The sequence below is a fragment of the Mercenaria mercenaria genome, chromosome 5, assembly GCF_021730395.1.
Source record: "Mercenaria mercenaria strain notata chromosome 5, MADL_Memer_1, whole genome shotgun sequence".
Lineage (NCBI taxonomy): Eukaryota > Metazoa > Mollusca > Bivalvia > Venerida > Veneridae > Mercenaria > Mercenaria mercenaria.
Window position 1 is genome coordinate 35885225 of NC_069365.1, and position 122307 is coordinate 36007531.

Sequence of the window (122307 nt, forward strand, 5' to 3'; positions counted from 1 at the left end):
TGACTGTACTTCTATACACATTAAATACAAAGTATCTTTGTTGTTAATAAAAATAAACATGTTTGATCCCTCATTATCAAACACTTGTCCATCCTCAACATGAATAGTAGCAACAATAGTTTAGTTTAAGTTCACATTGAAAAGAATGTAAATAACATTGAGATGGTGCAGAGTGGTGCTCCTCTTATTCCAGTGTTCCCAAAATGCAGTGCAGTCAAAGAAATGATGCCAAGCTTAGAATGTTTTATAAGATTTATAATCTCCATGAGGTTCATGTTGGCACAGATATTACAAATTTTCTCTTTTTTTCTTTCTCCCCACCCCATGCTACAATGTCCTGGAATGGTCTGCCACATTACTGGTATGCCAAGCTTGGACTCGAACAAGCTTCTCACAATAAAATGACTTGTTCAGCAAGTTTTTACCACTTCTAACTTTTTCATACTTGTCCTTTATTTTACCCTTAATATGATATCTCCTTCTCACAGTCCTTTACATTTAGTATAATCTAATATTTATCACTAATTTCATGGCATGCATTCCTGTCCATAACATGCGAAAGAGAGGTGCAACTGTGACAATAGGTATTACTTCAGTAGACAATATATTGGTTCACATCCAAGGCCTTCAAAAAGGTGGGGATAGATAGTCTAATATAAGATTTCAAATCTTTTTGAAAATTAGTATTTATATAAGAAACATAATAAAGCCAAACTGTGAAGATCAGAACTTAAAAAGCCGGCAAGGCGACATACCCTAATGCTGTCTGAAATCGACAGAATAAATATTGAAAAATTCTAAAAAAATCTGTCTATAGAAAAAAAACTTAAAAATAATGACTTCAAATTTTTTTTATTAGAAAACGAAATTACGATACTTGATTTTCTAAATAAAACAGATCTATCTAAAAATAGTAAAACAGCACCCATTACATTTCACATTAAGTAATCAAGTTTTGAGATATATATCATTGACATATAACCTCTTATAAAAAAGATGGATATAAAACACACTCATATCAATAATTAGCTATTTTAATTTAATATTGTAGATCTAGTTGATTTCAGTGGCAACTATAACACCAAAAATAATGAGTTAAAAGTTGGGCAGTTTAAATACACGGATGCATTGGTCAACAGGGCTAAGATGCTTTCCTACAGAGGTGAAACACCCGGGTTTGATTCCTGGCCACTCCTGTTGCAGTGTGGCCTTGGGCCACTTAGTCACATTTGCCTCTCAACGGGTACCAGTAAAGTTGCTGGAGGTAAGGTATAACTCTCAAAAGCTCTACAGAGCTTATGTTCATTGTTTCACAAAAAAAGCGACGGTTACCTTTACATTTACACTTAAAAACCATGGGTCGTTTATACCTCTAGTCTACCCAATTAGCTACGCACTTGCATTTGCAAAACGACCACGCGTACAGCGTTCGGCAGAGTGATTGTCGGCAATTACCTTTGAGTAGATAATCCAATATGGCGGCGGAAGGTGAATTGCAAACGGATCGGTATATTATTTGAGTGAAAATGGTTTTGATTATTCGATTATGATGGATTTTAACGCGTCAGATTTATAAGGTAGAATTTTTTTGCCGATGTCAGTGGACTTATTAACAATTTCAGTGCAGTTTGCCTGTATTTCCTGTTGATGCAAAACTTTATAAAGTTTGTTTGACTTTTCTTGAGGTTCCCAACGGGGATTTTGTATGGTTTTCGAAAGCTGTATTTCTAAGAATTTCCAAATGTGTGAAGTTTCAGAGAGAGGATTATCTGTGTTAGTTAAATCGTGTATACATATCGTCACTTTTGCTTGGCTGGAATTATTATATATATTCTTCTGTCAAGCCTGTGGAGCTACTGAGTACAACTCGTTGACCACTAAAAGTAATACAGTTTCCTCAGCATATCAGTGATCTTCAATTAATTTAATTCAATATTGATAATAAATTATAACCATGTGATGCCAGCTTTAAAATGTTTTGCGAAATAAAGACAGTGGAGTCTTAAAATTTAGGAAGTGTCTAGCCGTCCGGTAACCGGACGCCTAGCCTCAGTGGATTTTCTAGTCGTCCGGTAATTGATTTCTTAATGAATAAGTAATGATTTTATATAGATTTAAATGTTATTTAGTTAAAATATCAATACTTATCTGATTTTTTCAGGCGATTAAACGCAAGAGATCGTGTTTGTTTACAAATCCGTTAATATTCTATTTTTAGAAATGAAAAAACATTGATCGCCGAACGTCCATATGCTATTTTGTAAAAAGTGATGTTTTTTTTCTAACGGCCTAAACTTTAATTATTAAAACACAATTATATATATACCTTTTGAAGAATGGAAAGCTTAAAAAAGCAATTCATTAATTAATTTTGACTATAATTATTTCAAAATAAAATGGATTAATGAACGCTTAACTACTGTTTTTCTTAAAGTTTTGAACGTCACGCTGCCGCTTTTGAAATTAGATGTCATTTAAAACAGTTTTAATATTTAAAAAATATTTGAATACTAAAATATGAAAATTTGAAAGTACTTAAAAACTATTTTAATTTTGAAAATCCAGTGAAAAAGTTGTTAAAATTTAAAAATTCCGTTCCCATAAAAGCCTCCAGATGAACAGGTTTTAATAAGTGACGTCACGTCGATCTCGCCATTATTGAGTTCGGCAAACTTCCATTTTATCGGCTGAATAATGCAGTGATTTATTGTAAATGTTTATATATATATATATATAGTATGTTTTTACACAAAATTTTGTTTGCAGATAAGTCTCGATATCTTAAGTAAGTAATTAAAACTATATAAAATCATGTCTATTCATTAGGAAATCAATTACCAGACGACTAGAAAATCCCCTGAGGATTTGCTAGCCGTCCTGTAACCGGACGAATAGACACTTCCGAAAATTTAACATAATATCATAATCTTTCTCAGATTCTGTACTCACAAGAGAACTTTAGGTTTTTTATTTTTTACCGTTAACATTTTAACTATTAGAAAATTTTGATCACTATAAAAATTTTATGTGCACAAAGGGAGCTAATCCATTCACCCTGTGTCTGTTGTCAGATACTCATCCATCAGCTTTTCTTCAAATGACTTTTCTGTCCACTCACCAGATTTTGACTTAATAGTTAATTTGGTGTGAATCATCTTTTGCAAAGCTTTTAAATCATATCCTTGTCCAGTTCGACCCCACCTTGGGAACTGAAAGGTTTTCATAATCTCTTAAATTCTTATGTGAAAGCTTTTGAGCTTTGATAATTATCAGGGTTAATTCAGGCCGTGACCCTTTGGCTTAAATTGGCCTTGCTTTAATAGAGATTCATCAAGTTAACAAAGGGAATTTTAATAATTTTTTCTCTTTTTTCACCAGACTTCACCAGCTAGATTAACTAAACATCATTGCATGTGGACCCATATATAATCTGGTCAAATGCACTTATGGGCAGCCAGCACTAAAAACTAAAAAAAATCTTCTTTCAAACCTCTTGATAGATGTTCACCAAACTTAGCCAGTAGCGAACCACTTGATGAATGTTCACCTTTACTCTGCCATTCTATGATCCACCAAGGGATTTACTTGGTCTGGTCCATTACTCTGCCATCCATCAAGGGATATATTTACTTGGTCTAGTCCATTCCTCTGCCATTCATTGATGGATCAAGGAATTTACTTGGTCTTGTCAATCACTTACTCTACCATCCACCAAACAACTATGGTCAAACAAGCAGTGTCACCCAAATGCTTAAAGATCTCTGCTGGCAATCCCTTGAATAACGCCGCATCAAAAATTCCCACAATATCTTGCGGACTCGATAGAGACCACATTTTGTAATCGATTTGAATCAAACTTGCACACAACTTGTATTGGCATATCTTGGTTCCATTGAAAACTGGCCAGATCCTATTATAGGTTCCAGAATTATGGCCCATTAAAGGGCCAAAATTTGCTATTTTGGCTTTTGCAGCCATATAGAGACTTCATTTATGGTTTGATTTGATACAAACTTGCAAAATATCTTTAACAACAATAGATCTTGGATTCCATGATGAATCCGTCAGATCCAGTCATAGGTTCCGGAGTTAGGCCCCTGATTGACCCCTGAAAGAGCAAAAATTTGTTAAGTTTTACCTTGTGAACATGATAGAAGTGACATTTTACATTCGATTTTAACCACACTTACACACAACTTCAAGTCACAATAAGATCTCGGTTCCTTTCAAAAACCGGCTAGATTCCATTGTGGGTTCTAGAGTTACTGCCGCTATCTTCATGAAACTTGGTCAGAATGTTTATCATGATGATTCCTATGCCAAGTTCAAAACTGGGTCATATGGGGTCAAATCAAAGGAAAAGCTTGTTAACAATAACACTCTTAAGGCCACATTTATGACGCTATCTTCATGAAACTTGGTCAGAATGTTTATCTTGATGATTCCTAGGCCAAGTTTGAAACTGGGTCATGTGGGGTCAAAAACTAGGTCACCCACTCAAATCAAAGGAAAAGCTTGTTAACACTCTAGAGGCCATATTTATGACCCTATCTTCATGGAACTTGATAAGAATGTTTATCTAGATGATTCCTAGGCCAAGTTTGAAACTGGGTCATGTGGGGTCAAAAACTAGGTCACCCACTCAAATCAAAGGGAAAGCTTGTTAACACTCTAGAGGCCATATTTATGACCCTATCTTCATGAAACTTGATAAGAATGTTTATCTAGATGATTCCTAGGCCAAGTTTGAAACTGGGTCATGTGGGGTCAAAAACTAGGTCACCACTCAAATCAAAGGGAAAGCTTGTTAACACTGTAGAGGCCACATTTATGACCCTATCTTCATGAAACTTAGTCAGAATGTTTATCTTGATGATTCCAAGGCCTAGTGTAACAGGTGAGCTAAATGGGTCATCATGACCCTCTTGTAATTAAAAAAAACAACAGATGACTTTCATTTTCTAAATAAATATAAAATATTTTCTAAATAAATATAAAATATTTTCTAAATAAATATAAAATATTTTCTAAATAAATATAAAACATTCAACCTGTTCAAAGTATGACGAATGTTTAGTTTGTTAGCAGTTTAGAACATATTGATCCTTAAAATAAACTATCAGACATGAAAAGAGATAAAGACTAATTAATTTTAAACAGTGTAATTAATTTTAAACAGTTTAACACTCCCGAAGACTGAAAAAGCTGAATAATGTTGTGGCAAGTGAAGAACAGATTTCATGAAATGATTTTAAATTAGTTTCTTTATAACACTAGATATACAATTGTTACCATTTTCTTTAGACAGAAAGTGTTACATACTTATTGTAGATATTATTTCTGTATGTAAAACTTAATTCAATAGGAGAGATCGTGTTTGTATACAATTCTATTTTTAGAACTGATAAGACAGTGATCGGGTGGGCAGAAGCCGACCGTCCATGTTTTTTGTAAACAGTGGTGTTTTTCTAACGGTCTAAACTTTCTTAAAACACAAATTACATAAATTATTTTTGATCAATGGAAAGGTTATAAAACAAGCAATTTATTGATTACTTTTAATTGTTATTTCGAAATAAAATGGATTAATTATGAACGCTTAACTTACACTGTTTTTCTAAAGGTTGTGAAAATCACTACGCCGCTTTTAAAATTATATGTCATTTAAAACGGTTATTCATTGAAAAAAGATATTTGGATACAAAAATATGAAGATTGTTAGTATTTCAAATCTTTTTGAATTTTGAAAATCCATAAATGAGCAAAAAAGTTATTAAAAATTAAAAATTCTGATTCAATACGCAAACGGTGTTAAAATCATTTGTTTTGCCAACCACCAGATAAACAGATGTTAACGCGTGACGTCACGGCGATCTCTCCTATAGCATACATACTTAGTTACAACCTTGTGCCCTATTATTTTTAGCTCGACTTTTCGAAGAAAAAGTAGAGCTAAATTGCACTCAACCCAGCTTCAGCGTCGCCATTGGTTAAAGTTTTTGATAAAGTCAGATATCTCTGTTACTATCAAAGCTATTGCCTTGAAACTTAAAATAGTTATTTACTATCAAAGTCTTCACCAAGAGAAATAATCCCCATAACTCTTTTTGAATTTTGACAGAGTTATGCCTCTTTTTAACTTAGATATTTTGGGTTAAAGTTTTTGATAAAGTCAAATATCTCTGTTACTATCAAAGCTTTTGGCTTGAAACTTAAAGTAGTTATTTACTATCAAAGTCTACACTGGGAAAAACAATCTCCATAACTCTGTTTGAATTTTGAGAGAGTTATGCCCCTTTTTAACTTAGAAATTTATGGTTAAAGTTTTTGCTAAAGTCAAATTGTTACTACCAAAGCTTTTGACTTGAAACTTAAATTAGTTATTTACTATCAAAGTCTACACCAGGAGAAACAATCCCCATAACTCTGATTTGAATTTTGACAGAGTTATGCCCCTTTTTAACTTAGAATTTTTTGGTTAAAGTTTTATATAACGTCCAATATCTCTGTTACTTTCAAAGCTATTGACTTGAAACTTAAAATAGTTATTTACTATCAAAGGCTACACCAGAAGAAGCAGTCCCTGTAACTCTGATTTGAATTTTGACAGAGTTATGCCCCTTTTACTGGCAAAGCTCTAATTCGGAGTCAAGCACTGAGAAAAGTCAAGCGTGCTGTCTTACGGACAGCTCTTGTTGTATTTACTAATGACAATATGCACAGTTGGGATGAACAGTTTTAAGATCCTTGCTTTCTTCAAAAAATTTAAATGTCAGTTTTGGTTGTGTGGGAGCCCTGGGATGGGGGATATTAAGGGGGACTTTTATCCTTGCATTCAAAAGCAGTACTTTATTTCGTCATCAAGAAAAAAAATGGGGTCGATAACTAATCAGAAAGTTGGTATTTCATATCATCAGAAACCACATAAATAAGATTTATTTACATGAGAAAACACATATTCTGCATCAACAAAAATGTTGTTTTCCTGTCGTATTGAACCATTTCTAAAAGTTACAGATTTAACCAGCTATATAAAAAAGAACATATAAATAGTTTGCTTAGAATTTTCCATATTTTGTATTTCCAGAGCAATGTCTATAATGTGCTGCATGATATATTAATTAATTTTAGCAATTTTCCTCTGCAGAAAACTGACCATAACTGACATAACAAGGTTTCCAAAGAACAGAAACAGTATCTTCATTTCTGCATATAAACTAAAGTATTAAATACAATACATCTGTGAACATTCAAGTATGTAATATAAAAATGATGATTCTGTCTCGGACATTTTTCAAAAGAAATGTGAAAGACTCACTTATAAATTATGTTATAAAAGCCATCTTCTTAGTCTATTATATTGAAGCTGAGTAGATTATGTTGATGAAACAAAACCGTATTAATAAAATTACTTCTTATTTATTTTGCAGATGTAGAACTAGGGCGAATGGATTTACTCTCATTTTGAAGTGAAAAATATTCGAAGTTAGATATGGAGGAATCTGTGGCAAGTGAAGATGGGGACAAAGTGTCAAGCGAAAAAATATCCCCCAAAATTACACGACCCAAACTGCCAAAATTTGGCAGCCATACATTGGGTCATGTTAGACATAAAACTGATCCTGGCAAAGCTGTGGAAATAAAGAATTTAATGGAAGAAATTAAGAAATGGAAGGATGGCAGTGTGTTTGACAAGTCCATACGCCCAAAAATCATCAAGCCACAGACTATACCTAAAGCTCACTCCACACAGACCTCGCCACGAGCCTCACCCCCACCTGGGTCACCAAACTTTGGAAAGAGAGGATCTAGTCTGAACCGAAATAGGAGCAGAAGTTTGAAATTACTAACAGACAAGTTAAAAAGCCCTCGTGGAGGTTCTAAAGACACTTCCCTAAGTCCAAATACCAAAATACCTAAAATGAGGGACGAAAATATGAGATCAAAAAGTGCTGATGCCTCAGTAGATAATGCACCACTCTTTCCCGAAAACTGTCAACCTCCTTTAGAGGAAAGTAACAAGTCAACAGATGTAATGACAAGAAGTGTTGAAAGTGATAAAGAAAAGACAGGTACTGTGGAGCCAATACCAGAGAAAGATGAAAGAGATGATGAAGATGAAAAATGTGATAAACAATCAACATCTTCTGGTGATACAGTTGGTACACCAGAAAAAGATGGTCAAAAATTTGACTCAAAGCCTGCTAGTGATTCCCCAAAGCTTGGGGAAGAGGAGGGTGCTACTATGTCAGATAGTGATACACCAACAACTCATGTCAGCACTTACACCTTACATCCTATTGATAGGAACTCTGAATTCTTGAGATTACGACAAACCGCTCCTCCAAAGCGGCGACCTGGTTATGCAGGATTATCACTGCCAAAGACTAAAATACCTCCTTTGTTGAAATTTCAGACAGATGAAACAAAAGAAAGTGCAGATGAAAACAGTTTAAAAAGGGTAGCATCTGCTTATGATGAAAATTCTATCAAGAAACCTAATAGATTAGATTTATTGAACTTTGGTGGAAGTACGCGAAAGTTATCAACTCCAGTATTTCCATCAAAAAGGGATGAGTGTAGACTGGATTTAGCTGGGTATAATATATTCAGAAGTCCGAGCAAAGAATGTCCTCCATCTTTACCTGGTGATGAGTCAAGAGTGCCTTGTGCTGGTATGGTTCCTATAAAAACTGAAGAAACAATTGAAGAAGGTGAAAAAATTGAAGAGCCAGGAGCAACCTGTATGGCTGTTGAGCAAGTTGTTACAAAACCAACTGAAACTGAGTCAGAAAAACTTGAAAAGCGAAATGGAAGATCACCGAAACAAAAATCAAAAAGTGATCCAAGTGGGAATAAAAGTTTTGATTTCGATGTATCAGGTGTAATAAATTCTAGTCAAAGTTTTCCATTCTTGCAGATTGATAGGATGAATGATTCAGTCACAGAAAAGGTTGAAGATCAAAACATTACAGAAGACAACGAAAATATTGTTGTTGCTGACAAAGAAACCAGTGATTTAGATGTTATAAATAACAATCATGAAAATGAAAACCCAGAACAACAAGGAAGTGTAAGTTTTAGTGAACCGCTATCTTCTTATTCTGGAACGGAACAATCTGGGAGTATATCTGAAGATGTTATATTCTCACCACAAAGTGATATGTCAGAACCTTTTGATGAACCTGGATATCAGAGTGCTGAGGAAACTATGTTGCAAAGTGGTGGTTTTGATGGACTTCAGCGACTCGAAACAGGGGGTATGTCTCCTGTTCAGGAACATGAAGGTGATGATAATGAAGGAATTGATTTTGCTACTTCCGTGCATTCTGGTGGTTCGGAAAGTTCAACTTCAACACCAATTAGTTATTCACCTACGGGTACATTAGAAAAACCAAATAACCTTCTCAGTGTCCCTTCACCAAAACGTCCAATTGCTAGAAGTGTGAGTTCAGCCAGTGTTCTACAGCGAGAAAGGAAATACAGTGCAAGTAAGGACAAAGATTCTGGGAGAAAACATTCTTTAACTACTGTTGAAGATGGTTCACAAGGTGAAATTAAAACAATGGATTTTTTACCAATTGGAGATTCAGGAAATATAATGGCAAGCAGTATGCCATCGGTATGGAATGCAGATCGTCATCCGTCCGTGTCGCCAGAAAGGGACTCTCAGTATGTGAAGGTAAGAATCCCTGAAATATTCTGATGAAACAGTAATAGAAAGGATACTTGTACCTGTTTGGCTCTAGCTTTTAAAATTAGATTTTTTATCTGATATGAACTTGGATGATTTATAATTATGCAAAAATAGATTCTGTAAATTATTAAAAATGGATCAATTACATTTGAGACAAATTTAACCTAGTCAAATGTGTATCACCTGGAAGCAGCATGAAACACTGTTTAATATGATTTATGCTCGAGATGGCAATATAATTGTTACACCCTGATATAACACAAACTGAACAAAAGGAAAAAATTAAGGGAATGCAATATTAACTATGGGTGGAGGTTTTTCTTTGGAATATTTTAAGTGATTCAGCAGTTATTGCACTTCCTTGCAAGATTATTTCTTGCTTTTTTGCAGAATCTGTATATTGCATCAGCGGGGAAAGTGTATTAGGTTGAATAGAGGCAGTCAGATTTGTCCTGGAATCTCTAGCTTTAACAGATGATTGAGTAGTGTATATTACTTGATATATGTTTTATAGGAAGAACTGGTGAAGTAACAAACAGTTCTTTAAATGATGATTATTTTCTGAAAGTTAATATCAGAGCTTGTCATGTCCAAATTGACACAGTCTATCAGGACAAGTTCATTTATCTGTGTTGACCAGGGTTTACCCGACAGGTGACAAATATTTGTGGGGTACCACTGTATCATAGTAGATAGCTTCTGTCCACAGCTATAGGTGTATAACCTAACATTATTGAATAGATACTCTTGAGATAAGGGCTAGATCTGACCTCATTGACCTTAACTACACTAAAATATCCCAAAATGGTCAGATTGCATGGTTTATTGAAATGTAAGAATGACCTAAGGAACTTAACACTGTTAAGATTTTTCTAAACTTTTGTCCTTCTTTTATACGCCCCAAAGGAACGTATTATGTTATACCCCTGGTGTCTGTCCGTCTGTCCATTAGCAATTTCGTGTCCGCTCTATAACTCTTGAACCCCTTGAAGGATTTCAATGAAACTTGACACAAATGTTCACCACACCAAGACAACGTGCAGAGCGCATGTTTTGGATGTCTCACTTCAAGGTCAAGGTCACACTTAGGGGTCAAAGGTCATATCACTTTGTTTCGTGTCTGCTCTGTATCTCTTGAAATGCTTGAAGGATTTCAAAGAAACTTGGCACAAATGTTCACCACACCGAGACGACGTGTAGAGTGCATCTTTCGGATGACTCGCTTCAAGGTCAAGGTCACACTTAGGGGTAGAAGGTCTTATATGATTTTGTTTTGTGTATATTGCTCTGCATTGCAGTGCTCTTCTTTTTATTTGGCAGATCCCTTTTTTGTTCACTTACAATAATTTTTTTTGAATTACTTCCCTTTTATGTTACTATAAATAGCTTATTTTAAAACTTTTTTATTATTGGCCGTAGGGAAAAACTGAGACCAACAGATGTAATGACAATGTACCTTTCTGTGGTACAACATGGATGGTACCTCCAATTTTTAGGTGTATTTTGACATACCTGTACCTGGTCATGATTTTTTTGTGGACCTAGAATATTGTTTTTGTGGACTTAGAATTTTTTTGGAATTTCTTCCCTTTGTTGTTCCTGTCCTTTGGGCTTCAACAGTCAAGTTCTTTAAATTTTGCTGCCATCCTCTGATGTAACCCTTCGGGCGTATATTGTCCCGCTTGGCGGAGCTCTTGTTTTTAATGGTAAGGGTAGATTTTCCGGAAGTACAGAGCACCCGAAACGAAGCCATAGAGCCATGTATAGCAAAGTAGCCCACAACAAAAGGAAATATTGTATATGGGTTTCTTCAAAAATCCAACAACAGGTACATTTTTATCATACGCAAAATAGAAAAAAGGGGTGGGGGATAAAGGGTTGATAAAAGGGTTGGGTGTAGGGGGAAAGTGGACAAAAGTAAGGATGAATATTCAGTATTTGAAGTTCTTGTTTGTTTGTATTTTCTTGAACATGATGCTTCTTGCCACCAATGCCTGTGAATAGACTACTTTCTAAACAGAAAGCACTTTATTTGAAACAGAGGTCAAGCCATACACTCAGTTCTGAGTATGTTTGGAATAAATTAATCAAATTATCAAAAAGGTATGTGAAAGGTCTATCATATTATTATTATTATACCAGATTTATATAGCGCCCTTTTCATGATAAAATTATTATTAAACTCGTGCGAAGGCGTTTTACATATAGCATACGCAGCCACACAGGGCTCAAAATTCATCCTCTACTAGTACAGACACAGAGCGATCTGACTATAGGGACAGAGTGAGATAAAGCCCCAAGAACAGACAGAGAGAACTCATTTTTAGATACAGGTCTGTCCGGCTAACTTAGCCTAGCTCTTTGCGAATTATAAACAGTTTGGTTCTTTAACGTGCCCGGTGTAAAGCACCAATACACATGAAGCCATCTTTCCTGGGAAGAACCAGTACAGGCCTCTTAGTTATTATCATACCTTGTTAACAACTCAAAATCCTGCTGGCTGTCTCTCAGTTTGTCTAGTGTGTGTTTCTGGACTCTGTACATTGTGTACCAGTAGTAACTTGTTCTCCACAAGTAACTGCAAACTTTCTCCACATGCTTCAGAGGTGGAGGATGAAATGACTTGAGACACAATGTCTTTTATCAAATCACCATATACACCTAGCCTGAGGATTGCACTTACAACCCAGTGACCATAGATCTGCACTCTCCCTATTGAGCTAAGTGGGCAGGCTCCCTCCCTCTGAATCTGCCCCTGTCCACTAATATTTTGATGCAGTTCTTTCTGGAATATCTTTGTTGCATTTCGTGGCCTCAACGCGAAACTAGTCTATGTGTATATAGAAATAGAATATAGTTTCGATGAGGCCCATTTAAACCTTACTATAATTTATTTCTGCATAGAACCACTTGAAATTTTTCTCCAAAAAAAGTCTGTAGGTTCCAAATTGGCAGGAAAGGTTTCCCCCATGTGGTGCCTCAAACGGTAGATAATTTGTATATGTATTTTCAAGTGTACAGGTAGATATGGTGTATGTAAGGGATGAGTGGAAGCTGGAGGCAGATGCTACTGGAAAACTTGTATATATATATCACTGGAATTATGCCAGAACTTCTTTCTTACACCATAAACTTAGCTTCTGAAGTTCTCAATGCAAAATTTTGCCAAATCATTGATTTTCATGTGGTAGTAAAGTAACTGCAGTCTCATAATTTGTAATCAGTTTAAAATATAAAGGTAAATATAGAAATGTAGAGCAATTTTTTTCTAAACTGGAGCAGCTGCTGCTATGTGTAAAGTTATGATTAGGGCGTATAAACAAAATGCCATAATGCACCATTGCATGTGAAAACTTGGGTTAGGCACATGATTGTTACCATTAGGATGTATTATACATATGTAAATTTAATGATCCTGACGAAGGTCCTTCTTGGACGTAAGCTGGTAGATATTAAATTCATTGAGACTTTCCCTAGTGTTTGACATATTGTTCCTCATTATTTATTTTTAATCCTGTATTTTGTCTTTAAATTTGCAACATTCAAACTACACAGCAAACAGCACAATTTTCCAGACTTTAGACGATTGTACTTCTCCTATAGTATTAATGGACATTTTAGTTTCCCAAAAGAGTCAGTAAAAAAAGATTAATTGCAATAGGAGATTAATTACCTCCCTTTATATCCCTGACTGAGTTAGATCATGTATGAGACTTTAATTTTTATGTTTATAAAAAGAGATGAAACAGCTGTCCAAATAGATATAATGCATATTCTAACACAACCAGCAAAATAACTTACATACATGTAGAGCAAAATCTATCTCGGGTTATTCTGCAATAAACCACTCGCGTGCAATGACGTCATCCGATCCAGGTGCGTAGTACGGTCACAAAAAGTAGTTACCATATTTTCTAACACTTTTGATACTAGTATGTCGTGTTAGAATCGAAATGATAAGTTCCCAAGTGTGATTTATTATAGAATAACCTCGACTTTTTCGTTCTTATACGAAACAATATATCACGAAGGCCATAGCCCTTCCTGATATATTCTTACATATAAGAACTCAAAACTCGGGTTATTCTACGTTAAACCACGTTTGGGAACTTATTATTTCTTAAATTACATGGTTTGAAAAGCACTACTTTCATTACTAAACATGAACTTATACAGATAGAGCCATAAAGGGAGGTAATCAAATGCATTTGGTTCAATAAAAACCTTTTAATATGTTGATAAATATCAAAACATTTGACAAATAATAGAAAAAACAATTATTGAAACTATGATTCAACAAGAAATATATATATTTTTTGCTCAAAACAAAAAATGTGGCAGCCACATAAAAAACAAAGGCATTATGAGCCTTTAACATGAAATTGTAAGCATTGTGAGAATTAAGCAATATCGAGATCATACATTTGCATTTTCAAGGGGTAACTGGTCTACAAAATGCCACAATATGTTTGTTAGTGTCTGTAGCTGTTTGAATTGCTTCTTGCAGGTACAAGACAGATGCTCAAAATGGCATCCGAAGTAAAAAAAGATACTGAAAGAGTTTGCATATTCGTCTACCACTTAATATTAAACTGCACACTTTACTTGATTCTTGCACTTAATTTTATTAAGACATTTATTATGATTTAATAAGCTTAAGCCTGCCTGTGTTCAGTATATCAATAAATCAATTTTTTTTTCAGTATGTAAAATAATATTGTAATTGAATTGTAATGCTGCTTGTTAAAATGTTCATCAGTCGTTTCCAGTTACATAATCTGTCTGAATCAACATATTTCAGTATGAAGTAACTATAAGTATGGTAGCCCTTAGCCTGCTGCAGGCGAATTTAACAGCCTTTGCAAACAGCTTGGAACCAGATCAGACGCCGATTAAATCGGCGTCTGATCAGGTTCCAAGCTGTTTGCTACTCTGACAATATTTCTTCCAATTTTGGAGCAAATTGAATGAACTTAACAATTTTAGCAGACGACATTTCCAGCAGACGACAATTTACCTAGTATGCTAAAGGTTAGAATACTCCGCTATCTTTTCATAAAAACTAAACAAAAATGAGTCTATTATTTTGCTGAATTACAGTATATGCAGCTTCAACAGAGTCGTGTTATGCCACAGTGCATTATTTTTTTTTAATGATCAAGGTTTGTTAATCGTTTGTATATGCAGCATGCTTGTATTTTCAAATTTTGGCCACTTATATTTAAAGTCTGTGCTGCAAGTTTGCTTTTTTTAAAGCAAGTAACAAGATGTAAATACGGCATAACTTGTCATACTGTCTTGATTGTATCTAATCTACCTTTCAGGAATGAATTTGGTTGTGAGACATGTCATATTATTTTGTAATTATTTATCATCCTCCTGGTCAATTTTGCATACATATTCAAACTACAAAGCACTGATAGTGACAATGGACTAGCTAATATGAACATGATTTGCACAAAGATCTGGAAATCTTGGAATAACACATTTTATAAAGTTTCCTCCCTTGACTAAATTATTACAATTGATACTTTTTTAGAATAAATCATATATTGTTTAGATTCAAGCATTTTCGTTAATATTTTCAAATTTTCAGATACACATGCTTTTTATTTGTGTTGTACCACAGATTTGACAACTGCAAAAAGGTATTACAAAAATTCTGATATATAAAACATAAAAAATATTATAAAACATATTGTGGCATATTGTTACCTTACCAAAAAATCTAAAATTGTTGCAGTGTTGTAATGACAGGGTGAATTTGTCAAATTAACAATTTTATAAAAGCTATGAAGCCACTTCTCTAATAAGTGCTTTTATTTAAATGTAAAACAGGTTAACTTTGATCAGTGAGGTTAATTTTTAAGCATTATTTGCTTAAAGTGAGCTTAGCTAAGAATTTAATGATATAAATATTTGTGACTATGTTTGTTCATATTGTAACTGTGAACTTGTAATATTTACAATGTGTTTAGTTACGGAGTAAAGTAAACAGTTCTCGTTTTGATCAGAGCTTTATCAATTGGAAATTTCATTAAAGTTTTTCTCTCAAGAGATTTTGTTTGCAGTAAATGGTCAGATTTTAGTGAATTAAAACAGAATTAAGCCATCTAAGATAGATCTTGAACCACAAGCAGTATTTCAAGGGACAGTCATGTTTCTTTTAGTCTTGATTGGCACCATTATGTTTCACCTATGATATTCATTTGCTTGTCTGACTTTTAAAAGAGATCTATGGAATATTATGGTCACTTGATTGCCAACATTCAGGTGTTGTTTAAGTTTTTGTTTTAGGTCAGCTTCTTGAAAGATATGAGCTATAGCTTTGAAACTACATACACACGTTTATTATCATAAGATGAATTACTTTTAATGTAGGACAAGTACCATAACTTTATTCCTTGCATTTTGTCAGAATAATGGCCCCTTTTAACTTAAAAAGTTAAATGTTTTGTTTAGGTCCACTTTCCTTGATTACTATTATGATAGAGCTAAATGCTCAGCGACTGTTGTTGATGCACTGATGGGGAATCAGCAAAATTGATGAATAACTCCAACTCTGTTTTAAATGTCTTGTATTGAAATCAACACAAATATAAATAACAAATAAATAACGAGTTCCTTCGGCAATTAAATCTTGACTTCAAAATTAATACATGTAGGTTTGAAACTGTATATTACTTAATTACTATCAGTTGCTGAATAAGAAGGCCAAGAACCATAACTCTATTCTTACATGTACATGTTGCCTAATGTCAAAGGGGTGTTGGCACCTGCAGACTTTGCTCTTGTTAAAGGTTGGCCAGTACTATATTTAATGCTGTCACAAATCAGGTGACACAACTTTTTTTTATTGCCTGATTTATGTAAAGAATATACTATTATATAGCAGTTTTACATTACTAGTAGTAAGTTAGTAACTCTGAAACTTTTAACCCTTATCATTCTGGACATGATTGATTCTGCCTTTGCGACCAGTGTAGATCATGATCAGCCTGCACAGCCATGCAGTCTGATCATGATCTGCACTGTTCGCCATTCAGTCAGTATCTTTTTTGGAAATCACACCTTTTAATAGTTAATGGTACTGTCCAAATTAAAAGATGGACAAGTTCATTATAGAAATTTAGCAGGATAAGGATTAAATAGAGAAGCTAAAGATAGCTCTATGTAGACTACAGTAACCTTTCATTTGTTTACTATTAGCTTCAAGAAACTTTGAACTAACAATATAGCAATACCGTCATCTAAAAAGAAAACAGATTTCACAAATTTTATAGGCAGATCCTTTTGGAGCATAGTGCAACAAAGCAAAATAACAGACTTAGGGCAGACTCAGTTTGAGCGTGTTCATTAGAGCTATATGATGGTATAAGCGTGATTCCATTTTACAGAAAATTTGAAAGGACATATAAGTACATACAGCTTTGGTGGACAAATCAGTCACAGTTTATCAGACTAAATAATAAGCTAGAGCAGAGGCAGAAAATAGTAAAAAAGAAAAATAGATATTGAGCAAAAACTTTAAAATATCTGAAAAAGATTGTCTAGTCAGTAATCGGATCAGTTTATCTATTTGAGCCGTGCCATGGGAAAACCAACATAGTGGGTGTGCGACCAGCATGGATCCAGACCAGCCTGCGCATCCGCGCAGTCTGGTCAGGATCCATGCTGTTCGCTAACAGTTTCTCCAATTCCAATAGGCTTTAAAAGCGAACAGCATGGAGCCTGACCAGACTGCGCGGATGCGCAGGCTGGTCTGGATCCATGCTGGTCGCACACCCACTATGTTGGTTTTCCCATGGCACGGCTCATTTATGGTTTGTTTACAGTATATATAGCTGTAGATGACCAATATTTCCGTTATGATTTAATAAGTTTTTTCCTGTTTCTTGTAATTTCCCTTTGTTAAGGCTGGCTTATTTATAATTATAATTAAACACCATACTAATCAGTATTGTTAAATTCTAATGTCAGAATAGTTTCAAAATATCCTTACATCACAACTGCTATCTAATCAGGTCAGTACCCTGTATTTTAGCCAAAAATGGTGTCACTGTACGATATATTTCTTACACAGTAAACATCTATCTTATTTTTTCCTATGAACACCAAGCCCATTAGTAGGGATTATTAACAAATGACCAGCTTCTTTTGTTGTGAATTTGTTTAATTTGTTAAAATATGTCAGCATTTCAGTATGATTTTAATGATGTAATTTTTGTAGAACATATCTCATACAGGTTAACTTTACCAGAAAATAAACTGTTTTAAGTTTAATAATGTACATTTAAAATGACATGTCACATAGCAGGAATTATTAAATCTGTAAGTATTTTTAGATGCATCTTCTTGAATATCTTTTTTTAATAATCTTCAAACATTTTGTCACCCAAAACTACTGCAAAATTAATGCCTTAGATTGAAAAAAAATTATTAGGAGAAAGAGATATAGTAAAATTACTGTAAAAATAACAGTAGTATTTAAGTATACAGTCAGACTGCTAGTTACATTTTCAGTGAAAATATTTGCAAAATAATGTTGTTGTTTTAATGCTTGAGAAACAAGTAATAGAAACAATCAATCAATGACTGAAAAGGTAGCATTCTGTAATGTAGTAGTTAGTGGGTGCAAGGTTCTTTTCAGTATTTTTTCTATAAAAAAAAGGAATTCGTTCAGAAACTATTTGTACTGAAAGAACAATAATTATAATTACCTGCGGTTTACCTGTGCTGTGAAAAGTAAAGTATGATTTGTGGCAAGAATACTGTCCATATCCAGCAAGCTCACATTATACTGCCGTTAATCTAATACTAAAAGGTCTGTCCCAGAATGAGGCAAGGTCAACAAAACAGTTGTGTCCAAAGTCAATAATCCCTCAACTCACATTCATGTGAACAAGTTGTCAGTTACTTGGTGAAAACATTTAGTCACTGCTGTTTTAGGAAGGAATACAGGAACAATCGTAGATCAGCTGGCAGCCATTAAAGTTTGAAATATTATGCAAACATGTTCTACCTAACAGGACACTAAGCTTTTACTCTACTCTGGCCCACTGGCCACTTGTTTCACGTATTCTTCTCTAACCCATGGTCTGCTTGTTTAGGTTATATTCTCCTCTAGCCCATGGTCTGCTTGTTTAGCTTATATTCTTCTCTAGCCCATGGTCTGCTTGTTTAGCTTATACCCTTCTCTAGCCAATGGTCTGCTTGTTTTGCTTATACTCTTCTCTAGCCCATGGTCTGCTTGTTTAGCTTATATTCTTCTCTAGCCCATGGTCTGCTTGTTTAGCTTATACTCTTCTCTAGCCCATGGTCTGCTTGTTCAGCTTATACTCTATTCTGGCCCTTGTGCTGCTTGTAACATTGTAGGCTTTACTCTTCTCTAGCCCATGGTCTGCTTGTTTACCTTATACTCTTCTCTAGCCCATGGTCTGCTTGTTTTGCTTATACTCTTCTCTAGCCCGTGGGCTGCTTGTTTTGCTTATACGTTTCTCTAGCCCATGGTCTGCTTGTTTAGCTTATACTCTTCTCTAGCCCATGGTCTGCTTGTTTAGCTTATACTCTTCTCTAACCCATAGTCAGCTTATTTAGCCTATATTCTACTCTAACCCATGGTCAGCTTGTTAAGCTTATATTCTTCTCTAACCCATGGTCTGCTTGTTTAGCTTATATTCTACTTATACATTACTGTGACCCATGTGCTCCTTGTTTAGCACATACTCTACTCAGATCCATTGGTTCCTTGTTTAGCTTATAAAATACTCTGACCTGTGTGCTCCTTGTTTAGCCTACACATTACTCTGACCATTGTGCTTCTTGTTAAGTTTAAATACATTACTCACACTCATGGGCAACTTGTTCGGCTTATACTCTAATCAGACCCATTGGCAACTTGTTTGGCTTATACTCTACACAAACCCATGGGCAACTTGTTTTGCTTACACTCAACACAGACCCATTGGCAACTTGTTTGGATATACTCTGCACATACCCATTGGCAACTTGTTTGACTTATACTCTACACAGACCCATTTTCAGCTTGTTTGACTTATACTCTACACAGGCCCATTGGCAACTTGTTTGGCTTATAATCTACACAGACCCATTGGCAACTTGTTTGGCTTATAATCTGCACAGACACATTGGCAACTTGTTTGGTTTATACTCTTCACAGACCCATTGGCAACTTGTTTTGCTTATACTCTACACAGACCCATTGGCAACTTGTTTGGCTTATACTGTACACAGACCCATTGGCAACTTGTTTGGCTTATACTCTGCACAGACGCATTGGCAACTTGTCCAAGGTTTATACTCTACACAGACCTATGGGCAACTTGTTTGATTTATACTCTACACAGACCCATTGGCAATTGATTTGGCTTATTCTGTACACAGACCCATTGGCAACTTGTTTGGCTTATATTCTACACAGACCCATTGGCAACTTGTTTGACTTATACTCTACACAGACCCATTGGCAACTTGTTTGGCTTATACTCTACACAGACCCATGGGGAACTTGTTTGGCTTTTAATCTACACAGACCCATTGTCAACTTGTCTGGCTTATACTCTACCCAGACCCATTTGCAACTTGTTTGACTTATACTCTACACAGGCCCATTGGCAACTTGTTTGGCTTATACTGTACACAGACCCATTGGCAACTTGTTTGGCGTATACTCTACACAGACGCATTGGCAACTTGTTTGGCTTATACTCTACACAGACGCATAGGCAACTTGTTTGGTTTATACTCTACACAGACCCATTGGCAACTTGTTTGACTTATAGTCTACACAGACCCATTAGCAATTGGTTTGGCTTAGTATGTACACAGACCAATTGACAACTTGTTTGGCTTATATTCTACACAGACCCATTGGCAACTTGTTTGGTTTATACTCTACACAGACCAATTGACAACTTGTTTTGCTTATACTCTACATAGACCCATTGGCAACTTGTTTGGCTTATACTCTACACAGACCCATTGGCAACTTGTTTGGCTTATACTCTACACAGACGCATGGGCAACTTGTCTGAAATACTCTGACCTGTGTGCTCCTCGTTTAGCCTACACATTACTCTGACCATTGTGCTTCTTGTTAAGTTTAAATACATTACTCACACTCATGGGCAACTTGTTCGGCTTATACTCTAATCAGACCCATTGGCAACTTGTTTGACTTATACTCTACACAGACACAGACGCATTGGCAACTTGTTTGGCTTATACTCTACAGACCCATTGGCAACTTGTTTGACTTATACTCTACACAGACACAGACGCATTGGCAACTTGTTTGACTTATACTCTACACCGACGCATTGGCAACTTGTTTGACTTATACTCTACACGGACGCATTGGCAACTTGTTTGGCTTATACTCTACACGGACGCATTGGCAACTTGTTTGGCTTATACTCTACACAGACGCATTGGCAACTTGTTTGGCTTATACTCTACACAGACGCATTGGCAACTTGTTTGGCTTATACTCTACACAGACGCATTGGCAACTTGTTTGGCTTATACTCTACACAGACGCATTGGCAACTTGTTTGGCTTATACTCTACACAGACGCATTGGCAACTTGTTTGGCTTATACTCTACACAGACGCATTGGCAACTTGTTTGGCTTATACTCTACACAGACGCATTGGCAACTTGTTTGACTTATACTCTACACAGACGCATTGGCAACTTGTTTGGCTTATACTCTACACAGACGCATTGGCAACTTGTTTGGCTTATACTCTACACAGACGCATGGGCAACTTGTCTAAAATACTCTGACCTGTGTGCTCCTTGTTTAGCCTACACATTACTCTGACCATTGTGCTTCTTGTTAACTTTAAATACATTACTCACACTCATGGGCAACTTGTTTGGCTTATACTCTAATCAGACCCATTTGCAACTTGTTTGACTTATACTCTACACAGACCCATTGGCAACTTGTTTGGCTTATACTCTAATCAGACCCATTGGCAACTTGTTTGGCTTATACTCTAATCAGACCCATTGGCAACTTGTTTGGCTTATACTCTACTCTAGTGCATTTAAAATATTCAGTTTATATTGAATATACCTTTTGCCTTTATTCATTCAGAAAATGGTTGATGAGGCTATTTTTATCATTATCAGTTCTATAGTTCCATGAATGATATGCCTGCCACTGAGACGAGTTCAGCACACCCACTTGGGGAGCAACTTCTAGTACCTGTAAAATAGTTAATGTAAATTCAGTAATGTTCTCATGTTCATAAAAATGTTGTGGTTTTTGGTTAGAATTACATCTCTGTGGTTTTCAGAAGAGTACAACTGTTTGATAATGATTTATGCAATAAGTATTGTACTTAACAGAATTATAGCATTTAAGTTAAGAATTTGTAAAGTTTCTTTAGAAATCATATGTTAATGCTGTGTTTAAATGGTCCTGACCAAGCTTTGAATTATAAAAAGTCCTTTGGAAATAACAGTGGAAGAGAGTATACTTGAAATTGCATTGCAAGATCTATGGCATTTTCTTATTGTTCTGTTTTGCCCATACTGTACAAGTCTTTATCACTTTTTGTATAAAGGTACATGTTGAGAAATGACTTTCTAAATTTCTTAAAATTATGAAGGAATGATAAGATTTATTTGTTTTTCATTAGTAAAAGAAGTAAAATCTTGAAGTGTTCAATGGAAAAAACATTACCTATTAAACAGTTTGTATGTTGATGATTTCCTGAGGTCAAGGTCAAGGTGAAATGTACAGCTGTTCAAGAAACAGCTGTTTAAGTGCTCTCTGATTTTCTCTAATAGAATCATAATCAGGAAGTCTGCTGGTAAAGCTCAGTTAAGAATATATAGGCATCACAAGTTGTGATCAGTTAAAATGCTAGCACATAACATTTAAATTCTGCCTCAGACATTGTCAGCTAAAAGTGATGGTCATATTTGTACAAATTTTTATAACAAATTAAAATCTCAATGTCATAATTTTTGCCATTTGTCTCCATTGAGTCATACATAAGGTCTCTTTGTATGGAACGCCAGAGTTGTCTTATGTTAGATGAATATGAGGTATCTTCTTTATTTAGTTATCTTTCTAAGATCTTGTTACATCTTGTTAATTACTGTGTTATCATGTTGACTTGCAATGCTATCATGTCTAACGCACATACTATTTTGTCAGAGTGAGTATTATTTTGTTAAACGATCATCCTGTTTTCTTAAAGCAACATGCTATCATGTTCAATGAACATACTATCTTCTCAGAGTGACTGTACTATCTTGTTAAAACAACCATCATCTTTCCTGAAAGGAACATGCTGTCATGTCCAGTGTATATACTATCTTGTCAGAGTGGCATATACTATTTTGTTAAACGACCAGGACTTTTGCTATCATGGCCAGTGTATATACTATCTTGTCAAAATGATGTACAATTTTGTTAAACATACTATTTTGTTAAAAGACCATCCTATGCTGTCATGGCCAGTGTTTATACTATCTTGTCAGAAAGACGTACTATATTGTTGAACGACCATCCTATTTTCTCAAAGTAAAATACTATATATCATGTCCAGTGTTTACACTATCTGGTCAGAGTGGCATACAATTTTGTTAAACAAACATCCTATTTTCTCAAAGTAACATGCTATCATGTCCAGTGAAATTTGTCTTCTCAGAGTGATGTGCTATTTTGTTAAGTGACCATCCTTGTTCTCAAAGTAACATACTATAAGTAACATGCTATCATGTCCACGGAACATACTATCTTGTCAGAGATATGTTAATGTCAAAGCTGTTGTAAGCATTGCTGTGGTCCTAGAGCTCTTGTTTCTGTGACAGTCTCTGTATCAAGACCTGTTTATTGCACAAGGTATAGAAATCTGTGTATATCATGCTGTTTTTCCTATTTCAACCTGATGATACAACATCATTTCAATATGATTATTGTAAGAGGATTTATAATTGAATGTCTTGAAAAAAAAAGGAAGAAAAATTCCAGGAATTTAATTCTGTTCTAAAAATATCCAATTTATTGCTTCGTACCATGTTTTGTTCTAGGAATCTGGATTCTTCCACCAATTAGCCGATCAATTAACTATTTCTCTCACTAGCACAAACAGTAGTCTGAATGGAGTAAGAAAGAGTCTTATCTCAGAATCGGGAGGATTTTCTTAATGGTTTCACTTACAGGTTGGAGTTCAATTGGTATACAATACTGTTTAATATCTTATTCGCACTGGCTCTCTATAGATCAAACTGTGTCAGGAACAAGGTTTGTTTTGTAACTACTGTGTTTTAAGGGGCCAAACTAATAGTTTGGAAAGTAATATTAATCAGTTTGTTACAGTCTTCAAAGAGAGATATTTCCATGCATTGGTCAGCTGAGCACATTCTTTCATGGAGCCACTGAAATGACCTAACTACAAAGATGGCTACATTTATTTACCAAACTTGTTCAGTGTTTTTATTGTTCAAATGTTTGCTCTTGGTAAATGGTATTGAAAATCAATCAGTAATAGCAACATAAGTCCTGTTCTCAGAATTTTTTCCAGTGTGATGATGGTTAAAAAGCTGCCAATTTTTCATGCTCCGCAGGTATAATTAACATTTAGCCAAATCGTTTATTACCTTTCAAGACATGTTCCTTGAGTGGGTTGAAGTGTATAGTGTGCATTAGAAGTACCAGTATCAAAGATGGTGTGAAAAGTAATTCCTTTCTTGAATATAAAGAGAAGTTCATTTGTTATCTTCAAAAACTAAGTTCAGAGAGGTTAAACTGTTGCACTTGAAATAATGGAAAAGATGTTGCATCAGTTTAAAAAGTTCTATCTATCTTTAGGCCAAGGTTCCAGGTTAGTACTTTAGTTAATTTAACAGTGGAAAAAAAAAGATTTGTGTAAATTTTGTTCTCACCTGACATAATGCCTGTTCAGTTTTTCATAAAAGCAAGCTTCTGTGAGACAGTAATTATATTGCCATGAAACAAAGCAAAATGCTCCTCTTATTATACACCCAAAGGGATGTATTATGTTATAACGACGGTGTCCATCTGTCTGTCTGTCGTGTCTGCTCTGTGAACCCTTGAAGGATTTCATAGAAACTTGACACAAATGTTCACCACATCGAGACGACGTGCAGAGCGCATATTTTGGATGGATTGCTTCAAGGTCAAGGTCACACTTAGGGGACAAAGGTCATATGACTTTGTTTCGTGTCCACTCTGTAACTTTTGAACTGCTTGAAGGATTTTAAAGAAACTTGGCACAAATGTTCACTACATTAAGACGACGTGCAGAGCATATGTTTTGGATGGCTCACTTCAAGGTCAAGGATCATAATATTGTGTAACATTGGGTCAATCTGGCAGTGTGATAGTGAAACTTTTTGTTAAAGTCAAATTACTGCCTGCCTGTGTCATAATGCCATGTAACTTTTGGTCAAGTCAAATTACTGGCTGCCAGTGTCATAATGCTGTGTAACTTTTGGTCAAGTCAAATTACTGGCTGCCAGTGTCATAATGCTGTGTAACTTTTGGTCAAGTCAAATTACTGGCTGCCAGTGTCATAACGCCATGTAACTTTTGGTCAAGTTAAATTACTCAAGCTCAGCCTGGCTCATAATGCTGTGTAAATGTTGGTCAAGTCAAATTACAGCATGCCAGTGTCATAATACTGTATACCTATTGATCAAGTCAAATTACTGGCAGCCAGTGTCATAATGCCATGTAACTTTTGGTCAAGTAAAATTACTGGCAGCCAGTGTCATAATGCCATGTAAGTTTTGGTCAAGTCAATTACTTGCTGCCAGTGTCATAATGTTACATAAGTTTTGGTCAAGTCAGATTACAGCCTGCCAGTCTCATAATGCTATTTAAGTTTTGGTAAAGTCAAATTACTGCCTGCTAGTGTCATAAAACTATATATCTGTTGATCAAGTCAAATTACTGGCTGCCATAGCAGTGTCATAATCTTATGTAAATATTGGTCAAGTCAAATTACTGGCTGCCAGTGTCGTAAAGCTGTCTAAATGTTGGTCAAGTCAAATTACTGGCTGCCAGTGTCATAAAGTTATGTAAATGTTGGTCAAGTCAAATTACTGGCTGCCAGTGTCGTAAAGCTATCTAAATGTTGGTCAAGACAAAATACTGGCTGCCAGTGTCATAAAGCTATGTAAATGTTGATCAAGTCAAATTACTGGCAGCCAGTGTCATAATGCCATGTAACTTTTGGTCAAGTCAAATTACAGCCTGCCAGTGTCATAATGCTATGTAAGTTTTGGTTAAGTCAGATTACTGCCTGTCAGTGTCATAATTTCAGTCAAGTCAAATCACTGGCTGCCAGTGTCATAATGCTATGTAACATTTTGGTCAAGTCAAATTACAGCCTGCCAGTGTCATACATACTATGTAACTTTTGGTCAAGTCAAATTACTTCCTGCCTGTGTTATAATGCTATGTAATATTTTGATCAAGTCAAAGTACAGTCTGCCAGTGTCATAATACTATGTAACATTTGGTCAAGTCAAATTACGGTCTGCCTGTATCATAATACTATGTAACATTTGGTTAAGTCAAATTGCTTCCTGCCTGTGTCATAATACTATGTAACATTTTGGTCAAGTCAAATTACTTCCTGCCAGTGTCATAATACTATGTAACATTTGGTCAAGTCAAATTACTTACTGCCAGTGTCATAATACTATGTAACATTTGGTCAAGTCAAATTGCTTCCTGCCCGTGTCATAATACTGTGTAACATTTTGGTCAAGTCAAATTACTTCCTGCCAGTGTCATAATACTATGTAACATTTGGTCAAGTCAAATTACTTACTGCCAGTGTCATAATACTATGTAACATTTGGTCAAGTCAAATAACAGCCTGCCCGTGTTATAATACTATGTAACATTTTGATCATGTCAAAGCACTGGCTGCCAGTGTCATAATGCTATGTAACATTTTGGTCAAGTCAAATCACAGGCTGCCAGTGTCATAATGCTATGTAACATTTTATCAAGTCAAATCACTGGCAGCCAGTGTCATAATGCTATGTAACATTTTGATCAAGTCAAATCACTGGCAGCCAGTGTCATAATGCTATGTAACATTTTGATCAAGTCAAATCACTGGCTGCCAGTGTCATAATGCTATGTGACATTTTGGTCAAGTCAAATCACTGGCTGCCACCCAAACCAAAATGGCGAGCTTAATTAAGCTTGCATTAAGGTCGCAGCAAGATTGCAGTTGCGATCTTAACAAGCATGCAGCAAGATTGCGATTGGAACCATCGCAACCATAATTTAAGCTTGCGCAAACTAATTTGCGTGCTTCCTGCAACCTATTTAAGATCTTGCAAGCTTGTAAGGTTGCGCATGCTTGCGATTGGAACCCTAGCAATCTTATTTGCGACCTTGCAAGTTTGCACAATCCTAATGAGATTGCAAGCTTGCGCAATCTTGCAAACTTACACAATCATAACAAGATTGCAAGCTTGCGCAATCTTGCAAGCTTAAACACACTTATGGGTGTAGACAAAATCATTTGCGAGTCTTGCGCAACCTTGTAATCATAACAAGGTTGCCTGCAAGCTTGCAAACTATACTATCTTCCTAAACCTTACTTAGGTTTGTGAGACAGTTTTAATAATGTAAAAGTCCAAAAAATTTAATTATATACTTCCTTTAATTTGACAAACTGCACAGTTTGTAAAACTTTCGCACTTTCATAAAACAATATTTTTAGTGATCAGTAGATAAAGATTTAACAGTCAGGGACAATATATTTTAAAACAACTTATTTTGACATTAAAAGTTTAATTTTAATGGTTTAGCATATTACCTCCCTTTTATGTATCAGTGAACTATAAGAGTTTTAAAAAGGTTACAGGATCGCAAGCTAGTCGCAATCTTGCAATCTTAAATAGTCTTAAGATCGCAGGATGCCCGCTGCAAGCTTGCGAAGCAAGTCTTATCCGCAAACTTAATTTCTATCGCAAGCTTAGTCGCAACCTTAAATAGTATTAAGATCGCAGGATGCTCGCTGCAAGCTTGCGAAGAAAGACTTCTCCGCAAACTTAATTTCTATGCAAGCATCCGCAAGCATTATATTACATGGCTGCAATCTTTTTAAGATTGCTGTAAGCTTGCGCAAGCTTATGGCAAACTTCTCACAAGCTTGCCGCATGCTTGTATTTTGGTTTGGGCAGTGTCGTAATGCTATGTAAGATTTTGATCAAGTCAAATCACAGGCAGCCAGTGTCATAATACTATGTAACATTTTGATCAAGTCAAATCACTGGCTGCCAGTGTCATAATGCTATGTGACATTTTGGTCAAGTCAAATCACTGGCTGCCAGTGTCGTAATGCTATGTAAGATTTTGATCATGTCAAATCACAGGCAGCCAGTGTCATAATACTATGTAACATTTTGATCAAGTCAAATCACTGGCTGCCAGTGTCATAATGCTATGTAACCAAGTCGAATTACAGCCTGCCAGTGTCATCATAATGATTTGTAAATTTTGGTCAAGAGAAATTTCTGTCTGCCAGTGTCATAATGCTATATATAAATTTTGGTGAGTCAGATTACTGTTTATAAGTGTTTTAAATGAAGTACTGACAAACACTGTACTGTGATGTAACATAATTTGATTGCAATGCTAAACCTGTAAGCCAATGCCTTTTGTTAATTAAATTGAAGAAAAAACAACAACAGACTTTAACCGTTAGATATATTTATTTTAATGTTCATCTTTCGATATGTTATTTAAATACCCAGGTACATGATAGTACACATACTCGAGGACTGTTTTGATCTTGCAGTGTTTCAACTTTTACATATTCATAAACAGAAATTGCAAGTCTGTACAGTTCCATTTGTTTTCTTGGGAATTTCAATGTTTTCCGTATTTTCCTGACAGCTCCCATACCTAGAGTAGAAGTTCCATAGTGCATTGTTAGTGTGATTTCCCTGAAGCAATGTCTTGTAAAACAATGTTAATCAGTACATTACTGATTGATGCGGGGAATGACTGATTGATGCGGGGAATGAAACCTATATTTGGAAACTATAATCAACGCTATCATTCTGGAAGTGTTTTGGTTACAGAATTAGCATTGTTTTATGTCCGTGTGAACATGAAGTCGGTACAGTTATTTTCTTCATTAAGTTCAGGAACATTATTTAAAGAAAAATCATCTAGTACTAAATTAATGAACTGTGATAGAATTGCAGGTAGGGCAGAGGTATACCAGGTGTTTCCAGCAATCAAATATTCTTAATTTCTCTTTCATATGGAAAAGTAATTATTGCAGAATACAGTTATTTTTCTTTTTTTGTCCAGTTTACATTATTTGCGTGCCATTCTCCTATACAATAGGAGAACTAAGTGACATTTACCTCAAAAATGTCTGGTGGTGTATGAGGTATTTGCTTAGTATATAATCCTGAATGTTTTATGGGACACCATGGCTGAGTGGGGCAGGTCCTTGGCTTGGAAAGGCTCATCCTAGTACATGCAGCTGCCGATTCCAAACCCTTTTAAAAGGGATATAGAGTTCTTTCACAAGAATGCCATCCAGCTATGTTATGCCTGGACTTACGGAAGTTCAGAGGTTCTACCTAGTTGCCTGCCAGTACCTAAAATAATGTTCTTAGGGGGAACCACCCCGGCAAAATGGAGTTCATGAAATCATGAATTTTTCATCACCATTATGAATTATTCATGAATTGTTCTGGATCACTTCTTAATCTGACTTCATGAAGTTTTATGCATGAAGTGTCATTTGATCTACTTCATGAAGATATCAAGCATTATTGACAGATTCATGAAATCCTTGAAATATTCATGAACTTGTTTAAGAGTGAATCAAGATTTTTTCAATATACCTATAGAATTCAAGAAAAATTCTTGAAAAAAAATGATGAACATTTTATGAGCAGTTTAAGAATATTAAATTCTTAAAACATTCTTGATGTGTTTTTAAGAAAAAGTCATCTATGATTCATTAAAAGCACTAAAATTCAAAACCTTTTTCTAGTTCAGTACCAGTTCTTGAACCCAGTTAGGAGTTTCTGAACTGTTCATTCATTAAACATAAAACTTAGGTTTTCCTTTTACAGTAAATGAATAAGTTCATGAACTGTTCATGAATGTTCATGAACATTAAATTTATAATGTCACATGATCAGTTTCCATTATTTTGTTGCATGCTGGGAAATTTTTTGCACATGTGATTCAGCAATTTTTGAGAAGTTTGTGCAGCAAATGAGAAGGAAATATTTATAATACTACAGTAAGGAATGGTTTAAAAGGAACACGAGTATACTGAATATCAAATATTAGTAATTATTGTGTTGTCATAAATTGTTCATTTTAAAAAATATAAAATCCTTTTAAAATGTCACATGTTTTCACAACCCTAAAACAAAGCTAGTATCTAATCTGAATGTCAGTCTTGAGATTAGAGTAAATTATACATTTTTGTATTTTATACAGCAATAATTATTGTTTACTTCTTACTATGCTCCCAATCCCACTATATTTTACTGTTTGACCCAAAATGTCATTTGTTGAGGGTGGAAAATATCATTGTCTCAGTGACTCAGCTGAGACTAAAACAATCTCTAGCCACTAACTGAACAACACTTAAATTGACCTACAGGAATTTTTCTTGTATCAAGCTATACCGATATTGTTTAAAGAATTCCATTACATGCAAACTCTCAGGTTTCATAGTGTTACACTCCTACCACTGGTTACCTTGACAAGTTCATGAAACTTGTTGTTTTTTTTTTTTACAAAAATTTTTCATGAATAAATATTCATGAAAATCAAAGTTCATGTTTCATGAATTTCAATACATTATCTCTGCTCTTAATAACAAGTGCATGGATACTACATAATTGGTACAGGTATTATTTAGCAGCTGAAAATATGATGGATTACTGTATCATTTAAGGAAAAGAAGTCCTTTTATAATGTTTTGTATTGTTCATGAAATATTCAAGAAAAGCACAAAATGTCTTCATGAAGTTATAAGAATATTTATTCTTGAAGTGTTCATAGAAAAAACATGAAGTGCAAATGAGACATTGAAATAAAGAACAAAATAATGCATGAATTCTTCATAAAGTATTTTTTTCAGGAATATTTTCATGAATTCTTCCATGCATTTTTAATGCATTTACCATGCATTTACCACTTCATGAATAATTCATGAATCTGTTTTCATGAGCTGCTGATGCATTTGTCTCATTTGCACTTCATGTTTTTGTCATGAAGACTTCATGAAGTCTCCTCATGAAGAAGTCATGAATGCTTCATGACTACTTCATGAAGTATGAATAAACATTTGACAGGGGCAGGGTCTTCCTTGGAACTGGTGAAGTCAGAGTCTGTTAAACATTACAACCTGTCAGACTGTCTCAAAGCACAAACATCTGTCCAGAGCTTCAAGTTTAAAGTTAGGATAACTAGGAATAGGGGACTGAGTAGAGATCGTTAGACGTTTTAATAATTATATGGATCCCATATAATCCTTGTAGTACATACTTAGATTATATATATTGTGGAAGAAATTTGGGTAGGTTTTACGTCTGTCCTAAGGTTATTTTTAAATGGAGTAAGCAAAATTCAAAACAGAAACACAGCATTCGACCTTATTTTTTCAATGTTGAAGTATGAATTCTGTCTCATTAAATCCGTTTACTTGAGGCACCGTAGAAAAAATGATATTGACATATTTATTTTGTGTTTTATAATTATTTACCAATAGTTTGATGTTTCTTTTATGAAAATTAATGGTAAAATGAGTTCTCTGCAAACTATCACTTTGAAATTTGTCTGTACTTGAGCTTGAGGAGATACTATAAGTTATACACAATTTATAAAAAACGGCACGGTGAAAGTTGTTTAAAAATTGCAAAATAGTGCAAAACATGGTTACCTTTCAGAATATACCAAGCAAAGGCCATTTTGTAAACATTACTATTAGTGCTCTAATACCTTAAAATGGTTGTAATTGAAGTTAAAGGTATTTCCCATAACAGTGAATACTGTTTATAGGGTATGTAATCCTATGGCATGCAGTCCATACTGTTGGTTGACATTTTGATTTTGTAACCTTTGCAGCCCCACAAAATGGTTTAAAGAGACTGTAAATAAAATTCAGATATTTTACTCACAGGTGTTGCGACTTCTTTAGGAGTTAGAAGATTTGGTACACAAGTGGAAGTTCCAAAAAATTATGTACGAGTAACCAAAAGAGTGGTTTAGAAGCACTCATGGATATAACATTGTTACCGCATTGTTTTTTATGCACCCACTTTGAGGGGTGGAGGGGGGGCATATAGATTTGCCCTTGTCCATCCGTCCTTCCAAGAATGTTGTGTTGCGCCTAGCTCCAAAAGTATTTGACCTAGAGTCACAAAACTTTACAGGAATGTTGGTCAGCATGTGTAGTTGTGCACCTGGGGTTTTGCGTCCAGATTCATTCAGTCTTGTAGGAGTTATGGCCCCTGACTTTGTAAAAATTGATCATTTTAGTGTTGTGCCGCGCCTAGCTCCAAAAGTATTTGATGTAGAGTCACAAAACTTTACAGGAATGTTGGTTAGCATGTGTAGTTGTGCACCTGGGGTTTTGCATCCGGATTCATTCAGTCATGTAGGAGTTATGGCCCCTGACTTAGTAAAAAATTGGTCATTTTAATGTTGTGTCGCGCGTAGCTCCAAAAGTATTTGACCTAGAGTCACTAAAGTTTACAGGAATGTTGGTCAGCATGTGTAGTTGTGCACCTGGGGTTTCGCATCCAGATTCATTTAGTCGTGTAGGAGTTATGGCCCCAGACTTAGTTAAAAATTGGTCATTTTAATGTTGTGTCGCACGTAGCTCCAAAAGTATTTGACCTAGAGTCACCAAGGTTTACAGTAATGTTGGTCAGCATGTGCAGTTGTGCACCTGGGGTTTCACGTCCGGATTCATTCAGTATTGCCCCTGACCTAGGAAAAATTTGTGTCCTTTGTCATGTAGTTGGGGCATCTGTGTCCCATGGACACATTTCTAGTTTCTTCAGTGTTAATCTTGATCCAGTAGTATCTGGGATGAAATTTTGGCTGTCTTTGGGACTTCTTAAAGAACTGTTGGGGACAAAGTTTAATGTTTGAACAGCCAAATTTAAGCAAACAGAAATGTTTTTATTGATAACATTTAAGCTGGTAGAAAGTTTATTTGTGCCCAATCTGACCAGTTGATTACTTGGTTTACTAGGCTGGTAGCAATTTCATGTAAATATACTGTTGGACAAATCATGACAAAGGGCTATATTCATAGACAATACTCCAACACCACTCATTGAGTACAATCAAATAAATTGCCTAACGGTCACGTCTTTACTCAGGAAAGATTCCATTTGTATTCATAAAGGTGAGTTACAGTCGAGTCAACTCCCAAGAGTGAGTGACTGTTGAGGGAGGTCCTGGGGACCCTTGAGTGTTTCTCAAGGTCTCATAACGTAAGTTTAGATGATAAATTTACAATATTTAATTAATTTGAAGGTAAGATAACAGTGTCATGTTAAAGCGTAAGTTCATATTTGTGCAAGGTATTTTGGAAAAACATATTATGTTCTTTTTTTAATACATGTTGTTGAGGCCGACGAAAACGCAAAAAAAAAACAACAAATTAAAAGACTGTTTAATTAATAAAAACGGTTAAAAAAAGACATAGGAAATCAAATATACATCTACGAAACCTAGCCTAACGGGGCTCATCAGTCAATCCCAGAAACACACGACGAAGTAACAATATTTACATTGCACAAGCTTAGATATCCGTTAATACATACTGAAATATAAACAATCCGTCAAATTAAATGTCATGAAGAACCTATCATTATTAAATCTCATTGTTTAAATGACAACGGAAACATTTTATTTTTACAAAAAGATATGAGCCGCGCCATGAGAAAACTAACATAGTGCGCTTGCAGTCTGGTCAGGATCCATGCTGTTCGCTTTCAAAGCCTATTGCAATTAGAGAAACTATTAGCGAACAGTATGGATCATGAGCAGAGTGCTCCGATGCGCAGGTTGATCTGGATTCATGCTGGTCGCAAACGCACTATGTTGGTTTTCTCATGGTGCGGCTCAATTATGTGGTTAGTAATTGCACTTTCAAAAAATACGCGGGCTGACATTCGGGAAACACCAACAATAAATGGCAGATTTAAAAATTCAGTTGTTTAAATAAATTTCAATTTCAACGAAAGTTAAACACTATATTTCTAAGTATTAATTAAATTCTACTAATGCATATGAGTAGATTGGCTGATGGACGGACGAACGGACGGAGGGACGTATTATAAAACAAATAGACGAACGAACGGACGGATAAACATACAGACGAGAAAAAAGATGACAAGTTCCGACTACAAAAATAATGATCAGCACATTTGCATATCTTTGATGTTATTGTCATATAAACCGTTATAATCCTCTAAATCCATTGTGTACAATGAAACCATTACTCGAACTGTCCTTCCGAAAGTCAAGATTGAGTGGAATTTATGAATATGACTTTCGAACTCCACTCACACTCCCGCAAGGTCTACTCGAGGTCCACTTGAGTGATACTTACCTAAGTTTGAGTCAAGTGTGAGTTTGAGTGACGACTATGAATACAGCCCAAAGGCTTTATCGATAATGAATGAAAAGTAAATAACTAATTTTCTTTATTATGATATTTGCTGACTATTGTATTTGAGTATTTGATGATAATCATTTAATGTTTCAATCATTAATTTCTGACCGAAATACATAAAAGATGGTGAAATTAAACTCTAAGTATGGAAATTATGATTTTGGTAAGGTGTTTTTGTTCAGTCACATCTTTGATACTTTCACAATAATAATTGCTGTATTTATTATTGAAAGACACAATATTTATTATGTCTTGAATTGCTAAAACTTCCAGTCAAGCTGCTAAATGCATTTTTTTTCTCTTCTTCTTCTTGGCATTCACCGAGTTGTTTTTTCCATCTGTGGTATTGATTGCCTAGCATTCTGTGCATAAAGTGATTTCAACATCCTCCTTTAATTACCCTTACCCTGCTAAATTTCTATTATGAACTTGTCCATCTTTCAGTTTGGTCAGTACCATTAACTGTTTTAAAAGGGGTGATGTGCAGGCTGATCTTGGTCTGCACTGGTCGCAAAGGCAGAATCACTTGCCGCCAGCAGGCTAAAGGTTAATATTGTAACCCATAGGTACAAAGTATACGGGGGTTAAATTGGGAGTTGGGGGCTTTAGTCTGTGTGTGCATATGTCTGTCATCCCTGTACGGAGGCATATCTCAAAAACCTTCTAAAGGATTTTCAAATAAGTTAGTAACAGAAAAATGTGACCATCATAATACTTTATGGCACTTGCACAACTGGGTCACTAGGTTCAAGTTCAAGGTCACATTAGGAGGTCAAATCAAATAGCTTTGTGTTGTTTTCTAAACCACTGGAAGAATTTTGATAAAACTGGCATCAGTTACCTACCGTGTCAAGAAAACACACAGAGCACTTTACTTTCTTGTGTCAAAGCCACATCTGGGGGTATTAATCAGCTTTGGTGATAGCTCTTGTTTAAGTAAACTTAGATAATTGTTATTCTAAGAATTCATTATTAATGCAAGAACATTTTGTATCATTTTTCAAACATTTGCAACATAAGTTCCAGAATTAGCTTATCTTTGTTCCTTTTACATAAATATGAATAATTACTGCCAAGAATTTGTTATCGTGAGTGTAACATCATTGTTATTTTGTCAGTAATAATAACTTAACTTCTTTTATGAAAACTAGGTTAGCAGGTTTTCAGTTTAGATGACAACATTTTGAATATTATGTTTGCTGAAATCTCAAGCATCACGGCCTTCACCTACTTTAGACTTTAATATCTTACAGCTTGTAGATTACCTCCCTTTTAATTACCCATTATCTGAGAGGTGGCAAGGACTTTTGCAAAAATTGCAACACTTATCAATTAAATGCATTTACAGTTGATTGTGTTAACATTTAGTGCTTCTCTCTTTTTATCTGTGAAATCAGCCAATTTCTAGGTGATACATAATTCTGGATTCTGATTGTTAAAGATAATACTTTTTTCTGAGATTTTAATACATTTTTTCATCTTGGAAAAAAGTCAGTTTTCTACACCCACCCTGCTATTTATTGCCATAGGATAATCATATTTCAGCTCAGAATTGATAGATGAGTATTAAATTCTTTGTTGAATGGTACATTAATGGTGATAATGAATTTTACAACATAATTTATGCTCATCCTAGTGTCTTATAGTTCAGTTAGGCAAGGCAATGTTTATATTCAGATTTTATAAACAGTCAATTCTGTTTCATATTTTTCCTTAAAAGATATAGATATACATAAAGTTCAATTGTTTTTGAGATAAAGGTGCTACAGGTTGTAAAATATGCTGTTTGAGAGATTTGGAAATAGTTGGTTTAAGGGTTTCCTTCACTCAGAGTAGGTGCAGATACATTTTTTTTAAAGAATTGTGCCATATTACTATAGAAGTAAAGTTTCACTTACTGAACAACAATATGAAAATTTTAAAGATAATACTAAATAGCCTGCAACGCTCTCTTCTTTTTGTGATGACACTCTTCTAACAAATGACATTCAAATTTGCATAATGATAAAAGCAGTTATTAGTGTTAACTCTTAGCCTGCTGCAGGCGAATTTAACAGCCTTTGCAAACAGCTTGGAACCAGATCAGACGCCGATTAAATCGGCGTCTGATCTGGTTCCAAGCTGTTTGCTACTCTGACAATATTTCTTCCAATTTTGGAGCAAATTGAATGAACTTTACAATTTTAGCAGACGACTTTTCCAGCAGACGACAATTTATCTAGCATGCTAAAGGTTAAATTTCCGTTGCCTAACTTGATCACCAACTTTATATATTACAGGATAAGCGATATCATATTGTGGAGGAACTGTACAGAAATGAGAAAGAATATGTGGAAGCTCTCAAAATGCTGAAAGAGGTTAGTACAATAGCATCCCTTTTATCCAGGATCCTGATAGTCAGTTTTTAAATGCAAAACACTTTCTATAAATAAAAAAATCATCAGTCCCGGTATTGAAATGAAAATAATATTATGCATAATTATGTATCAGAACAGATTTTAACCCATCTGAAAAGCAGTGAATATGTCAGACTCATGGGGAAAGATTTTACAGTCCCTCTCCCCCAGAGAAAGCCTGGTCCAGGTGGCTTATAGTGTTGTTGGTTCTACCCTTGTGCACACCTGTGCCTGACTTACCCTGCTAAATTTCTATAATGAACTTATCCATCTTTCAATTTGGGCAGTATAATTAACTGTTAAAAGGGGTGCATACCAAAAAAGATACTGACTGATGTGCAGGCTGATCATGATCTACACTGGTGGCAAAGGCAGAATAAATTGTGTCCAGCATGATAAGGGTAAAGAAGCACTTGGGGTCTTCCTCCACCTTTAGATTATGTAAAGTTGCCATATGGCCTATAATGATGCTGTGTCAGTGCCACTTGCCCAAACACTAATTTCCCCCTCCCAACGCATATTATAAAACAAGTCTTTTCATACCAGTAGGTCTTGGGTCTCCATTGTTTTCTTGCACGATTGGTTCTGCCTTTGCAACCAGTGTAGATCATGATCAGCCTGCACATCCATGCAGTCTGATCATGATCTGCACTGTTCAGCATTCAGTTAGTTTGAGTCTTTTTTGGTATGCACCCCTTTTAACAGTTAATGATACTGCCAGTTCATTATTGAAATTTAGCAGGGTAAGAATTAAAGCATGCATCTTCCATTTGTTTAAACTACAGATGTTTAGAAGTTTGCTGTAGTTCTTACACATCAAAATATACTTACTGGAAATAGACTTGGCAGTGTCAGAATAACTCTGCTGGTGCCATGTTCCATCCTGATGTAGTTTGAGAAACCTATTTAGTGTCATTTTGTGTTACATTTACTACTGTAACTAATTGTATTTTTCCATACTTTAGCTAGATTTAAAGTGAAGAGAAAGAATTTTCAGGAAGTTTGTAAACATGTTTGCCTGATGTTGGGGCGATTGTTATGAGGTAAATTGTTGAAATCCTGAAGTGCTGCAGGTCAAAAAATTTTGGTTTTGGGTGCTGCATTTCAGGGGAGCTAATTTTTGACAGATAATACCTGAAATGGTACATTCTGATTGTATATTATATGACGTGTGATTGAACCACAGTATTTGATGCTATTTCATCTTTCAACTTTGTAAATTTGAGAAAAAAAAAGAAATTTGAACCAATTATCATGATTATAGCTTTAATTTTTACACAAGTCCACCCAGCAATAATCAATAAAACTGATATAATGTTTTGCAATTGAAGCAAGTCAAATGTTCCTTTGAAAATGGTTAAAGTAAGAATTTTTATTAACATTTATTGACAATATGATTGTACAGCCTGGTGAAATTTTAAGGGTAAAAAATGATTAAAGTATCAGTTTTAGGCTATCTAAAATCTATGCTCAAATTGAAGGCCGAGGCTGTGCTTCCATTCCCTGTAACAGTTACATCTATGAGACTATGATTAAAGTCTATCAGTTCATGTGGTGAAACATAATATGTTATAATGTTTTATTGTTACATAATATATGTTACAAATAACATAGCTATTAACTTTTAAACAACCCAGTTAGTCATTTACATCCTCCTGCATACAAATCAAGAGTTTAAGTTAACATAAAGTTGATCTCTCTTCTTTGTCTACATCAGTTCTAATAAGAAACAATGAACAGATAACAACAGATAACTGAAGTAGGTAACTAAGTTTTAATTGAATACAAATATGACTAATTAACCAATTGGTCAAGAACCGACCATCCAGTAACAGTTCAACATGTAGTACAAATGTTCAAGTAGCATTATTTATTTTCCATTATTCTTGCATGAAAATAACAATGAAGCAACCACCTGCATTTAGAAATGAGTGCACAGTAATAAAATGTTTGTTTAGAATTTCTTTCTGGAAATAATTTTGATATGATTACAATCAAATCTAGTTCAATGAAAGTGCCAATGTAACAGTATGCAGTACACTTACTCCTGCAGACAATATGTAAATATTCGAGGAAAAAACCACCTGTCTCACTATTATTGATACGCAATGGAACGTAAGTTATGCCAAGAATCTTACTGTGTTTTGTGGGATTCAGTTATATACCTATTTAATCCTCTCTCTAGCAAATCACACACTCATTTTATATAAATTAGTTGAAGATACTGTAAATATTCACAGTTGCATAACTATATTTAAAGACATTATTGCTCCTTTCTGGTCAGGTGCAGTTTTGAAGGGAATGAAACAGACCACACTAGAGATACAGGTGTGTTAATAAAAGGCATTTCAGACTGATGTCTCTCTTGTTTATTTTTTGCCTTCTTAAAAGTACTGAAGATCAGATGATATTTGTTCTTAAAGTACCATAGATTAAATAATGTTCATTCTTAAAGCACTTTAGTTTGGATATTATTCATTCTTAAAGTACTTTAGACTGGAATATTATTCATTCTTAAAGTACTTTAGATTGGATATTATTCATTCTTAAAGTACTTTAGATCAGATAATATTCATACTGGTTTTATTTGAGATAATAATCACTAGCAGTGTGACACACAAGATAACCAGCTATTAACATTACATAATGACTGTTAATTATGAAATGATTCGAAATACAGTATTTGTCCTTATTAATTTAAAATTAATGAATATTATGACCCAAGTCAAAAAAAAAAAACTGAATTAAAAACAAACATATCCCTGTACCTCATGTCAGATTGCTATTTCATTTCCAGCACTCATCGTAATTATGCCATTGCTTTCTTCTAGAGTACCTGTTCAATTTTATCAGAAAATAGAATCATGTGCAAGATTCAGACCCCTAGCTCTAAGGTCAAGGTCATAGAGGTTAAAGGTTAACATGGTCTGTTTCTTGTCCGGTCCATAATTCTGCCATTGATTAAGGGATTTTAAAATTACTTGGCATAAATGTTCTCAATAATAAGGTCAAGGTTTACGATTAGAAGTCAAAGGTTCATATGGTCTTTTGCTTGTCTGGTCCATAACTCTGCCATTTATCAAGGGATTTGAAAATAATTTGACACAAATGTAACCATATTTAGAAGGTGTGTCACGCTTATGACCCGGGTCTCTTAGGTCAAGGTCAAGGTCAAGGTCACAAAATGATTCATACCTTAACTTTTCTGGCATATTTTGTGCAGACAACTGTAGCATTCTCGGGCACACTTTGGGGGCATTTGTCACCAATAGTGACAGCTATTGTTAAAAGTTTGGAACTCCTACAAGGTTGTTAAAGCTCTGTAAATCATAAAGAGGAAGTCTAATTTGAGGGGTGAATGCAAAGAGGTATACATACATATAAATAAAGACAGAACTTAGACGTCTTTCATGTTCATCCCTTGAATTACTTATGTTTGAAATATCCATGAAATTAAGCACTTTAATTATGCATCCGTAAGGCAGATTTACTTACATTTGGACTTGTTAAAACAACCCAGTTTACAGTATGCAGAGGAATGTTTGTCACTGTCTGAATATTGGAACCAAGACATACTGATGTAAACCCTGTACCAGAATTAGAAATAATTATATATTTATAACAACTGGTCCCATAAAATGAAGCCTTACAGCCTGTTGTACACTTTGAGTACGTTAGAACAATTACTTCAAACAGCTTTCAAGAGGAATGTAAAGCAGAAATGTGTTTGCAAGTCATTGAATCCAGCAGGTATGTGAGCAATCATGCATTAGTCATATCCCAAAATATAACAATATAGACAATATTTTCTTGAAAATGTTTTTGTTTTACAAACACCACCAAGATCAAGGTTATTTTGCTATAACCAGTAGTACCAGGTAATTTGAACTGTTCATAAATCTGGATGCATTCTGAACATCTCCTGTAAGATACCACAAAGAAAACGCTTAGCTCTAACAGCACTTATTTATTTGTTGAAGGCATTCTGAATAGAGTGAAAAGTCTGCTGAATTCATGTGTCTGTCCCTATGTGAAATGACAATATAACTGAAGACAGTACTTCTAGATTGTCTCTCCATTCATTCCTGTTAGTTCCTGTATATTGATTATGAAATACTTTTCACTAAGAAAGTACCGTACTTTTCTGAGCTAATGAAGCTATGGAAAGCTGATACGCCATGCTTATTGTGAAATGCTAAATGCCAGAATTTTTGCTAAATGTCAGATATTTACTGTCAAAGGGTAATTATCAAAATGGTAGATGCTTATGGGAGGCCGGTGTGCCATGGTAATTGCTAAATGCCAAATATGTAATGCTAAATGCTAATAAATTGATGCTAAATACCATTTATGATGCCCCCCTTCGAAGAAGGAGGGGTATATTGTTTTGCAGATGTTGGTCTGTCCATAGACTAATCCATTTCCGGATGATAACTCAAGAACGCTTGGGCTTAGGATCATGAAAGTTGATAGGGAGGTTGGTCATGACCAGCAGATGACCCCTATTGATTTTGATATTTGTAGGTCAAAGGTCAAGGTAACAGTGACCCAGAACATTTAAACAGTTTCTGGATGATAACTCAAGAATCATGACCAAAGGTCACAGTGACCCGGATCAGTTAAGTGGGCCTTGGATCAATGAAAGTTGATAGTGAGGTTGATCAAGACCAGCAGATGACTCCTATTGATTTATAGGTCAGTAGGTCAGAGACCAAGGTCATAGTGACCAGGAACAGTTAAACCATTTCCGGATGATAACTCGAGAACACTTGGGCCTAGGATCATGAAACTTGATAGGGAGGATGACCATGACCAGTAGATGACCCCTATTGATTTGGAGGGCAGTAGGTCAAACGTCAAGGTTACAGTGACCCGGAACAATTAAATCATTTCCGGACGATAACTTTAGAACACTTTGGGTCACATTGACCCATAACAGTAGGAACTTTTTTTGCTAAATAACTAGAGAATGCTTTGGTCTAAGATCACATTTGATGAAGGTCACGTATGACCCATAATTATTGATTTGAGGTCAGTATGTCAAACGTCCAGTGCACAGTGACCAGATAATTTCTGTTCCTTGTGCAGTTAATGAATGCATCAAGGGGGGCATTTCATGTTCTATGAGCTCTTGTTTTATGCTAAATGCCAATCACTTAATGCTTAATGCTACATACAAATGGTTTATGCCACATACTTAATGCTAATGCCAAAAGCTAAGTGTCAAATACCTAAAGCTTCTTGCTGAATGATAAATGCTAATAGTGAAATTCTTAAACTTTATGAATTAATGATTTCTATCTCTTAACCTAATGAATGTAGCTTATAATTATTTAAGACATATAATATTATACCAGTCTAACTTGAAACAATAACATGTTCTACCAGCCATAAGAACATTGGCCCGAAACTGTTAACTCTTTTAATGTTTAGAAAAAAGTTATAAAAGAGACAAAGTCATGTAACAAAGGCCAATGATTATTCAAAGGATTCATTCATACCCTGATATATTCCACTTGACAATTAGCTTTTGACATTAATTTTATTGTTTCTCAATTAACAATTAGCATTTAACCTTTGACAACTACCCTTTGACATTCAGCATTTTGCAAATAGCATTTTCATTAACTATTTGTCATTTAGTATTTGGCAATTAGCATGGCACACCGGCCTTCCATATATGCTAAATTTTATTGAGAATTTAATTAAGTAATTGAGATTTAGAACTAAATATTTGTCATTTAGCAATTGGCAATAAGGCCTTCTATAGCAATACACCTGTTCTGCACTAAGAGCTGAGTTAGGTGACCAGAAATTAACCTAAAAAATTATTACAGGTAGCGGAAATGACATTTAAAATCAGTCACTAGTGAAAAGGAATATTAAAATAGAAATTTACTGAATAGTTATTAGTGGAAGTGAATAATTAAGCAGAAAGTACATCCACATGATTATCTGATGTAAAACAGTGTAAATTAAACTCACAAAGATTAGAAGCAGATTTGTTCTCCAGGTATAAATAGTGGCAGAACAATTAGCTGCATGATTAACTGACATGCTAGAATATTTCTCAGGTGAATCAAACATAGATGATAAATAGAAAAAAAAATCAAATTCTTCATTGTTGAATGTTCTGATGCAACTAGGTCAAGTCCAGGTGGTTTTGTAGACAAGTTTTGTAAAGAAGGAGATAACCTATTGTTTAGAGTCTGCAGAATGATTCTGTTCCTGTCCAGGAAGCTGGATAGGGAAAACAAGCCTTCTTAAACAAGAGGTATTGAGTTAGACTATTTGTCAGTCTGATGAAAATAAACATGCATATAGTTTTGTATCCTCATTAAATCAGAGGTTATTTGTCCTCAACATACATCAGAGGTCAAACCTTTTGCTCTCCTTAGTACATCTGAGATTATTTGACTGCCTCAGTACAGTACATCAGAAGTCATTTGTTCTCCTCATTAAATCAGAGATCAGTTTGCCTCCTCAGTATGTTAGAGGGCATTTGTCCTAATTACATCAGATGTTGTTTGTCCTCAACAGTATAACAGAGGTGATATGTCCTACTCAGTATTTGTCTGTCTCAGTACATCAGAGGTCATTTGTTCTCCTTAGTACATCAGAAGTACATCATAAATCAGTATATCAAAGATCATTTCTCAGTATATCAGAGGTCATTTGGCCTCCTCAGTATATCAAAGATCATTTCTTAGTATATCAGAGGTCATTTGGCCTCCTCAGTGTATCAGAGGTCATTTATCCTCCTCAGTACATCAGATGTTATTTGTCCTCAACAGTATAACAGAGGTCATCAGTATATCAAAGGTCATTTGTCTGCCTCAGTACATGAGAGGTCATTTGTCCTCCTCACTAAATCAGAAGTCATTTGTCCTCCTCACTACATTAGGGGTCGTTTGACCTCCTCAGTTCATCAGAAGTTATTTGTCCTCCTAGGTACATAAGAAGTCATTTGTCCTCCCTAATACAAACATTTTTCCTTCTCGTACATCAAGGGTCGTTTGCCCTCCTCAGTACATCAGGAGTTGTTTGTCCTCCTCAGTACATCAGAAGTCATTTGTCCTCAGTACATCAAAGGTCATTTGTTCTCCTAAGTACACCAAAGGTCATTTGTCCTCCTCAGTATATCAAATGTTATTTGTCCTCCTCACTACATCAGGGGTCGTTTGACCTCCTCAGTTCATCAGAAGTTATTTGTCCTCCTCAGTACATAAGAAGTCATTTGTCCTCCCTAGTACAATCATTTTTCCTCCTCAGTACATCAGAAGTCATTTGTCCTCCTCAGTACATCAGAAGTCATTTGTCCTCCTCAGTACATCAAAGGTCGTTTGTCCTCCTCAGTACATCACAAGTCATTTTTCATCCTCAGTATACATCAGAAGTAATTTGTCCTCCTCAGTACATCAGGGGTCATTTGTTCTCCACAATACTTCAGATGTCATTTGTCCTCCTCAGTACATCAAAGGTCAGTTGTCCTCCTCAGTACACCAGGGGTCATTTGTTCTCCTCAATACTTCAGAATCAGAAGTCATTTGCTGTCCTCAGTTTATCAAAGAACGTTATGTAAATATGATGCAATGCCTTTCTAAGGAAGATTTCATCTGAAAATGGAATAATGTCTTTCTTTTATTGGTTGTCTCCCTTTTCTGCCAGTAATATGTCAGCCACCGTCTGGATGTTGAAAATGATATGTGAAATTATCCTGGCACCATTTTTTACTTCCATTTGAACCATGTAAGATTTCTGCAGAACTGTTATATGAGTCGTGTCATGGGAAAACCAACATACTGGCTTTGCGACCAGCATGGATCCAGACCAGCCTGCACATCCGCGCAGTCTGGTCAGGATCCATGCTGTTCGCTTTCAAAGCCTATTTCAATTAGAGAAACTGTTAGCGAACAGCATGGATCCTGACCAGACTGTGCGGATGCACAGGCTGGTCTGGATCCATGCTGGTCGCAAACCCACTATGTTGGTTTTCTCATGGCACGGCTCATATAAGACTGCCCTTCAATCAGACCACAATAGATATGTTTAACAGAATTATCTTTGATCTATAAAGTGAAGAAGAATTGATATGTTAGACAATCTTGTTTTATCTTGACAGACCTGGTGTCGGTCTGCAGAACCTGCTTGGAAGAGGAAGTATTAAAATTACTAATTAACCGAGTTTCTAAGTTTATTCCTTTATGTAAATGTTTATAGTTGTTTCAATGAAATAATGTGTTATCATGGGTGATGAGCTGCCAAAAGCCCACTGGTAAATATATTATATATAAACAATTGATCAGCTCAGTGCCAGTCTGTTGTATATGGTTGTGAATGTGTACACAGTTGCAGTGTATTTGAATGTAAATATCCTCTATTTTATGCTTTAAAAAATAAAAATTTACGTTTGTTATTTGTGGACTAGAAATTAAGAAAAAGACGTAATTGTAACTTTGAAATGAGGTAGTTTTCTTTGTTATGTTATGATTCAGTTAGCTGTTGTGACCACCCTGTATAATATTATTAATGCACTACCTGACGTCCATCCATTCGAAATATCTTATACAACATATTTATGTCTTCCCCACCACTGCAGAAGACATATTGTTTTTGCAAAGTCCATCCTTCTGTCTGTCCCATTTGACATCATTTCCAATCAATCACTGGAGAACTATTTGACCTAGAACCTTCAAACTTCATAAGGGTGATAAGACTTATGGAGTAGATGATCCATATTATTTTTAAGGGTTACTATACTCAATCAAAGGTTATATATAAGGTCACAGGGGCCTGAACATGGAAAACAGTTCCTGAAGGGTCAGAACATGGAAAACTGTTTCTGATCAATAACTTGAGAACCACTTGACCCAGAACATTTAAGCTTCACAGGATGATTGGGCATGCCTAGTAGATGACCCCTATTGATCATGGGGGCTATTCTTTCAGAGGCCAAGGTCACAGAGGCCAGAACATGGAGAACCATTTCCAATCCATAACTTGACAACCACTTGACCCAGAATGTTGAAACTTCATGGGATGATTGGACATGCCGAGTAGATGATCTCTATTGCATTTCAGTCATTATGCCAAAGATCAGTGTCTCTTTCACTTTCACTCCTGTCCCTATTGACTTTTTGCCTATTGCTACTATGCTTTCTATAGAGATGGTACCTAAAAATTCAAATTGCATTTGATATTATTTTCTGTTGAAAACCTAATACCGGAGTACCTCAGTTATAAAATGATTTAACTTTCATACTTCATTTTTCATTCTGAAAGGCAATATTTAATCCGAAAAATTTGGTCCTGTTTGGAAAAGTGAAGCCAGTGACAGATAACTCTTCTAGGACTATTTAGTTATGTGAACAAAGTATGCATAGATTCGGGTGTGTTTCCCAAAAATATAGTTTACTTCAAGATCTATGAATAATCATTCAGACAAAAAAGTTAAGCATTATCTTTCATTTTCAAACGAAATAATTCAAAGACAGTTATTTTTATTCATTACTGAGATAATTTACAGGTATGGTATGATAATAGGAAAGAAAACATTACTCGTGAGAAAAAATATAAATAGACTATAAGAATTTTACGACATCGAATCCCTCAACATTTTACAAAATTCGTTTGCCAAGAATAATCAAGGCCTCAAAATGTATGTGTTTAAAACAGGGCGATATAAAAATGTATATTCTATCTGATGGTCACACCAAAACCATACCAAAAACTGCGCCAAAAGAAGTTATTTCACTTTTTATGACACGCACCTTGTGTTTACAAATGTATCTAATTTGCATATTGACCGAGGCGTGCGGAATCGCATTTACCTTGCGGAATCTGTCGTTACAGAAACTTCTGTTAATATAATGCAGACGTTCTTTAGTATAAATAAAATGGTTGTGTTATTTAAAAAGAAATGACAATCACTTTTCTTTAGCTAATCCATCAAAATAACGAAGCCAGTTTCGCTGTCGTAATTACTGTACGGTGCTATGTTGAAATATTGCTAGAGTGAGATAAGCGATATGCGCTTCAGTTTTGCACTTAATTTGTTGTTGTTGTTGTTGAATACGTAGCCTTAGGTACCATCTCTTCTTTCTACAAAAGCATCTCCTAGTCTCTTTTGACATTGCTTGAATGTTTATTGGATAGTCCTGTTTCAGAGCTGTTCAGACTGTGTGTAGGGGATGCCAGAGCTGAACACAGAAATCTTACAATATCTCCCTCTGAATGGCTTTTCCTATCCTGTATAACCCTCTACCAAAGTAATATCATGATCATCTTTAAAAAAAATTCATTTATACAAATCAGTTGTGACTGTGACAAAGTACTTTTTCCTATTTGTGGTAATAAATAAAGTAATCAGTTTGCAAAATCAAAGGGATAAGTAGGTGGAATATTAATAGATTTGTGATATAACAATGTATTCACAACTTCAGGTTTGGATGCTAGCACTATTATCCTCTTTATGTTTCCTTGAATTGGCTGATTAAAATAGTATGTTTCACTCTAAAAATCCTGAATATCTCTTTAAGGGCAGTCTATAAAAGTTAAGCAAAATTTTCTTTGTTGCTTATTTCAGTAGACTTAAGTAGTTAACTCAGTGACTGTGAAAAAACTCACAGTGCAATTGGATTATTGGTGAGATTTTTACTGAGAAACTGTTTTCTAATTTTATCAGCCTAATTGACGATTTTTTACTGAGAAACTATTTCTTAATCTATTTCAGCCTAATTGATACAATTTCTCAGTTTCTGAAGCTTTTTTCTGGAGTATTTGGAGAATTCAATTAATTTTCTACAGGAAATGTATAGGTACTATTCAAGCTTATCATCTGGTTTATGCAGTTTCCATAAATATCTTTCTTGTGGTTTACATTCTATATTTGAAAACATTCCTTGATTTTTACTGACATCAGGAAAAAGAAGTTAATAGATTTTATCTGGAAGATGTAAGTTTTGCAAAGATTATATCACACAGTTGTTTATTTTTATGATGGCAACTAAATTTTGTGTACAAATGTAGTAAATTTTAAATTTAGCATATAAACTGTACCAGGTAATCCTTTTCAATTTTATAATGGTGTCTAAAAAACTTGTTTCTGGTGTTGGGCATGGTAACGACCTTGATATTGTCTTGGCCTAAATATTTGTTTGAGCTTCCAAAAAAGGAATAGCTGGCATCCAGTTATTACTTGGTGTAATAAAACCTTTTCCTTGGGTATAATATGTAGAGGATATTAACACATGTGTCTTTTCATATTGAATTAATTAAATAAGTTGAATAAAATAATAAAATGAGAGGCTCTGTCGAGCATTTTGTCAATTTTATTCAAGAAGTTAAATAAATTCAATGTGGAAAGAAACAAATGTAATTTTCTTTTTATCACGTGCAAGCTTTTGCTGCTGACACATCAAAATTTCTTCTTTCTTTACTATTTATAATATAGACCAAGTAAATTCCACCAATGTCTCTGATACATAGAATGATGTCAACGTCAAATCCCCCTCATTAGAGGAGACATATTGTTTTTGCCCTGTCTGTCTGTCTGTGCCCGCGAAATGATGGTTAAGTGACTTCATAACGGTACTTTCTCTTTGATGTCATTCATTCCGTTCTGTTTATGTCACATTTTTCTTTTTATGTGACTGATAGAACAATAGAGAGAACAATGGGGGTGTCACATAAATACCGTTACGTTAGAACGTCAGTCCATCAGTCCGTCACTGTTCATTTCCGTTCAGTAACTGAGAACCTTTTGACCTAGAACCTTCAAACTTCATATAGTGATGGGGCTTATTGAGTAGATGACCCTTATGGTTTTTGGGGTCACTCAATCAAAGGACAAGGTCACATGTGCCTGAACATGGAAAACTGTTTCCAATTCATAACTTATGGGTCAGTCACACTACACTGTATAGCGTTAACGGATGTCGAACGTATAACAAAATTTTCAATTCGTTCGTGTCCATTCACATACGTTTCTTTTCCGTTTCTCATGCGGCACCTGCGCTCCTTGTCAGGCGATTTTTAAAATTTGGAACGTACACCACCGGACGAAGTTGTCCATTAGATGTACAGTTGCAATACGCTGGTATGCATTTTGTTCGTTACTCGTGCGTTCCTTATTCTGTACTTGTCCGGTTCGCATCCATTCTTGTCCGGTGGATATGATTAACGGATGTAACATGTATTATGTTCAACGGACGATAACTGACAAGAACGTTTTGTCAGTTTCTCATGCGTTGCATTTGAGTTTTACGTGGTACAAGTCCGTTATTAGTATGGTGATTTCTGTTAATTGAATGTTGTTCGTCCTGTATATGTGCGTTGATCTTGCGGTCATTGTGCAGTTTTGTGCGCCCTGTACACCAATCGCAAGAGCATCGAGCAGCAGCTGGGGATGCCTTTCGTCACCATATAACTTTCTGCTGCAGTTTTTCTATATGTTGGGTGTCCGTTAACGCTATACAGTGTAGTGTGACTGACCCATTAAGAACCACTTGACCCAGAATGTTGAAACTTCATAGGATGATTGGACATGCCAAGCAGATGATTCCTATTGCATTTCAGTCACTAAGCCAACCATCAATGTCTCTTGGACTTCCGCACCTGTCCCTTATTGACTTCTTGCCTATTACTACTATGCTTTTACATGTGCTTTTCTACAAAAGCATCTTCTAGTTACACTAGTGTATTACCAAATTTATGTAAAGGCTTTATTTCACTACCAAGACATCAAACATGTGATAAGAAGCAGTTGTTGGTGTCCAGTTATTACTCAGTGTAATAGATTCTTTTCCTGGGTAATGAAGCAGTTGTTGGTATTGTCCAGTTATTACTTTGTGTAATAAAGCCTTTTCCTGGGTGTAGTTTGTAAGAGTTGTTGGTGTCCAGTTATTACTTGGTTTAATAAAGCCTTTTCTAATATGAATCAGTTGTTGGTGTCTAGGTATTATTTGGTGTAATAAAGCCTTTTCCTGGGTATAATACGAAGCAGCTGTTGGTGTCTAGTTATTACTTGGTGTAATAACGCCTTTTCTTTGGTATCGTTTGGAGCAGTTGTTGGTGTCCAGTTGTTACTTGGTGTAATAACGCCTTTTCTTTGGTATCGTTTGGAGCAGTTGTTGGTGTCCAGTTGTTACTTGGTGTAATAACGCCTTTTCTTTGGTATCGTTTGGAGCAGTTGTTGGTGTCCAGTTGTTACTTGGTGTAATAACGCCTTTTCTTTGGTATCGTTTGGAGCAGTTGTTGGTGTCCAGTTGTTACTTGGTGTAATAACGCCTTTTCTTTGGTATCGTTTGGAGCAGTTGTTGGTGTCCAGTTGTTACTTGGTGTAATAACGCCTTTTCTTTGGTATCGTTTGGAGCAGTTGTTGGTGTCCAGTTGTTACTTGGTGTAATAACGCCTTTTCTTTGGTATCGTTTGGAGCAGTTGTTGGTGTCCAGTTGTTACTTGGTGTAATAACGCCTTTTCTTTGGTATCGTTTGGAGCAGTTGTTGGTGTCCAGTTCTTACTTGGTGTAATAACGCCTTTTCTTTGGTATCGTTTAGAGGAGTTGTTAGTGTCTAAAAGTATTATTAGTTGGTACATTCTAAAACCTTGTGCTGAGTATAGTATGGAGTAGGTGTTCAGTATCTACTTGAAGTTCTTGGGTCTAAAAAGTGCTGACTATAAAATGGAGCCATGTCTTCAGTAATTACTTGTTGTAATATTGCCTTGGCTCTAACCAGTAATAATGTGGTGTGATTTAGCTTTGTCTCCAGTAATAACTTGGTGTAATGTAGCATTGTCTCCGCAAGTTACCTGGTGTTATATACCCTTGTATCCACTTGTTACTTGGCCAAATTTAACTTTGTCTTCAGTAGTTACTAAATTGGTTTAATAGATATATTCTAAGCCTTGTCTTAAAAATAGTATGGTACAGTTGTTTGTCTCCAGTGATTCTAGGGTAGTACTGTTACAGTGTTGTACTTTATGTTGGAAACAGTTGGTGGCACCTGTTTCAGATTGATATCACTATTTCAGAGACATAATATTCACAAGAATTCATAAATTTAAACTAGATTTCAAGACAAAGAAATGATAAAAGAGAATGCACCTGAATATAAAAAAAATGTTTCAACTGTTACTAACAGGTAAATGAATATTTTGATTGAGAAGGTGGTTTCTACTTCTTTAAAAAGAAAGAATTGTTTTCATGAGAAAAAAGTCTTCTTAGCTCAACTATTTGAAGAATAAGTAGAGTTATCGTACTGACGTCAGCGTCACACCTTAGTTAAGTTTTTTGTACTAGTCCCATACATGCCATAATTTTTCAGAACGTTTCCGGGATTCTGAGTTAAAATTTCCGGGATTTTTACCTTTTGTCCGGGACATACACCGTGACATTGGTATTCATCTGTTTCATGCAAAAATATCATAATATGCATGTAGTTTCCCGAGACTAAACATTGTTCACTCGCTTGTATTAATTTGCGGCAAATGTCGTCAAGCTTTCTAAGGGAGGTAGATACATGTATACGGGTAATGCATCTATAGTTCGGCACATGAATTTATTGCGTTCCCGAGGTGAACAGAATTAGGAGACTTACTATATACGAAGAATCAACCTGGTCATCGTGATTTAGATTCTAGCTAATTTGGTATCATTCTAAAGCTTAAACATTTATCTAATAATTAAATGAATCTTTAAAGGAATAAAATAAATCTTGTAGATAAAATCGACAATATAAAATATTTGGAGTCGGGTCAATTTTCATGGGTCGGTCGGAAAAGGCATTCAGCATTTTAATTTAAAATATGTGTGACAATCGATCTAGATCTTAAATAATTACAACCTTTTAAAATAATTATCGTTTAATTGACCGTTTTCAATAATCTCTTCCATAAAGGCTACATGTAGCTTTACCGCCAACGTGCTAAAAACAGAGATTTACGACTATTGTTCCTAATTTAACTATCATAAAACAGTTATTGATTGCATAATCCTGTCAGTTCTTAATCAGGGTCATCATAATAACTGACTGTTACTTAATCAGTGTCATCAAAAGATCGTCGCGTGATCAAAGCAGGCTTAATCAACACGTGTCCCGCTTGCCCGCCCGAGGGCATGAAAGTGATTAGGAATAAACAATGTGACAATGGGGACTGTTTATTGTGTAAAATTTAACAAATTATAGACAAAAACAAGTTTTTTTGGGGGATTGTTTTTATTTGTTCCTGTATTTTTCCTGTATTTTTATTTTTCCGGGACATTTTAAGACTGTCCGGGACACCGGGACGAGTATGTAATTTCCGAGACAATCCCGGACAATCCGGGACGTATCACATGTATGCTAGTCCACATTTTGACAAATCTTTTGAGATAAAGCTTTGAAACTTTAAACACTTGTGAACCGTCACCTTGACAAGTTTTAGGCAAGAGTACATAATTATTATCTCCATCAAGGATTTTAGCTGAATTATGGCTCCTTTTAAGTTTTTCTTACCAGTTCATATTTTGTGTTTGACATATGGCTTTGAAACTTTTATCACTTGTTTATTATAACAATCTCTATCTGTAGGCAAGAGTACATAACTCTGTCAACTATTTTTAGCTCACCTGAGCAATGCTCAGGTGAGTTTTTCTGATCGCTCGATGTCCGGCGTCCGTCATCTGGCGTCTGTCGTCTGTCGTCCGTCGTCTGTCAACATTTAGCTTGTGTATGCGATAGAGGCTGTATTTTTCAATTAATCTTCATGAATATTGGTCAGAATGATAACCTTGATGAAATCTAGGCCGAGTTTGAAAATGGGTCATCTCGGGTCAAAAACTAGGTCACTAGGTCAAATCAAAGAAAAACCTTGTGTATGCAATAGAGGCTGTATTTTTCATTTAATCTTCATGAATATTGGTCAGAATGATAACTTTGATGAATTCTAGGCAGAGTTCGAAAATGGGTCATCTGGGGTCAAAAACTAGGTCACTAGGTCAAATCAAAGAAAAACCTTGTGTATGTGATAGAGGCGGTATTTTTCAATTAATCTTCATGAATATTGGTCAGAATGATAACCTTGATGAAATCTAAGCCGAGTTCGAAAATGGGTCATCTGGGGTCAAAAACTAGGTCACTAGGTCAAATCAAAGAAAAACCTTGTGTATGCGATAGAGGCGGTATTTTTCAATTTATCTTCAAGAATTTTGGTCAGAATGATTACCTTGATGAATCTAGGCAGAGTTCGAAAATGGGTCATCTGGGTTCAAAAACTAGGTCACTAGGTCATATCACGTAAAAACCTTGTGTAGCGATAGAGGCTGTATTTTTCAATTGATCTTCATGAATTTGGTCAGAATGATACCTTGATGAAATTTAGACCAAGTTCGAAAATGGGTCATCTGGGGTCAAAAACTAGGTCACTAGGTCAAATCAAAGAAAAACTTGTGTATGCAATAGAGGCGTATTTTTCAATGATCTTCATTAAATTTAGCCAGAATGATTACCTTGATAAATCTAGTGCGAGTTTGAAAATGGGTCATCTGGGTCAAAAACTAGGTCACTAGGTCAAATCGAAGAAAAGCATTGTGTATGCAATAGAGGATGTATTTTTCAATTGATCTTCATGAAATTTGGTCAGAGTGATTGCGTTGATGAAATCTAGGTCGATTTTGAATATGGGTTATCTGAGGTCAAAAACTAGGTCACTAGGTCAAATTAAAGAAAAAATCTTGTGTATGCGATAGAGACTGTTTTTTTTCAATTGATTTTTATGAAATTCGGTCAGGTTGATTGCTTTAATGAAATATAGGTCGAATTTGAATATGGGTCATCTGAGGTCAAAAACTAGGTCACTTGGTCAAATCAAAGAAAAAACTTATGTATGTGATGGAGGCTGTATTTTTCAGTTGATCTTCATGAATTTTGGTCAGAATGATTGCCTTGATAAAATCTAGGTCGAGTTTGAACATGGGTCATCTAGGGTCAAAAACTAGGTCATATCTAAGAAAATGCTTGTTTTATCGCAAGAGACCAACTTTTTGGTCCAATCTTAATGAAAATTGGTCAGAATGTTTGTTTCCATGAAATCACTAGGTCAAACATGTTTTACACTGTTACGGAGTGTTTCTTAGGTGAGCGACCTAGGGCCATCTTAGCCCTCTTGTTGCTGAATTATGGCACTTAAAAATTTTCGTACAAGTCAACGTTTTGTCAAAATTATTTGACATATAGCTTTGAAACTTTAAACTCTTGTTTATAGTCATGATCTTCATCTGTAGGCAAGAGTACATAACTCTGTCAACTATTTTGGCTGAATTATGGCCCTTTTTGGACTTGGAAATCAGTTAAATTTTTCATATCAGTCCATGTTTTGCCTAACCTGTTTGTCATAATTATGGCTTTGAAACTTTGACCACTTGTTTACCATCATAGTCTACATATGAAAGCAAGAATACATAACTAGGACAAGGACTTAAGCTCAGTTATGGCCCTTTTTATGCCCCCGAAGGGAGGCATATAGTTTTTGAACCGTCGGTCTGTCAGTCTGTCGGTCTGTCCGCAATTTTCGTGTCCGATCCATATCTTTGTCATCCATGGATGGATTTTCAAATAACTTGGCATGAATGTGTACCACAGTAAGACGACGTGTCGCGCGCAAGACCCGGGTCCGTAGCTCCAAGGTCAAGGTCACACTTAGACGTTAAAGGTCATTTTTCATGATAGTGCATTGATGGGTGTGTCCGGTCCATATCTTTGTCATCCATGGATGGATTTTCAAATAACTTGGCATGAATGTGTACCACAGTAAGACAACGTGTTGCGCGCAAGACCCAGGTCTGTAACTCAAAGGTCAAGGTCACACTTAGGCGTTAAAGGTCATTTTTCATAATAGTGCATTGATGGGCGTGTCCGGTCCATATCTTTGTCATCCATGGATGGATTTTCAAATAACTTGGCATGAATGTGTACCACAGTAAGACAACATGTCACGCGCAAGACCCAGGTCCGTTGCTCAAAGGTCAAGGTCACACTGACGTTAAAGGTCATTTTTCATGATAGTGCATTGATGGGCGTGTCCGGTCCATATCTTTGTCATTCATGCATGGATTTTAAAATTATTGGGCATGAATGTGTACAACAATAAGACGAGATGTCGCGCGCAAGACCCAGGTCTGTAGCTCAAAGGTCAAGGTCACACTTAGACGTTTAAGGTCATATTTCATGATAGTGCATTGATGGGCGTGTCCAGTCCATATCTTTGTCATTCATGCATGGATTTTAAAATAACTACGCATGAATGTGTGGAACAGTAAGAAGATGTGTTGCGCGCAACACCCAGGTCCATAGGTCAAAGGTCCTAAACTCTAACATCGGCCATAACTATTCATTCAAAGTGCCATCGGGGGAATGTGTCATCCTATGGAGACAGCTCTTGTTTGACATAGACATTAGTTAAGTTTGGCATGCCATTCCATATTTTGTCTGATATATGGCTTTGAAACAACATTGAACTCTTGCTTACCATCATGGTCACACATTGCCATATAGTGCAAGACTTATCCAATCGCAAATACAGGTACAGCTGATGTTTGTCTTATCTGTTTTTCTTCTTTTGTCTGAAAATCTGTGGAAATATTTTGACCCCATATTTCCATCAATTCTTGGAATAGTCGAGCACGCTGTTGACAGACAGTTCTTGTTTCAGCTCTTGTAACAATATAGGCTGATAGATTGCTAAGAATGATAGTCTTTTTCCAACTTCTTGTTAATTTAAAATAAGGTTGGCAGAGTACCTGTGTAGAAACTGTTTTCCTGTAGGTATTTTCATTGACAGTTTCAGAAGCGCCAGCATATCTCTGTGAATTGTAAATTACTTAATTAATAGCTTATTGTAAACAATATGAGGCCAATTAGTAGCAACAAACTAACCTGTTTTTATTGAACTTCTTGCCAGGTAGGTTTCATAAATGCCAAAAAACTTGGTAGATTATGATGATTAACATATAATAAACTCCTATGAAACAATGTCTATATATAGGTCAGTGTTGCTTTTTTCAAGTAAAATGTCAGCATATATCCATTTTGTTTAGGATGGAAGTTGTGCTTTTTATATTGCTGTTGGAAAATCATGATTATACCCGACAGGGATTATGGTCTACCATTAAGTATTTTAGGAAAATGTACAAGTTAACCACACATCCCATAGATGTACTTCCTGGACATAATATTTGCGAAGTGAAACTTGGACTGAAAATGACTGAGCTGTCAAAAAATGTATGTTCACTGGATTTTCGTCCTTATTGCTTGTTGTGATGAAGCAATGCCCTTTGCCTTCTCTCAGCTTGTTAATGACTTGTAACCTGCATTTTTGCATCTTTGTACACAAAAAGGAACCATGATAAAATAAGGTTATGTTTTATTCATTTCAAAAAATGAACACAGTATATTTTCAGCATTACAATATTGTCACTACATGCTTGTGCTCAGACATATAATTTAATTTACAGGTGTAGATATTTTTGTTTCAGTATTTATGTCTCCCACACAACACCACTGTGGTGGGGGACATATTGATTTACTTCTGTCTGTGTGTCCGTCTGTCTGTCACAAATCTTGTCCGCGCTCTAAGTTGAACAGTTCTCATCCGATCTTCACCAAACTTGAACAAAATGTGTTTGCCAATAAGTCCTTAGCCAAGTTTTATAACTAGCTTAATCGTCCAAGGCACTTTGGAATTATGGCCCTTGAATTACTGAACCAAAGCTTACTCCTAAAGTGTACTTTCAAAACTTACTGCTGATGTGTACTTTTTTTTACTGAAGTGTACTTTCAAAACTTACCCCTGAAGAGTACTTTTTTTACTGAAGTGTACTTTCAAAACGTAGTGACAGGGTGAGCTTTTGTGATCGCCCTTCGTCCATCGTCCATCCGTCCGTTCACAATTTCCTTGTGAACACAATAGAGACCACATTTTGTGTTTGATTTTAATTAAACTTGCACACAGCTTGTATGGGCATGATATCTCGGTTCCTTTCGAAAACTGGCCAGATCCCATCATGAGTTCCAGAGTTATGGCCCCTTAAAGGGCTAGAATTTGCCATTTTTGGCTTGTGAACACGATAGAGACCACATTTTATAATCAGCTATAATAAAACTTGCACACAAATTGTATTGGCTTAATATCTCGGTTCTTTTCGAAAACTGGCCAGATCCCATCATTGGTTGCAGAGTTATGGGCCCTTAAAGGGCCAAAATATGCTATTTTTGGCTTGTGAACATGATAGAGACCACATTTTGCAATCAACTTTAATCAGACTTGCACACAACTTGTATTGTATTGGCATTATATCTTGGTTCCTTTCGAAAACTGGCCAGATCCTATCATGGGTTGCAGAGTTTTGGCACTTTAAAGGGCCAAAATTTGCTATTTTGGCTTTTGCAGCAATATAGAGACTTCATTTATGGTTTGATTTGATACAAACTGCAAAATATCTTCAACAACAATAAATCTTGGATTCCATGATGATACTGTCAGATCCAGTCATAAGTTCTGGAGTTGCCGCCCCTGATTTACCCCTGAAAGAGCCAAAATTTGTTCATTTTTACCTTGGGAACACAATAGAAGTGACATTTTATATTTGATTTTAACCACACTTACACACAACTTAAGTCACAATAAGATCTCGGTTCTTTTCGAAAACCGGCTAGATTCCATCATGGGTTCTAGAGTTGCTGCCCCTGAAAGGGGCAAAATTTTCTATTTTGGCCCTTTCAGCCATATAGAGGTTTCATTTATGCTTTGATTTGATACAGACTTGCACAGAATGATTATCTTGATGATCTCTAGGCCTGGATCGAAACTTGGTCATGTCGGGTCAAAAACTATGTCATCGGGTCAAATCAAAGGAAAAGCTTGTTAACAACCTAGAAGCCACATTTATGACCCTATCTTGAAACTTGGTCAGAATGTTTATCTTGATGATTTCTAGGCCAAGATTGAAACTTGGTCATATGGGGTCAGAAACTAGGTCATCAGGTCAAATCAACTCTTGTTCATTTGATGTGCATGAAACTTGGTCAGAATGTTTGTCTGCATGAAATATCACATGAATTTTTATCTGGGTCATGTGGGGTCAAAAACTAGGTCATCAGGTCAAATCAAATAATAAGCTTGTTTACACTCTAGGGGGCACATTTTTGATTCTATCTTCATAAAATTTGGTCAGAATGTTTGTTATCATGAAGTCTTGGATGATTTCAAATCTGGGTCACGTGGGATCAAAAGCTAGGTCACTAGGTCAAATCATAAGAAAAGCTTGTATACACTTTTTTGCTCCAATCTTCCTGAAACTTTGTCAGAATGTTTGTTTTCATGAAATTTTGGACGAGTTCGCATCTGGGTCGTGTAGGGTAAAAAACTAGGTAACTTGGTCAAATCAAAGAAAATGCTTCTTTACACTCAAGAGGCCACGTTTTTTGGTCCAATCTTAATGAAAATTGGTCAGAATATTTGTCTCCATGAAATCAGTAGGTAAAACATGTTTACATTGTTATGGCATGTTACACAGGTGAGTGAACTAGTGCCATCTTGGCCCTCTTGTCTTACTATTCAGATGATTAGGCAGTTGTGGGAGACATACGCTTTTCTGAAAAGCAGCTCTAGTTTCAGCATGAATCAACTTGATTTTATTTAAAACGATATGGGATAAAGATAAGCATGGAAGAAGAGACAACATTTTCTACATGAATCCCAGAATTTGACCATTGATGACCATGTCTTGCTTTCTGTATTTTCAGCGTTATATGGATCCATTAAAGACTGTATCTGGTATAGATGAGCGAGTTGTAGACAATATTTTCTACATGATTCCAGAGATTCTCACCCATCATCAGATATATCTCGAGTTCCTCAACCAAGTATGGACCCGATGGAATACAGACACCAGTACTGTCGGAGATATTATACTAAAAACTGTAAGTCTATTATAAAGTAACACTGTGAAATTTATTATGCCCTCCTTTCAAAGAAATGGGTGTAGATCTTTATTGCTTTGCATCTGTCTGTCAGGTCGGTCCATAGAGCGTATGGTTTTCGCCCAATAACTTGAGAACACTTTGCCCAGTACCTGATAATTATGAAGCTTACAGTTTTTGTGGTCATTAGGTCAAAGGTCAAGGTCATGGGCCTGAAACTTGAAAACGGTTTTGGCCTAATAACTTGAGAATGACTTAAGCTTGAACCTTTAAACTTGATTGCATGATGGGGCTTATCAAGTCCATGACCAATATAGTTTTTGGGGTCAATAGATCAAAGGTCAAGGTCACATGGGCCTGAAATCAGAAAACTGTTTCCCCAAAAATCTTGAGAACCGCTTGATCCAGAACCTTCAAACTTGATAGCAAAATTGGGCTTATGAAGTTTTTCGAGTCAGTTAACCAAATGTCAGGGTCTCGGGGCCATTACCTTGAACAAAATTTCTGCCAAATGACTTGACCTTTTGACCCAAAATCTTAGTTGCATGATTAGGCCTGTGAAGTAGATGACCCCTATTGTGGTTCAGTAGATCAAAGGTCAAAGTCACAGTAGCCTGAACCTTGAAAACAATTTCCCACCAATAACTTGAGAACCACTTGTCTTAGAACCTTTTTACTTGAAAGCATGATTGAGTATATGAAGTAGATGACACAGATTGTAACAGTTTCCCCTCAATAAAATGAGAACCACTTGACCCAGAACCTTCAAACTGGATAGTAAGATTGAGCTTATGAAGAAGATGACCCCTGTTGTTTATGGGGTTGATAGGTCAAAGTCAATTAAATCCAGCCTACTTGGGGGGAAAAGAAGAATTCTAGATAAACATATTGTGAAGGTATTTATTTCAGCTTTAAGGACGTATGCTAGAATTTGGTGCGAAAATTTTCCCAATAACAGAATTTCTTCAAACTGTGGATATTGAAGGACAATCATCTAAGAAACAAAAAAATGCAATAAAAATCATAGGTCACCGGATTCGAAAAAGAGTTATCTGCCCTTGAAAACGGCATTTCCCCCAAAAATGACGTTTTCAAGGGCAGATAACTCTTTTTCGAATCCGGTGACCTATGATTTTTATTGCATTATTTTGTTTCTTAGATGATTGTCCTTCAATATCCAAAGTTTAAAGAAATTCTGTTATTGGGAAAATTTTCGCCCATCTCATATACAGGGCATACGCCTTTAAATGGTTGCCTAATTTTATGAACATCCAGTTATCAGATGCTTTTGTTTGATTTTTATTTTCAGTTTTCTGGGCAGACAGTTCAGGATAGTTATCTATCCTTTGTTGAGAATTACAAAACATCTGGGAAGGTAATAGAGAATGCCCTTCAAACTAAATCCTCGGTCCAGAAGTTTGTGGAGGTAAGTTCAGGAAACATTATGCACATAGTAACCTAGTTAGACCTCTATGTGACAATGAAGCAGCTTGAAATATTGACATTTCTGTTGTGTCCAGCAAGGGACTGCTCTTTAGTAAATCAGGTGATGTCTAGTGCTTTGATGAGCATTTTAGAACCTTAAAAATGAATTCTGTATTTAGCAATTTTAAAACTCTGTACTTCATTTTCAGATAAAATATAATCTATATTCAATTCCTTATAAGGCAATATTCTTAAATTTGTTTGATGTCATAAACAAAGCTGTTGAGATCTGTTTCATCATGAGTGTTCAAATAACAACGATTTTTTTCTAAAGGTATGCTGGTTACATGTTTATACCCTGCTTGTGTGTGTATAAAATGTGCCTATTTTGCATTTTTCATGGAAATGCAACTATAATAATGGCTTTACCAGTAGAATTGTTTTACAAAGAAACTGGTTGATGTTGTGGTATTGTTTGAAACTGATATCACTGTTTGCAAGGAATAGTTTGTGCATCTATTTTTCAAACACCTGGTAATGGTACTTTTTCATTACATTTTGTGAAACATAAAATACAATTTAAACTTCATCATAAAAGTGAGTGGCAATTTCTTACAAATTGAAAAGATTTTTTATACACTGTTTATATATCATATCTGGATGCAGTTGCAATTTTTGCCGAAAATAATTATGCGTATCATTTGTTCTGTATTTTTTGTTATATTGTCAGATTAAGTTAAGTGTTTCCATAGCAATTTATTGTTTGAATGAATTGAATTATCTTTAAATTTTTGCCTTTTCCTTGTTTTACGCTGTTGGAAAATTTCTCACAGAATTAAATGTTTTATGAATATGATAAAAACATGCCATCTGCTTTCAAGTTGAACAATGAAATAACTGCTGAAGTTGTTCATTTTTTCTTGCAGAATAGACTTTCCTGAAATTGAGTTACATGTGAAAATCATTTCAGTGGAAAGAACAGTTTTTGTCTGCGTAGGTATGGATAGCTTCTCTATGCCCATATAGCTGTAGTAGTGAAGAACCTCCTCTTGTAGGAAATGTCTTTTATTAGAAAGATGAAACTATCTGTTAATTCTCTAAATGTCTGTATATTTCAGCAATGTCAGAAGGAGAGTGGTAGCAAATTGTCCCTTAAAGATTTAATTGTTCGTCCAATACAGAGAATTCCAAGATATGAACTCCTGATACAGGTACGTGTTTACACTATAACCTTGTTAAGGTAGTTCTGCACATTTGACAAACCAGAAGTAACAGCGTAACATCATTTAGCCGAATAATATAGAATACAGCCTAGAGTTAATTGTTATCTGGAAATGGAAATCAGTTTATGAATATATGGCAACCCATGAGAAAATTTATTAAAAGGCAATGTTACTGTCTTCCAAAGATAAAATATGATATTAGAAAGTTTAACATGTTAAATAATTCAAAATTATGCCTTATAATAGGCTTGAAATATACTGATCTCCTTAAATTTATTAACTATTATTATTAGTTCCGTTCAATTTTAAAGATGAAAATGGAAAATTTGCTTAGTCTTCGGGATTTAACTTCATGGATCGACACAATCCACAAAAATAAATCTCCCACAGTTTGATATTAATAACTTCACAGCAATGTAGAAATTTTGCACTATTATGATTGGTTTACAGAGGTTGCTGGTCAACACTCCAGGAGATCACCCTGATTACACCCTACTTAAAGAAGCAGAAAAAGCCATGCATGAGTTTGCACGTAAAATTAACTCTCTGAATGAGACACAGACAGAGGATGGTCAGCAAGAAACACTGAAAAAACTTGAACTTTTACTTATTACTGATGTAAGTTTGCTTTTAATGAAAAGTTAAAGTTCAGATGCTACCTCGTCCTGCTGTAGAATAATATATTAATTTCAAATAGACATGTAAACCAGTCAGTTTCAGCTTATGTAAAGATTAGTAAATTCTTGCTTACCTAGCAGGCAAAGTACACATTTGTCCAAGCATGCGCAAGGACAGATATTCCTGCCTTTCCCTTGGGGAAAAACCTTGTCTAATATAGCGTGAAGTTAGGTTACGTCACATAGTACTGGCACTATTATGACGTCATAAACTATAAAAAAGCCAGGAAATACCCAAATCTATTTGTCACCATGATCTATTTTAAACATGTTAGGCAAGAAAAAGGATCTTGTCTACCTGTGTAAGACAGCTGTTTTCCCAACCCTCAGGACAGCTCGGATCGCTAACGCTTGGTTTTTCATTCCATTGTCCTTCGGGTAGGGAAAAGCCTGTCTTACACAGGCAGGCATGTAGATCCTTATAATCTAAATTAGTAATCAGGAGTAGCCTTGGTATGACATAGTGCACTTTTGCTCTTAAAAAGTCTTTAATATTTGTTATTTTTATATACTTGACCTATATATACAATGCTTTATAATATAGTGCATTGTATTACATACACCTGTATATTACAGCTGGCTGTTCCAGACAGGTCCTACCTCAGGCATGATATGGTCAACATTATGGTAAGTGTTTACATATATTGTGTCTGTCATAAATGATACGGTGTTTTCATGTCAGTAAAAAGAATGTTTGATGCCTTTATAAAGTTTTCCTCAGAGTGAGTACTGATCACAAAATACAGGAAACAGTCACAGACTATGTCAGTACATAGATCTATACCAAATTAGCACCAGTATAGAAAAAAACATCATTTAAGATACTTGTGCCAAATTAGCATCAGTCTAAGGAGTATTATCATTATAGAGACCAATACCAAATTTTGAGCTATTTGATTTGTGTCGTGCTTGAGATGATAAGCGATTGAATTTGTTTTGCAGAATAAGAAGGACCAGTGTTGTATTTGGATGTTCTCAGATCTTATCATTATCAGTAGTGTGAAAAGGAAGAGCGGGCCAGTCACTCGTAAAGTTTCCATTATATTGTAAGTACTTCAACTCTGGATACACAATATGAGCCGCGCCATGAGAAAACCAGCATAGTGGCTTTGCAACCAGCATGGATCCAGACCAGCCTGCGCATCCGCGCAGTCTGGTCAGGATCCATGCTGTTCGCTAACAGTTTCTCCAATTCCAATAGGCTTTAAAAGCGAACAGCATGGAGCCTGACCAGACTGCGCGGATGCGCGGATGCGCAGGCTGGTCTGGATCCATGCTGGTCGCACACCCACTATGTTGGTTTTCTCATGGCACAGCTCATATGAGATTTATTGATCAGAATGCTTTATAAAAGATTGAAAATGAATTAGAAAATAATGTCATTATCAGTGGTTTAGAATATTGTATTAGAAGGGACAAGACAGAGAATCTATAAGATGTTCTGCTGTGTCTTTGATTTATCAGTAATAAAGGTCCATCAATGATGTTTAAGAAATGAAAAAAATTAATTCATTTCTTATATTTACATTATATTTCCTTTTTAGCTCACCTGTCACAAAGTGACAAGGTGAGCTTTTGTGATCGCGCAGTGTCCGTGGTCCGTCCGTCCGTGCGTGCGTCCGTAAACTTTTTGCTTGTGACCACTCTAGAGGTCACATTTTTCAGGGATCTTTATGAAAATTGGTCAGAATGTTCATCTTGATGATATCTAGGTCAAGTTCGAAACTGGGTCACGTGCGGTCAAAAACTAGGTCAGTAGGTCTAAAAATAGAAAAACCTTGTGACCACTCTAGAGGTCACATTTTTCATGGGATCTTCATGAAAGTTGGTCAGAATGTTCATCTTGATGATATCTAGGTCAAGTTCGAAACTGGGTCACGTGCGTTCAAAAACTAGGTCAGTAGGTCTAACAGTAGAAAAACCTTGTGACCACTCTAGAGGTCACATTTTTCATGGGATCTTTATGAAAGTTGGTCTGAATGTTCATCTTGATGATATCTAGGTCAAGTTCGAAACTGGGTCACGTGCCTTTAAAAACTAGGTCAGTAGGTCTAAAAATAGAAAAACCTTGTGACCTCTCTAGAGGCCATATATTTCATGAGATCTTCATGAAAATTGGTCAGAATGTTCACCTTGATGATATCTAGGTCAAGTTCGAAACTCAGTCACGTGCCATCAAAAACTAGGTCATTAGGTCAAATAATAGAAAAACCTTGTGACCTCTCTAAAGGCCATATTTTTCATGGGATCTGTATGAAAGTTGGTCTGAATGTTCATCTTGATGATATCTAGGTCAAGTTCGAAACTGGGTCACGTGCTGTCAAAAACTAGGTCAGTAGGTCTAAAAATAGAAAAACCTTGTGACCTCTTTAGAGGCCATATATTTCATGACATCTTCATGAAAATTGGTCAGAACATTCACCTTGATGATATCTAGGTCATGTTCGAAAGTGGGTCACGTGCCATCAAAAACAAGGTCAGTAGGTCAAATAATAGAAAAACCTTGTGACCACTCTAGAGGCCATATTTTTCATGGGATCTGTATGAAAGTTAATCTGAATGTTCATCTTGATGATATCTAGATCAAGTTCGAAAGTGGGTCACGTGCCATCAAAAACTAGGTCAGTAGGTCAGATAATAGAAAAACCTTGTGACCTCTCTAAAGGCCATATTTTTCATTGGATCTGTATGACAATTGGTCTGAATGTTCATCTTGATAATATCTAGGTCAAGTTCGAAACAGGGTCATGTGCGGTCAAAAACTAGGTCAGTAGGTCTAAAAATAGAAAAACCTTGTGACCTCTCTAGAGGCCATACTTATGAATGGATCTCCATAAAAATTGGTCAGAATGTTCACCTTGATGTTATCTAGTTCAAGTTTGAAACTGGGTCACGTGCCATAAAAAACTAGGTCAGTAGGTCAAATAATAAAAAACCTTGTGACCTCTCTAGAGGCCATACTTTTCATGGGATCTGTATGAAAGTCAGTCTGAATGTTCATCTTGATGATATCTAGCAAGTCAAGTTTGAAACTGAATCAACTGCGGTCAAAAGCTAGGTCAGTAGGTCTAAAATTATTAAAATCTTTTGACCTCTCTAGAGGCCATATTTTTCAATGGATCTTCCTGAAAATTGATCTGAATGTTCACCTTGATGATATCTAGGTCAGTTTCGAATCTGGGTCATGTGCGGTCAAAAACTAGGCCAGTAGGTATAAAAATAGAAAAACCTTGTGACCTCTCTAGAGGCCATATTTTTCATGAGATCTTCATGAAAATTAGTGAGAATGTTCACCTTGATGATATCTAGGTAAAGTTCAAAACAGGGTCACGTACCTTCGAAAACTAGGTCAATAGGTGAAATAATAGAAAAACCTAGAGACCATATTTTTCAATGGATCTTCATGAAAATTGGTCAGAATTTTTATCTTGATAATATCTAGGTCAAGTTCAAAACTGGGTCACATGAGCTCAAAAACTAGGTCACTATGTCAAATAATAGAAAAAACGATGTCATACTCAAAACTGGGTCATGTGGGAAGAGGTGAGCGATTCAGGACCATCATGGTCCTCTTGTTTGTTAATGAGGTTATACCTATTTTGTTGTATTTAATATTAAAATGAGCTTCCTGGCCATTCTGTCCACAAGACAGAACAACTGCGACGTCATCTAGGGAACGTTCTCCCTGACCATACGTGGACGTTGTCAAAACAATGGCCAGTTATCACCAAGCAGCATTAAAGTAACTTTGGCGCCTTTTCCTTTTGCTGTTCATACAAAATGAAGATCAAAATTTCAGTGGAAAAGAATAGGACTAATGTATTCCGGCTTAACTTCCGTATTAGGCTGAAAATGAGCATAGACTTGGTATGAGCACTGGCTTTCAGCTTGTTACAATGATAGTGTCAATTATTTGGGCCATCTCTATAGATAAAATATATATCTTTGTCAATGGTAGAAGAAAATTATAAAAAATTATGTACGTCATTGCTTATGCTGTTATTACTTTTCAGGAAATCACCCACAGGTCAGGACTTTGCAGAGAATGTTAAACATAAAGTATGGCTGAAAGTTGGTCTAGATGATATTGAAATTGTCAAAAGTAAGATTAAACCTCCTCCATAAGTATTTTGAAAAATATCCTCTTCACATGTTTTTCCTATTTTTGTAATATAACTTGTTGGTTTATCATTCCTTAAGTTTATGGAAGAAAAGCAAAAAAAAAATTCTCAGATATTTTTTCTTCAGAGTTTTGAAAGATTGTTGCAGGTGTCTCAAAATTATGTTTTGTTAAGATGTGGTATTTTTTCAAAGAAAATATTCAGTAATATACCAATTTATTCTAACAGAAATCATTACATTATATACGACAAAAAATAGATTTATCCAGAAAGGATATTTTTTTTAATGTTTACAACTCAAAAAATATGATTTACTGCTGTATTTTGAACTTGAATATTCTCCATGGTTTAAGTGACTGTTATTCTGCATTTATTCAGGTCAGGAATCATTAAAGAAAACATCAACGCTTGATAAGGAACAGGTGGAAGAAGATTTGGATATACTAGAGATGGTCCAAGACCTGGCAAACAAACTTAACTGTAGTCATGCTGTAAATATTCTGTTCTGACTACCTAAGTATAATCTTAAATGCAGTCAAGATATAAGTTATTATATTCCTGCTACATTAATCTCTAAACTTAAGTGTAGTCATGATGTAAGTTATTATACCCCCACCAAACATGTTTGTGGGGGTGGGGGGGCTATTTAGGAATCAGTTTTGTCACGTTGGTCCCATCCCGTCCCTTCCCGAAATCTAACCAGTTATACAAAATGGATGATTCAAACTTAATAATGTTCCACCTATCACCCAATCTGACACAAATGCTAACTCTGAATCATTTCATGATTATGCCCTTTTACTAGAATTAGGTATTTTGATTCATTTTCATATATCTCATGATTACAAATGATGATGCTTAAATGTCACCTTATCACCCATATCATGTGACACAAGGTGCATAACTCTGACACCAATTTTTCATGAATTATGCCCCCTTTTACTTAGAATTTAACGTTAATTTTGATGCATTTTCACTATATATCAGTTATTACGAAATGCATTTGTTTCAAACATGAAGTAGTTGTTCTGCATCATCACCCACATCATATGACACAAGGTGCATAACTCTTGCACCAATATTTCCTGAATTATGCCCCCTTTTTGCTTAGAATTATACTTATATAGTGTTTTGATACACTTTATCTGTACCTCTCTTATTATTTGATATTTTTTAACACAGAATCAAGCTATTGTGCAATATTCATCCACCATTGGAGTCATTAAACACTCCAGTGACAGTTCTTGACAGATCTAAATGTTTTTGGTACACAGGTGTAACATCATAAAATACAGGTAAAGTTCGACTTTGGCTACAAACCACCAATTTTATATGTAGTTATGGCCCCTTTCCAACTTAAAATTTGTCAAACTCATGGTTGCCGGACAATAACTCACAAAAGGCTTGACAGATTTAGATAAATTTTGGTACACATGTATAACATCATAAAATACAGGTCAAGTTCGATTTAAATTGCACCTTCTTGTGGCCATGTCTTTCTTATGATTGCCATTCTTCTGTGACAAGACCGTATTGTTGGGATATTCGTCACTCCTGTGACAGTTCTAATTTTGTTCTGGCTACGGGTTGCCATTAATTCATAAAATGATTTTCATTTCCGTACATCGAATCCAGGCTTTATTCAACGTCATCAGGATAATGATGTTATGCCATCACTTCCGGTTTATCAAACATGCAGAACTACCTTAACTACTTTTTATATTCCAACATTTTGACCTTTCCCAAGATCTTCATTAGGGATACATGATATATATTGTGGGAAAATCTTTAATTGCAAAAATGTTCTCAAAATTGGGGTTTTCCCATAGACTTCCTTGATGAAAACTTGTGGGGAATACAAAGTTTTCAAATCAGTGTAGCAAAAATCAAATTGTTTAAGTATATTCTGATGTTTTGAAAAAGTGGATTTTTATCAAATTCTACATTGTTGAAAAAAAATTGATCTAACTGTGCAGAACTACCTTAAGCATAGAAATTCATTGCATAGAACTTTGTAGGTGTAATACAGATATTGTATAATTATTGTTCTCTATGCAGAGTTTGAATGATGTGGTAAAAGAGATGACGCAGTCTATGAGAAAACAGCTGATGGAGCATAACCTGCGAGAATCCCTACAAGACTCGACCAAGATGGAACTAACTGTTACTACACAGTAAGTCATATAAGGACAAACTTCGAAAATCTTCTCCTTTCGTGGGTTATAAAATTCAGTGGTTTTGGAAAAGAAATGCTTGGGACATGATTCCATTGATTTGTAATGATACAGATACAATAAATGGAAATTTATTGGGACTAAATTTTCTTGACTGCCGCTACTACGAAATCCATGAAAAAGTAATTCTCTATGAATATCAATGATTTCCTCAGTGGTTCAGGCAGGCATAAAAGTTTTGATCCCTTACCGCGTATTTTTATTTCGATGCAAATGAAATGTGAAACTAGAGTTTGTAGTCCTGTTTTGCACCGAGTATACTCAGTAGTGTTGGTCATTTAATGACAACTGCAGACAATCTTATGTTATATTACAGCAATACCCTCTCATATGGAAATGCCCTATAAGATTCACACATCTGGTATGATGATGTGACATGTAGAAACATTCATCGCCAGTCAAGTGTTGTGGCCCCTGGAATGTTCTGCTCTTGCCATCTGTAGATTTATGGGAATAGAACTGGAACAGCTTTATTTAGCTTTGTGGAAAGAAATGTTTCTGGACTGAATTTTCTATGTTTACTTGATTTGATGAATTATATCTGAAAACTCATTCATGTATGATTGTTCATTTTCTTTATTCACCAATGATTTCTCCCTATTTCACAGAGAGGGTGTACTGAACCTGGAAGTAAATTTCACATCTGGAGAGAAGAGAGCTGGTTGGGAGGCCACATTCCTAGATGCTAAACAAAAACTTTGTAAGTTTCTCTTATTCCATCTTTGAAAATTTGGATTGAATATTTGACACAATTATTCCATTTTTAACTAAAGTTTTAGGTGTAATGCTTTCAACCTCTTAAAAAAGTCATGAAATGACCACTCTGAGCAGCTTCCAAAATTCCAACTTACAGAATATGAAATTATACACCTACATCAATTTGGACAGTTATTTTACGGCTTTTGTATGTAAGCTAGTAATAATTGGAAGGGTCAGCAAAGGTTGCCCTCTCTCTAACCTAAGCAGATCTTATCTAATGTTTTTCAGATTTGGTCACATAGGCATAATATCTCAGCCAAGTTCAGTAATAAGTGGGATCTTTTAAGTCTCTTTGGAATATTCAAAATTTGAAAAATTGACCGTTCTCTGTAACGTGAGCAGTTTTTATCTATTGTTTGCCAAACTGGGTCACAGTGTTTATGGGTGTAATATCTTTTTGAATTTTAATAACGTCTGGATGGTTTTAGTGACTCTAGAGTTGTGGCCCTAGTATATCTCCCAAGATGAGAAAATTGACAGTGTCCACTCTGTAACTTAAGCAGCATTGTCAACAGACTTGGCTGATTTTTTTATGGGAATCTCACACAAGTTTGATAACCAGCCAGATACTCGCAGACCCTCCTGAGTTATGACCCTTGAATTGCTTAAAATTGCAAATGTTGACAGTGTCCAATATATAACTTAAGCAGCTCTTATCCAGTCTTCACAAAACTTAGAATGTTTATGTGTAAATTATCTTAGCCAAGTATGATGACCAGCTCTATAGTCTTTCTCAATCTGGAGTTAGAGCCCTTAAATAAGTTAAAAGGTAGCATTTGACAACTAGTCTGCTTAGTAAGTAGAGCATTTAAAAGTCAGAAGTAATTTACTGTGATATGTATATTGTGACCATTTGGTCTCCATACTTTTTTGGAGCAGATGAAGGGAGAGGTGTTTGCTGTTGTTGTTTTTTAACAAAATAATGTATAATTATCAGTTATTTCCTACTTTGTTTACTGAAGATGAATTGAATACTTAAAGAAATATTGCTGTTCTATCAGAAGTGTCTACAGTTATCTAACATACAGGTTTATATTTTTACACAGCACTGTTATCAGACAAGCGGGCAGCTGAGTTTCTGCAGCCCCTGCAGATAACTAAAACAAGGGCTGGAATGCAGGTAAATCAGGCTTTATTATCAGTGTTCTGTTTTAATATTTCTGTCATACTTTTGATTCTTTTTTATTTTTATTTACCTGAAAACTGTGTTTAGAATAGAAAAAAGCTGTTTATGATTGTAACCTTCATTATCTTTGAAAGTTCTATTTACTCAATTGGGTCTTCATTTTTGTTTGACCATTTTCGACAGAAAAGAAATATCACAGCTTTTAGGTGGAAGTGTCTGCATGGTTTTAAGAAGGGCTTTGGATTCATGTATATTTGCTTTTTTTATGAGCAAATAACATTTTCTTGGGGAAAATATTTCACATTAAATTTGATTTTCTAGAAAATTTTAAGACCAGTGCTTAGAAGGTGATGGTAAAGGAGCGATAAGGGCACACACTCACACATAGTCTTATAGAACTTCAGATAGTTATAGCAGTATAAATTGGCAAGGCAATTCCAAGTGCATGTTGAAAACACATGCTTTTGAATATTATATTTGTTTGAGCAGTTTTCCTGTGCAGCACCTATTGATGGTGTGAATTCAAGTGGGTACAGAGATGTATGGGTGTGTAACAGTGATGGTTATGTAGGTCATATGTGTTTACTCAGTCTTCAACCAGAACCAATTGTGACATTAAACACACCTGTCCCAGGATGCAATGCAAGGATACTGTGTATTGCGGCTGTTCCAGCACATGCCATGCTGAGGAGGTAAGCCAAAGAATATTCTCTTATGACAAATTATGCTTCTTTTTATGCCCCCGAAGGGAGGCATATTAGTTTTCAACTGTCCGTCCATTCATTCGTTAGTTAGTTAGTTTGTTAGTCACAACGTTAACTTTTTGCATGAAGGCACTTTACTCACTAACCACTGCACCCAGGACCTTCAAACTTCACGTGCTGATAGTACTTATTGAGTACACCACCCCTACTGACTTTGGGGTCACCAGGTCAAAGGTCAAGGTCACAGGGGCCAACATTAACTTTTTGCATGAAGGCACTTTACTCGCGAACCACTGCACCCAGGACCTTCAGACTTCACGTGCTGATAGTACTTATTGAGTACACCACCCCTACTGACTTTGGGGTCACCAGGTCAAAGGTCAAGGTCACAGGGGCCAACGTTAACTTTTTGCATGAAGGCACTTTACTCGCGAACCACTGCACCCAGGGTCTTCAAACTTCACATGCTGATAGTACTTATTGAGTACACCACCCCTACTGACTTTGGGATCACCAGGTCAAAGGTCAAGGTCACAGGGGCCAATGTTAACTTTTTGCATGAAGGCACTTTACTCGCGAACCACTGCACCCAGGGTCTTCAAACTTCACATGCTGATAGTACTTATTGAGTACACCACCCCTACTGACTTTGGGATCACCAGGTCAAAGGTCAAGGTCACAGGGGCCAACGTTAACTTTTTGCATGAAGGCACTTTATTCGCGAACCACTGCACCCAGGACCTTCAAACTTCACGTGCTGATAGTACTTATTGAGTACACCACCTCTACTGACTCTGGGGTCACCAGGTCAAAGGTCAAGGTCACAGGAGCCAACATTAACTTTTTGCATGAAGGCACTTTACTGCACCCAGGACCTTCAAACTTCACATGCAGATAGTATTTTATGATTACACCAACCCTACTGACTTTGGGGTCACCAGGTCAAAGGTCAAGGTCACAGAGGCCAACGTTAACTTTTTGCATGAAGGCACTTTACATGCGAACCTCTTCACCCAGGACCTCCAAACTTCACATGCTGATAGTACTTATTGAATACACCACCCCTACTGACTTTGGGGTCACCAGGTCAAAGGTCAAGGTGCTGTGGGGGCATTTGTCACCATTAGTGACAGCTCTTGTTAATAAAAGGAGGCCTCCGTGGCCGAGTGGGTAAGGTTGCTGACTTAGGATCACTTGCCTCTCACCGATGTGGGTTTGAGTCTCACTTGGGGCATTGAATTATGTGAGGAAGCCATCCAGCTGGCTTACGAAAGGTCGGTGGTTCTACCCAGGTGCCCGCTCATGATGACATTATGCCCAGAAGGGCACCTAGGGTCTTCCTCCACCATCAAAGCTGAAAAGTCGCCATATGACCTATACTTGTGTCAGTGCGACATTAAACCCAACAAAAACAAAACAAATCTATTTAATAAAAAGTTTAAAAATCAATAACTTCACGTGAACTACACCAGTGTGAATTAAGAACCTTGTTTAAACACGGTTCTGTTATATATTACTTCTTAAATGATTTGAAATAGAAATAGACAATTACAGTAAACACTGTCAATAGCAGATTAAATACCTTTGAAGTCATTGTTTTGGAAGTGTTTACTGTATCCAAGTGCTTTGGCATTGATGATCTGAAAATATTTCTGTTTAATCCACAATTTAGTTTTATCATCATTTAAAGCATAATTGGCTGTTATATACAGCCTTGATGTACAATTACATGCCTAAACTTTGCTTAACCTTTAGCCCCCCTAAATTTCTAAAGTGGACTGATCCATTACTCAGTACCATTTATTATTCAAAGGGGTGTTCACTGAAAATTTACTGACTGAATAGTGAACAGTGCAGAGGCAGAATCACTTGCCACCAGCAGACTAAAGGTTAAATAGTTGGCTGTATGATGAATATAGGGTTGTGACATTAATTTAACTTTGAAATAATGACATCTTATCAAATGATTGCTTTCATGCAAGCAATGTAAAATTTCAAAATATATTGTAGAGATGGGTAACACAGGTAAAATTGTGGACGAGAATTTAAAATCCTTTAAATTGTTATGGAAATGATATTTCTCACATTAAACTAATATGCTAAGCTAAAATAGATAGATAATTTCTTACTTTGGTAATCTGGCTGAGCAGTTTCCATGCTTTTGCTTTAGGACAATACCTAAAAATTACTATAAAATGTCACATTCTATTGTTTACATGTCACATTCTATAAGTTTATGATGTTTCTCATTTTTACGACGAACAAGATAAGATAATTAGTGTTTAATAGTCTGATTCTTGATTATATGATTTGTCGTCTGTTTTTGCATCTTCAAATATAGTCATATAGTGACTAGTGTAGAAAGATTGAAAAAATTACCTCTTTCTATTTCCTTCAATTCAGTGAGTGAAACAATAAACAAATAATCTATTTTTTGAAAAACAAAAACAAAAAAAACAGAGTTTCCCTTTGTCATATGACTCAACTGAAATGGTTTTCTGTGCTGCTGTGATTTCAGAAAGAGCAGTGCCAAACAACGTTACATACATAACCCTCCTTCACCAACATGTGAGGGTCCCCGTATCAGTATTGAGGAAGTTGATGTTACAGATGACGATGGGAACCAGGGAGATATATCTGAATCTGGTGATGTGGTTAGTGAGGATGGGTACCAGTCCGACTCGAGTTCCAGTGAGGAGACAGATGATGAATTTATTTCAACACGTAGTCTCTTTGTTGAAGGTACTGTATTGCATGTTTACTGTGTTCTATGTGATTGAAGATGCAGCCTTGAGCATAAAAATACCCTACCGAGAATAATGATAAAAAACTACCTGAATACCTTTCTCTGTCAGTAGTGTTGTACAAGTAGTGTTTTCTGTCATTATTCGCAGTAGTTTTAAGTCGAATTTGTTGTACTTCATAGATGATTTTTGAAGGAGCATTGTTGTTAAATATCTTGTCAATGACTATTATATCAAATCTTTTCTTTTTGATGATGGAAAAATAGTTAAATTTGTATTACTGCACCAGGAAAGGCATATTAATACATTTGTCAATATATTGAAACAGAGGAAGAACAAAAGAGGCCCCCACCCACACCACCAAGTAAGTTGCCTACAGGAAACCCTGAATCTTTCACTACCAGTGGTTCGTGGACCCAAAACCCTGCAAAGTCAACAATGTGGCTTGGCACTGAAGATGGATGGTTAGTATTTAGTACTTGACATATGAGCCGTGCCATGAGAAAACCAACATAGTGGCTTTGCGACCAGCATGGATCCAGACCAGCCTGCGCATCCGCGCAGTCTGGTCAGGATCCATGCTGTTCGCTTTCGAAGCCTATTGGAATTGGAGAAACTGTTAGCGAACAGCATGGATCCTGACCAGACTGCGCGGATGCGCAGGCTGGTCTGGATCCATGCTGGTCGCAAAGCCACTATGTTGGTTTTCTCATGGCACGGCACATATTAAGACTCAGATTTCAGCACAAAAAGTGGTCATCTCCTTAATTCCAATGGAGTTAAGTAATTTTGCGTTAAAATCATGATATAATAGGGTTATTATAGTAGTAGCTTGATCTGGGATGCTGTATTCAGCTCGAGTGGATTTTGCCAGATTGGATTTCATGAGGCGTGCAAGCACCAAGCGTGATCCATCCTTGTAAAATCCATGAGAGCCAAATACAAAATCCCAGATCTAGCTACTGTTGTAATGACCCTTTTATTAGATACCTTTACCTTTTTTGTTTGTTTTGTTATGAAACGAAATCTTAAATGTTTGCCGATGTTAAAATAAAATGAGTGAAGTTTTTGTGTGCGCTATTTATATAACAGTGTCAAGTCATGCATATCAAATGAAAGTAATCCCACAAAATAAAATACAAAAGGTACAATATGGAATTTTTTCTGCCTGTTCATATTTACTTGTGAAATGCAGGATGTATTTTAACAGAATTTATATAGGTTTGTAATAAATCTGTTTATTATATCCCAAGTAGGAATTTTTTTTCTAAAATACAGCATGTATTTCACTAACAAATACATAACCCTGTAATCAACTCCCATTTCATACAGAAAAATGTTCAGTGGTTTGACTACTTACTTTAGTTGTTAAATCAAAAAAGGGTCATTAAAGCAACAGCCTGACCTGCAGTGATGCCTTCAACTGTTACGGAGTTTGCCAGGCAAAATCACACTCAGTGCCAGGCCTGGCACAGTTCCCTTGACCAGTATACAACATTGCAGATCGAGGTTCTGTTAGAATAACCCTATTTTATTGTACAGAAGTGGTTGATTTGAAGTTAATCTAGAAGTAGGTCTGAAAGTTTTTGCCTTTGTGGAAAAAGACATTTAATGGTTTATCTTATATAGTGATAACTGTATCTCATTTATTTTCTTAATTTGAAAGCTTTGCTGTTAAGAGTTACTCCTTGGACTGTGACAGATAGTCAAGAATATCTACTTAGCTTTAATACATGCATATCTATTGTACTCATTTAAACTGCGTACATCTTAAGCTGTAACATGTGGTGAATCGGTCGGTGTAAGTGGCCTTATTGTTAATATGAGTTATTAAAATCTGTCAGCAAAATGAACATATTTCTACATGTTGAAGAAGTAATTCGTCCTTGTTTTTTCAGCATCCATATATTCCAGTGTACAGATAATATCAAAACTACGAAGAACAAGCTGAAGATACAGCTTGGATATCCTGTATATTGTATACTGTAAGTATATCCCTTTCCCTGCTAAATTTCTATAATGAACTTGTCTTTCTTTCAATTTGGACAGTACCATTAACTGTTAAAAGGGGTGTGTGCCAAAAAGATACTGACTGAATGGTGAACAGTGCAGATTATGATCAGACTGCATGGATGTGCAGGTTGATCATGATCTACACTGGTCGCAAAGGCAGAATCAGTCATGTCCAGCATGGTAAGGGATGTATAAAAGGGATAATATGGTAGCTGTTACAATTTCAGGATTCAATGCTTGTTCCATAAGATTAATTTTGATTTTGGTGGGAAACAAATACATTTATGTCTTTACTGTAACTTCAAAATAAGAACAACTGTAAAGGAATTAGACACAAAACTATAACTGGTGGAAATCCTCAACCTAGTAAATCTTTTTTCAGAAATCAGGTTTAGAGTAACAAGTAGTATGGTAGCATTTTACTGCCCTATGTGGTTCTGGGACAATCTGTGTAGGAAAAGAATTGGAACCACTGCTTTACCCTTGCATGATCGTAAGAGGCGACTAATAGGGTCTTAACACTTGGTTTTGCAGTAACTCTGATTCCATACCTCATGTTTTTATTTCGATGTAAATGAGATGTGGAACCAAAATTTGTAGTCCTGTTTGGCGCCATATAACCTATACTGTGTTGGTGCGCCGTAAAACCCAAATAAATAAATATTTTAAATACCAGAGTATATATTGAATGATTCTAGAAAATAGAATCCACTGACCTTATACAAGTCGGCTGAATAGCTCTTTCACATGAAGGATTTTGATTTGACTCATGCATGTTTGAACTAACATAGTTATAAATGCAAATTTTATTTTGTGCTTGTTATTTCAGTTACCTAGACAACAAGGTGTTTGTTTCCTTGTCAAATGGTGATCTCATGGTGTATAGAAGAGACTCTGGTAAGTGATTTAAAATTTGTCTAATTGGTCTTAATGAGAGATGTGGCATATATGCTGTAACTGATGTGATTGCTCAATTAAATTCTCATAAAAAACTGGAGTGGAACTGTACACTATTTTACTAGAATTATAGTTTTACAAAAAATGATTCTAAACAGTGTATGAAAATGCTTGAGAGTAAGTATTTACACTGAAATTTGAAGTATTCATGCTCAGTGCCTGAGACTTGACAGATACACAATAATAGATTTGTTACAGTGGTATAGGAGCTCAGACTGTTATGTTACTGAGGCCAAAAATACATGGCTTTAATACTTTGAAGAACACACAAGATATTTCATTTTAAAGAGACTGTTAAGAAGACAACATGATAGGGGACACCAGCCCACCCCGACGAGGCCCAAATGGCTGCTTCAGGGGGCACCATCCCACCCTGTCAAGGCCCGAATGGCTGCTTCGGGGACATCAACCCATCCCGTCAGGGCCCAAATGGTTGCTTTAGGGGCACAAGCCCACCCCGTCAAGGCCCAAATGGCTGCTTCTCCTGGCCTTATAATACTGTATATATCTTTAATGTACTTATTAAATGTCAAATACATCTGTTTCAGAAGGAACATGGGACTCAGAAAATCCCTACACTCGTGCAATAGGCAGTGTGACTGCCCCTATAGTAAAGATGTTGGCTGTGGCAGGAAAACTTTGGTGTGGCCGTCAGAACAACATTTGTGTTATAAACCCTCTCACTCTCAGTATTGAGGTATAGTAAATTATTCTCCAGGTTACATCATCATATATTTAAACATTAGTTAGTATTATTTTTTAGCTCGACTATTCATAGAATAGTGAGCTATTGCACTCGCCCATGCGTCGGCGTCTGCGTCCGCGTCCGCGTCCCGATTTTGGTTAAGGTTTTGTATGTAAGCTGGTATCTCAGTAACCACTTGTGGGAATGGATTGAAACTTCACACACTTATTCACTGTGACAAACTGACTTACATTGCACAGGTTCCATAACTCTATTTTGCTTTTTTACAAAATTATGCCCCTTTTTCGACTTAGAAATTTTTGGTTAAGGTTTTGTATGTAAGCTGGTAACTCAGTAACCACTTGTGGGAATGGATTGAAACTTCACACACTTATTCACTGTGATGAACTGATCTACATTGCACATGTTCCATAACTCTATTTTGCTTTTTTACAAAATTATGCCCCTTTTTCGACTTAGAAATTTTTGGTTAAGGTTTTGTATGTAAGCTGGTATCTCAGTACTTACTAATGGGAATGGATTGAAACTTCACATACTTGTTCACTATCATGATCTGACATGCACTAAGCAAGTCCCATAACTCTACTCTCTTTTTTTTTCAAAATTATGCCCCTTTTTCGACTTAGCAGTTTTTGGTTAAATTTTTGTATGTAATCTGATATCTCAGTATCCACTAATTGGAATGGATTGAAACTTCACACACTTGTTCACTGTCATGATCTAACATGCACTGTGAAGGTCCCATAACTCTACTTGGCATTTTTACAAAATTATGCCCCTTTGACTTAGCAGTTTTTTGTTAAGTTTTTGTATGTAAGCTGGTATCTCAGTATCCACAAATTGGAAAGGATTGAAACTTCACACACTTGTTCACTGTCTTGATATGACATGCTGTACAGAGGTTCAATACCTCTACTTTGCATTTTACAAAATTATGCACCCTTTTCAACTTTTGTATTCATTCAATTGACAAGGCTGTTGAATAGTCGAGCGTTGCTGTCCTCCGACAGCTCTTGTTACTCACTTTCTTGTTAATTAGGTTAAGTTTTTGTCATAGTTAAGTACATTTAGCACACACATTCTTCGTTTTTCTTTAATGCATGTTATACCTAAAAATAGAAAGTAAATGTTATATAGGATAGTTTTCGTCATGGCCAGTGAGAGCAAGAGCAGGAATGTTTAATTTCAGTATGCTCTTACAAATTTTATAGAAATATTTGGAACTCAGACTTAACACCACATTAGACAACAAATAGGCAAAATTTTAGTCTGTATATGATTTTACATTATTAGTCCCCTACTGGTGGAACACCGGAGGGGACTATTGGAATGCCCTCTTTCCCCCTGTCAGCTCAGTAGGTAGAGCGTTGGTCTACTGATCACGGGGTCGTGAGTTCGATCCTCGGGTGGGGCGTATGTTCTCCGAGACTATTTGATAAACGACATTGTGTCTAAAATCATTAGTCCTCCACCTCTGATTCATGTGGGGAAGTTGGCAGTTACTTGTGGAGAACAGGTTTGTACTGGTACAGAATCCAGGAACACTGGTTAGGTTAACTGCCCGCCGTTACATGACTGAAATACTGTTGAAAAACGGCGTTAAACCCCAAAAAACAAACAAACCAAACAATCTGTCTGTCTGTTCGTCTATAAATCTGGATCCTGCAATTACTCAAAAAGTATTCAAGCTGGGCTCATAAAACATGGTATGTGAATAGAGGGCAATATGTAGATCATGCATGAACATGATTTATGCTTGTAGGTCAAAGGTCAGTGTCACTATTGAAGGCCAAGTAAAAATTGTTCCCACTCCATAAATTTTATATACATTGCTGGATTATGTTAGTGCTGCAAGTGTCAACATGATCTATGCTTGTCATTAAAGGTCAAGGTCACTGTTTAAGGTCAAGTAAAAATGTGCTTCCACTCCATAATTTTAATTGCGTTGAAGAATTTTTTTATAACTACACAGAAATGTTCCCCATGCTTAGACTATGAGTTGCATACATGACCCATGGTTGTCAGCCAAAGGTCAGGGTCACTATTGAAAGTTTTCCACTGGTAGGGGACTTCTATATTGCCACTGCAATACTCAGTCACTTGTTTATTAGAGATTATCAGATGTAGAAAATCCTGACTTTCATACTCAAGATCTGGACTTCTTTCTTGTTTATTGCAGCTGTTCTGATTAACTACATTTGTGTGAGAATCACAAAATTAATTTTCATTTATCACAGAAAACATTTCAAGTTCACCAAGATAGTAATCGTTGTGTTCAGTGTATAGTTAATGCTGGTCATGGTGTATGGATAGCTTCTCAGCAGAGTGCTAAGGTTATACTATATCATGCTACAACCTTCGAATTTCTCCTAGAAGTCAGTATAGCACAGGCCGTCAACCAGAAATTACAGGGTTTGTATTTGCTTATTGATTTCTCTACCAACAGTGAAGTGTTTGTATTCCAAACAGTAAGTTACTGCAGGGATTACAGATCTTGTGACCTAAGACACATTGTGTTTTGACAATGAATAGCAAGAAAATTTTTAATTCCAAGATATTTTTTGATACATTGTTTAAGGCAAGGCATTAATTCTCCTAACTTTTTAGGGTGTTGAAAAATTTATGTTATAAACGTGATGAGACAGATTTCCATTATATGGCATAAAAGTTTATTGTTCCTTATATATTTTTCAATAGATATTTAATTTTCTACAGTTTAAATATGGAGATAAAACTTTACAATAGTGTTATATTGATTTGTATACAAGCATTTGGGTACCTGAATTTTTTTAATTGGCAATATGTCTTGTAATTGTGCTTACGTAAAGTAATAGAAAAACTGTTTCTGCTTTGACAGCGGCCGATGATATTATTCGGCAACATAAGGCAGCTTGTTTACGTATAACAGCTTTGTTGGTATGTAAGGACCTGTTGTGGATTGGTACCAGTGCAGGTGTTATACTCACAATACCTATTCCAAAAATAACTTCCACTACCACCAGAGGGAGCCTTACTACACCAAATGTCACAGGTTAGTCTCACACAAAGCAATTTTAAACAATCTCAAATACCAAGTGGTAGATATATTACACTTACTTCAGTATAGTACATTAACTCAGACTTTGTTACTATTTTTAGCAGTCTTGAAGCCTGTTGTTTTAATGCTCCCACAAAATCAGGCAACATAAATATTTAGCCAACCATATTAAATATAAACAATGGCCAACTAATGGCTTTGTCATTTCCATATACAGGTGTAAACATTATCAGTAAAATTTTGGAATTATTTTTATGTTGTGGGAATATCCCTGCAGAGATGTGTAACGGGAGTATTCATGTAGAGATAAACAGCAGGAATATTCATGTAGTGATATTTAGTGGAAATATTCATGTAGAGCTAAATAGCAGGTATATTCATGTAGTGATAAATAGCAGGAATATTCATGTAGAGATAAATTGCAAGAATATTCATGTAGTGATAGGTAGCAGGGATATTCATGTAGAGATAGATAGCAGGAATATTCATGTATTGATAAATAGCAGGAATATTCATGTAGAGATAAATAGCAGGAATATTCATGTAGAGATAGATAGCAGGAATATTCATGTAGAGATAGATAGCAGGAATATTCATGTAGAGATAGATAGCAGAATAGCAGGAATATTCATGTAGTGTTATTTAGCAGAAATATTCATGTAGAGATATTTAGCAGAAATATTCATGTAGAGATAAATAGCAAGAATATTCATGTAGAGATAGATAGCAGGAATATTCATGTAGAGATAGATAGCAGAATAGCAGGAATATTCATGTAGTGTTATTTAGCAGAAATATTCATGTAGAGATATTTAGCAGAAATATTCATATAGAGATATTTAGTAGGAATATTCAGGAAGATTTGTAATGGGAACATTCGTGCAGAAATAAATGTTGCAAATTTCTTTTTTTCAGGGCTTGTGTATGGACATACTGGACATGTGAGATTTCTTACTTGTGTTGAAATGGTAAACACTAATGTGCCGCCATTATTGGCGGGAAGTCATTCGCGGTCAGACAGTGCAAATAATAACACTCGTGACCCTGATGTTCCCTCGCCACAGGATCTTAATAAACGACGGTCGTCAGTGGCAACAATGACTGCAGCTTTAGCTACAAGAATGTTAGTAATAAGTGGGGGTGATGGTTATGAAGATTTTCGAACAAATGTTGTTAACGAGGCAGCGGGGAAAGATGACAGTACAAATCACTTATTATTGTGGCAAGTTTGATAGTGTGCTGTATAATGGAGTAGTGTTTTGTGTTCAAGACAGTGAATAATTTGTGCATGTATTTGGTGCATTGAAGAAAAAAGGGCTGGATTGAACATAGCAAGTTTGAATGAGATTTGTGACAACGTGTTGAGACTGAAAAAGTTGAAATCACCGAAATTTGCTGAATGTATTTAGAAAACCACCCTTGATTCCAAGAGATCCCAAGTGATGCTAGGCAAAAAAGGATTTAGTGTACAGAGAGAGAGAAAGATTATGAATCCATCCAAATACTTTGTTGATGCATTGGTTTCTGGTGCCCCAGTTTAGTGCAAGTTATATATATATATACCTAAAACAGCAGTACAAAACAGTTATATTTCAGATGTGATAAAAATTGAATTCATGAGCAGGTTTTGTTGGGAATATGATTTAGTTGTGTTTATTTTAGTTCAGATTTGAAAAAAAGCCCAAACTTTATTTTTGCTGCTTATTTTATAATATTGAACAGAAAAAGTGCAAGAGTCAGAGCTAAACATCCAAAGAGAAAGAGGCAGTGTAGCTATTAGAAGGCAGTATTGTATTATTTACCTTGAGTGTTTTAGGGAGCTGCAGTTTAGTTAGAATAAAAGTTTCAAAGCATTTTATTTAAACAGAGCTTGTTCTTAAACTTATTTCTGTTGTTAACATTTGAAACTCCTATACTTGCAAGATATTGTAAAAATGGTAGTACTGACTGTTTTACAGTTTGAAAGTTACTCTCAAATCAGTGTTTAAAAGTCATTTTGTAGGTGATAAAACATCTTTGCAGTGTCAGAAAAGAATGAATTTACAGATAAACGTCTGCTTATCAGCATTACAAGACTGATCTTACATAACATACCGGTAACTTCCGACACATGGAAAACATCTGTGTCAGACAGTAGTTCCGTTCATGCCTTTAGCACTGTTGAATCAGTCCGCAGAACTGGATGTGGTCTCGTTTTCATGTAGTTAGCAGACTCGTTTGAATTATGGAAATATGTCTTCTCAAAACCTAGATATCAGGCATATACAGTTTCGGTTCAAGTTCACCAAAGAATTTTAAAGTTAACCAAAAATACTAATATTGATAAGGGTGATTTTTTTTTTTACAGTCACATTTGTTAACTTCATTTCATTATAAGATGACATTTTGACGTAACTGTGTGTCTTCCATTAGCTCAGAGTTTATAAGGAGTGTAGATATGTTAATTTCGCAGGAAAGAATAGTATTATGCACATTTATGTTAAAACTACGGCAGCTTGTGATATTGTGCAATGAATAATAATGATTGAATACAGTTCACTTTGTACATTGAAGACACCTGCTCTTTAATTTCCAGTAATTTCCAGTTTATCAGCTGGGATTTTTGTTTAATGATCTGATTTTTTTTCCTAGAATCTTTATTTATGTTGCAAACTGTTCATTGATTTATTTTGCTTGAAAAAAATATGTGTATTATATATTTTCTGAATAGTCTTGACCTGTATTATAGGTTTTTATTTACAATTAAGGTGCTATATAAATCCTCTCTCTGAGTCCCAAAAGTGCATATTAAATAGTATTTACAACTTATTTTTGTTCATATAGCTATTAGATCTCATTTATTATAATGTTTTAGATATAACTGGAGCCCAAAAATGATGGGAGAGATCATTCTAGTCCTAGATATACATATGAGCCATGCCATGAAAAAACCAACGTAGTGAGTTTGCAACCAGTATGGATCCAGACCAGCCTGCGCATCCGCGCAGTCTGGTCAGGATCCATGCTGTTCACTAACAGGTACTCTAATGCAATAGGCTTTGAAAGCGAACAGCATGGATCCCAATCAGACTGCGCAGATGCGCAGGCTGGTCTGATCCATGCTGGTCGCAAAGCCACTATGTTGATTTTCTCATGGCGTGGCTCATATATAAATTGTATACAATCATTTGTACAAACAGAAAGCTTCAACATTGGAATAGTATTCTGGAAATACCAGGTACTTATGTGATATACTTGTTAAAAGACTAAGCATTAATGTAGATCTTAAACTAGACAATTCAGTACAACACGGGTCTCGTAAAGGCTGACCTGTCTCCAGTAAAAGGGAGTGTTACTGTTTTTAGAATGGATCCATTTTCTTGAAAAAATTCAAAAACTGACTTACTAGTATATATTTTTGTACAGTATAGCTGTATACACCAATACCAAAAAAATTATTATGCAACTTTTCTTCTCTATTTCTCTTGACAAAACCTGTTTGAATGTGTACCTGTGTTGTATGTTGGCAATTTTTGGCTTAATTAATAACAAAATGCCATAATAATTATAATGAATTTTTTAACTGCCACCTTTTTTAACCAAATTCATTTTCACTTACAGATACATTATATATGGTGAATATTTTCTCCTCAGTTTTATCTAAATGGCCCATGCTTTATAAAAATATCTCAACCTGTTATGATACAAAAGACTGATGTGGAAAATTTAGTCTGGAGGCAATCCTATGCTTAATAAAAACATGATTGTACTTTTAAAAGGTATTTTATTTATGTCATATTTGGTGGAATTTAATTTACTCTTCAGCTAAGACTAAGTGTCCTTTTGTCTGTCTTTAAAAATGAGTGCTCCTTTCTACACAGCAGAGTATTTATACGCAGGGTAGGTTTCTAACTATGCAACATTTTACGTTTTTGATAATTTTGTATTTTTAGTGATATTACCAAATTCTTATACGTTTTCTTTTGTATAAATGTTAGAGGAGTATTTTATCTATAGAAGTAACCTGGACAGCTGTAGAAAGGAAAACAAGTGCAGTTCTGCATATCTCATACCTTTTTGCTGCATTTTGTTTAGCAGAAAGTGGAAAATTTTGTTTTAATTTTTTTTTTCATAATAAATCATGTAATACCCAAAAGAAATTTTAAAGTTAAGATTTTCACACTTCCATGCTTGTTCATATTAAAAACTTGTTTTTCATGATGTAAGTGTAACTTCATAATGCATCTGAACTGTACCATGAGAAAACCAACATACTGTTCGCTTTCAAACCCTATTGCAATTAGAGAAACCATTAGCGAACAGTATGGATCCTGACCAGACTGCGTGGATGCGCAGGCTGATCTGGATCCATGCGGGTTGCAAATGCACTATGTTGGTTTTCTTATGGTGCGGCTCATTTATATATGATTGTTTAGGGTAGCTGTGCAAACTTTTATGTACAGCAATCATGAATGTATTTGTATACACTTCTAAAGAAGTAATTTCTATGCAGTCTTTAGGGTTATGATGTGTGACGATTAGCCTTCAATTGAAAGTGCGTTAGAGAGTTTGACTGTATTTATGTAATATTAACATGTATGTAATTATGTATATGTATGTAAAGCAGGCTCTAGCTAGTCTAGATTCCTCTCTGTTGAGTTTACACAAATATTGTATAAAGTTTTTTTACATATATATAGTAGGTCAGTTATTTATAATCATTTATTTATGAAGAGACTTTTTATGAATCTTCTATTAACCTCTGTGATCTGGTAGTCTGCCTTTTTTCTCCAGTGTATTGTTTTATAAGAAGTGGCTAGAAGTCGGGTACCGGAATTGACAACTTTGGTTCTATAGTTTGGGTACCGGAACTGTAGCCACTTCCTTTGTTTACCCGTATATGTAACTGACATGACATTTACTTTATTTGTGTTTGACTGGTACAAGATCAGTGAAAGAATTGTGCTATTTTTGTAAAATCTGTTCTTTGAAAAACATGTTTCGAAATTGCAGGTTTCAAAATACTTTGTAACAGTTGAGTAGTAATGCAATATCAAAGAAAGGGGAATCAATGCCATATTTAATTTTCAAAGAAATAGTTCTTTCAAATTATCAAAGACTTTGATGAAAAGATTTGAAGCTATCTATATATTTCTTGTAAAAGGTAACAGAGTCAAGAAAACAGTAAAAAATCAAGAGAGTTTAGGAGAGTATGATACCCTGCCGTAATGGTGCCCACAGTCTGAAGCTGTAAAACACAGTGACATTTGTCTTCTAACCTTTCCTTATTGAAGTATGCCATCAGTGAAAAGGGAGACATTTCACATTTATCAGGCAGTAAATTCTATTTAAATTTGTATTTTGTGGCACAATTAACTCTTGATTGTGTGAAAAAAAATAAGACTGAAACTTGTTGTCCTCTTTTTTTTTTTTAATGAAAAACAGTAGTCATCAGTTGTGCAGTACTCAAAACAATTGCTATATTTCTGTATATAATTGTTATGCATAGTTTTTTCATCTTTTAGTCATAATATGCCTAATAAAAGAAATTTATTGATTCTGGCAGTTTTTGAAGAATTTGAAAACAAAGCTTTGTGCTGAAGTTTGTACAATACTCGGTCCTGCATAGGATCAAAATTGACAAAAGAGGGGCTCACAAAAGAGGGGCTCACAAAGGCTTATGGGTAAACGATAAAGTCAGTATCATTCAAAGGTAAATCTATTGCTTCATATTCTTTCATTAATGTCTTGAGATTATGAAATCCGGGTATAAGGGCTGTATTTATGTTATTTACTGTGAAATGATGAGTCATTGCGGAGGACTAATATATTTCCTCGTTGCTTTGTTAAATGAATTTGAATCCAACAAAAATAAATCAAATTCGTTTTATCTTTGAAACCAGTGAATCCAAAAAAAACAACAGAATTTTCTTACCAAAAATAACGAAATTCTTTGCCCACAAAATGTAGGTCTTCATGTAAAATGAAATAGAACATCTGAGAACTATTCTTATTGAAGTGGTATTATAAGTCTTCCAAGTAAATCACAATATGTAATGCTTTGTCTGTATTTAAGTACTTTGAAAAATTAAAAAAGTTTTTCACCTTAGAACTATTTTGTTACTATGACTATTACGAGACTATAGTTTTCTCTATAATCTGCCCTTTAAAGTGTTTTATTGAAAGACCAATGTAAAACTGGTTGCTATACAGTGATAGTCAACGTATATACTATTCACATCCTTTAGATGTAAAATGAAATGGCATGGCACCCATGTTTTTGTAAACGTAAGAAATTGCTGTCAGTTGAATATATGTGGATGTCGGGTTCCATTAGATCTGCTTTATCTCAGTTTTACATTTTATACAAGACACATTTTATACTGTAATGTACATCTATATACTGTAAAGTAGACGCTATTGTTGAAGACTTTTACATTATTACTGGTTTACCTCTGTTTACCATGGTTAATGTAGATCTGTATGTTCTCTAAATGACCCCTGTCTCCCTTAATTGTATCGTTACCAGTAAGTATTGTCAAATACAAAATGTCAAAAATAAAAAATGTCATTGAACATTTGTTTTGTCATTATTGTGCACCTGCAGGACTAGTTTGTTACTTTGTTTACATGTCGTCGGTCAGTCAGTCGACAAGTTGGTTTCAGACCAATAACAGGAGTCAGTAAGTCAAATTATGGCTTAAAATATCTGGAATATGCTTGGACCTATAGCCATCAAACTTCATAGAATGATAGAATAGAATAGATAGTTTTCCTCAGTTTTATTGCCAGTTCAAAGGTCCCATATAACAAATGTTAAAGGTGGTGAATCAGATTTTTTAGCTCGACTACTCGCCCTGATGTTGGCGTCGGCGTCACACCTAAGTTAAAGTTTTGCATGCAAGTACTTACAGCTATCATTTAAAGGCATATAGCTTTGAAATTTCTTTTTTCTAGTTCAATAACCAACCTCACTGGGTCAAGTCCCATAACTGTAGCATGTATTTTGGCCAAACTATGCCCCCTTTTAGACTTCCTGGTTAAAATTTTACATGCAAGTTACAATCTCCAAACCTAATGCAGATATTGAATTGAAACTTCGCATGTACTTCGGGGTTAAAAAAACTAGGTGATAGCATCAAGTTCCATAACTCTGACATGCATTTTGGCCAAATTATGCCCCCTTTTGGCCTTAGAAAACCCTGGTTAAAGTTTACATGCAAGTTACTATCTCCAAAATAAATGCAGATATTGAATTGAAATGTCATGTGTGTCTTCGGGATTATAAAACTAGCTGATAGCATCAAGTCCCGTAGCTCTGACATGCATTTTGGTCAAATTATGCCCCCTTTTGGACTTAGAAAATCCTGGTTAAAGTTTTGCATACAAGTTACCATCTAAAAATCGAATGCAAATATTGAATCAAAACTTCACACTTTTCTTTGGGTTTATAAAACTTGGTTATAGCATCAAGTCCCATTACTCTGACATGCACTTTTTTGCAAAATAATGTCCCCTTTTGAACTTAAAACTTCTGGTTAAAGTTTTGTATGCAAGTTACTATCTCCAAAAACTAATGCAGATACTGGACTGAAACTCTTTAGATATTTTAACATTTAGGGTAACATTCCTGCTTCTGGGACAACAATTCGAATAGTCGAGCATTGGCTGTCTTACTGACAGCTCTTGCTTGTTCAAAAGTTTAACATGTGATTATTATGTCTCCCCCTAGACATATTGTTTTTGCCCTGTCCATCCGTTCGTCACACTTCATTTCTGATCAATAACTGGAGAACCATTTGACCTAGAACCTCCAAACATCATAGGGTGGCAGGTCTTATGGAGTAGACGCCCCCTAATGTTTTTGGGGTCACTCCATCAAAGATCAAGGTCACCGGGCCTGAACATGGAAAACCATTTCCGATCAATTACTCGAGAACCACTTGACCCAGAATGTTGAAACTTCATAGGATTATTGGTCATGCAGAGTAGATGACCCCTATTGATTTCGGGGCCAGTCTATTAAAGTTCAAGGTCACAGGGGCCTGAACATGGAAAACCATTTCCCATCAGTAACTTGAGAACGACATGACCCAGAATGTTGAAACTTCATAGGATTATTGGTCATGCAGAGTAGATGACCCCTATCGATTTTGGGGTCACTCCATTAAAGTTCAAGGTTACAGGGGCCTGAACATGGAAAACCATTTCCAATCAATAACTTGAGAATCACTTGACCCAGAATGTTGAAACTTCATAGGATGGTTGGACATGCAGAGTAAGATGACCCCTATTAATTTTGAGGTCACTATTAAAGGTCAAGGTCGCAATGGACAGAAAATGGAAATCCATTTCTGGTCAATAACTTGAGAACCCTTTGACCTAGAACCTTCAAACTTCATAGGGTGATAGGACTTACAGTGTAGATGACCCCTTTTGTTTTTGGAGCCACTCCATCAAAGGTCAAGGTGAAGGGGGCTGAACATAGAAAACTCTTTCCAATCAATAACTTGAGAACCACTTGACCCAGAATGTTGAAACTTATAATAATAATTGGACATGCAGAGTAGATGACCCCTACTGATTTTGGGCTCACTTGATCAAAGGTCAAGGTCACAAGGCCTGAACATGGAAAACCGTTTCCAATTCATAACTTGAGAACCAGTGGGCCCAGAAGGTTGAAACTTAGTGGGATGATTGGACATGCCAAGTAGATGATCCCTGTTGCAGTCAACCTTCAGTGTATCTTTGACTTTCGCTCCTGTCCCCTATTGACTTCTTGCCTACATGTGCTTTTCTACAAAAGCATCTTCTAGTTTAAACTTATTTATGCTCACTGAGTGGTTTATACATATTTGCAAAACCCATGAGTCATATTCAGTAACCGATTTACATTGATGAATTGTATACTCGTGATTCTTGTTATATCAAACTTATTCCTGCGATCTGTCAGCATATCGCTTGGAACAAATTCATTGATGACGTCATACATGGACTATAAAATATACTTAACAACGTCAATGATTCCTCCCAATACCATCAACCCTTTCACTATCCGTAACAGCGGCGGGGGATATAGCTGTCTTTTAGACTACCTTGTTATATATGTATTTAGTATTTCCTACATGCATATCATGAAAACTTTGAAATTCGTCATGTTAGAAACCACTGGCCCAATCTCAAAATAATTTCACAGATATTTTCCATACGTGATCCACTACCAAAATTGTTCAAGCAATCTGTGAAAGTCAGGTGAGCGATCCAGGGCCATCATGACCCTCTTGTTAGACAAACATAAACATACTGTCATAATTACTCTCAGAATCTCAGAGCTACCAATAGTTGTTAGCCAGAACAAAATGTTAAAGGTTTTTCTCTTGCCACGGCCATCAAAGTTCTGCATGGAACAGCTTTGAAAGAGGAGCACAGTAAAGTTTGGTTAAGACCGGCTGAATGGTTAAAAATGAGATGTTGTTTGAAGATAAGTGTCGACGGACGAACGTACAATAGATAGTGAGTACTCACAATAGCTCACCCTGAGCACGGCTCAGTCCCACTGGGAACTCAAAATAGCGCACCCTGAGCACGGCTCAGTCCCACCCACTGGGACTAAAAGGTAAAAGTAAACTTAAAGGTAAAGGTAACTTGAAGGTAAGCTTTATTTAACGTCGCATATAATCAACAGACAACATGAGCTAAAGATCTGTCAAAGTTTGACTTCCGGTCTTATTCAACGGTCCCTTAAAGGTGTTTCATTTGTTGTTCTGCCTCCTGCAAAGGCACTGAGTGCATGCGTACATGTTTCATTCTGTTTGTTTCTTTTTATATATTTTTCTCACATTCACATATCGTGCCTTTTGTTACTATTACGTGTCACTGTACTGGGAATTCACCTGGAGGTGATAATTTTTTTATACTGTCGGGTGACTTTGGAACATGGTTGGGGTTAAGGGCGTACATGTACAGACTGGCTTGCCATATTGAACTATAGACCAACAATACCACAAACAATGGACCGGCGATCTATATAAACAGTCATGTTTGCTACGCACCGTAAACCAGTCCAGATTTTGCCACTAACTTTTCGCCTGCTTTGACGTCAAAATCTGATACAAAACAAAAAAAAAAAAAAAAAAAAAAAAAACAGGTGGGGGCCACTTCAAATAACATGGAATTTTAAAAATAACTTTCCTTGGATGGAACTGTCGACAATGTTCGGCGTCCACTTTTTAATCTTTACTGGTTCAAATAATTTTAAATCCTAACAAAACCATGGCGACGTGAAGATTTTTACGTTACACTTAAAATGTAACGTAATACCCGACGTCGGATCTACATCAGTGAATTTATTTCCTATTTCCCCAAAACTTAGAATGCTCGCATTTTTTTTTCAAATACATAAAAGTACAAATTTAAACGTGTTTTGTTGACAACATACACGTTTAGACTAATTACAGAATTTGACGCTCTTAAAGGGAATAAATGTAACAGTGAAATACATGTATAACTATAGCTGTGTTGCATGTAATATACATTAAATCCCAAAATTTAATCTAAAACTTCTTTAATCCTTATTGAAAATAATTATTATCCTGGCCATAAAACAGTGCATCTAGGAGGATACAGGTAGGTGGGCTAAAATCTGTTTGATAGCCTAAAATTCCGACATCAGTCAATTTAGGCACTTTGCTCACACATTTACAATCATACAGTCGTGCTCAAACTACGTTAAATACCGGTATGTCAGATCGCATCATTTGACTTATATCTGCCAACAATTGTCTGAGGAGAGCATACCGTCCTAGATCCCCCGAAAAATCCACACTCCCGTATAATTTCCAGGACAGCGATCATTATCATAAACGTTTGACCAAATATAAATTTTCTCAGTACAAAAGGACCATAATTCTAAAGAAGTCCAACAATTATGGTTCTTCGTGCATTTACTAAACAAATCTAATAAAGAGTTCAAGAAAAAATGCGCCCAAACAAAAATTTTAACCAGAGTGATGCCAACACCTCTCATCTATTTTTTTTTCAAAATGAGCTAGATATAGAAATTAACACCTCAAAATAATCACAAATTCAACATATCATTATCTAATGAAGGCTATCTAGTGCAAATAGTTTCATTGCTGACTGCAGATAACAAACTTTATATTACTTTGTAAGGGTCGTTTTCATTTAGATACTTCATTTCAACTCCACACAATGGATAAATATTAAACATTTTCTTTTTTCCGTTTTCCCAGGTCATAACAGGTCCAGGATCGGATCCTTGTTTAGTTTTTGGTCCACTACATGGCACATCAAACCAATGTCCATATGGCCCAACTATCACACAGTCTTCGAGCATGTCACAGTCATTTGGCTGTCCACTGGCAACGTCCCAAAGCAAGACATTGCTTTTTTCTTCAATCCCTTCCCAATATACATCCTGATATTGTGGATTTTTAGCATTTATCCAATGTGGAACTCCAGTGCAGGATATTGAAGCGTACCTGCAGGAAGGCTTATATAATTTACGTAATATTGGGACAGGTCACCTCAAGCATGTAATTGGTCACTAGTGTTTGATATCATCTTGGGGGGAAATATACAAAGTCAAATTTCTTATATACATTTTACTCTCATATATACATATATATTTATATAATACAGATATTTACAAAATTTACAGTATGATCAGCTCAACAAATATGACACATATGTTACTTTAAAATTCATTGTCCTTTGCTAAAAATTCCACTGCTGGTGTTTAATTAATCGAACGTTTTTTTATAAAATCAGTATCAAAGTCTAACACTAAAATTAACTCATGTCAAGTTAAACACTATTATTCACATTTCAACACTTTCCTTTAACACAAATTCACATCCAGAAACACAACTCCAGAAAATCACTAATGTTATTAAACTCTTAGCACTTGGCCCCGTTATCACTTCAGAAATACAACTTCAAGTAACACAGTGTAAGAAAAGTACTAAGTTGTTAAAACTTTAAGTACTTAAACACTTTAACACTCCAAGTAACACAAAATAAGAAAATCACTAAGTTGCTAAAACTTTTGGTACTCAGTCACTTTAACACTCCAACCCAATATAGGAAAATCACTAAGTTGCTAAAACTTTAGGTACTTAGACACTTTAACACTTCAAGTAACACAAAAAAAATCACTAAGTTGCTAAATCTTTAGATACTTAGATAAGATTCACTGAATTAACTATATCCCCTAACACCATAGTAATCATGTATACCAGAGTGGCTTATCAGACCTAAACAATACACTAAGTTATAAAACTTGATCCACTGAGCAAACAGGTTAAAGAAGAAAATTACACACCTCTTCCATGTTCTCACAGCAGCATAAACACTGTCAAGTATTTAGGTCCTTTGTAAATTCAAGAACTAAAATAGTAAAACCTTAAACTTTTAACTCTAAGAAATAATTATATAAAATACAGGTTAAAATGAACACTATTTATTTATTTGTAAATGCTTTCATTAATAGATAGATCCTTCTGTGTGTCTTAGAACTGAAATCTCCCCTTTATCTATCACCTAATAGAAACTGACCAATGGTCAGCCAGGACAATCTATTTTTAGTATACAGGTACCTACATCCCCTACAGTAATAAAGATAAGATAAGAGAGTCTGCTGTTTACATATACATATTGTATCACCAAAGTTTAAATCAAAACATTCCTTGATATCTCTTAAATTCCATATAAAAATTATTGAAAATATACTTAAAAACAAAAACATATAAGAGACACAAACTGTTATGTAATACCCACATCAATATTTACAAGAACGTTGCAATATAATACCCTTTACTTTGTCGTTCCATTCAACAGTCGGTAAAACTGCCAAGTCAGCATATTTATTAACACGTGTACAATGTTTTCTAGCATTGTCCTGAGAATCAAACACACCCACTCTAGGGTAGTAAACAGAATCTTTTAGTGAAAACAAACAATACCCAGATTCAAAGGGAGTTAAATTTGAACACTCATACTGCATATTTGACTTTTTGGTTGGTCTATGTTCACCCAATACTGTAGTTCGACTCATAAGCCGAAGTCCAGATATTTCTCTAGGTGTTTGTGAGCCTGGACCGGCAATATGCGCAACAGACGGGTTATACAACATTAGCATATCCCCTGGTTCATACTGATGTGAATAAATCCTATTTGAACTTAGAATCTTAACTTCTAATAGATCTTGTACAGCTTTGGTCTCCTCGATGGACATTACACGCTTTGAACCATCTTCCATTTCTTCTAAATACTGCCCAGATAATTTCCCAAGAGCAAGCATAATTGTGTCATCTTTTCTGTTTCGTTCTTTGTACAACAGCGGGTGTATAATACTCGAGTTATGACCACTAACAAAGAAAAGTTTTTCAAGATATTCTCTCTCTATGTCAGTAAGCATGTCAACAACTTCTTTCAAAGGAACAACCAGTGTTGGCCCATTTTTATTGTTGCTTATGCAGTAGATTAATGTAAACATGTGTGGGCTTTCTGCAACGTTCCCATCAACATGCCAACCCTCAATTCCAACTGATGTAATTCCTTCCGTAGGATCATTTGAAAAATATCCGAGTCGTGGATCTGGAATTTTCGCATGCTTTTTGCGATTTATTGACGAAGATTCAGTGAAAGGCGTTCCTAGAAGCTCTGTAAAATACACTTGATCTTGCCATTGTAGATTTTGGTTTGAAAACAACAGAAATCTATACATAAATGCTTCCTGTTTTAGCTTGGTGGCACATTCTTTGTCAATCTGATCAATTTTCAGTCCAGTAACTTTCCCACCAAAAGTTTCAGTTAAAGGTGTTATTTTGTAGTCACACGGCAAAGATATTCCTATGCCGGTTACACTTAAAATCCATAAAATGTGTAAGACAGACATTTTATAAGCACAGCAAACTCTCAATACATTCCTATTGCTTTCAAATAACAAATGCATGGGCAAATTTAAGGCCTATCAAACAAAACAGTTCGTTTATGAATAATTGTGCGAATTAACGCCAAATTTAACTTTAACATGCTTACAGGAATTGTATCACTATTTTCAAGTTTTCACTCTAATGGACAGGTATTGTTTTGAGAAAAACAGTGAGAGCCCTCGTCTTTAAATATTTTCCACAGAGTGCAGAAAATGAATTAAGAAACCAGTAACCAAAGTGCATGCCCTTGAATGATAACTAAATGGGTCACCACAGTTTTTCCCCTCCATGTATAGTGGACGCAACTTGACCTCGATGGTTGACCTTTGTATTATAATACATAATGAGGCACAGCCTATTATTGAAAAGGAGTGTACGTAAAACACGAGCTGCACGAGAAAAAGGAAATATAAATTTGTGTAAATATACTAAAAAAAAAGTAAATTAGAGTATTGGAAGGTTTTAATTGATCAAATGTATACTTTGAAACTACAAAATGTACACTATACACAAACTAATTCCATATAAATATATACGGCTACCCTAAGCACCCTTGATTTCTATAATGAAATAATCGATATGAATAATCAGCCTAAGGTCAAACATCGCGGTCAAGTTGCGACTACTATACTACTTTTTACCACTAAAGGTTAAATAAATGATAATATGGTGACTAGGTCTATGTAAACAAGACTTAGCGGTGTATAGTTTGATTCAAAATGACCTACCCTTCTCCCCCTCCCTCCATAGTCAACAGAGATTATGCCATAAAAAGTAAGGTGATTACTTCCAAAAAGGAAAAACAGGATGAGTGTCAGATCAGTCTAGAAATGAGAGAGAAATCTCATCGAATCTTCATAAATCACTTATCTTGCTGTATCTGGAGAAGTTCGGATTCTTGCGGGGAAATACGTTTTACCGCTCCCCAGCCTTTTACATACAGTCAAGCCTGTGTTAAAGACCACATCTGAACAGAGACCACCTGGCTCTAAAGACCACAAGTTTGGTTTCCCATTTTAACATTTACAGTGTATTTTAACCTGTGAATAAAGACCACCTCCCAATAAAGACCACATTTTGGCTCTCCCAAGGGTGGTCTTTATAGACAGGTTTGACTGTATATCATTTCTAGATATAATATATTTTGTATATTTGAGCCGTGCCACGGGAAAACCAACATAGCATCCGCGCAGTCTGGTCAGGCTCCATGCTGTTCGCTTTTAAAGCCTATTGGAATTGGAGAAACCGTTAGCGAACAGCATGGAGCCTGACCAGACTGCGCGGATGCGCAGGCTGGTCTGGATCCATGCTGGTCGCAAACCCACTATGTTGGTTTTCCCATGGCACGGCTCATTTATTGTTTTTAATGGTATTGCACGGGTGTATATTTTGCAAGAAAATATGATTAACAACTACTGTATTGAGAGATGGATCCAGTATATTGGGTAACGGAGTTTATAGGCTCTAAATAAGGAAACGTTTGCTTGGTACAGATAACACAAAATGAAGATGTGCGACCGAAGCGAGATGAAAAATGCTTAACTAGCTTTCATCTGCATACGAATATCAATCCCTCTGATTAATGATAATGTTACGCGACAGAAGTTTTTGTTTATTGCCCGGATTCACTGGCACCAGACCAGAAAGAAAATGCCTCTGTATATGTTATACCCTACCCCTAGGTATCATTTTAGAACCATGGTCGTGAACAGGAAAATATACTAACCCATTTCAATCGCGTATTTCATACCTAAAAGACGCAGTTCAGTAAATGTGTACTATTGATATTAAACAAGCGATAATTTATCTTCATTCGTGCACATTGTCTCAATATTCCATATTGCAGAGATGCTCCACATATTTTATGCTTTAGTCAACGTTACAGAAAAAACTTGCGTGAACTCCCCTAATGAACATCCGGTCTAGAGGTTACGGCAGTGTGCACATGTTAAGTGAAATGTAAACAAACAAAAATAGAATGCAATATATTCACAGTTTTACGATAAGACTCGAAATGAGGAATGAAATTCATCTTGTATATGATTTTGAATTTGAAATCATACATTGGTATACATCTATTCTGTTTATTTAATTCATTTTGCACATTTATGCTGCATATAAATATTTAAGCGTACACGTGTAGTAAAATGACGACGGACATACATTTTCACATCAGCCAACCAGAGTGTGTCTGTAACCTAGACCGGAACTTCACCAGGGAAGTTCAAGCAAGTTTTTTGTGTACCGTTGAAAAACTATAAACTACACGTTGTTTTTCTAAGATAAGAAGTATTGAAGAAATGTGACAGGTACACAACGGAAGATAAATTACCACTTGTTTAATATCAATAGTTCACATTTACTGAACTGCGCGTTTTAGGTATGAAATACGCGATTGAAATGGGTTAGTATATATTCCCGTTCACGACCATGGTTCTTATATGACACCTAGGGGTAGTGTATAACATGTACAGAGGCATTTTCTGTCTGGTCTGGTGCCAGTGCCCGGATTATTATAATGTAAGTAGGATTTGTGAGCGGAGCGATACTTTTTAAGCTTACTGTGGTAATAGTATGACGAAAGATGATGTGCAATGTAAGCGAGAAAAACATTTTGTTATGCTGTAGAATTCGGCCTTTAATACTCAGTATAATGGGCATGTGCTAGCGAAATGAGCATGCATATGAATATCGCACCTCGTGGTATTAATAGCAATTGCTGAATATGTTAAAAGTACACATGTTTTATTTAAGCAATCAATTACTTGCAGTATTAAGTTTTTCTAAATTTTAATGTCAAGGGTGAAAATACCCCCATCAACACAAGTTACAATTTTAGCAGTTTTAATAACAAACAAAATTATCAAAATGACTGGATTTTTAATATCAATATTGTGTTAAGCTTTATAATCTTATATCTTTTCATGAACCATTGTATAAGTATATAGGTAGTCTGGCTACCGACTAGATAATCTTTTTTTAAAAAAATAATTCTGTTATATATTCTGACTTCATCATTTTAAAAAACGGACATAATTATACAAACTTTGAATAGTCTCAGGAGTTATCTCCTGGGTATGAACACAGAACGTGTTTACAAATGTTATATGTATATGAACAGTCATTGTTGTAGGTAGTATCTGTTTGGTGTACCGGTCAGTAGTTTCCTTTTACTGTAGCTAATTTGTATAATTTTGACTTTTAGTGCTCAAAGATACTCTGAAATGTAACATGAGGTACTGCCGCCACATGGAAACCTAACAACTTTGAAACACACCAACAAAAGCATATGTTCGTTTTTTATTTGAATAAACCATGTTTGAATATGCATACACTCATGACCATTATACTTGTACGGACTAAACCATGTTGCTGGACAGAATTACTGAATATTAGCAATCTACTGTAAAACAATGATGCCTGGCTCTTTTAACATCGCGATGAAGATGCAGAAATTAGAATCGGTTCAAAACTTTCGGCTTTCAAAAAAAGAAGTTCCACTGCACTTCAAAGTTGAAATGAAACTTACACAACGAAACATACGTTACCTCTGAATAGCATTAGTGCCAGGTGCGTTTTATTTATTTACTCGAAATTTCGAGATACTTTACTCGATATTTCAAGATACTATCAGGAAATTTCGAGTTCGTAAGTCAAAATTTCGAGATAGTTACTAATTTCGAGTTTTTCGAGTGAAGATTTTCAAAGTGTTTCCCTATACAAGTCTATATAAACCAAGTGACCCCCGAGGGGGGTCCACATTTAACCCTAGGCGGGGGGATAATTTGAACAATCTTAGTAGAGGACCACTAGATGATGTTACATACAAAATATCAAAGCCCTAAGCTCTGTGGTTTTGGACAAGAAGATTTTCAAAGTTTTTCCTGTATAAGTCTATGTAAACCATATGACCCCCAGGGCGTGGCCATATTTGACCCTAGGGGATAATTTGAACTAACTTGGTAGAGGACCATTAGATGATGCCACATACCAAATATCAAACCCTAGCTACTGTGGTTTTAGGCAAGAAGATTTTTAAAGTTTTTCCTTTTTGGTTGCCATGGCAACTAGATTTCAGCATGGATTTCAATTCCTTGGGCAATTGATAGAGGACCACCCAAGGATAATTTCTGTGAAGTTTAGTGTACATCTGCGAAGTGGTTTTGAAGAAGAAGATTTTTGAAATTTACAATATAGCCATAAAGGGAAAATAAGCCCCGCCCCCTGGCGGCCATGTTTTTTACCATAACAGAATTGCTTAAGCAATTTTGGTAGGTCACCAAGAGATCATTTCTACAAAATCCGGCTAACAGTTTCTGACAAGTAGATTTTTAAAGATTTTCCTTTCAGTTGCCATGGCAAACAAAGTTTTGCATGAAATTCAATTCTTGGGCAATTTTGAAACGGGGCCACCCAAGAATCATTTCTGTGAAGTTTGGTGTAAGTCTGCCCAGTGGTTTTGAAGAAAAAGATGTTTTTTTACAAACTGTTTACACACGACGCACGATGGACGAGGCACGACGGACGACGTACATCGAGCGGTCACAAAAGCTCATCATTAGCCTTTGGCTCAAGTGAGCTTAAATGCATAAAACGGGCCTAAGTTTGAGATACATGCGACACAAACTTCGGACGAATAGCCGGACAGACAACGCAAAATATGTATCCCTCAAACTGTTTCAAAATGAATGACAAAAATGGGTTCAGGTAAGTGCCGAAAAGACTGGTCTTTCAAGTGCATTTAGCGGTTAGCAGTTACGACAGCATTTATATAAAAAGAAAACCATATACATGGAATCATTTGGTTTATTTTGTTTAGCACTTAAAACAAAGTGTGTGTTTTTTTAACAAAAGCGGATAAACTCTCACCTAAATTCATTTTGCGTCGTTTTGATAAATATCGTGAAAAAATCTATTCTCGCAATTGATATTTTTATACAATTGGACGAAGTGTCTAAATGTTTGTAACAACAGTTTTTGTAAGATAACCATTTTCTTGACGACTTTTGCGGCTCTGTAACCTGGACTATATAAACTTTATAGGGCAAAGTCACTTTGAATCCTACTACATTTGTATACTCTTAACAATAGCCGCAAATTCTTTTATTACACGGTTGCGGACTTTCCCATCCATTCAGCCAATCTTCAAAAAAAAAATGCCAATAACGAAAAGTCACTGTGGATCTTATTGTACCCAAGTAAATAATACAACTTGTTATATGACTCATAGTAATGTAAGTAGCATTGTCTATTGTAATAAGATGAAACAATTCGTAAACTACAATGTATTCATAAATATTTAACGTTATTTGTATGTGTGAGTTGTAACACCTTATTTTGTCCAGAATTTTGTTTCAGAAAGTTTATGTCGACTGTTACACTTTTTCGAAGTCAAAGGAATCATCTTTTTCATATTTCACTCGGAATGCATCTCTCCGCCCTTTAATACACTGCCGAAAAGTTAGCCTATCCTCTGCTTCAATTTTCAGTCTAAATGTATGTACCGCCAAACGATAGGACACCTTCAGCAGACAGTCCACCAAGTTCGCCCACGCCTCCTGGCTCATGATAATACAAGACAAATTGATGTTTTCTAAATGATCCATCCGCAACATAAATGTGAAACAGTGAGAGCGTGTTAACTCGACTCCCCCCAGATACAGATGTCTGAGACTTGAGTAGTGTCTGAGGTGTTCAAAAACTCTTTCCAAAGCCTCTGGAGGTATATTGGAATAATCTAACTGTAGCGTTTCTAAACTGTTGAGTTGTCCGAGACTATTTGCAAATTCACTCCAAGCTTCTGTTTTCATCATTATACTTTCTAGGATGACATGTTTTAGATTCTCCTGCATCGATGGGAAAGTAATACTACTATCATCTGAGCTAATTGACGAAAACTTGAATTGTTCTAACAGCTGGGCACTCTTTAAACAGACAGGGAAATCCTTATCTATCCCGCCAATATCGCACATTTCAAGACTGTTCGTATTAAAACTGTCTATTGTAATGTTACTGTTATTAAGGGACAGTTTCTTCAGATTTTCGTGTTTTGGCAGACTTATTTTGTGGGTTTTACAATAGCCATTTTCACAGTGAATATGTTGGACAAAAATTTCATGGAGATATTTGCTTTTCTTCAGAAATTTTGCAAATGTGTTGCAATGTTGATGTGAAAGTTTGAAACCTTCCACCTGTATGGCCACCAACTGTTTCATCCTATTAAGACAGTCGATCAATGTATCATATAATGTTACATATAATGGCTCATCAGGTGTATAATAAGCCTTTTCTACGGATATACTCTTTAGACTTGAACTGCTTTCTTTCGTTATAGTGCACAGTGTCTTGACATCTTGTTCAGGTATTTCAGCAAGCAAGATATATAGTTTTTGTACTTTAAAACCAACACACATAGATAGATCAGTTCTGTTGGTAGCGTAGAACAGCGAAATAACTTTATCAGTCTTTATGTTCTGTAACAGTTTCAAATCACTGGCATTTATGATTATCAAATCTCCTAAAAGAAACCTTTTGTCTTCATTATCACTCTGCTTTCGATGTGAATCAGAATCACCTAAAGAAGTGGTTACATGACTTCTGTTAGTTAAGTCCGAGATGTGAGTTTCTTGTAATCCAGATTCCTTGACACAAGCGGAGACAATGTTTTGAATTTCCTTTACGATTCTACATTTGTGGTATTCTTGTGTTGTCAATCTATATCCGACGACCATGTTGTTTCCGTTTGTTACGTCTAGTATATACTTAGTAATTTGCATGCATCCTGACTGCACTAGTCCAGAAAGTAAGATCATCACATTAGACAGTTCTAAGACATCTCCCAAAGTTTTACATCCCTGAAAATAATTCAAAATGCATTCCGAATGATTAATCTCATCTTTTCCTTTCTGATCTTCACGGAACTGTTTTACTGATTTGGAAGAGACATTTTCATTTCCACATCGCATTGTAATATATACAGATGCTAAAAACTCTTGTACGCACTTGTGAATAAAGGAGAGAGAAGTTCTCGATGGTTTACTCAAACTTAAACTGACGCACCTTTCTTCGGTAAGAATTCCAACACTCAAACAAGATTTAACTACATCGTCAACATGCTCAATATCTGTCAATACGGATTTGTCAAAAGAAAGACGCGATTCTTTACATTCAGAAAACAATGTTGTATAAGCAATTTTGCCAGCTAGGTATATACAGTGCTTGAGTTCTTGACATCTAGCTTTATTTTCAAAGTTTTGTGGCAGTGTATAACTATCGGCTTCACATATTTCATTTGTATATCTCATGTATCCATCACTAGGATTTCGTTGCCATTCTCGCTCAAACAAAAACTCAAGCATACTAGAATAAATTTCACAACGGCTAGAGTTCAGATCTTTGCCATCAAACCATAAACAAAGTAACTGTTGGAGCATTACAGGAACGTTAATAAACTCTTTTAACGTAACATTCGAGTGTAACAACTGGAAAAACTCAATCTCATTCCTTTTGACTTGCTGTGTCTCATTCAAGTTGCTTATCAAAAGAGCTGACATACGCTCTGCAGAATAATCGTCAATCCCCCGTAGTTGTACAACTAGATCATGTTCAGAGTCACGTATGTTTAGTAGTTCATATTTTGATGACCTTGACGTAGTTATAACCGTATATTGTTTAGATAGATCTCTACGAGGTAATCCCATTGTTTGAGCTTGACATCCTTGGTGCGGAGACGCGGGAGGCAAAGGCCATTCGTCTAAACCATCTAATAAAACAATACATTTACTAGACTCATATTTCAAAATATCATTTAACATGGAATCATCGTATTGAGTGTACAGCATCGACTTTATGTCCATATCGCATCTGTGGTGACGAAGTGATATGAGGAATAAAAACTCGAACTTTTTCATCTCTTTTTCGTTATCAGATAACTGACTGCTTGGTTTGGAATGTGCTTGGCACCATGTGTATACCATATGCTTGCAGAATGAGCTTTTGCCAGTTCCTGCCTCTCCAAGTACATAAATCAGCCTCATTCTTTGATCATCAATACTAAATAATTCTTTGAAGGAGGAAATATTATCAGTAATGAAATGTTCTGAAACTCCATCTTTTCCACCCTGCCCTGTTCTTCCATGTTTGCCGATCTGTCCTTTTGTTCTTGCATTTATTTGTCTCTGTTTTGTCATCCATGGTTCTACGTACACGTCGTTAATGTTAATATTGTCTCGTTCTGGCTGTAAAGGTGTCGCAGATACCTTCACGAATCCGTTGTCCATGTAAAGACTGATAAGCCGTTTCTGAAATTCTATCAACTCATTACAGTGATTATAAGTTTCTGAAAAGTTACTTATTCTTACTTAAGAAGGTAGATACATCAAATATAACCGGGACGCTGGTGGTTCGAGACCCGTCTCCGAAGAGAGACCGGTTGGTGTTCATAATGCTTATTGATTGCCCACCATTCTAGTGCTTGTCATTAAAAGATAGTAATGTTATTCAATTTCTTTGTCTCATTAGTCAAGTATGCCGACCATTTCAATAAAGGTTATACTATAATTGAAAAACAAACTACTTTACTTAACTTGACATAATTCAAGAACGTATGAATTCTTATTGTTTCAGTATAGATGAAAGTTTAAATTGAAGGTTCTTGCTGTCTCAGTGGTATATGATGTCATGGCCACAAAAAAAATAGTTCCACTACAACGACCAAACTTCATTATAACTTGAAACTTGAAATGCTTATTTCAGTTGCACTATTTTTGCGCCAGTTCTGGGCTTTTGGAATTCTAGAAAGTTTTGAAAACGCCACACTAAACAAACTGTCAGAGAATGCAAGGCCAGCAAACACGTGTCATTGGTGAAAAAGTGTGTAGAAAATGAGCGAGCAAGTGCAAATGAGTTATTGCTTACAAATGATTTATAGTTAGAAGAACACGTGTATGATGAGATCCTACAGATTTAATCAGAGAGTTGTATTTCTTGTCTTTCAGGATCATGGTGTCCATGAAGCATAAAAGTGTGATTGTCTTCTGCTTCACAAGTCGTTGCTAAAGGAAATAGCGGGTATTGCACATTTCATCACCTTTGCATTGAAATAAACTTTATCAAGCCGAATCTGCTATTATATTTGATTTAATGTCTTGACATACAAGTGTCGTGTCATTTGCAAGGACATATTTTAAAATTTCTTTAACTAATTTGACTTTAATCTTACAGTGTTTGATCTGTTTAGTGGATTAAGTAAATATTCCAACCGTATTTGAAATTGTAACTATATCTGATGAAAGTAATGCGTTTATAACTTATCACTGTGGATATTAGCACTGATTAAACCAAGTTTTATTATCTATTTGAAACAGCTTTGTTATGTCAAGAATTAACACAATATAGGCGTGAGCAATAGCCTGCTTATCTTTTAATTCTAAATAAACTATCTATGTTATTCAATTAGTAGTATATTTAAAACACACCTTTCTTGTTGGTGGAAAAATCAGTTATTTTTCGGGTTTCTGTAGTTTGTCCGTTGGCTTGTTCACCTTTCACAGCAGATAATGCAAGTACATTATGTTTAATGGCATCCGCTAAAACAGTTTTGACATCTTCCAGCTTTTGTATTAACTCTCGTTCTTGAAGAATTTCTGTTTCGTTCTGGGAGGTAATAACAAATTCTGCCGTTTTTAGCTGAAAAAAATCGAAGTGATAATTGGAAACAAATATCACTGCCTGGTTACAATTTAACTTCATAACATATACTTCTTTTTTAATCAGTTATTGCATCATTTTAAGATGTGTCAACCAATCGTAAAGTAACCTTCTGGATAAAACTTTCAAAATGTGGAAATCGGGGGCATTAATTTTAGCCGAGTTTCCACAATATATTGGTGAAATTACCAGCTTTTCTATATACCTAAGTTATCCTTTTTTCATTATCCACTGCTGTTATTTGATATGCCATCCACCGGAGTCCGGACTGCGTACGTTCACCTATGACGCCAGTTTTGTATGTACCTATGAGCCCGACTGTAAAGTCGTTCAAATAATGTAAGTTTCAAGTTTTTTAACTGGTATCATTTGAATCATTATGTTCTATTACAAGACAACAGAACTACCTTTGTAAGATTTTCGACGGCTTCAATCGCCTCCGGTCTTGCAACAAGCTCCTTCGGATCTTGTAAAACTGCGATCATATTATCAATATGTCTCTCAACATCTTCGTTTTCCAGTTCCATCTTAGGTGAATGCAATATCTCATTCCTGTTCTGTCTTGCCTTAAGGTTGAAAAAATACATATTTAAAAGGTTAGTACAGTGTATTTTTCATCTTATTATGCCCCCTGTCGAAGAAATGGGGTATATTGTTTTGCAGATGTCTGTCGGTATGTCGGTATGTCGGTCCGTAGACCAATCGGTTTCCGGATGATAACTAAAAAACGCTTGGGCCTAGGATCATGAATGTTGATAGGTTGGTCATGACCAGCAGATGACCCCTATTGATTTTGAGGTCAGTTGGTCAGAGGTCAAGGTCAAGGTCACAATGACCCTGAACAGATATATGGTTTCCGGATTAAGCATAGGATCATGAAAGTTAATAAGGGAGGTTGGTCATGCAGCAGATGACTCCTATTGATTTTGAGGTCAGTTGGTCAAAGATCAATGTCACAAAGACCCTGAACAGTTAAGTGCTTTCATGATGATAACTCAATAATGCCTGGGCCTAAGATCATGAAAGTTGATAGAGAGGTTGGTCATGACAAGCAGATGACCCCTATTGACTTTGATGTCAGTTAGTATAAGGTCAAGGTCACAGTGACCCTGAGCAGTTAAATGGTTTCCGGATGATAACTCAAGAATGTTTAAGCCTAGGATCAAGAAAGGAGATAGGCAGGTTGGTCATGACCAGCAGATGATCCCTACTGATTTTAAGGTCAGTTGGTCAAAGGTCAAGGTAGTAGCCCTGAACAGTTAAATTGTTTCCAGATGATAACTCAAGAATGTTTGGGCCTAGGATCATGCAAGTTGATAGGGAGGTTGGTCATGACAAGGAGATGACCCCTATTGATTTTAAGGTCAGTTGGGCAGAGGCCAATGCCACAGTGACCCGGTACAGTTAAACGGTTTCCGGATGATAACTAAAAAATGCTTGGGTCCAGGATCATGAAAGTTGATAGAGAGGTTGGTCATGACCAGCAGATTACCTCTGTTGATTTTGCGGTCAGTAAGTCAAAGGTCAATGCCACAGGGAACCGGAACAGTTAAACGGTTTCTGGATGATAACTCAAGATCACTTGGGTCTAGGATCGTGAAAGTTGATAGGGAGTTTGACCAGCAGATGACCCCTACAGATTTTGAGGCTAGTAGATCAAACGTTAAGGTCACAGTGTCCCGGAACATTTAAACCGTTTCCGAAAGATAACTTGAGAACACTTGGGCCTAGGATCACGAAACTTAATTGGGATGTTGAACATGAGCAGCAGATGACCACCATTGATTTTGAGGTCATTAGGTCAAAGGTCAAGGTCACACTGACCCAGTACAAAAGAGCTTTTTTACCAGATAACTAGAGAATGCTTTGATCTAAGATCACATTCTGTACAGAGTTTACTTTTGACTCATGACGTAAATGACCCATAATTATTGGTATTAAGTCAGTACGAGGAACATCCAGTGCACTGTGTCAAAACAATTTCTATTCCTTGTGCACAAGAAGGGCATTTCGTGTTCTACGAGCTTTTTTGTTTTATTCAATTGATCATTTATGTTGTTAAAAAGTTTGGAACCTTATTTCATGGAATGCTTTAATAACGGCTGATGCAACTGCTCCGAATGTCAAAGACAAGGGTTTGAATAAAGTTGTGTATTTCAATACTGTTATATGCGACTGATATATTTGCTTGGTTTTATGTCGCACCCAGGACTTAGGTCATATGGCGACTTTAGACTTTTTAAAACATGGATACAGGCAAATACAATAATTCATGTTGCGTTCAATAGCCTAAAGGTTAATTAATTTTTACTGCTGTCTTCAAACTCAATTACTAATACAGCTGCATTAACTGCCTGTCATATTTCAAAATAGATTGGACAACGTGACCATTTTCATATATCGATAACACAGCGACAAAAACACTAAAATTTCATACAAAATCCTGTGGGTAGACAGGTTGTGAAACTCTGATTTGACAATTAACAACACAATAAAACATCATTAGTATTTCGATACTTAAGAAATTATGAATTATGCATTTTCTGTCAAACATCATCCTAACAAGGGTGTCAAGTTGAATTTTCTTTCAAAACCGAACATGTTCGACAGTCTCATTTCATTGTGAAAATTATGTATATCATTTTAAAAATTATTAAGTATTTTTATTTTGTATCATTTTTGTAAAAACAAAAAAAAATGTTAATCTTTACTGTTGTTATCATTCCTAGAAAAATGGTCGTGATGTGCAATTTATAGAGGTAACTTTCTGCAGTTAATTCAAATACTCATGAGCAGCCGAGCCGGCTTGCGGTTAACTGATCTAAAATAAACTTAGGTCAGTCGCAACAATATTATGACCTGTCACAAATCAAACAAAATATAAAAACGAAACTGTCTCACCATGGAAAATATATCTGAGTTAGATATGCTACAATCCAGATGCGAATGGAACGCTTTATTGTTAATTATAAGATGCAATAACCCGGCACAGTCAGTGTCCACTGCCGATGTGCAATTCTCGTAGCCTGGTGAATTGATGAAGCATTTTGCCATCTCCCATGGGTTGGTACACCACAAACTAGAATTTGTGTTCCTCCAGTAAGGACAGGGTGGTGTAGAGCCATGGAAAGTTATAATTTGGTCGTAGATAGCTCCGCATACATACTGTGGACATGGAGTTTTACCCCTTGGATGTTTACAGTTGCAGTCATTGCATCCTAATGGACAGTGATTTGATTTGGTTCTGACATGATCTGGTTCAATAGTTGTGGTATTGCACTTGTCACAGTCTACTAATGGCAGTTGTTTAAACTGTTTAATATTGTACAGTATGTTTGTGTGTTGTTCCTTAACAACTTCTTCTGCAAATTTTTCAAGTCCTTTCTTTAAGTATTTCAAACCAAGGCCGGATTTTACCCAGTTTCTGTATCTCTGATTTTCAACTTGAGAAATGTGCGTCATTGTTAGTATGTACCGTTATTGCAATATCATAGATCCATTGAATATTGATTTGCCATGTTTCAACAGAAATGACGACCTTATTGCTCTTCTGAAAATGGAAAAATACAGTTTTCGTTGGAATACGTCAGTGAAATGACATTTCATTTATAAATATTCTTGTATTTGTGTGTTCACTGAACATTCAACAAGAGTCATCTGAGTCGTCTTGTGTCTTGACAAAAACGCAAAAACAACGTCATAAAAATTCGGAACTTATTATATATAGCGTTTTCTTCTTGTTCATCAGTTGTTTGAACTATTAGGTGATTCATTTTGTTTCAGTATTTTAGAGTTTTAGAGGCGATAGTTGTCTCCTCACCCGAGTGCCCAGTCATTGAGGACATAAAAGTAAAATTGAAAAAAAAAGGGTTTTTTTTAAAGAATTGAAAGCATCCTTGAAAGGCCATAGTCTATTACAGGTTTTCAGAACTGAATAAAAAAAACTTTGTTTTCAAAAAAACTATAAAAAAAAAAGAAAAAAAACTCGTAAGTAAAGGGCAACTCAAAAATTACTCATTCATTTTGGCTTTTTTGTATCTTTAAATAAACAACTTCAGTCAGACCTAGACCTAATCTCTGTCAGATGGAACTGTTAAAAATGGATTTATTGACTGAAAATAAAAGGAATCACTTTTAATTTACAAAGGTAATCCCTAGAGGAAGACAATGACAAAACAATAATATAGCCAATAAAGCATACTGTTTTAATGCGTAATGCAGTATCACTTAAAAGACATGTAATTAAAGAAAGAAGTTTGGTACATTTTCATCCTCCATAATAAGGGTTTTAAGGTCTATCATTTTCCTTTTTTTTTTTTTTTTGCTCGGCGTTACGAAGAAAAACTAGAGCTACTGCACTCACCCTTGCGTCGCCGTTGGTTAATTTTTTGGTAAGTCCAATATCTCTGTTACTATAGAAACTTAAAATAGCTATTTACCATCAAAGTCTACACAAAGAGAAACAATCCCGATAACTCTGATTTATTTGAATTTTGACAAAGTTGTACCCCTTCTTAACTTAGAATTGTTTGGTTAAAGTTTTTGATAAAGTCAAATATCTTTGTTAATTTCAAAGATTTTGACTTGAAATTTAAAATATTTATTTACAATCAAAATCTACACTAGGAGAAACAATCCCCATAACTCTGATTTGAGAGTTATAACCCTTTTTAACTTTGAAATGTTTTAGTTAAAGTTTTATAATTTTTTTACTTGCAAAGCTCTAATTCAGAGTCAAGCACTGAGAAAAGTCGGAGGTGCTGTATTAATGAAAATGTTGACACACAGATACATTTGATATGTGTTTTTTCGTGATTTGATGATTTCAGTCACAATTTATCAAATATCTTCAGACAAGTGAGTATTAATTAATAGTTCCATTTAAGCACAAATACCTCCATTTTAAAACACAAGATAGAATTAAATGTTCTGTCATCATTTAAACTTGTTTAATACACTCTAGCATTTATGTAACATACAAAGTGCAATACAGTACATTTTAAAGAAAATTAATCGGTAAGAAAATGGAAAATAGCATAATTTGAGGCGGCCATTTGGAAATCAAGATAGCGGCCAAAATATTGATGATAAAAAATTGATATCAATGGATTTTGAGATGCTGGTGTTTAAACTTAAAAAAAAACTTCATAAAATATAGTAAAAAAAAATTCACAAATTCATATTTTCAGACTATTCAGCACAGACTATTATTTCTCGTGTTAAAGGTAATCCTGTTACAAAAAGGATGACACATTAAGAAAACACCCAGCTTAGAAGGACACCCCCTACCCAATACTCTCTTTTGTAAGACATAAAATTATTATTTGCCAACGTGTACGGATTATATCCGATACTGACAACAGTGACAAGCCTGGCTAAACTTTTTTATATCTGCTATTATATGCTGTACGGAAAACTTCATAACTGCGATAAAATGGTCATGACCGTGTAAGGGTAACACGGGGAATTGATTTTTTCTCTTATAATGTGTGCTATATATTACTTTCGGTGGCAATAACGTTTTCAGTTTTCACCTGCCTTCCTGCATCCAAGAACACTATACCACAGAAGTATCAAACTAAAACGGGTTTATGATAGTGGATAAAACATCAAAAATTCATTCATCCGACATTTGACCTATACTTCATAAAGTAAATAGATTTCAAACCAAACGAGGACACTATAATCCTAACCGTAACCCAATACTTTATAAACGATCCAGATTTTTTTTATTTGGCAGTCATGAATAAAAGTAGGTGACAACAAAACATATATAAATGAATGCTAATATGAACTTTGTTTGTTATCATGAAGATAATCATTTTGGAACTGTTTTAGCAATTTTGAAACATTATAATTTAACTTGACATCAAGGTGATGTCCTAGATGTCCACCTTAACAATATTTTCCGAATATAGAATATATTTTATTGCATATGTGATATTTATCTGCAGATGCCTTACTCGTAGTCCACATGAAACCATTTGATGACAAAATAGAAAAATAAAACTGTGGGTCATGTTCAATTAAATTACATTTCACTTTGGATTTTTAAAAATGTAACCATTTTTATGCCCACTTAAGTAAACTCATTACACGTTCTTTGGCCTTAACTAACTCATGACTCATGTGTTTTTCAAAGTGAAGTGCACATTCGATATAAATCGTTTTGTTTGTAATGTTTTAGCCAAATGGCTTCATCATATATCTGCACACCTAGCGACTGCATACATATTTACTTGCATTAGATAAATAACTCAAATAAATTTTTAAATAGTACAAAAGTTAATGAGAGAAACGCTATATTTGAACATATTAAAAGACTTGGAAACAATTAATTACTTACTTAAAATTAACTATTCGTTTACATATATTTAAGCGTTCTTTAAAATGAGTGGTGGCTCTTTTATTTCAAGAATACGACTTACGCGGGGGAGGAACTGTTACACGAGAATCGGTTGTGGAGGATATCATGTTACATATTTAGGATGTTACTGTTACAGTATTCCTGGACAACGTTACAGCATTCGCAGGATAATAATAGCTGTCGTTGTTTACATTTCCCAATTTAAATTTTTTTTTTAAATATATCAAATTATCTGTAGTACCTTTTGTGGCTTATCTCGAACAGAGATCAGAGCTAAGAGTATTGTAAATTTTATGAGAAATGTATCTAAGAGATTTAGCAAGTGCTTTACAGGTAATGACTCTAACGACTGATGCCAGTCTAGATAATAATAGCTGTCGGTGTTTTGTTTGCCAAAGATATGGTAAAGATTTATCTCTTTTCCAAAAATAAAAAATTGTATTTCTAGATCAATGATAAGCACATCTGTTGAGACATGGCTTAACCTGCGAAACACAGTATATTGATGTCAATCAAGCGTTTTATGACAAAATTCGAAATTTCGATAGAAAATTATCTAAAAGAAATTGATTAAAAGATATTCCAACCGTTTTCATGCTCATTTGCATTGATTAAAACCCTCTTCAGGCATGGACTTATAAAACGAGGTAGAAAAATTACAGTTGATCTAATATTTCGTGGTTTTATGAAATGCTGCAGTTTAGCAGAATTACAGTTGTGGGGTGCTTCTTCTGAATGTGTAACAGATTTAGGATGATGCTTTTTTTCTTCTTCAGGATTCTATTGTTAGATCTAGATGTTAATACTGCTAAACAACATTTATTTTGTCATTTGAGGCAGTCAGACATGTACTAGAGAGGCGTTGCTGTAACGACGTTTAAAAACACAGGAAAGAAAAACTAGAACATTCCAACTAACGGGAAAAGATGTCGGTTGTGATATGTCAAAAACCACATATGATGAACAGTTGACGATACAAGTTATGCAGAGCAAATCTCCTATCCTTTTTCCATGCAAACTGACCGATCATTTGAACAATCTCTAAATACATCGGTTGTTAAATTTTTCATAACCTCAAAATAAATCACCAGAGATATCGCGGAGCGATATCGAAAAATGTTCTAAGTGTTTCTTTAATTATATTCACATAGATTACATTCGTTCAAATCTTAGAAGACAGCGAGTTAAGTACAATGGTTATAAGGTTCTAAGTGTTTCTTTATTTATATTCACATAGATTACATTCGTTCAAATCTTAGAAGACAGCGAGTTAAGTACAATGGTTATAAGGTAACTCCTAATTTTTTAACAACCCGAATTTAATGTGCTCGTGCTCGTGTTATCACAATGCCAGATGGCGGGCATTACAGTCCTGAGACATGCCTTCAAATTGCGCACAGTCCTGAAAAGCCCATTGACACCGGCATACATACAAAGACAAAGACGCATATATTTTTAAATGAAAATCCTGAAACATTATACATTTTAACTTAGTCTGTGTTCAGACCTAATGTTTTGTTCAAGGAGAGAACTCTTGAGACTATTCAAATTCTGTATAATTATGTCCCTTTTCTTCTCAAAACATTAGATAATCAGAGCCAGGACTGATGAAGTCAGAATTATTCAGATTTTTTTTCTAAAAAAAGAAAAAGGATTATCTAGTCGGTAGCCAGACTAATTTTAACTATGAGTCGCGTATAAAATCCTCTGTTAAATTATATAGGCTCCTAACTGTGACCAAACAGATTCAATGCTTCAGATTAGCCAATTTAATTGCGCATGCTTGCCAGATCGTCATTGCGCAGATGCATATCTTCTTGTAGGCAGTTACGCGCCTGCAAGCAGACTATGATTCGATGGTTGTTCCAACAGTAAATACGTATACACGTTTAACAAAAAAAAAAAAAAAAAAAAAGAATCTTTTGTTATTTGAAATAATGTTTTATTGCACATATGCGAGTTGTCGTTAGAAAAGCTAATTAATTTCATTACCGATTCCGAGAGGATATTTTCTTTTAAGCATATTAGTAATTGAAATCGTTGTTAAAGACACGCATTGCCAAGCTCTTCTGAAGATAGGACACATCGTTTGCTAGCATAGTACATGTAGCATAAACAGGTACTATTTATAAAAGATCAGCCTATTAAAGTGCAAACGACGATTCAATGCGAATTGGTGATTATGGTATTATATACATTGGATATAGAACACTAGCTTTCCATTGAAAATGTTTATATCATTTTATTATATATAGATGTTGATTTAGATTTTCGAAATTAGAAAAAAAAAAAATGCACTTGGTATAATATATTTGTTACATCTTACAAAAAAATCCCGCTTAATTTATGATATCTAAATTTTATTTACTATTCTGGTACTGTATATTGTCAAAATGTATTAAAAAAAAGTATCATCCTAAATCTGTAACACATCCAGAAATAGCACCCCACAACTGTAACATATCCAGCTAAACTGTAACATTTTATAAAACCACGAATAACTAGACCCACAGTGATTTTTCTACCTCGTATTATAAGTGCATGCATAAAGAGGGTTTTTATCGATGCAAATGAGCATAAAATATGATTGAAATATATTTTAATCAACTTCTTTTAATATTTTAATCAACTTCTTTTAATATTTTAATCAACTTCTTTTAGATAATTTTCTATCAAGATTTCGATTTTTTTCATTAAACGCTTGATAGACATCAATATACTGTGTTGCACAGGTTAAACCATGTCTCAACTAGGGCTGTCATTGATTGGGTCTTAGACGTATCGACGATACCGATATATCAGAAGACAAATATCGACGATACATCGATATATTGATTATTAAGTTAGATTAACGACCTATTTGTTCATATAATACTATATACCTTCCTGTAAATGCTATTTTAAGTTTTATTGCCTACTTTCCATATTTCTGTTTGATTGTGTTGTATTTGTATTTATGAAATAAAAGAAATACATAAAAATTAATAACATCTTTCATTTTTATTTTGCCTTCACTCCTTTTTTGCATTTATCCAAATTTACAACTTTGTGAACTTAAGTTGTTTTTTAGGGTCTGAGTGTTTATTTGGGTAGTTTTTTCTCCCTGTAAAATATCGATTTTTGAAAATGGGAATCGATAATCGATCGACCAAAAAAAATCGTTGATACATCGATATCGTTTCTATCGATGACAGCCCTAGTCTCAACAGACGTATACCATTGACCTAGAAAAACAATGTTTACTTTTGCAAAAAAGAGAAAAATCTTTACCATTTCTTTGGCAAACAAAACACCGACAGCAAATGCTGTAACGTTATCCAGGAATTCTGTAACAGTAGCATCCTAAACCTGTAACATGATATCCTCCACAACCGAATCTCGTGTAACAGTTCCTCCCCCGTGACTTAGTTCCAACTGAATTTCAATCAAGTTAGTAAGGTACAAATAAATGGTTTCATTTCGTTTATTTAAAAGGCAAAATATCTCCAGAAAATCCATATAGTTATCAACATAAAGGAATAGTATTTACTGCATTAGCAAATATTCCTGGTAACCACAGATACGTATTGTACATGTATGTACAGGCAGAATAGTTTACACAACTTCACAATAAGCTTTTCAGCCTATTGGTACCATGCTCATGATGCTGGAAGCAAATATTTACTTTAACTATAACTTAAAAGGCAATTAACTGGCTAACAGGTAAAGAAACCAGTAATAAACTTTCGATATCAGAATGGCAAACAGGTAAAGAAACCAGTAAATAAATCACATTTACCACCAAGTAGAAGTTATTCATTAAAATAAACACATACCTGGTTATTAAACAGTCTGTGCATGTCAATGTGGAACATATTAATTTTGACTAAAGATTAAAAGCATAATGTCCGTCAGCATATATTAATATAAAATTTAGGCGGAAGTCATACTGACATACTTGGCAGAGCACTCTAAAAATAGATACGTATGAGAGCTAGGTTAGTCCGCGCAGGAATATTGTAAACAATCATCCCCTAGACTAGCTCCTAGACTATGATATATCGGGTTTTTTTTACATTTTTATTACTAAATGTAGTGAACTGAGTCAGTCTATATCCTATGTCCAATATCATATGATAATTTCAATATCATTCCTCTGTGAAAATCTCTAAAATAGACTGATCTTGTCTCTATATATGATATTGAAGTCAAAAAAAGGGAAAAATGTAGAAATATATTATTATCAGTCTAGTGGCTAGTCTAATCATCCCCCTACTGTACCGATAAGGGGAAGTAACACTGTATTCAGATTCAGATTTCAGATTTTATTCAAGAACTAGGCCCATATGGGCATCAGCCTTGTAAAGGCAACATTTACATGCAAATACATGAACATAAAACAAAACGTATTGGTGTTTGATAGAACAGTTCAGTGGCAGGGGCCAGTTTCGCATTTGGCTCGGGTACGTTTTTTAAATAAAATAGACAGATGCACTTTAAAGGCATTACTCAACTGGTTATTTACGATGTTTATAGAACTGAGGATCCCTGCGTACGAGTAGTTTAATATTGTGTAAAGTAAATATGCGCTTGAATCGATTTTACTAGCTCTGTGTAGACGGCCGGGTCTAAAGTCTTACCTGAGGCAAAGAAGTATAAAATACAAATTTATTTTTATAGCTCTTTGCCTGAGGTAACGGAATTCAGACGAAATGGAAATGGTCATCCATTCATCCAGATTCAGCTCAAAACTGCGGAAAAAGTAAACGGTTATGAGACACTTTTCTTCCCGCCATTATGTGTTTTAGGTCAGTCATTTGCAGATAATACGATACAGGTCGCGCAAGGTGTGCATTTTGCGCCATTTTTGCCTCAAAATTTAGTGTCCTGAAACCTGCGTTTTACTCGTTTTTTTTACAAAAGCAACAGCTAGAATCGGCAGGCTGAACATGTCACATAATGAAGTGCTAAGTCTATGCAATACATTCGCTCAACACTTGCCTTGAATTTATCAAAATTGGATTTTACATGATTTTTTCGCACTGGTATCAGCGCAGATTTGTGAAATTTTCAAATCTACTGTCCCTTGCCCCCATAAATTTTGGCGGGTAGTCTGGAGTTCCTTCCCCTTTCACTATGTACTGTTTGCAGTACGACGGGAACGACTAGTTCGCGGGACGAAAACACAATTACACGAAAACACGACAAATTTTGCACGAAAACACGACGTTTAGAGGGCACCGACACGATATATTAATCATTGTCGAGTTTTCGGGTCGAGTTTTCGGGTATGACCGCTGACACACACACACACACACAAAACAAAAAAAAAACACTACAAAATATCTTTGTCGACTTTTCGTGTTTTCGTTTTGGCGTTTTAGACATGCACACACAATTACTGAACACAAGATAGCCGCACTCAAAAATATATCAGAAAGTTTAAGAATAAAAATTGACATTCTATGTATATTCGGCCGAATACTATTTTGTTACATGAAAAATATCGAAAGACGAACGTCAGATATCAAAGTAATTACTTCAGTCTTATTACTCATCGCCTACGTTTTATGTATTTTCTCATAATGTATCAAAACAATTTCTTACTAGAATAATGAGAACAATTTTTGATAATGACCAAATCTGATAAATCTGTGTTTCTGACAGTTCTGACAGTCTATTTCAATTTTTGTTTTAATTTTGATAACTCTACTCAGTATTGCACGGAGATAGTGGCGGGTTAGCTGCTAGCTAATATATTATATATACATATGGAGATATCAAAATTATTATAAATTTTCAGGATGCATATTTGATGTATTCCTGATATTAATCCCATGACGACAATACAGACTGATTACAGTCAATGTTGTGCTCTGCCATACATTTAATGTTTTATAAGAACAATATCATAATAATAAAATCAAAGCCCTTACCAACCAGTAATCATTTGAATAAGTTAATCTTCATTTAGGCTCACACGTATACGTAATTATTTTTCTAATTGTACAGGCTGGGGCCGGACCGAGCCGGATGGCCTTACCCCCCCCCCTCCCGCCCCAAGTCTGCCGGCTGAGAAGTGACCTGTACTCATAAAAGTTGCACCCAACCATTTTGGCAAAGGAATAATATTTTCTAACGAGAGGCCACCATTTCATACCTTGCTTTTAAATACGAATACCATCTTATAATTCTATATGCCGATAAAAAATTAATTGTGTCTGAGAAAGTTCCCATGCCGGGCGCAGAGTCAAGAGGGATCCTGTGAGGCAAAATTATGCCAACTGAGAGAGATCACGTGCATAAACGAAACCGAAAGTAGGGCGACTTTTAAGGAAACACGATGAAAATAACCACATAAAGTGTATTTACAAATAAAATGGGACCAACGGCTTCACATCTAAGGTACTCGATACTTGCTATATTCAAGCCTGAAAGTTGTATTTAAGTTTCATAAACATCGCACGGCGTTCATCCGAGTCAGTGCCCTCCGTCTACATTCCATCTTCGTTTGGACTTTTGTCAACTGATATAACAAATGTAACGATAAAAAAGCAATGTCTTCCCTTAGTTCATATGTTTTTATGCACAAACCTGTGCTCAGGACGAAAATTTCGATTTTCCCGGCTCCCTGACGTTAGGGTTCATTGTTTACCACAAAAAAGGTCCTGTGCGCGAACAGAGAAGGATCCAGTTTTCTCATTTACCACAGAGAGGGATCCGATATGCATACACACCGTGCCTTTAGACAACAATTGACAGTATATTGAGTGTGTACGTACGTACATCCAGTAGTGGCGATGCTATCCATGACCTAAATGCTGCAAAGTAGTTTCCCCTTGGTTATTTTGTTGAGACAAAGCCAGGGGTAATCCTATTGGCATAGCGCTTACCTGCGAGCAAGGGAAATATGAAAACATCACAGGCACTAAGATAAGAGCACAACATGTTCATAACCTTTTCTTGTACTAAGAAATATACTGTACAGGTTGACCTTTATGGGATTGCGCATTGTCATAAATAAGACTAGTGTATGCCTCTCAAACATTCACTTTGGCGTTTATTTTGGTAGAACTTTTGACAGCTGTAAGTACTTAATTTTTATAAAACATGCCTGTGATGGTTAACCGTCTTTGTAGGGACTTTGTACAACAGGGCCACTAGATTTGAAGAAAATGGCATATCAAACATTATATTACAAAAGTAATTTGTTGAATAAACAGTCAAATAGCTGGGATTTAGTGCTGAAACAAACGTGATTTAACTGATCAATAACCAGTTGAATAAGGTCCAAAGTACGAGGTGAATTATTTGTGTATCGGTGAATTTTACTTTTGATACACCACTCACCATTCTATGAAAAACCATTGTGAACACAGCTTCGATAAAATAATGAACAATCATCCTGATCATCTTTAAACCTAGACAGAGAAGAAAGCATAACCGATGTTCCCCTAACCAGATACATCCTCATCAAACTTACCTAAACACTAACACACACATGCGCGCGCGCGCGAGCGCGCGCACGCACGCATGCACACACACAAACAACGCTCAATGCGTTTTGCCAGACATTGACAGAAATACATGTTTTTACCTTCCTGATTCGGAGATTTCAAAAGAAGATCTAGAGGAGGTAGACATTGCGTGCACTGGACAATTTAACATTTCGCAAATGGAAGAAAAACGTGTATAATGATTGTACGAGGGTGATTCAATAAATCTGTCACAAATGGACTTCCATAGAAAGCACTTTATATGCAGAACAGCACGGGAGTCAACAAAACCTGTACTTACAATGACAACTGAAGCGTTCGAAATCTTAAATGGTCTTGCCCGAGTTGTATTCTCTTTTTTGTATCTGTGAAAAGAAATTCTATATTAAATTTCAGGAATTTAAATAGTATATACATGTATCAAGACCTATCACAAGAACCTGTGTTAAGCACTTTCACTCATGTTTTGGAAATCTCTCCCAGATGGATATAAATCTTGTACAACTTTTAGTCAAGTTCCAGCATCAAGCTTTTGTAGAAAGTCAGTCCAATACAAAATGGAATCAAAATAGCAACAAAAAATGTTAGACAACATCGATGCGGTTTCTAGAGCTATCTGATGTCGTTACGGATTTTTTCAACAAATATATATATCGCTGTAAGGTGATTGCAGCCGCCGACAATGTTCAGCAATAACCATTGGCGTTAATTACAGCGTTCCGAGCTTTGAATAATCCTATGGTGCCATCGGAAACTATAAGAACTGCTGATCAGTTTCTGTTTTAATTTTGTACAAGTATGGCAAAACTCAGAACGTGACAGAATCTGGATTTAAGGATAACTTTTTAAATCCAGACGTTAAACCAATCATAGTGACCTGATATACCACTTCCTGAATTTTCACTCAGTAGTTATGGGAAATATAATAGTTATGACGGCACTATTCTATCGAATAAATAAGATTCCGTCAAATGGCAAAAAATAAAAAATGGCATAATCGTAATGGCTGTATCATTAAATAATTCTTAAGCACATACAGTGCCACCAAGCAAAATGATAGCAGAGTATGTTCATGACGGGCAAGGGAACGTTCTACCCTCATACCACCTAGCTCTTGTATTTAATGAAACTCTGTAAAAAGAGTACGCACAGCTCCGTTACAAAAACAAAATACCTAGTAAACTTATTTATTACTGACCAAGCGAAATCACTTTATTTTTAAAGGTGCTGTTACTGTAGGGATAATAAACGTTTTTGTGCATTAACGTCTGCAGATGCCCTTGGAATATGTTTGTGACCGAGACCAAACATATCCCAAGGGCTTCTGCAGACGTTAGAGAAAATACCCATATAAATTTATATTTTTGTTTGAAACTATTTATTTGGTTGTACTATGAATATTTGATAGTGTTTTACAGGATTTTGATGATATTTTTTTTTATTTTTTAAAACAGGGGGGGTTGTAGTGTGTGGGTTGGGGGGTCCAGGTCACGCGCCGGGCACCTGTGTTTATATGCCGCAATGTTCTGGCGTGTATGTTTCAGTGCCATCATGTAGTGACGTGTACTATTTTAAGAAACTGCATATATATAAGGTTTGAATAAAGTATTTACATCAGATTTCTATATCTGACCTTAGATATTATTGAAAAAAACATTTTCACAACTTAATACTTTAATTAAAATTTAATGAATATCGGAAAATTCCGTTTTATGCAACGCTTTCCATTCGTGGGAGGTTTTTGTAATAGCATATGGCCAGCCGAATGACATATTGAGCTAAAATGTAGTGCTGTAAAATGCGCAGAATTTGCGTGGTTAGAATCGAAATAATAAATATGTTCCAATAATTTTATCTGTTCATAAAATATGGGCAGTCGTTCGGATGCGAATATTAAATCACTCGTGCTACGCACTCGTGATTTAATATAGGGACATATTTATTATTTCTTAATTAATTGGCTTGGAAATTACATTGTGGATTCTATTGTAAGAAAGTGTATTGTAAGAAAGTGCAGAATCCTCTTACTTTATAATATTTCCAGCTAAACTCTAAAATGCCATTCTATTCATCTTATAGCATTTAGATAGCACTTTAAAATTTACATTATTCACTTATTATGATATTCTATATGACAAATAGTCACGCACGTATGAGGATGACAACCCCCTATTTGGTACACAGTATTCAGCGCATCGAAAATTATATGCATTCTGTAAGATATAATGACAATACTGCAGTATTAACGCCAGTCACATTACGAACATGTCGGTTATCTGCCTCAAATCTATGGCGTACCATTTGGGTCGAAAGTTTCCAGGTACTACAGGTAGTAATAAAATTATACCTGCAGGTATAAATTTATACCTGCGGGTATAAATTGGAAATGTACCCGCGGGTATAATTTTATACTCGTAGGTATAATTTTTATACCCGCAGGTACAAAATTATACCCGCGGGTATAAAAATTATATCTACGGGTATAAAAATTGTACCTGCGGGTATAATTGTATACCCGTAGGTATAATTTTATACCCACAGGTATAAAATTGTACCCGCGGGTATAAAAATTATACCCGCGGGTACAATTTTATACCCGCAAATATAAAAAAAAATATCCGCGAGTATAATTTTTATACCCGCGGATACAATACCGCAGGTATAATTTTTATACCCGCGGGTACCATTTTTATACCCGCGGGTATAATTTTTACACCTGCGGGTATAATTTTGTACCCGCGGGTATAATTTTACAACCGTAGGTATAATTTTTATACCTGCGGTACACTTTTATACCCGCGGGTATAATTTTATACCTGCGGGTATAATTTTGTACCCGCGGGTATAATTTTATACCCGTAGGTTTAATTTTTATACCCGCGGGTACACTTTTATACCCGCGGGTATAATTTTATACCTGCGGGTATAAAAGTGTACCCGCGGGTACAATATTATACCTGCGGGTATAAAAGTGTACCCGCGGGTACAATATTATACCCGCGGGTATAATTTTTATAAAAGTGTACCCGCGGGTATAAAAATTATACCTACGGGTATAAAATTATACCCGCGGGTACAAAATTATACTCGCAGGTATAATTTTATACCCGTAGGTATAATCTTTATACCCGCGGGTACACTTTTATACCCGTGTGTATAATTTTATACCTGCGTGTATAAAAGTGTACCCGCGGGTACAAAAATTATACCCGCGGGTATAATTTTATACCTGCGGGTATAATTTTATACCTGCGGATATAAAATTGTACCCGCGGGTATAAAAGTATACCTGCGGGTATAAAATTATACCTACGGGTATAAAATTATACCCGCAGGTACAATTTTTATACCCGTAGGTATAATTTTTATACCCGCGGGTATAATTTTGTACCTGCGGGTATAATTTTATACCTGCGGGTGTAAAAATATACCCGCGGGTATAAAAGTATACCTGCGGGTATAAAATTATACCTACGGGTATAAAAGTATACCCGCAGGTACAATTTTATACCCGTAGGTATAATTTTTATACCCGCGGGTATAACTTTGCATCCGCGGGTACAATTTTTATACCCGCGGGTACATTTCCAATTTATACCCGCAGTTATAAATTTATACCTGCAGGTATAGTTTTATTACTACCTGTGGTACCTGGAAACTTTCGACCCAAATGGTACGCCATACAAATCTGTGGTAAATATGCTATATCATTATATGACTCATGTCAACTGATTACACATGAAGCGGTAGCTCGCTCTCTGTGTTGTGTAGTGTCGCATTGTGACTGTACTTTTTCAGTGTCAACTATACGAAGGATTTAAAAAATTATGATGGTAAAGTTATAATTATCATGGTAAATCATACTATATAGCATTATTTTTTATCATTAATCCGATCAACCACTTCAGAAACAGACAGCCTCTGCAAATGCAGCAATTATTAGGGGTACCCTAAATTAAAGATAACGGATTTGATTTCAATTCAGTGGTCAAACGGAAACCAATAAATCGTTGTTCACGAACATTAGCACATCCATTGATAGAACGAAAAAATACAATTTACTGCATTTATTATCTATTCGTATTTTACTATATATGTCATTATACTGCATATAGTTTTAAACTTAACAAAAGACTCATGCCGTACATTTTATAACCACAATACTGTGCCTTGGATAAATATATTACGTTAGAACATCGTTAACACCCTTTTTAAATAATAAAATTAGCTAAAAAGTATCTTAACATAGCTCAAGAAACACCCTGGCAGTAATAAAAGTTATCATAAGAACTCTGTGACATCTTCAGAGTTATCACCGGAATTCCGTAACATTTGAA

The 122307-nt window shown here is 35.5% G+C and overlaps 3 protein-coding genes across 3 annotated transcripts; 1 reads left to right on the forward strand and 2 right to left on the reverse strand.

Annotated features, from left to right (window-relative positions):
- Window positions 1-1445: 1445 nt before the first annotated feature.
- Window positions 1446-87041, forward strand: LOC123556880 (rho guanine nucleotide exchange factor 17-like). The gene is made up of 23 exons (XM_053543192.1): window positions 1446-1577; window positions 7431-9682; window positions 36688-36765; window positions 58584-58760; window positions 60070-60186; window positions 61304-61396; window positions 61859-62026; window positions 62662-62712; window positions 63028-63131; window positions 66099-66187; window positions 66585-66697; window positions 68265-68380; window positions 69049-69140; window positions 70246-70319; window positions 70815-71017; window positions 73548-73771; window positions 74102-74237; window positions 75672-75758; window positions 76616-76683; window positions 77292-77440; window positions 79687-79861; window positions 80307-80480; window positions 81402-87041. The coding sequence occupies exons 2-23, from the start codon at window positions 7493-7495 to the stop codon at window positions 81716-81718; spliced, it is 4995 nt and encodes a 1664-aa protein (XP_053399167.1). The 5' UTR covers window positions 1446-1577; window positions 7431-7492; the 3' UTR covers window positions 81719-87041.
- Window positions 87042-90100: 3059 nt separating this feature from the next.
- LOC123558892 (uncharacterized) lies at window positions 90101-94430 on the reverse strand. The gene is made up of 2 exons (XM_053544850.1): window positions 93284-94430; window positions 90101-91948 (listed from the first exon to the last, which is right to left on the reverse strand). The coding sequence occupies exons 1-2, from the start codon at window positions 94381-94383 to the stop codon at window positions 91621-91623; spliced, it is 1428 nt and encodes a 475-aa protein (XP_053400825.1). The 5' UTR covers window positions 94384-94430; the 3' UTR covers window positions 90101-91620.
- A 4778-nt stretch (window positions 94431-99208) lies between these two features.
- On the reverse strand, window positions 99209-114437 carry LOC123556881 (uncharacterized). Its single transcript, XM_045347941.2, has 5 exons — window positions 114311-114437; window positions 107030-107678; window positions 104536-104694; window positions 103897-104107; window positions 99209-102728 (listed from the first exon to the last, which is right to left on the reverse strand). The coding sequence occupies exons 2-5, from the start codon at window positions 107588-107590 to the stop codon at window positions 99796-99798; spliced, it is 3864 nt and encodes a 1287-aa protein (XP_045203876.2). The 5' UTR covers window positions 107591-107678; window positions 114311-114437; the 3' UTR covers window positions 99209-99795.
- Window positions 114438-122307: the final 7870 nt, after the last annotated feature.

Bases quoted from the DNA above. Each gene is read 5' to 3' on its own strand.
- LOC123556881 (XM_045347941.2), bottom strand. From the start codon at position 107,590: ATGACGCACATTTCTCAAGTTGAAAATCAGAGATACAGAAACTGGGTA. The intron at 104,695-107,029 runs GTGAGACAGTTT...TTCAACCTTAAG, and splicing joins ACTCAGATATATTTTCCATG to GCAAGACAGAACAGGAATGA. The intron at 104,108-104,535 runs GTAGTTCTGTTG...GATTTTTTTCAG, and splicing joins CCGTCGAAAATCTTACAAAG to CTAAAAACGGCAGAATTTGT.
- LOC123558892 (XM_053544850.1), bottom strand. From the start codon at position 94,383: ATGTCTGTCTTACACATTTTATGGATTTTAAGTGTAACCGGCATAGGA. The intron at 91,949-93,283 runs ACGTTCTTGTAA...TTCAATATCCTG, and splicing joins GTAAAGGGTATTATATTGCA to CACTGGAGTTCCACATTGGA.
- LOC123556880 (XM_053543192.1), top strand. From the start codon at position 7,493: ATGGAGGAATCTGTGGCAAGTGAAGATGGGGACAAAGTGTCAAGCGAA. The intron at 36,766-58,583 runs GTTAGTACAATA...CTGTATTTTCAG, and splicing joins CTCTCAAAATGCTGAAAGAG to CGTTATATGGATCCATTAAA. The intron at 66,698-68,264 runs GTAAATATTCTG...TTCTCTATGCAG, and splicing joins AACTTAACTGTAGTCATGCT to AGTTTGAATGATGTGGTAAA.